The 144,179-nt window shown below is 38.0% G+C and overlaps 6 protein-coding genes across 11 annotated transcripts in view; 5 read left to right on the forward strand and 1 right to left on the reverse strand.

Moving 5' to 3' along the window:
- Nucleotides 1–2,113: 2,113 nt before the first annotated feature.
- Nucleotides 2,114–18,913, forward strand: LOC117373888 (solute carrier family 26 member 6). Its single transcript, XM_033970010.2, has 20 exons — nucleotides 2,114–2,304; nucleotides 3,535–3,669; nucleotides 4,575–4,714; nucleotides 4,891–5,001; nucleotides 6,198–6,367; nucleotides 8,697–8,861; nucleotides 9,505–9,657; nucleotides 9,735–9,817; nucleotides 10,509–10,656; nucleotides 10,744–10,857; nucleotides 12,157–12,234; nucleotides 12,324–12,419; nucleotides 12,512–12,618; nucleotides 12,689–12,758; nucleotides 13,373–13,465; nucleotides 15,199–15,333; nucleotides 16,135–16,278; nucleotides 16,382–16,436; nucleotides 17,639–17,775; nucleotides 18,646–18,913. Exons 2-20 carry the CDS (start codon nucleotides 3,542–3,544, stop codon nucleotides 18,676–18,678), a joined length of 2,160 nt encoding a protein of 719 aa, XP_033825901.1. The 5' UTR covers nucleotides 2,114–2,304; nucleotides 3,535–3,541; the 3' UTR covers nucleotides 18,679–18,913.
- A 3,477-nt stretch (nucleotides 18,914–22,390) lies between these two features.
- mgll (monoglyceride lipase) lies at nucleotides 22,391–73,174 on the forward strand. 2 transcript variants are annotated; one of them, XM_033969163.2, is made up of 8 exons: nucleotides 22,391–22,586; nucleotides 30,774–30,894; nucleotides 56,060–56,166; nucleotides 57,855–57,991; nucleotides 64,305–64,415; nucleotides 65,110–65,199; nucleotides 67,299–67,514; nucleotides 69,095–73,168. In XM_033969163.2, the coding sequence occupies exons 2-8, from the start codon at nucleotides 30,782–30,784 to the stop codon at nucleotides 69,200–69,202; spliced, it is 882 nt and encodes a 293-aa protein (XP_033825054.1). In that variant the 5' UTR covers nucleotides 22,391–22,586; nucleotides 30,774–30,781; the 3' UTR covers nucleotides 69,203–73,168. The 2 variants fall into 2 exon arrangements, with proteins under 2 accessions (XP_033825054.1, XP_033825052.1); XM_033969161.2 differs by lacking the exon at nucleotides 22,391–22,586 and having other exon boundaries at nucleotides 30,624–30,894; nucleotides 69,095–73,174.
- Nucleotides 73,175–75,144: 1,970 nt separating this feature from the next.
- Nucleotides 75,145–120,415, forward strand: prkar2aa (protein kinase, cAMP-dependent, regulatory, type II, alpha A). Of its 3 annotated transcripts, none has more exons than XM_033969160.2 (11): nucleotides 75,145–75,807; nucleotides 83,158–83,430; nucleotides 107,018–107,053; nucleotides 110,915–111,051; nucleotides 111,947–112,053; nucleotides 113,053–113,194; nucleotides 114,218–114,319; nucleotides 114,402–114,476; nucleotides 114,721–114,786; nucleotides 114,942–115,080; nucleotides 117,395–120,415. In XM_033969160.2, exons 2-11 carry the CDS (start codon nucleotides 83,193–83,195, stop codon nucleotides 117,517–117,519), a joined length of 1,167 nt encoding a protein of 388 aa, XP_033825051.1. In that variant the 5' UTR covers nucleotides 75,145–75,807; nucleotides 83,158–83,192; the 3' UTR covers nucleotides 117,520–120,415. The 3 variants fall into 3 exon arrangements, with proteins under 3 accessions (XP_033825051.1, XP_033825050.1, XP_055079027.1); XM_033969159.2 differs by having other exon boundaries at nucleotides 75,163–75,807; nucleotides 83,162–83,430; XM_055223052.1 differs by lacking the exon at nucleotides 107,018–107,053 and having other exon boundaries at nucleotides 75,180–75,807.
- Nucleotides 120,416–121,247: 832 nt separating this feature from the next.
- LOC117372985 (N-alpha-acetyltransferase 80) lies at nucleotides 121,248–123,878 on the forward strand. Its single transcript, XM_033968842.2, has 2 exons — nucleotides 121,248–121,412; nucleotides 121,721–123,878. Coding segments are annotated over exons 1-2 (843 nt in total). The 5' UTR covers nucleotides 121,248–121,410; the 3' UTR covers nucleotides 122,562–123,878.
- Nucleotides 123,879–123,982: 104 nt separating this feature from the next.
- Nucleotides 123,983–144,179, reverse strand: part of si:dkey-20d21.12 (uncharacterized protein LOC556245 homolog) — a 146,901-nt gene continuing 126,704 nt past the window's right edge. Inside the window, exons 1-5 of one of the 3 annotated variants that reach the window (XM_055223027.1) lie at nucleotides 129,543–129,594; nucleotides 128,293–128,341; nucleotides 126,707–126,852; nucleotides 125,556–125,768; nucleotides 124,401–124,570 (exon numbers count right to left, since the gene is read on the reverse strand). In XM_055223027.1, the coding sequence (XP_055079002.1) occupies nucleotides 124,434–124,570; nucleotides 125,556–125,768; nucleotides 126,707–126,842 (486 nt within the window). In that variant the 5' untranslated portion in view covers nucleotides 126,843–126,852; nucleotides 128,293–128,341; nucleotides 129,543–129,594 and the 3' untranslated portion in view covers nucleotides 124,401–124,433. Of the gene's footprint in view, nucleotides 124,571–125,555; nucleotides 125,769–126,706; nucleotides 126,853–128,292; nucleotides 128,342–129,542; nucleotides 129,615–144,179 lie in introns of those variants that run through there. The other 2 variants (XM_033970035.2, XM_055223028.1) reach the window with 2 other exon arrangements.
- Nucleotides 130,196–139,073, forward strand: amt (aminomethyltransferase). Its single transcript, XM_033970093.2, has 9 exons — nucleotides 130,196–130,415; nucleotides 132,871–133,038; nucleotides 133,427–133,507; nucleotides 134,276–134,407; nucleotides 134,679–134,757; nucleotides 135,049–135,191; nucleotides 136,293–136,473; nucleotides 136,965–137,120; nucleotides 138,197–139,073. Exons 1-9 carry the CDS (start codon nucleotides 130,317–130,319, stop codon nucleotides 138,370–138,372), a joined length of 1,215 nt encoding a protein of 404 aa, XP_033825984.1. The 5' UTR covers nucleotides 130,196–130,316; the 3' UTR covers nucleotides 138,373–139,073.

Genomic DNA, 144,179 nt, shown 5'->3' on the forward strand with positions numbered 1-144,179 from the left:
AGTGCCCACCGAACAATGGAGAAGTGGAGCAGAGTATAGATAAAGATCTTGCTGACTCCTCCACTTGTTTGCGGCTCGGAGCACAGCCTCTGTGCCCAGTGAGGCCCAGGGAACGCCAAGCTCTGCATGCTTTTTGCAAGGAGGAGTCCAGCCACTCAATGGGAAAAAAAATGTAGCCTGTTACATTCAACAGTTTGTGATTAATGAGTACGAGCGAAGGGGTGGCAGCTGAAGTGTGGTGGTGATCTGTCTAATAAGTTACAAACACATGGCACGTAAACATGGCATGTAAAATGTCAGCATTTCAAAGTTTGTCCTCCTTTATGAACATTTATGTAAACTTTTAACTCATCCAAGCACCAGTCTTTTGCAGTCTGTGTTTGCTTTGGTTTGCACCGACCCCTAAATCATTAAATGTAACTTTTTTTTTGGCTTAGACTTTAATCTCGAAATATTACAACTTTATTCTCATAAAATTATTACTTTTTCTGGCATCGACTTTATTCTTAGTAAATTTCGACTTGAATGTTGAAATGTTATGACTTTATTGTCATTGCACCTGCAAAATGTGACCCTTATACTCCATCATACAGAATGCACTAGTTCCCATTATGAACAAAAAAGAGTTCAGGGGAAGTAGTTCAGGCTTCAGAGTCCCTTAATGTTAATGGTTACGCCAGGATGCAAAAAATAAAGATTACTAAAAGCCGTAGGGTATGACACAGTGCATTTTTCACTTTTTCCTTTTAACATAAATTTGTAAAAACACAATTAGTTTATTTTAATCAAGAGGTCCAAAGTTATTCCTCACCTACCTTGTGCATTCCAAGCACCCAAATTATTCACCATGATGAGATTATAAGTGCTTTACACAGTTTTAAGAGAACTTTTGCGTGTCACAGTAATGCTAAGGGCAACTAGCAGGCTAACAGTGTACTTCCTGATTCTTACAGGATAAAACATTTAAACTATTTACCTATAGACAGCACACAGTGATCTCAATTCTACTTAAGAGCTGCTTATACAATATATCTGTACTGGGGTAAAGCAAATTTTTCTCAGTGACACAGAAAAAAGAAAATCACATACAGCGACTTTAAATCTGAAAAATCACTGCATCATGGTACAAACTCCTGACTAATGGTTTGTCAACACAGCTCTAATAAATTAATTCAAGCCAATTCATTATGATAAGAGCAAAATGGCTGACAATGAGTAATACAAACATTAGTCCCTTTTTATTGGGCTCATAATCATATTATTCATGGGAGTGTCTGGGGATAAGTGCATAGTGCAACCTCCTCTTTATCTGGCCCAAGTCTCTGCATACAAATAACTAACTTAAATGTCCTTTTGCACAACATCCATTCATCTCCTTGTTTGGGTCTTCCATTCATATATTCACTTTATTTTCTCTGCTCTATTTCTGGGGCTCTGGGATTTAAAAAAAATTGAACTAGTCTTCACTTTACACTAAACTGCACAAAATGTTAATCAGAGTTTTAGCCTTTTTGATAACTTTTTATTTAACTTATATTTGTTTTAGTCGACAAAAATATGGCATTGACGATAACTGATGAACAGCCGACAAAATGAACACTAAACTTTCGCTCACCATGTTGGCTTTCCAGATTGTTTCTTTTTCATCTCCCAGCTGAATCGTTTTATATATTTTTTTTTTTTACAGATGTCTGTTCAATGCTTTCCAAGAAACTTTTGAATCATTGTCTGAACATTGAAACATCGTCTTTGAGTAACCATTGACAGATTCTCACTCATTCACTTAACCCTTTACAACCTCTAGTAGCTTTAGAATAATTGCACAGCAGATAAACGTGCAGAAAATAGACATATATTACTAGTGTCAATAGTCACCCTTTAAATAAGACATTGTTTTTCATTGGACACATTAACCATGCACAAAATTCTCAATAAGTATTATATATTTTTCTCATTGCATTGTTTGATCTTTTGTTATTGTTGGGAGCTGTTGCAAATAAGCTCAAACTTTGACCCCGCTAGACTTTAAAGCAATGTCCAACCTATATCAAGACACGAGACAAGACTGACTGGAGGAGAGGAGCTATAGCTTCACTAATGCACTTTGATAATATAGCAGGGCTCGTAAAAATAGGTGATAACATTTAGTTTTTAGTTTATTTTATTCTGCAATATTGTGACGGATTAAGGAAGAGGACACAGAAGACAGGTTGTTACTGTAATCAAGGAATAACTTGGATTTGAAGACCAAATAAAGAATAATTACAACATATTTTATTCTGAATAGATTGTCTACTCAAAAAGGTAAGTTGTATTTATGATTCTTTAAAATTTGTTGTTTTTTTTTTTTTTTAAACAGTATCTCCATATGTTCATTGTCACTGGGCACAATTACACAGCCGGCAGAAATCAGACAACTAGAATAATGGTAAATGGTCTTATTTTTATAAAGTGCTTTTCCAACTTCTAGATACTCAAAGCGCTTCACATCAAGGAATCACTCACCCATTCACACAGACACATTCATGCACCAGTGTACGCAGACACCAGGGGTGAGCCCAAGGACATGTGGGAATGAATCAGTGGACAAACACTCTGAGCTACTGCCGCCCCTAATCAGATAATCCAATACTTATATATGTTTTTGGTGTGTGTAAATCTGATCATCAAAAACACCAGGTGACATGTATCAGTGGCTATGGTTGTTATTATTATTATTATTATTATTATTATTATTATTATTATTATTATTATTATTAGAGTGATTTTTTTGAGTTTTATCACTAATAAAATGACATGTAAATAGCAAAAAATAGCACCAGATCTCTTTTTATCATGGTCCCTCTGAATACTTACATCAGACGTGTGCATATGACATATGAACACACCTGTTAACCAATGGATTTTTAGAGTAACTGCTGTATTTGGAAGACAAACTGCAATGCATCTTAAAATAATTCTTTAGACATTATAACATTTCGTCTTTCATTTCTGTCTTTACCAGCACCGGTGTGAATCGGAACGAAATCCAATTATGGAACCAAACTACTCCACAAATCAGACTTTTGGTGTGCCTGTAAACATAGTCACTGTTTTTACATCTCACCAACCAATGCAGAAAGTCTAACAATCTAGAACATAGTACAGTGTTTTAAATAGATAAAAAGAATATAGTGATTTTTTTGTAGTACTTTTTGTTGCTTATGATCAGAGTTAAATCACTACTGGACCTGATATTGTCTAATGCTTTGAAAGTTTTGCAAGAATGTTTTTTTTTTCATAGTTTGTGGGTTCTTCAACATCTCAACAGGTCAAATAGGGGTCACCTGGCTAGAAACACGTCGTACCATTGTTCAACTGCTTCAAAATAGGGTGTTTTATGACCCATTATAAACCCTTTCATCAGGGTTAATTCTATAGTCCTTCAAACAGCCTATACTTCTGTTATATACCTAGAGGGCACTATGTTGTTGAAGAGGTTTTGGATTCTGGTTTTGTCCCATAGCTAAGCCTCTCTGGTCTGTCCCGTGTCAGTTGAAAGATGGCAGAGCGGAGGAGAGTGGACTATAATATTCACAGAGACGTGCTCGACGAGGAGATAGTGGACGATGTCTACAACCCGATCTACAACACCACCACTGTGAGAGAAAAGCTCAAGAAATCTGTCAGGTAAGCCATGTTTGCTTTTAGTCAGTAGCACAGTGTTAGGACTTTACAGCATAATAAAGGTATCATACTAAATCAACATTTGGCGCTTTCTATCATGTTATAACTTTGTCTCCTTATCAAAATTATGCCAGATGAGGTTTTATAGGTCATCCATGCACGCTTGAGTAATCTAGTGATCTCTCCCGGGCGCTATTCAAAACCTCCTTACAGTGAGCAGTACCATCCTGTCCACAGCTCATGAGCCTAAAAGCCTTTGTAAGCCATGCACCTGCACAGCCATTTTGAAAATAAATATATAAAAGCATGATACAAAATAATACACTTCAACTTGACAAACCTGGTGCAATGTGCAGTTTCATTAGCAGGATGCGTGTTGTAATGTGATAGAGCTCTGAAGGGGGAGTGCAGGGAGCAGGGGGAACTGGGACCCAGAGTGTCAAAAACAAAACTGAAACTAAAAAGAAGTAATAATAATATGTTGTTTTCAGTGAATATAGCATTTTCAAAGCAATAAAAGGTACAGGTATGATCTAAATATGTTATACTTTAACAAATAAATTCTCCATAGAAGTGTAATTCCCCCTCTTTAAGCCTGAGTGGAGGTTGCATGCTACATCTGTTTCAAACCAAACCATTCAAAAACAGGCTTTTCATGTCCTGGATTAGTTTTTATTTATTTCCATCAGCCGTAATCAAAGCCCCGGTAAAATAAAGTCAAGTTGAAAAAGGGCCGTCTCCTGCTTGTTTCTCTGGAATTCTTGTTCCTTGGTTATAATCCTCCACAGTATTGAAGTATGGTTTTAACTTTTAACTTTCTATTTCCATGGAATCATGCAGGTTATATGCCAACACCAGAAAGTTACGTAGTGTCGCTTTAACTGTCTTGACGTGCTCTTCTTCTGCAGCTGCTCTGGTCCGAGGTTGAAGAAGAGCATTCTGAGTACTGTGCCGGTGGTGTCATGGCTGCCCCGGTATCCCGTCAGAGAGAACGCTCTGGGAGACCTCATCAGTGGCATTAGTGTGGGAATCATGCAGCTCCCACAAGGTGAGGTAATCAGTTAGTTATCAGACACAGTTTGAGTTTGAATGACATTATAAATCTGTCCATTCAAATTCAGTGGGCTGCATCCAGACCCACTAGTGTCTTGCCCAGTGACACAACATCAGTGTGTGAGTGGAGATAGAACCATAACCTTATATGTGTATCTCCTCTGGTTGTAGGAATGGCCTATGCACTCCTGGCCTCTGTCCCTGCGGTCTATGGTCTGTACTCATCCTTCTATCCAGTTCTGATTTACTTCTTCTTCGGCACTTCCAAACACATATCTGTCGGTAAGTATCACAGGCAGAGAATTTAAACATTTGAAACATTGGTGGCATCTTATGCTGGTTTAGTTTAGATAGAAATGGCAAAGCTTGTATGATCGCCACTCTACTGCCCCCTCAGTGCACATCCAGGGAAGGCACATTGAGAGAGTGGACTTACAAGTACCTGGGTGTTGCACTGAACAACAAACTGGACTGGACTCACAACACAGACGCACTGTACAGGAAGGGCCAGAGCAGGCTCTATCTCCTGAGGAGACTCAGGTCTTTTGGAGTGAGAGGGCCACTCCTGAAGACCTTCTATGACTCTGTGGTGGCATCAGCCATCCTGTACGGTGTGGTCTGCTGGAGCAGCAGCATCACAGAGAGGGAGAGGAAGAAGCTGGACAAGGTCATCAAGAAGCTCTGTCCTGGGCTGTCCTCTGGACTCAGTGCAGGAGGTGGGGGACAGGAGGGTCCTGGCTAAGGTCTTTTCTATGCTGGGCCATGAGTCTCACCCCCTGCAGGACGCTCTGTCTGCCCTGGAGAGCAGCTTCAGTGACAGACTGATTCACCCTCGCTGTGTGAAGGAGAGGTTTTGCAGGTCTTTCCTTCCTGCTGCTGTCAGACTGTACAAAAAACACTGTTAACACTGAACATGTGTCATTCAACTATACTCATGTGCACTACTGAATACCATGTAAATCTACTGAAGTCACTTTACTGAGATTTATTCTGTTTATATGCTGCACTGTTACTCTTATTGTACATAATAAGAAACTGTGTTTCATTAGAGTCTATTTTTAGTTTATTTTTAAGTTTATTTTTAAATTATTTTAAGCTATTATCTATTACCTTCTTTTATTGCATGTTACCATTTTCCTGCTGTTCTTGAACTGTGCGGTGCAATACTGGAATTTCCCCACTGTGGGACTAATAAAGGCATATCTTATCTTATCTAGGATTAAAGATCACATACTAGGCATACGTAAACTTACCTCTCCATACCTGGAGATGTGCTTCGTTTCATTTACAAATGCAGTAATTCTGCATATTTAGTGTCCTTCGCAAATTCTTGCTTCCACCTTGTGATGTCATCAGGTGGTAAACCTGAAGCCAGCCATAACTTTGATGCAGGCAGCTATTTCTTTTAGCCTCACTTAAACTGCACCTTAGTACAGTGTAATAGCAGATTGTCCAAAGTGTATTTTGTTGTTGTGCAGGCACGTATGCAGTGATGAGTGTGATGATCGGAGGAGTGACAGAACGATTGGCTCCAGATTCAAACTTTTTGGAAAATGTAACAGGAGAGGCCATCATAAACACTACGCTCCGAGACGCAGAGAGGATCAAAGTGGCAGCAGCAGTCACATTTATGTCCGGGATATTTCAGGTAATAAATCCAGACATATATTTTGATTTATTTACAAATGGACATTAGTAGATAATGCTGTGGTTTTACTAGCATTGTGCTAATGCTTTCCTAGTCTTTTTTTTTTTTTTGGCAGCTTCAGCACAAACTAGATACTGTAGCTTTCTGTTCAAAAACGCGTAAATCTAAGTTTGTGTTGCCTCCAATGGCCTCTGCAATTTCCTGCACGGTGTGTTGAAATGCAACACATTGTGAGGATATGTGCTGGTGACAGCAGAGAAAAAGCTTTTTCAACAACACACAGACAGTGACAGAAAAGGCTCACCTGCACAGACAGGAGGAGAAGTGGCATTGGTGTTAAGTTGATCCAATTTGCCTTGTGTCAAACAGCAGCTCTGCAGCACCCATATATATATATATATATATATATATATATATATATATATATATATATATATATATATATATATATATATATATATATATATATATATATATATATATATATATATATATATATATATATATATATATATATATATATATATATATATATATATATACACCGTAAATTTCGGACTACAGAGCGCACCTGATTAAAAGCCGCACCAGCTAAATTTGAAGAGAAAATCAATTTTGTACATATATAAGCCGCACCTGAATAAAAGCCGCAGGTTTTCATATTGTAACATGAGATATTTACACAGAAAGACGGTGCACTGACACGCTTTTTTTTTAACTTTGCCTGAAAATTGGAACCAACACGACATCAACACGGGATGAACACATCTGCAGGTTTAGAAAATAAAACTGCACCAAAACGGAAAATCTGCTTTTATTTCCTCTGAAAACTTTTGTCGTCTTTTACATTGACCAAGTTGGATTCATTGATGTCGAGCTTACGTGCAGTGGCTCTATTTCAGGAGTCGGCAACCCGCGGCTCCGGAGCCGTATGCGCCTCTTTCAGCCTTATACTGCGGCTCTGCGTGGCTGAAGTGTATTTTATTTGTGTTAGCTCTTTTTTGTTGTAGTTTAAATTGGAAGATTATTATGATCTTACAATAAAATTATATTTTCTTATTTTTCGTTGCTCAAAATAAGCGTCACACTCGCGGAACAATGTTCAAAACAAACACCGCTCACGTCTCACAGACACAGACACAGCTCACAGTCCTGCGTAAAGAGCCCTGATTTTCAGACGTTGTGCGCACAGGGGTCAGGAGCAACTTTCGCCCGTCCCTAATGACACACTAATAAGCTCGTCCGTAGATGTATCATGAAAATCCTGCTGGAAATCGCCACAGAAATCTATTTGATGTAGTAGCAAGTTTATTATCTGCTCTTGTCTCCGCGGTGACGTATCACGTTTAACACATCAGACACGACGCACAAAAGTAGAGCCACAAGCGAGTGAAAATGAGCCAAAACAAAAGTCTTTGGAGAGCTTTTAACAAAGGGGAAAAGGACAACTGAGGAGCCAGAAGAGGAGACTACACCTCCAAGAAAAAGAAAGATAAATTTAACAGACAATGCCCACTTAAAATCTGGGTTTGTCGCTGCAGGTGACTCACGCGCACAGTCCGCTCTACGTAACATACGGGAAAAGCAAATAAGGCAATGAAACCTTCAAAACTGCTTTGGCACATGGAGAATAAGCACCTGGGATTAAACAATACGCCTTTAGAGTTTTTGAAAGAAACTGCGGAGCAGAGTAGACATAATCACATAATCAGCGCAGGGCTCCCTCTGATGCAGCGGTTTGGTGAGTTGTATTTTTTTAATGCACTTAAGTTGTTTTTGCCATATTTATCTGCCACGTGTAGAAGGCTTGTCCGTGAAAATAAAACCCAGGGGCCGTTATCCAGTAAAAAATCCATAAATAAGCCGCACTGCTGTACAAGCCGCAGGGTTCAAAGCGTGGAAAAAAAGTAGCGGCTTATAATCCGAAATTTACGGTATATATATATATATATATATATATATATATATATATATATATATATATATATATATATATATATATATATATATATATATATATATATATATATATATATACACAGCACCCTTATATATACATAATCCAAGCGCTTTTTTTTCTTTTCCAAGCCCTTTTACTTTTACCACAGACTGCGTAGGTCAACCCAAGGTCAGCTGCGTTCACACCACATTGCCCCACTTCAGAGGGCGAGTGGAAACCACATGTTTCAAGTCCTCTCAGAGCGGCCGTTTCCGTGAATGAAAATATAACTTTTGAGCTCACATCAGCCCAAGCTCTCAGAGCAAATGCTCCTGTAAGTCGACCTAACTAGTGGCCTAAATGCGTTGTATCTCCCCTTGCCCCTCACAGGTGCTCCTAGGCCTGGTGCAGTTTGGTTTCGTGGTCACATACCTCTCTGAGCCTCTGGTCCGTGGGTACACCACCGGAGCAGCCATCCACGTCATCGTCTCCCAGCTCAAGTACACCTTTGGGATCAACCCCACCAGGTTCAGTGGACCTCTGGCTCTCATTTATGTAAGAACTCATAAGAAATTCACCAATTGTGTAGTGTTTCAACAAACAAACTGGTGTTGTCCTGTGCACTTCTGTGTTTCTATAGGTGTTTGTGTCTTAATGCTAATGCTAATTTTGAAGGATAAGGATATAGGATAATATTGAAAAAAAGAAAAGAAAAAAAGCCACAAACTGAAGTAATCTACACATAAAAACAATCAGGTACCATTTATTTTACATTATAATTTGCAAAAGAAAATTCAATTCTGGACCAAAGTTTTAGAATGAAGACGTTTCGCCGCTCATATAAGCAACTTCTTCAGTTCTGGTCAGATTACTGGTGGACACTGCCTTATATCTGTCTGAAGAGAGGAGCTAAATACACTGAAACTAACACACCTATTTGTTTACAGTTTCTGTTAGTTTAGTTTATTGGTTTATTTCAACAAGGACCATGTGCAAACACATTCATCTTAATAAACAAGAGATACATTACACCACATTTAGCTAAAGCTAGTCTCCATCTGGAGTAGGTTAACAGACAACTAAAATACATCCAAATATGCACCCCTTTACCATCAAACCATACATTCTCATATTCCTTCTTTTAAAGTTTACCTTATCAGTACATTTCTACCATTTCTCCTTTTGTCTCCTTCCACAGACGGTGTTAGAAATTGGTTCTCTTTTGCCTGAAACTAACCTGGGGACTCTGGTGGTCAGTGCTGTCTCCATCGTCTGCCTGATTCTAGCCAAAGAACTCAACACGTATCTAGCAAAATGGCTTCCTGTACCTATACCAGTGGAGCTAATAGCTGTAAGAATACACATGCATGGTATATACATGTTATTTTCCATCTAAAATGTGATTGATTTTGTATTGTGTGTCCGTAGATCATTGTAGCCACACTGATCTCCTGGCAGGTTAACTTGAATGCCAAATATGGTATCGATGTGGTGGGCGACATTCCATCTGGGTGAGAAAAAAGGGATTTTTATTTTATTTTTTTAAATGAAGACCAAATTGAATGTTCAAATAAAAAAAAAAATATATGCATGTTTGGATCAAAGTATAGCAGTTCTTATATTGTATAGAGAGACAGGTTGAGACTGGCCAAATTTTTTTGTTTTAAGGCTTGATACCTGATTTGTTAAAAACTTGAAAAACAGAACTACTTCAACAACTATTCACTTATCTTATGCATTCAGACCATTGTAATTATTCATCACAACTTCAGGAGGCCAGACCGCGGTTATGCTAACAACAAGTAGCATGATAACCACACACTTCCTGATTCTTGAACAAAAAAATGCTTTATAATTAAACACAGGCAGTGCATAGTGGACTTATTTTAACATCAAGAGATGCTTATGCAATATATCTGTACGGGGGCAAGACAAATACATACAAAAAATCTTGTACGGGCCCTTAAAGTCGTTCCTAGCTAACTGCAGGTGAGTTGAAGCCACGCTATGACTTTATGTTGCCAAATAAACAGACTAATTTTTGAGCATTTATGCTATAAGCTTGTTTTGCTAAATATTTTCTGAATTTAGAAGTTTTGTTCATTTGAGCAAAATTCAATCACAACAAATTAAGTTAGTTAAAATATGTAGTCACATGACATGTTCAGCGCTATTTAAGCCGTACTTCTTGTCTCTCCACAGCCTGCAGCCGCCAGCGCTCCCCGACATCTCTCTCTTCTCTCAGGTGATCGGAGATGCGTTCGCCATTTCTGTAGTCGGATATGGACTGGCCATTTCTCTGGGACGAATCTTCGCTCTCAAGTATGGGTACAAGGTGGACAGCAACCAGGTAAGTAAATGGCAACCTATTTATATATGCAGTGTCTTACTACCTAGTCATATATATTCCCTATGATGATGTACTGTATATTGACAGGAGTTGATTGCCCTGGGTCTGAGTAACACCTTTGGAGGGATATTCCAGTGTTTTGCTATCAGCTGCTCAATGTCCAGGTCTATGGTCCAGGTCAGCACTGGAGGAAAAACCCAGGTCTGTTGACATTTTATTATTCAAGGACACGAATTAAGCAAAATTGATATTTTTGAGCAGGTGATGGTGCTATTTTTATCTCATCAAACATGTTGCAGGTCCGAATTAGTGCTTCTCCTGCACAGTTTTAGTGGGAGTTTTACTAAATAGATTTTGTTGAGCTTTGTGCCATGTTGGTCCCTCATAAAAAACATGCCTGAAGAGGTTTTATATGTCACCCTTGCTTGTTTGAGTAATTTTGTAATCTCTCCTGGCCTCTATTTGAACTGTTTTTTTGTTTTTTTTTTACTGTTGTTAGCTGTAAGATTCTGTCCAGTCCTGAGCCCACAAGCCTACGTCATCCATGCTTCTACATGACAATTTGCCATAAATATCCAAAAACATGATACAAAACTGTACACAGCAACTTGACAAAGCTAATGCGACGTGCAGCAGTTTCGTTAGTGGGATGTGCGTTGGTACGATAGCGCTCTGAATGGAAGAGCAAAGGGAGAGGAGAAAACAAAAATGAAACGTATAAAACATGTTAAATATCCCCTCTTGAAGTCAATGAACTAGACTCATTTCTTTCTGTTTCAGAGGGTGTGCCAAGGCCTAAATACCTGAATGAAAAAAGAAATTTAGTTTTTAAAGTGTGCTTTCTAAATGTAAACATGATCTTAGATTAGATCAGACCTGTCCAAACAACGGCCCAGGGCCAAATGCGGTCCTCAGACCAATTTTTGTTGGCCCTCATGCCTCCTCCTAACCTGGTCCATTTGATCAGGAAGTATTTTTTATTCCAAACTGCAGAGATTCTACCTCTATAACCTGAATAACATCACAGTGCATTGTGACACAGACCTAAAAATAATCTTCTAAGTCTTATTAAAGGTACAATGTCTCTGTCAAACCTGTGGTAAATGCAACATTTGACTCTCTGTATCGACACTGGCCTGTGGCCCTCTGCTTCAAATATGTTTCAGTATGTGGCCCTCGGTGAAAAAAGTTTGAACATTCATGGATTAAATCATATCAGTACAGAGTTTTATGTATTTTTTCTTTGATTTTGAAGCCACTGAAATAACTGATCTGTGTTAAGTGTTGCGTTACATAAATAATAATCCATAATCGTGTTCCAAAAAGAAAAAAAAAAGCCCTGACCTTTCTCCCTTGAAAACAAGTACGTGCACATTTATATCAAAGCCGGTGTAAATAAATGGTCTTTTGAGTATTATTCTAATTACTGGGTGTAGTAATTGAAACAGAAATGTGATTAGTTGTACATTTCTAATTTCTCCCCACTGTCGTTTTAATCAGGTGGCTGGAGCTCTGTCCGCTCTGGTCATTCTCATTATCACTCTTTGGATCGGACAGCTCTTTGAGGATCTGCCCAAGGTATGTCCTACAATCATGAACATCATTTAACATGTATTATAACGTCCCAAACACGTCGGTACTATTTTGTGATTTTATTCTTTGTCCAGTCAGTGTTAGCCGCCATCATCTATGTGAACCTGCAGGGGATCATGAAGCAGTTTACGGACATCCCAGCTCTGTGGAGGAGTAACTGGATCGACATGGTACGAATAAACCAAAGCCTATATAATAACCACAATTATACAAGAAGTGTTTGATTAGAATGATTTATTTGATTTGAACTTTGGTTGTGTAGGTGATCTGGATAGTCACATTTATACTGACCGTCCTGTTGAACCCAGACCTGGGGCTGGCTGCTTCTATCGCCTTTGCTCTGCTCACTATCATCTTCAGGACTCAACTGTAAGAACTAGACTTTTCACTTTTTTATTGTAATTATATTGTCCTTTAATAATTAGTATTCTTGTTTTAGTCCAACCTACTCTCTGTTGGGACAGATCTCAGACACAGACATCTACAAACCTCTGAACAGCTACGAAGAGGTAAAGACTAGCAAGATTTATTTACTGATTGCAAAGTAGTTAAATGTGTATTATTTTATATTATTATTGCTGTTTATTTACAGTTTAATTAACAGGGCGGTATAACTAAATCCCTCCTCTCACAGTAGTTTTTCTTGAACATCTTCGTCTTTTATGGTCTACCTATAAGTAGTAGGTCTCAAATATACTACCAGACATTGAAAACTGTGGATGTATAGTTAAACTTTTCCTTTTCAAAATCCAAGTAGTTGAACATTGGCAGTTGTATTTGTACTGACCTCGTAAGACTCCTTTTTATGATCCAAGAGTTAAACAGCTCCACGCAACCTCAAGTCACTGACGCCAGGATGGGTTTACACTGTTTACACTTCATATGGTAGCTGTAAAACTGTAACACAATACAGTATGCATTAGCGATCTTGCAAAGAAATACAGCAAAACATGTTGTGCTAATGCTAACCTAAAGCACTCTAGTATCTCATAAGTAAGCACGTACATCATACATGTACATGCTTACCATTTAGCTATGTACATGCATGTACATAGCTTGTAAATAGTTATATAAATTTGACTGACACATTTAGTTGATATTGTCATTCTGTGGTTATTTTCAGGTGAAGCCGGTGCCAGATGTGGTGGTTTTCCGCTCCTCTGCTACTCTGTACTTTGCCAACGCAGAGATGTACCAGGAAGCTCTGGGGCGCAAGGTAAAATCTACATTAAAGGTGCCGTGTATAACTTTCATGGTGGAGTGTCCGCTACCTGCTTGTTTCCAAGGAGATGTTAGTGTTTTGAATGAAATGTTCCACAGTACAGCATTTAAGTTTTATATTTTGCATTTCTTCAGTTACACATGTTTATATGGCTTTAAAACACCTTGAAAAAACATGCATTCTTACTGTGAGTGGGGGTCAACCTCTCCTAGATCTGACCTGTAACATGGCCTGATGGCATCAACTACTTGTTTCCATGGAGGTAATTGCTTTACCTGTAATATTCCACATATGCTTAAACTTTTACTTTTTGTATTTATTCAGTTACACAAAATATTGCTCTATTCTTGAAAGCCATATATCCTCACATCAGATCATTCCATAGATGTAACCTGTAACGTGGTCAGATGATGGTGTCTCCATGGAGATTGCTCAAACTTTAATTACTTCAAATTTTGCAACATTACATGCAAAGAAACAACGCCTCCACGCAGACACGTTAGAAAAGATTTGGAGCTGAAAACCAGGGTTCTGAGCTGAAAACCATTCTACTACAACCATTAAAACACTTCATTTTTGTTCTTTTTTGCTTCCTGTAGCTCACTTTTTCTGCAGTTTCATTCAAATCAATTGTACTCCCAACTTCCTGTCAGTTTGTGTATAATTATCTTTCTCATTCACACACTGACACACATTGTTCTTCTGTCAGTTCTCCGTGCTGAACTCCTCCCATCTTTTTGTTTCTAAGGAAGACACCACAAAAAGGTGAGATTTGACCAATCAGAGCCGAGACATAGGCGATAATTATACGTGTGGTGTAGTGAAATGAAAGCTTTTTTTTTTTTTTTTACTCCTGGAAGCAAAAAGGGTTTCAGTATTTTGTTTTTGACTGACGGTTCAATTTGCACATTCGACACGGTACAATTTTTGAATCAACACAAAACCCCATTAGTGAAGTACTTTGAACTGTCAGTGTGGTTTCTGTTGCTGTTACTACTACAATGACACAGTGTAGTTTCTAAAATCAAACTTCGTGCCATGGAGACGAGCTGGTGGTAGGAGCTGTTACTGGAATGTTCCACAATATCACATTAAACAAATCTAGGAGGCAAGCAGGTAACCTCCACCAGGCACATTTACAGGTTAGATCTGTGGAAAGGTGTTTCTCAGAATTATAAAAAAAAAAAAAAAAAAAAAAAAATACAAACAGTTAAATAAATGTAAAATAGAATATTAAATGTGATAGTACAGAACATTTCAGGCAAATCATAACATTCCCAGGGAGACAAGCGAGTGACTAACCATTTATCAGAAAAGTTACAGGCACCTTTACTACTACTACTACTACTACTACTACTACTACTACTACTACTACTACTACTACTACTACTACTACTACTACTACTACTACTACTACTACTACTACTACTACTACTACTACTACTACTACTACTACTACTACTACTACTACTACTACATCATTTTTTTATAAGCGCCTTTTATAAAACATAAAAGCAGGTGAAAAAAACACAATACAATACAAAACTGGATGATTGTGCGGTTGGTTATGTGCTGTAGGATTGTCTAATTTAAGTTTTAAGTCATGAGAGGAAGTTGAAGAGAGGAAGGGAGTTCCAGAGCGGAGGAGCAGAGTGGATGAAGAAATTTTTTATTATTTAAAAATAACCATTTAATTTATTCTTTACAAAATGTATGTTTTCTTTCAGACTGGGATTGACATCACTAAGATCTTGGCGGTCAAACAGAAACTGGAGGCCAAACGAAAGAGGGTGGAGAAAAAACAGCTGAAGAAAGCCCAGAAAGAGGCTAAGAAGCAGGCCAAGGAGAACAGAGATCTGCAGGTCAGAGGGCGTTTAAGAAAAAGCATTTAATGGATGAGAACCATATGGAGGCAATTGCCTGTGACCGTCAGAATGAGAAGGGACTAAGTCGGCAGAGTATTCATTCAAACTGAGCTATGTTTCTCATCATAGTTTAAAAACGAGTACAGAACTTTGAACTACTTTTGAACACCATAGAATTGGCTATTATTTTACCACTAAAGGACATAAATGATGCATTATTTTATTGTTATTGGCCTTTAAACATGCTTTGAGGACCTTTGCTTTGGTATCTAATGTCTTAGAACGTAAAATAACCACTGTGTATAGAAAACACATCAGTTGTGACATCCATCCTGAGATTAGGTGTGTGAATGAACCATGAAAAAAACTAAAGCTACATATTTAAGCAACTTGAACAACATGCTAACAGAAGCACGCAGCTGTAATGAATACGATTTGACAGCAGAAATGCGAGTCTGGAAAACGAGTCTGGCGATGATTTATGAACTAAAAATATGCAGGATTTCTACCTGTGACGGCACAATTCAGGGAAATTTGAAACTAAGTAATTTTTGATACCCAGAGCAAGACAAACTTGTAAACAGGATGAATGAAAAAGTGAAAAAGCTAAAAAAAAAAAATATTTAAGTCCAGCTATGGTTAGATGAAGGAATATTATAACATTGCCAAAAGCTTAAAAAAGTCAATTTAACATCATACGTGTCTTTACTGTCCTACCTTTGAATGATGTGTTGTAGATGGATTGAAAACAAAGACGTACATTGATTCCTCTTATCTGTGTTTTTTTACTCTCTCCAGGTGGATGTTGAGCACACGGAAATGGCGGGGGTGGCAGTGATTGACATAGAACCAGACAGAGACCCGTCTTTACCCAGAGCCATCATTCTGGATCTAAGTCCTGTCAACTTCCTGGACACGGTCGCAGTCAAGACCCTCAAAAATGTACGTTATTTACTTCCTATTATCCCCGCAGCAACTGGTCTGTATTTGAAATGTTCCATGCCATTGATCTTTAGGTGAATATTGACCCGTGTGTGTGTTTCAGATCAAAAAGGACTATGGAGAAATCGGAATTGACGTGGTACTGACCGGCTGCCAGTGTAAGCTATTATGAGAATACCGACTGACTAATTTACATTTATTATGATCAAGGTCATGGTCAACAATATTTATAGACAACCTCTGGCAACCAACGTACAGAATAATGTATAAAAAAAAAAATCTAATATCATATAAAAGACACAAAATAACAATACTAAAAGTCAAATAATGATAATACAAATAGAAATATAATAAAATTGCATTAAAAACCAGTTCATAAAGGTAAGTTTCTAGTGTGGATTTAAAACAATTTATAGTTTGGACTGATCTAATGCTGAAAAAGAGATTACTACTGAGATGCACGCAAAAAAAATAAAAATAAAGAAGCAGTGAAAGCCGTGTCTGTTATGCGATATAACAGATAATAATGCAAGTCCAGTGATCCTGTAGTATAACACAATATAACAAGCCATAAATTAGTCACAAGTAGTGTAGCCTTTGTGTCAGTGCTAAGCCCCGGTACACGAAAATAAAATAAATAATAAAAGGAGCAGGTTATGCCTTCAAACCAGGTAATAGGTCAATCTTGATGAGAGGTAACCCTGCTTTTCAAGGGATATCTGAGTCATTCATACTTGTATAAATGCAAGATAGACAAAAAGAAAATACCACACAATATTATCTCCATGGCAACAAGAAGGTGGCGTATCCTCCACCAGAAATTAACATAAGTAAGTAAACCAGTCCACTTGATGATTGGGCTGGTTTTGATTAAAGAAATCCAAAAACACCTCAAAGCAATGTTTAAAACCATCTGTTACGACAACATATGGAGTCGAATCTGGAGAAAAATGGGAAATAGAAAGATGTGGACATTTGTAGTTAAAATATACAGCAGTGAAGACCTTTCATGATGTAATATTGGTATGTATAAAACCACATTAGCACGCTGGTTTTACTTACGAGGCACACCCTGTTGAAATGTGCACTTTCTCTACTAAACATGTACGGAGGATAGGGAATATATGGGTGGAAGGAAGCTGAGGCTAGAGCTGCCAGAAGACAAGAGACCTAGAGGAAGACCAAAGAGATGGTTTATGGATGTAGTGAATGAAGACATGGAGTTAGCTTGTTTTAGAAAGAGGAAACAGAGGAGAGACGGAGATGGAGCAGAGGATTAATAGTTCTGTTCTTTCCTTTGGAGATGAAAGGAAAGGCCAAAAATATGTGGTAATAACACATTATTCTGTTATGTTTTCAGCTGGAGTGGTGCATAACTTGGAGACGGGCGGATTCTTCAATGAGAAAGTGACAAAGTGCTGTGTGTTTTCTTCTATTCATGATGCTGTTCTGCACTGCCAGTGTTCATGTGAGACAGAGCGCCACCAGCAGGACAAGGTTAGTATATGTTTTGTAAATGCTTATGCAGCATTACAGCAAGATTGATTCTTGTGACATTTGTGAGTTCACAAGCTCATGACAATCTATCGTCCCGAGGCAAAGTGCCCAAGCGAACAGAAAACAAGCATGGCAGTGCTGACAGACGTACTTCAGCCCATTTTAGTGAAACTACACACTATTTTGTTACTGACTAAACTTGACTATTTTGTTTAAAACGTGGAGAAGGTAAGCGCTTCGTGCATTTGTGGACGGGGAAGATGTCTGCGCTTTTCTCTCAACTGGATGTAACAAAAGTTTGATTTCTCAGCTTGTTCCGTTGTTGTGACACTTTGAATCAGATTTAAATATTCATCATGGTGTTCCACCTTCACCTTCATTTTTTTCAATATTTTATTATATTTTAAAGTCATAGTGTGTAACTTTTTAGCCAAAAAATAGACTAAAATAAAAGCATGATTGCATCTCCACAAACCTGACTTATTTGTCCTGGAGAAGGGCCTCCTTCTGCTTGTTTCAATGTTAATATTTTTTCTTTGGCTGTAATCTTCAACAGTATGACACAAAACTCATCTAACTCCATTGACAATGTTCTGAAGTATGGTTTTGACTTTCTTTTCCACAAGAATCATGCATTCAGAAACTTACATACTGTTGCTTTAATTAAATCTATTTGATGATGTCCTCTTCTTTTCAACTGACATAAAATCTCAATTTCTTTCTGTAGTATTTGGTTTGAATTGTGCATCTGAAAGAACATGTTAAAGTCTGTAAAGTTCACTGGACCTGCATGTATCAATATGTAGCATCACGTTGACAATGGCAATGCTGCTAATTCTTCATTTCTTTCAATACTTCTATGTTTTTCAGGAGGTGAGAGACATGCCAGCCACGCACTTCTGAATCTGGAACACATACAAATATTTGTCCAGTGGTATAGAGTACAAGTATTTGGAAGCCTCTAACAAAACTAAATATATTGTTGGTCTTAGTTTATTTGAATTATTCCATATTTTTGTCTACATTTTATATTCCTGTTTACCCACCCCACAATATACTGCCTCCTATTGCAAAGGCTCTTGTTATAACAGCAAGAAACTGCCACATGTAATTTGAAGAAAATTCAAAATATTTGTTATTGTCAGGGTTTGAAAATGTATCTTGTTATGCTGATATTTTTCATTTTCTGTATAATAAATATTTTTCTCAATTTTAAATAGCTTGTTTTGTTGCCAAAAAATATAATCAAAATCTATATGCAATTCCTGACATTGCTAAACATAGACTAACTCCAGCCACAAGGGGTCACAATTATGCATATGAAGTCATTATATGCCAGACTTAAGCTCTTTTAACACTGTAACATTTTAATGCTTTTGTGCAATGTCAATGAATTGTGTACTGTTCAAACTGCTCCCTAAAAATATGTGTGTAAATATTATTTCCACTTAAAGCAGGTTTTGTTCTCTTGTTTAAAGAATATATCTGGAGTACATTACACTTGTTTGTACTGTTCAAAACTGCCAGATCTGTAATGTTTGGGTTTTTTTGGCAGCAGTGAGCAACTGAAAAAAACAATGTTATTTCATTCACTGCTAAACAGCCTCCAGCTGAGAAGACTGAAGGAATTACCCAACAATGGACAACAACGCTGGGTTTTGTAAATCTCACCAACAAGATCTGATTTACAATTGAACCCACAACACAACAGATCAAATTAAAGATGCATTATATGTAAACTTTCCCTTCTTTGAACCACCACGTGGTTAATGTGGTTTTTGGTAAAGGTTAAAATTTTACTTTCTGGTTGGACATGGGCAGTGGTGGTAGGTAAGAACAAGTAGTAAAGTATTGTACTTTTTAGGTATCTGTACTTAAGTAAATTTTATAGTGGATACTTTTACTTACTTACTACATTTGAGTTAATTTTACTAAAATTATGAATATTAGTATTTAAAAAAAATACTAGGGTAAAAACTAAAAAAGAGAAAGGGATTACATCAACTATAACGCGATGTCAGAGAGTTCCAGTTGATCCTGTTTATGAAAGGCAAAACAAACTTCCTGCACCGGACCTGGCCACACAGTCTTTTGTGGCCAGTATTTTGCTAAAAAACACTTCAGCAACATGGGCCAGACTAATGGGACTCACACTGACAAAGGTAAGAGGTCACTCAATTCTGGCCATAATAGTTTATTATAATTAAATAATTTAATGTGTAAACCTAGTAACCAATTTGTATCCTAACTGTATGTAACCGAATTCAAAGCAGTAGTAGAAGTTAATAGTGGTATTGGCCAAATTGCCTATTAAAAGTATAGTGTCAGTATTGTGCAATGAAATTTTACATTTTTACTTCTACACATCACCAGGTACCTTTGTAGCTGCTGTACAGTATTCATATTAATTCATTATCAGTAGAGTTACTTTTTGCTTTACTTCTATATCTGAATTTTTCTTAGATCCCATTAAGACTGTCATTAAGTAGAATAGCAGCATTTAAAAAGTAAAAGAGCAGATATTGCAATTTACTGGCAACAATATCATCAAAGGTAATAGCAGTAGTAGTTGCAGTTATAGTAGCAGCAAGAAAATATAGTTCAGTCAACTGGACAAAATGTTTTTGGTGAAGATGTTTCGCTGCTCATTCAAGCCGCTTCTTCAGTTCTGGTCAGATTCCAGGTGGACACTGTCTTCTACCTTTGTGAAGAGAGGAACTAACACCTGTTGTTTACAGTTTTTGTTTGTTGGCTTGGTCTATTAAACTACACTAAGTGTGAACTGTGCCTGAGTCATAATCATTCATGCCCTATTGGGAGCTCTCATACACAATAGCATACTAGCTCTCATTATTGTTTGTTTAGATTTAGGTCTGAGGATTACGTTATAATGAGATAAATGATGTCTAAGCCCCCTCCTGTTCAAAGATGGATTGTCTTTCCTAAAAAAAAAAGCCTCTTTAACTCCCCTCTCACACCAATAGTTTTGCTCTGCCTCATTATCTTCAAAGGAGTGGTTAGTGATTTTGAAATGGAGATGTACGGCAGACTGGGCTCCCGAGCAGCTCTCACTACAGTGCGGCTGGTACATTCTTTTATCGATTGGCTGTTTTGTTTCTCCAATGTAATGCTCACTGCAGTCTTCGCTGAAGGAGTACACTGAAGTAATAGCAGCAGGAGTGGTAGTAATAGTAGTTGTAGCAGTAGTTATTAGTGGCAAGTAGCAGCAAAAAAGCAGATCTTGCAATTCACATATATCATCAATAATAGAAATATTTGTAGCAATAGCAGCAGTAGTAGTAGTAGTAGCAGCTTTTAAAAAGTAAAAAAAGTAGGTATTGCAATTTAGATAGGCCTACTAGAAGCACTATTATCTGTAGTAGTAGTTATTGTACAAATAGTAGTAATGTAGTAGATGTAGTAGTAGCAATGGTGATAGTAGCTGTTATAGTTGCAGCTTTTAAAAAGGAAAAAGCAGATACTGTATTTTAAATGCTGTAGTAGTAGTAGTAGTAGTAGTAGTAGTAGTAGTAGTAGTAGTAGTAGTAGTAGAAAAAAAGACTAAGCCAAAATCTTTAAAGTCCAGTCAAATATGTTAATCCAGTCATTGAAGAGTGTGAAAAATGTTACACAAAAAATAACATATTGGACTTTTTAGATTAATTGAAAACCACAGGCACAGTCAAAAGCGTCTGCCTCCCTCACCACACCTGTGCAATAATTGGTGCTACCTTTAAACTTTAGGAACACTCCCAGAGCGCCCTCTGGTGTAATGGCTTTACCAGAAGTAACAGAGGTTGAAATAGTAATAGGGAGTCTTAGATGTTGTAGTAGCAGTTATAGTACTGGTAGGAGCAGCAGAGCCAATGATGTTAAGTCACAAAAGAGTGTCTGGTAAAACAAAAACGTGTTATGGGTGAACCCTGTTGCCCTGAGGTCGAGGGGTCACCACTCGTCTCAGGGTCAAAAGTGAGAGGTCATGGAGCTCAAAAGAATCTGCAGCTGATGTTCACACAGACACTGCTTTCATTAGAAACCCAAACCAATATGAATTCCTCCCATCATGCACCTCCAGGAACTCATGTTTGAAGATTAATAGCCTATTTCTTAACACTATGGAGCTGTCAAAATCTCAAAATCTTGAAACTTAATATCCAATGATGATGAATAAATATGTTGAAATGTATATTAAAAACAACAAACCAAGAAATTACCAAGAAATTCTGTGTCTTTAAGTCCTCTGAGAATAAGCCATGTCACACAAGTTCATGCAGGCAATTTGGGTGAAGTGTCTTGCCCAGTGATACAATGGAAGGCAATGCAAGTAATAGGGACCATTTGTGAATTTAGACAAGACAAAACAAGACAAAAGATTAATCAACCCCCCTTTTTTAGATTTAACGCGTGGACAGTGATGATTGCAGCTGAATAAAATAAAAGAACGCGTGATATTATTAACCAAACTACTGCCCAATGGAAACTTGATATCTCTCCAAAAAAAAACAAAAAAAAAAACACAAGTGCAACAATGGCTGGAGCGCAACGGACCAAAAGCAACCGTGCGTATCCGCCTCCTAACCTCTCTCCTCCTGTCACAACAGGAGAGAGAGAAAGAGAGAAAGAGAGAGAGGGAGAGCGCGCAGAGCAGAGGGTTGCGTGGGGGATCGTAGTTTCCCTTCCAAACGGGGCCGGTCGCATTCTCGTGTTTGGCGAAGGAAGAAGCGAGTGAGCATCTCCACAGCGACATCACGGAGGGGCTGAAAGAAGCGAAGTGTGGACTTAAAGTTTGACTCGAGACGTGTTTATTACAGGTTAGTCTGGTGTCGTACTTCAGTGTAGTGATGTATATCTATAGGCTGATTTTTATGCACGGAATTGCTTTGCTTTGCGCGCTTGGAACCATTGCACGCCATAACACCTAGCGTCAACTTTATCAGCCGTAAGATTTTATACGTGAAATCCACTCAAAGCATGCATGTATGTTTTGTCCAGTCTAAAAAAAAATACAGTTGTGTGGCTTGACATGTCTTGTTTGTAAAGGATCTTCAAAATAAACGTGGAACAACCGCATTTCTTCGTCTATCCATCTCCTCCAAATCTGGGTCTATGATCTCGGGGGAAATTGCCAATTATGATGCGCTAATTTGGAGTAATGTTGCTGTATTTCCTGAGAATATTGGTGCAGATCCTCTCATCTGCGCACCATATTCCTATACAGCCGCTGCAAAAAATGACAACAAACGCGAGCTTGGGTTTTTCACGCATTTTTACGCACGGTCACTCCGACGCGATTGGATTATTTTGACATGTGTAGCGCACATGTTTGGCTTCTGTTATGTTTGTTTAAGGTTTAATGTTCCGTTTAAAGCTACATTCTGGCATTTTCCCGCTGCAAAATTGCCCATAAAATCAACAGTAAAGCACTTACGCACAGTAGCGCTATAAGAATGTTGGATTTCAGGGTCGCTTGTTCTCTCGCCTTATTTGATTGAAAACTACAGTTGACACAAATGAAAGACGACACTGACCACGGTCCGAGTGGGGAAATAGCTCCACGCGTGGCTATTTTTACGGTCCACGCGCGTGTCTCTGTATTCACGGCTTTAGGGGTGCTGCTTTGTGCGTGGACCGCACCGAAGCGTCAGGTTGGGCGCAGGAGGAGGATGTGAAGGACTCATTAGGAGCGAATAGGAAAGAAAGCAGATTATGAAACGAGACACGGAGCAGAGACGCTGACAGTCTATAACCACCATGTAGTGCGTAACGTGGATTGGCCAGCAGTTTTTATTTTAAGGTTAAAAAAAACGAATTCAGTTTGATATACAGAATTATTAACTGTGTTTACGCTTAAGTCCTATATCAATTGTAAAAGTTGGTCTAGTTTTAAACTCAATAGGCCTTTGCCATTTTCGTTTTTGTCTATTTGATTGTGACTTTTGAGCTATACTTCAGATCTTTATAGTACTGAATTTAACAATTACAGGCCTAGCTTTGTTGTCATCATTGTTCTATAAAGCAAAATGTATATTACTATTAAAAGGTGTAGTACTCAGCTTTTTTATGGAGGGTCCACTACTTGTCTTCACAAATGTGTTATTATTTTGTCAGGAGTATTCCACAGTATTATTGATGTATATATATTTTGTCTTAAATAAAAACACCAGTACTTGAACAAATGAAAACATAGATATAGGGTTAATGCCATGCTATGGTACATTACAGGCAGAATAGTGACATATCCATGGAGACAAGCACAGGCGACCCAATGCTCTCTCTCTGTCTCTCTCTCTCTCTCTCTCTCTCTCTCTCTCTCTCTCTCTCTCTCTGTCTCTCTCTCTCACACACACACACACCCCCCCCCACACACACACACACACGCACACACACGCACACACACCTTTAACCCCTCTGCTCGGCTCATATCACCTTAAAGGGACCCAATTTGTATCATATATCTGAGCAAACGTCGTCTTGCTCCAGTACAGTGGGCTGCCTGCATCTAATTTTAAAACATTTTATTCAGGAAGTGCTAGGGAGCATGCTAGTTGCTGTTAACTTTACCATCACAGAACTCCACTCTGGTCTCTGAGAGTTGTGAAAAGTGCTTATAAACTTATTGTGCTGACTAATTAAGATGCTCAGAATGCATAAGGTAAGGGATTCATAATTTGGAACTTTTGTTTTAAAACAGGTACAAGTACAGCACCTTTGAATGTTTTGTTTGCAAACTAGAAAAAATGTGGATAAACTGGTTGAACAATGAAGTTGCTTGAGTGAAGTTTTGGAAACGTCCCATTGAGCTGCATAGATCGTCTTACAGAAGGATTCCCCATAGCACTCCTTTGAAGTGCTTGTTCTTTTAGTTGAGTTTGAGGGTGTATTTTCTAACCTAATCTAGTATATCAATAATAGAACTATATTGAAGCAAAAGCCAAAAGTAAAATCTGTCAACTGGACAAACAGTTGTAAGAGTAAAGACATTTTGCTGCTCATCCAAGCCTCTTCTTCAGTTCTGGTCAGATTAGTGGTGGATCCTGCCTTATATCTGTCTGAAGGGAGGAGCTAATTACACTGTTTATAGGCTAGGTCCATTGAGTTACACTGTGCGTTAGCCAGCTTAGCATATTCATTAAACTCTTAATGGGTACTTTCACACCTGTTGGCATCCTGACTTGCTCTATAGTTCCCTTTGTTTCCTTTATTTGCTTTGAGCCTGAGGATGGCGTTATAGATGGGGGAACGATGATGTCTAAGGCCCCCATTCCTGTACAGGGAAGGATCATCTTTTCTAACAAAACTGCTTCTTTAACTCCCCTCTCAAACCATTTCTTTTCTCTGGTTAATATCTGAACCTCACTATCTTCAAAGGAGTGGCTTTGAGATGGAGATGTACAGTCGCCGAACATCAAAGACACTCCTATACTTTCTTAATCGGTGATTCATAAAGGATTCATCTATCTATCAAAGATACCGACTCTTTGTTGTGATGACATTTTCAGCTCCCGTTGGGTACTGCAGTTTTCTCGGAAGTCAGTGGACTTGTTTCTTTTATTAAGTTGTTTTAGATAAATATTGTGATTTAAAATGTGGAAATTATAACATAATGATCCACAGGTGTCATAGATTATAGCCATATAGCAGACTCAAACACAGTAGGACTTCTTTAACGTAAGCATATGCATGTTCATATTTTAATTTATTTTGAAAGCCAATCACATTTTCCTTTACATTTTTTTTTTTATTATTGTATTTTTTTATTGGTCCAGTTGGGATAAACTATTTTATTACAAATCTATAGCTGGACTCTTGATATACATGTCTAAATGTATGCCAACTTCTCAAAATGTATTAAGCTTTTTCGGAGATGCTGATTGCGGTGATTGTGCTAACTGTATATCAGCAGCAGCCTTTGATCGCACCACTGTACTGATGCAACACTGTCAAGTCTCCATGCCTCATCAGCTCAGAAACATTACTTACACAATATACAATCACTTTGCTTTCTAGACTGGTGAGAAATCATTTAGTTTCTCCAATTTATGGTTGCAGAAAAAAGAAAGAAAAATTACTTAATGGAAGACAGTCCAACATTGTGTAAATATAACCTTGCAATCTTTATGAAAAAGTATTGAGTAGTATCAGTGATTAAGACTTAACACTGCCAATGAATAAGATTTTTTTTTTTATAAATTACAATTTGAAACGTCTTCCATGTTTCTTTACATAAATAAAAGAAAACAAGTATTTCATCGTGTAATGTTGTAAATAAGGCATTTGATGTAGTCAATACTGTGCTTAAAGCTGGTTTTAATGTGTTGATCTGACCCTATGCTGACCCTTAACCTTTATATGCTGACCTTTAGCCTTTGTTCATTGATAAAGGTTACATGAACCCGGGATAGTTCTGCATATTAGTTTCACTAGCTATATTAAGTAATTTAGTTTGTGTATGAGATTTTTTTTTTTTTTTTATTAAAAAATCTTAAAATCTATCATTTTATTTAGAATTGTATTAATTTATGGTTTCAGTAGTCCTAAATCCAGCCAGTTAGATCATTCAGTGTTTTATTTATTTTATTTTAACAGGTTTAGATCATGTTTTTGTCATACTTTAATGAGTTTTTTTCCTGCTTTCCTAGGCATTATAGTCATATGGTTTTAAGCCAAAAGAGGGTATTATGCAAAATTAACTTTTTGGAGCTTTCTACCATGTTATAACTTAGTTTCCTGATCAAAAACATGGTGGTTTTATATGTGGTTTTATATGTCATCCATGCATGTTTGAGTAATTGTATTCTCTCCCTCACCTTATTTGAACTTTACGGACAGTTAGCTGTAAGATTCTGGCCAATGCTCAGCCCACAAGCGTACATCACCCATGCACCACACTGCAATTTTCCATAAATATACAAAAGCAGGTTAAAAAAAATACATTACAACTTCACAAACCTGATATGATGTGCAATAGCTTCATTAGCGGAATGCACGCCAATTGTAATGTGATAGACTGAAACGGAGTGATTTCGGCGTAAAAAAAAAAAAGCACTAAAAAAACCAAAACTGAAACTTATTAGGATTTTCTAAATGATAAAAGGTAATATGATGATCTATATATGTTATGTGTTAGCAGTTAATACCCCATAGAAGATATTTTATCTGTAGTCTGCATTTGAGGCATACCTCATCGTAAAGCTTTAGGTTAGTGAACAAGAGTACCTGTAGCTTTTGTGAATCATTTTGATTGTAAGATGAAACTGCAGAACCTGAGAAAAATGTGAAACCCACCAACCCAGTGACACAAAGAACATTCAGGACCCCACCCATCCTCAGAGTCACATTGTGTTGGTGTGCGGCCAAGTATGCGTCAAAATGTCAATGGGTTTTGCAAGAAATTACTAAAGAAAGAAAGAGGAACAGATCATTAGGGAGATTTCTGAGAAGTTCCATTTTAAATGCAAATGAAATGAGACACTTCCTGTTGTGTTGTCTCTGAAATTGTCTAAAGTCAAAACCAAAACACAAGACTTTCGGTCATGATCTATGAATGTTTGAGCAATTATGGCAATGTTTTCACCAAATTTTGACATTTTGTGCAAACTCAGATTTGGATTGTCAAAAGTATAAAAACAAGACAAATCAGACAATAATCAATACTAAAACTAGTATTAAAACTCGATACTCATTAGAGAAAGTATTAATACTAAAAAAGTCACATTCACAGGAGAAGAAATGAGCCCTTACTGAATAGCTATAGAATGATCTTGGCCTACCACAAAGATATTTCATTAAAACATAACTACTACTACTACTACTACTACTACTACTACAATTACTGCCAATATTATTTTTTTCTAATTTACTGCAAATATGACTTCTTAACAATAGACCTCATTTTCTCCTTACAGAGTATTTTGTAGCATAGGATAAGAGAGTCAAATGCAAATATTCAACTTTCAACCCAGATTTTAAAACAAAAAGTGTCTCTTACCAAACGTCTTTTAATCAAAAGAGAAGGAATTTCCCTTGAGAGAACAACTCTCGGGGAAACTTCTGTCAAACTTCAGTAAAAACATTTACACAAGTTTAAAATATTTGCTGTTGTGTACACCAGTGTCCTCTTCCTCTGACATGTTTAGCAATCCGCCCTATTCTTTAACTCCATTTGTGAACACAGATAGTCAGAGTGGGCCAGTCACCCCCAGAAAACTCTCACTCAATATTTAAAAATGATGCTATAAGAACACGTATATTATTTAATGCAACATAAAGCATAGGTTTAAAAACAGTTCTTCATTTTTGTTAATATTGTCATACACGAATACAAAAATGCAAGTATTTATTCAAAATATCTATAAAAAAACTGGAAACAGTGTTGAATGGAAGCATGTATATCAGCTTAATTTTCTTTGGATCAACTTCTAAACAGAAATATGTTACTTAATATATGTGTATATAAGGTATGGTATGGTATGCTTTTATTTGGACAGGGACAGTGCACAACAATACATTGACCTTAAAAAACAACAGCTATCAGCCTTCAATTTTGGTTTGTCTGTTGTCTAAAAATACACACAAAACCTTCTTTGAACACATTTAAGACAAAGAGATAGCAGCACAAAACTTGACTGCACAACTCTCTTAAAGGTTTGTGGTAAAAAAGCTGTTGTTGAGTGTTTAGTATATTTAAATTACATCATTTGGGTAAAATAATCAAAATGGGCCATACATATTGGCACAAAAATATCATCAGAGCTTATCAGCCATCGGATGCTCTGGATTCTAAACAATCAGTCAGTCTTTACTTTATTGTTCTGCATTTTAGGCTTGAGTGCTCACAAAATCTCTGTTTACACCTACCCCCTATCCCGGACCGCTACTCTATTTACTTGCGATTATTTAAAAAAAATCCAGAATCCGGATTTTATGGGGAAAGCTGGCCAATGTGAAAAAAATAACAAAGATATATTCAAATTCCATGATAAACTGAAACTAAGGACCTCTCCCACACGGATCAGGCTACACTTACGTTCCCGAATCATTCCACAGGTGCCGATTAGGTTTTAATTTTAGCAGTATCTCAGCCTAACTGCTAATTTATGAAGGCCTAACTTCCTTTAATAAAAGTGTTTAAAATAAAACTATAAACGCTGAAATACTGAAACCAAAATACACAAAAACACTGAAACAAAAAGGATCTTAAACCAGTTCTCACCTCCACGTGGTCCAGCCCACAACCTCACCCCCCCCAAGGTTTTAAAAAGGGCCGACATTAGGCACACCCCCTCTTTCTCTGGACCATGTGGAGACTCAGATACGTACTGAATGTGGATATGTTTAACTCAACTTGTATAACTGAAATGAATAGGTTTAACCAAATTAAATATCTTTAAAGTAACGTGTGTATGTTTGGTATTTAACTTAAATGTGGACTATAACTAAACAAAGACTAATCAAAACAAACCCAGGTTAGGTCTGTCTTGCAGTTTAGTTGGTTGTGGAAAAATATAGGAAATGAACAAGTGTGTGAAATTAAATGACATTATAATAAATAAGAGGCCCACTTTGTCACAGGATCATTCATATAGGGTTAAAAATGTTCCGCTTGGCCTCATGCTTCCTCTGCATCCTTCTACCAATATATTCAAAATCTCTTCTCTGCCCAAACCACCTCAGTCTTAATTTCCAAACCATCTAACATCATTATCAAAGAATCTTTACACATGTAAACCTATTAGAAAGCCCAGTGCATGCTGCAAAGGCATAACGCGTAACTTTCCACCTGTATTACAATATGGTTTTGTTGTGTCCCTTTGACCCTCCCGGTGTTCCTGTTAAATCCTCAGATGAATGAAAACCGTTGTACACTCATTTTCTCAAATCCCAGCTTTAGACGGGCTTTAACCCCATACATTCTGTTCAATGGGGGCGAGGCGGGACTGCTATGGGCTGTGGGCGGAGCTATCTAGGGCCCAACTGAAAAAATAATGCGCTCATCTCCATAATGAGAGACTTAAAATAATGTGCATGATAGATTACATCAGCCTAACTGGATCATAACACAGGAAATACTGCCAAAGCATATTATATTATAACTGAGGAAATGTATTTTTAAAATCTATCAGAAGTTTCACATTTGCGATCTACTGGTAAAAAAAATAATAATTCAAATAAACATATGTTTGCTTTAAAGGTGCACTTTAATGTGTTTATAGGTTCTGCCATCTGCGTGTCTCTATGGGAATGTTGTGTTTAGCCTGGAGCCTAATATCTTATATTAGTTCAGTTAGATGTGTGTTAACTCATTGTTTCAGTGAGTAGGGTCGCCTCTGCACAGATCTTACCTGTAACTTGATGCCTGGCGACATCATTTGCTTGTTTTACTGAGTGGAACACACCAAGCAAAACATTAACATCTACATGGAGACGAACAGGCCACCTGAAAAGTTACATAGAGTACCTTTAATAATATACAATTGTCAGTAACATGTTGATCAGTAAAGAGAGAGAGAGAGAGAGAGAGAGAGAGAGAGAGAGGGAGAAAAGAGAGACAGAGAGACACAGAGGGAGAGAGACAGAGAAAAGAGAGACACACACAGAGAGAGAGAGAGAGATAAACAGAGAGACACAGAGACAGAGAGAAACAGAGAGACAGAAAGAGAGGGAGAGACAGAGAGAGAGAGCGAGAGAGAGAGAGAGAGAGAGAGAGAGAGAGAAAGAGAGAGGAGCATATGGCCGTGACGTCACCATTAGTGTCGCTCGTGCTCGTGTGCTGTGGCCGCGCACAGCTCGGCTCTGCGCCTCTCCTTCTTCTTCAAACGGAAACAAACCTGTTCTTTTCTGAGATGCATTGTGCAGTTTGTGTGTAGCTCTGCTCCTCATCATGCGCGCTGTCACCGCGCTGTGCTGCGTGGCTGTGGCCGGGCTCAGCTGCCTCCTGTGCGGCGTGCCCGCGTTGCTGTCTCCGCACTCTTGGATCTCATGGCTGTTCTTGTCCCCAGAGCCGTCCATGCCGGAGGCAAAGAGCCCGCAGGGTGTGCCGTACAGCGACCTGCCGCACATCGTCAACGCGGACGGACTGCACCTGTTCTGCCGCTACTGGGAGCCCAGCGGCCCGCCCAGGTGAGTGCACGAGCCGGTGTCACCAGGGACAGGGAGGCGATGGAGAGTTTACACATGTGTAATGAATGCGTATTTGACAAGTAGCAACAACCTGTAATAGGCCCAAAATAAACTGTGTTATCGATCACTTCTGACGGTTTGTGGTTTGTGCGTATGGTTCAGGCTGCTCTGGAACAATGGAGATAGACAAGCAAAAACTTTCCTTAGACATGTGCAGACCTGTTGCATCCCCCAGCCTCCTTTAAGGTGGACCTCTGACTCACTGTATTTGAGTTGTGTTAGAAAAGGAAATCCATTTAGTCTACTATATTTGCCTCTTCTGTAGGGCTATTATTATTTCAGCCTACAACAACTTCTGTTAGCATCACTACACCAAATAACAATAAATACTAGACTTACACTACTTGTAATGCTAATATTAATACTGTTAATATAACACTAGGCTTTGAGCATTCATTTCTCAATAAGCAGACATCCACACTATAGATCGACCTATATGTTTTTGTTTTCATGCAGATGTACTTGTGTTTTCGTCCTTGTAGCATATATGAAGTATGTGCAACTTAAACCAGCTTGTTAGAGATGTGCATTCACAAATACAAAGCATATGGTTTATTTCAAATTTGAACTGAACATTCATTGCACATTTTGAATTATTAATGTGATATTTATTTATTTTTTACTATAATACTGTCAGATCATTTTGAGTTTTTCCTGAGTGTTTGCGTTTTACTTGTGTTATAGAGTTAGTTTAAGGTGACTTGTGTAATTCTCTCCACATGGACCAGTCACATGACCCTTCTTGCTTCCTGTTTAATGTTTACACCAAAGTTGCTGTAGTAATAAGTTAACAATGACACCGTTATAAAGCGACACAGGCTGTATGTTTGTCTGTGGAGATAAGCAAAATGCCAAGTTACAGGTCAGATTTGTGGAAAGGCAACCTCACTTACAGTAAGAATGCATGTTTTTCAAGGTATTTTTGTGCAATAAACATTTACTTCATTGAATAAATGCAAGATATTTAATGCTATATAGTGGAACTTTCTCAGCAACGCAATAACAAGCAGCAGACCCTCCACCAAAAAGTTACGTAGTGAACCTAAGATTATGTCTGCATCATTAGGATCAAGTTTTGGCTTCAAGTGAATCTATTTTTGTTGTATTGTTGTCTTGATACTATATTATTTTATTTCAAAAATACTGGAAATAATAGTACTTTCTTTGTTACCATGACATCATACTAGTTCTGATAAAGCTCTAAGTGACACTAAAACTGTTCAAGAAAGCCCAAATTTTGTCCAGTTAATGTGATTTTTTGCAGTATCAACACTTGCTCAAATGACCATCTAGTTTCATTAGTTTTAGTATGAATTGGTGTCTGATTTTCAATACGTTTGATAACTCTAGTTTGTGTAAATAAATAACCATAGTAGGAAACAATAAACATGGACGCTCTTGTTGTGTGGCCGTGGTTTGCTGGTGAACAGGTGACAGATGATGCAGGAGGAAAGATTGAGAAGTCTGTAAGTAAACACAGAGCATGACAGTTGGTTGAGTTTTGAGGGTACATATAACACAGGTGCACGTGAAGTAGAGATTATAGTGTTTCTTACTGTGGGAGTTTGGTGAGTGTTTAGTGAAGCGTTCTCGCCTCTATCTGAGCTGTGTTTAGTTGCCAGGAGACCAGGGTTATTTCTGGCTAAATTTAGTGACATAACAATGGTGCTACAAGAAGTTCTAAGCAATATTGTTATCATGCTATTTTATTTTGAATTTGTATTTTTTTGTGTGCGTGTGTTAAGTTTCTGAGCCCCCATTACCACTTACATAGTGTTGAGGTTTTGCCATGAATTGCAAAGATAATAGCAAAAAGTCCTATATATCCCCTATATCTGGCAGCTTAATGTTTTACTGTATATATGTCCTATAGCATTTGAACATTTGTCTCGCCTCAGTACAGATATATTGTATAAGCAGCTCTTTAGGTCAGAATTATCAAGCATTTTATTGTCCGATAATCAGGAAGTGCGCGTTAGCATGCTAGTTGCTATTAGCTTACTGTCCGTGATGATAAAAGTCTGCACTGGTCTATGGGAGTTGTAAAAAACGGTTATAAACTCAAAATGGTGAATAATTAGGATGCTTGGAATGCATAAGCTAAGTGAGGAAGAACTCTGAATGCAAACGGTTTAAAATGAACCGATTCTGATTTTAAGACTGTAAAAATCAGGTAGCTGACGTTATGTGTGAAAAAAATATCAAGGAGAAAAGTAGCAGTAATGAGACAGGAGTAACCAGTGAAACAGGCTTGAATAACTGAGGAATTAAATCACTTATGTAACAGGAAAAGTAACCACTCCTACTGGAGATGCCTGCATATTTTATTTTTCTTTCATTTAATTGGGAATATTATGAAATGGCTTCCGTGTAGTAACATTACATTGAGTTATTTAATTCAGCTCATGTTTACAGCTCCTCCAGGACGAGTTGAGAGCATGTGGTTTCTATGGGAGAGAGAGAGAAAGGGAGAATGAAAGTAAATATTGATTTCTAACCAGGTCCATTACATTTAATACTGTTCTGTAAAGACAGCGGTTTCTATTGACATTAAGCCTAAACTCTTCAGCCATAACATTACGATCACTGACTGGTTACAACATGGGCTTTTATTTAAGCCATCGTAATATGTCATTCTTAAGTTTCCTCAACAATAAGGGCTGAATGGATACTTTTACTCGGATGTACAATTCATTCTTTACACTACACACAAATTAATACAAAGATATGAAATACATTTGGGCTTAAAAACGAATTTGTTAGGATCTTTACAGTTCACTATAGGTAGTTCATGCAGAGTGAGCGTACTTATTTTTTTACCTCTCGCATCAGCAGCAGCCTCATTTGTGTAACTAAACACAGTGGGAAAACTCTGCAGGTTTGATGGTTCTCTTTAAATGTAAATACTGTGTCTCATTCACAAATAGATGAAAAAAACAAACTTATGAGAACTGTGGTGCCTATTAAGCTCTGTGCGTGTGAACTAAGCACATTGGCATCAGCTGCTTGGACTGGTCAGAGGTGAGGGGAGTGAATTAATGCTTTCTTCTCTTCGTTCATCAAAACAATAATTTAATTCTGTTCTGTATAATTTAGTCTGTGTTTATAATGAGGAGAGGAGTTCAGTTCGTGGGTCACTTATAATGTGGGACGATAATGATGCTTTTGTGCATTAGCTGAAGGCCAAACCCAGATCTAAGAGTGTGCTGTCCTCAGTGCAGTCCTGTCTCATTATCACTCTGTAATTATAAAAATGAGCTGTTGTCGCAGTGACCAGAGACACTCGTCAGGGGTCATGACCTCATTATGTTCAGACCAGCTCCATGTAGCAACAGATCTGAAAAGACAAGTCAAGACTTCTCACTGAATATTTAAAAACAAAAAAACTTTTGGAAGTGAGGTTATTTGGGTTTGATTTGTATTAAAATTTAAATGTTTTTGTTATATTTATCGACAGTTGTATAGGAGTCTTATACTAGTCTGTGTTCTTATACTTGTTCTGATACAGCTCAATATCATTATAAAGCTGTTCAGGAAAGATTAATTTCGGTCCTGGGAATGTGACTTTTTTTTGAATAGTTACTAAAATGCAATAGTTTTGATACTAGTTTTTGTATTGATTAGAATCTGATTTTTGACTGTTGGTGTCTCAACTGCTTCATATTTTCACTTGTAAAAACTTTATGTCATGATGTCAGTTTCCCTGTCCTCCCGTGCTCTCTCCCCCTCCCCTACCTGTGTGTCTGGAGCTGGGTGGAGTGCCTGACTCCTCCCGTGCACACCTGGGGTGCATCAGCCTAATCACCACCACCTGCTGCTGAGTACAAGAAGGCTTGGCAGTCTACACTCGGTGCCAGACCGTCCGCGTGTAAAACGTGAATGTTTCTTGCTAAGCTTTGTTATATGGTACTTTCCGGCAAATGCTCATTTGGATTTATGCACCCTCCAGATTCCTGCCTCTACTCGCCCAGCTCCTGCCGCCACGTTCCAGTCCCGGTATCGCTTCCAGCTCGTCTTGTCTCCTGCTCGTCTCGTCTCCTGCTCGTCTCGTCTCCTGCTCGTCTCGTCTCCTGCTCGTCTCGTCTCCTGTCCGGTCCTGGTCTCTGGTTTGTCACCCGCTCCCCGCTCTGGTCTTCGTCTGATCCGCCTGCCCTGGTACCGCACCTGCTTCTATCCCCGTCCTGGTCCTGTCCTGCCCGCCTCTACCTGCACCGCACCCGCCTGACCCGTCTCCCGCTCCCCGGTTCCTGTACCTGCTCTTGTGACCTGTTTAAAGACTGCATTTTCACCGCTGTAAATAAACACTGTTAAAACTGCTCTGGTCTGCATCCTTTGGTCCTATCCGCACCGTTACGACAGAACGGTCTGGCCACTATGGACCAAGCAGGCTCAGATCCGGACCAGACGCGCCGCCTCACGCACTCTCACCCCGAGGCGGTGCTGGGTCAGCATGAACAATCCATTCGGACTCTATTGGAGCTAAATCAGACATTGTCCCAGCAGGTGGCACAGCTTAACCACCAGGTGGCCGCGCTCCTCGTCACCCCGCCTGCTGCAGCCGGAGCGCCGCCACGCCTCCCGGAGCCGAGAGGCACGGATCCGGAGCCGTATGCTGGACAACCTCACCTCTGTCGCGGATTCCTGTTCCAGTGCGAGTTCATGTTCCAGCAATGCCCTTCTCGTTTCAGCTCGGGGGCCACCAAGATCCGATATATATGTGGATTACTCCGGGGCAGAGCTCTCCAGTGGGCAGAGGCGCGCCTAATGAAGACGTCTGTGGATAGCCTGGATTTTAATGAATTTGTGTCCACGTTTAAGCTGGTGTTTGACCACCCGCACTACCAGGACAATGCTGCCTCCCGGTTATTGACTCTCAGCCAGGGCTCCAGGACGGTAGCGGATTATTCCATTGAATTCTGGACACATGCGGCGGAGCTGGACTGGACGGACAGCGCGCTGCGGGCTGTGTTTGTGCGGGGCCTGAACGAGACTTTGAAAGATGAATTGGTTTCCCGGGACGAACCCCCCGACCTGCGGACCCTCATCTCCCTCACTCACCGTATAGACAACCGCCTACGGGCTCGTCGCCGAGAGAGACGCCGGTCACCGGTCCCGCCGGAGCCACGCGCTGCCCCGCCCCCGCCGGATGAGCCCATGCAACTTGACAGGACCCTTGTGTCGGCCGAGGAGCGTCAACGGAGGCGTCGTCTGGCCGGGGCTTGCCTCTACTGCGGTGAGCGCGGACATTATGTGGTCACTTGCCCAGTTCGGCCAAAAGGGGGGGCCCACCAGTAGCACTGGGAGTACTGGTGGGCGAGCAACACATCCTGGACTCTTCTAATAGACTGCGGCTCAGCGCCACCCTGTGCGTTCGCACAGAGACCTTATGCGTTTCCGCCCTTATCGACTCCGGGGCTGAGAGGGACTTTATTGATGCCCAAGTCGCGGAGCAGCTCGGGGTCTACCTGGAGCCCCTCGAACGCCCCTTAAATGCCCAGGGGCTCAATGGACGTTTTCTGGGGCACATCACTCACATCACAGAACCTGTCACCGTGATTCTGTCCGGCAACCACCAAGAGAACCGTCAGTTTCATGTCCTGTCCTCCTCCGCTTCTCCTCTGGTCCTTGGTTACCCCTGGCTACGCGCCCATAACCCTGTGTTCGATTGGGCCAGGGGCGGAGTTTCGGGCTGGAGTCCCGATTGCCACGCCAAGTGCCTTCGGTCCGCCCTCCCTCCGGCCGGGAGGTCCGTTCCTGTCGCTGATCCGTCCCCAGACACCCCCAATCTGTCCTCGGTGCCTGCTGAATATCACGACCTGGGGGAGGTTTTTAGCAAGAGCAAGGCCCTCTCTTTACCGCCCCACCGTCCATATGACTGCGCCATTGACCTCCTGCCGGGTGCCCCACTACCATCTAGCAGGCTATATAACCTGTCTAAACCTGAACGCGAGTCAATGGAGGACTATATCCGTGGGTCCCTGGCTGCCGGAATCATCCGCCCGTCCACTTCACCCGTGGGAGCGGGGTTCTTCTTTGTGGCTAAGAAGGACAAATCCCTGCGGCCTTGCATTGATTACCGGGGTCTGAACAATATAACTGTAAAGAATAAATACCCGCTTCCCTTACTGGACTCGGCATTTACGCCCCTCCACGGTGCGACCATCTTCTCAAAGTTGGATTTGCGGAATGCGTACCACCTGGTGCGCATCAGGGAGGGAGACGAATGGAAGACGGCCTTCAAGACACCCCTGGGACATTTCGAATACTTGGTTATGCCCTTCGGTCTCACCAACGCCCCTGCCGTATTCCAAGCCCTCATCAACGATGTGCTCCGTGATTTCCTTAACCGATTCGTCTTTGTTTACTTGGATGACATCTTGATTTTCTCGCGGTCCCCCCAGGAGCATCATCAGCACGTTCGCCAGGTTCTCCAGCGCCTCCTCGAGAATAAACTGTTCGTGAAAGCTGAGAAATGCGAGTTTCACGCAGAGGAGGTCAGCTTTTTGGGCTTCATTGTGGGGCGGGGCCAAGTAAGAGCTGACCCTGAAAAGATCCAGGCTGTCACTGAGTGGCCCGTTCCTACCAGCCGGAGACAGCTCCAGAGATTTATCGGCTTTGCCAATTTTTATAGACGTTTCATCCGGGATTTTAGTAGGGTTATCTCGCCCTTAACTAAACTCACCTCTCCTGCTTTGCCGTTTGCCTGGTCTCCTGAGGCGCAGACAGCCTTCGAGAAGCTTAAGAGACTATTTACCTCCGCTCCCATCCTGCACCAGCCCGACCCTTCACGGCAATTCATCGTGGAGGTCGACGCCTCCGACTCGGGAGTGGGGGCCGTGCTTTCGCAGAGGTTCGACCCCCACAACCGCCTCTGTCCCTGCGCCTTCTTTTCCCGGCGATTGTCCTCGGCCGAGGTCAATTATGACGTGGGGGATCGGGAGCTCCTTGCCGTAAAGCTGGCCTTGGAGGAGTGGCGCCACTGGCTCGAAGGGGCGGAGCAACCATTCATCGTCTGGACCGACCATAAAAACTTGGAGTACATCCAGTCCGCCAGGCGCCTCAATCCCCGTCAAGCTCGTTGGTCCCTCTTCTTCAGCCGCTTCAACTTTCTCCTCACCTACCGCCCCGGATCTCGGAACGTCAAACCCGATGCCCTCTCCCGCCAGTTCGCCCTGGAGGATAGCCCGGTCACCGCAGAAACAATTATTCCCTCCTCGTGTGTGGTGGCCGCGGTCCATTGGGATATCGAGGACACCGTCCGAGAGGCCCAGACCAACGACCCCGACCCAGGTAACGGCCCTCCAGGTAAACTGTTTGTTCCCGATTCTGTCCGGTCTCAGGTGCTCCAGTGGGTCCATGCCTCCCGTTTCGCCTGCCATCCTGGTGCCGGTCGCTCTCTCTCCCTCCTCAGGAGACGCTTCTGGTGGCCCACGATGGACACAGACACCCGGGCTTATGTCGCCGCCTGCCAGGTATGTGCTCGGGCCAAGGCCTCCCACTCACCCCCTTCTGGTCTCTTGCATCCTCTCCCAGTTCCTCGTCGCCCTTGGTCCCACATCGCCTTGGACTTCGTGACGGGCCTTCCCCCTTCCCAGGGGAACACGGTGGTTCTCACCATTGTGGACCGCTTCTCCAAGGCCGCCCATTTCGTTGCCCTGCCTAAGCTCCCCACAGCCAAAGAAACTGCCGACCAGCTGACCAGTCATGTCTTCCGACTCCACGGCATCCCGGTGGACATCGTGTCCGACAGAGGGACCCAATTCACCTCTCAGGTATGGCGGTCTTTCTGCGACGGTTTGGGGGCCACGGTTAGCCTCACGTCCGGGTTCCATCCACAATCTAATGGGCAGACGGAGCGGGCCAACCAAGACCTGGAGTCGGCCCTACGGTGCACAGCCTCCGCCAACCCCGCGACCTGGAGTACTCACCTGCCCTGGATAGAGTATGCTCACAACTCCCTCGTGAGTTCCGCCACTGGTATGTCCCCCTTCGAGGCATCGCTGGGATATCAACCCCCTCTCTTTCCCACGGAGGAGAGGGACCTCGCCGTCCCGTCTGTTCAGCGCCATCTCCAGCGCTGTCGCCGGATCTGGAAGAAGGCCAGGGCGGCCCTTCTTCGGGCTGGAGCGCGCACTAAGGCGACGGCCGATCGCCACCGTGTCCCGGCGCCCGTATACCAACCTGGCCAGATGGTTTGGCTCTCCGCCAAGACGGTCCCGCTGAAGACGGACTCCCGTAAGCTGTCCCCCCGATTCCTGGGACCGTTTAAGATCATGAGGATCATAAATCCATCGGCGGTGCGCCTCCAGTTACCCCCGTCTCTCCGGATTCATCCGACCTTTCACGTCTCCCAGGTTAAACCAGTCCGGACCAGCGACCTGTGCCCTCCGGCCGATCCCCCACCGCCCGCCCGAGTCATTGACGGCCACCCGGCGTTCACCGTCCGCCGCCTGATTGACGTTCGTCGCCGTGGTAGGGGCCTCCAGTACCTCGTCGATTGGGAGGGTTACGGTCCGGAGGAGCGATCCTGGGTGCCCAGGGCACGCATTCTGGACCCCGACATGGTGAGAGACTTCCACCGCGCTCATCCTGACAAGCCTGGGGGTCCACCAGGAGGTGGACCTTAGGGGGGGGGTACTGTCATGATGTCAGTTTCCCTGTCCTCCCGTGCTCTCTCCCCCTCCCCTACCTGTGTGTCTGGAGCTGGGTGGAGTGCCTGACTCCTCCCGTGCACACCTGGGGTGCATCAGCCTAATCACCACCACCTGCTGCTGAGTACAAGAAGGCTTGGCAGTCTACACTCGGTGCCAGACCGTCCGCGTGTAAAACGTGAATGTTTCTTGCTAAGCTTTGTTATATGGTACTTTCCGGCAAATGCTCATTTGGATTTATGCACCCTCCAGATTCCTGCCTCTACTCGCCCAGCTCCTGCCGCCACGTTCCAGTCCCGGTATCGCTTCCAGCTCGTCTTGTCTCCTGCTCGTCTCGTCTCCTGCTCGTCTCGTCTCCTGCTCGTCTCGTCTCCTGCTCGTCTCGTCTCCTGTCCGGTCCTGGTCTCTGGTTTGTCACCCGCTCCCCGCTCTGGTCTTCGTCTGATCCGCCTGCCCTGGTACCGCACCTGCTTCTATCCCCGTCCTGGTCCTGTCCTGCCCGCCTCTACCTGCACCGCACCCGCCTGACCCGTCTCCCGCTCCCCGGTTCCTGTACCTGCTCTTGTGACCTGTTTAAAGACTGCATTTTCACCGCTGTAAATAAACACTGTTAAAACTGCTCTGGTCTGCATCCTTTGGTCCTATCCGCACCGTTACGACACTTTAAGATTACTTTTACATGTGAGAAGCCCCTGTCTCCTCTCCTGTGCCGTGAAGCTGGTACAAAGTGGTTTAGCTGAAATATCTTTCCTCCAAATGTAAAGGAAGCCCATATATACAAACACTTGTCTGCTGTCTGCCTCTGACCTGGGATCAGAGGTTGGAGTCAGGGCTCAGAGTGAGCTCTCTGAGGGAGAAAACCTCAGAGGAAAAGCAGCTGAATCTGTGTGTTTTGGGATTCTAATTATTGGAGTAAATTATAGCAAAAGATGAAGTTAAATCTGTCAACTGGACAAATAGTTATTTTCTCCAGTTTACCAATAGCTGTTGACAGTTTCAGTGTGGTTAGCCCCTCGCGTCAGATAGATATAAGTGTCCACCAGCAATCTGACCAGAACTGAAGAAGCAGCTTGGATGAGCAGCAAAATGTCTTCACTCCTACAACGAATTGTCCAGTTGACAGATTTTAACTTCTTCTTTTGCTATGGATCTGGATGACTGAGAGTTTACACAGACATTGGAGTAAATTATTGAGTAAATTATCTGTGATTTTGTTTTTATTATTGGAATTATGGGTGTGACGTCATAATTGTCATTATCAACCGATAATGAACAGTAACGATATAATTGTGCATCCCTATTTTTCTAGTGTCTGCTGAAGGCTTGTTTGTGTCTGGTACTGCACAGTCTGCGTGTCAGTCCAGATGATGGAGATTCATGAGTCACTTATGAATATGTAAATACTTAGATGCACAAAATGGACAGCTCAAGTCTTTTGGGCTAGTAATGAAAGCAACAAAATCTAAAAGGACAACAAAATAATGCATTCAACACATTTCAGATCTAAATGTCTTGGAAAAGCTGAACTACTGTGTTTATTTTGGACAGCTCGTGGGGGCAAATGTAAGAAACTGTTCTTTAAAGGTTGCTCAAATAAAAAAATAAGCCTTTATATTTAACAGAAAAAAAAACAAAACAACTTTTATAGGCCCTGTACCAGATTTTTTTTCCCATGAATATTTGCAAATTTCTTTTGCCCCAGTACAGATATTGTATAAGCAGCTCAAAATAAGTCAGCTGCATGCTGTCTGCATCTAAAAAGCATTTTATTGTTAATCATCAGGCATTGGCATACCAGTGGTTGTTAGCGTAACCGTGATGGCAAAACTCTGTTCTGGTCTCTGAAAGTTGTGAAAAGCGCTTATAGACTTGCTGTGAATAACTCGGATGCTTGAAATGCATTTGGTAAGTGAGGAATTTTAGACCATTTAAAATGAGCTATTTCTGTTTTTCACATTTTTAAATCCAGCATGGCACCTTTCAAGAGCATTTACTTTATTTTAAGTTGAGTTTAAGCCTACTGACACAATTTTTTTTGTCCAATCAGGGGCATTTTTCCCCAAGAATCAAGGGAAAACATTGTCTGACATGATCCCAGCTAGTTCCTTGTCATAATGCATTATAAAAAGTGAGAAAAATGTGGGCAGAGACTGATGAGAACCATGTGCAAACAACTGCATGAAACTATCCCAGACAGTGGTGCAATATCAGTGACAAAAGGACAGGGTTGACAGTTCAAACTAAAACTAGAGAAGATTCTCAGGCTCCCATCAGGGCGTAACTACAACTGGTTTAAAATGGTAAAACATTAAGCTGCCAGACAATTTGTAACAACATGTTTGAAAAGACATAGCACTTGCAATAACAACTTTTATCAGTGTTTATTCTCAATCCCCAGAATATGTCTAGTCTGACGAAAGTGCAGGAGACAGGAGTGTGCATGTGAAATAGTGCACGTGAGTATCGGAGGAGTCCTCAGAAGTGGTCAGGGCAAAGATTGCATAAGACTCTAAATCTGCAGCACACAGTCTATTTAAAGACCGACCTCCAGGGGAACTAGGAACCAGGACCGGGTCTGCACTGGACTAAACTCACTAACGATATAATGGCGTGTTATGTCCGTTATGGCGTGTTATGTCCAACAGCATCAGTAGGGCAAGAATTTGTATTTTTTATTTATTTCCTGTGATTCCCAAACATCGGTCTATACATATTAGGGCTGTGCTAAAATATGGAAAAATGTATGTCGTAATACTTAATTTGATGATACAGTATTGAGATTCTGATGATGAAAAAAGCATACATTTGGGACAGAATGTATTTGTTCGTTGCAATATATTGATCATTAGGTGTATCGCACAATTGGGATCGTGTATCATAAGCCATGCATTGTACTGAATCATGAGGGACCCTGTGGTTCCTACCCCTAATCCATCCATCTATCCTAATTTTACTATTTTATTTCTTGATTATGACTTTCCAAGCCATGGGTACATTTGTTTTGTATTTTAAAAATGCTTTATTTGATATTCATATGCAATTTGATGAAGTCAGATGGAGATGGTTTGGACATGTACAGAGTAGGACTGGGCGATTTTGCCTTAAAAAAAATAAATTCTGTTTTATTTTATTTCATTTTATTTATTTATTTATTTATTTATTTTACTAAAAACATAGCCCTGTGCTAAACCTTGGCCCCTGTGACTGCAGTGACCAGCCTTTCTTGTATGTATCCTTGGGGATGAACCCTTATTTTTCAGTTGTTTTTTTTTTTGAGTTCCCATATTGATTTCAATACTATGAATTTAAGTATCTGCCAATACCCGATATCGACCGATACCAGTGCAGAGACTGTGAACGGCATTTATTTCCTATAAGACAAAACAGATCCAAATGTGTCATACAGCTACTATTTATCCTTCAAGTAGCCACAGGACAGCTTTGTATCATATGTACGATACCAGTATTGGATCAGAGCATCACTACAATTTCCACTGCAAGAAAGGGGGCAAAATCCTTTTTTTTCTCCCATACAAATCAATTTGAACTTCAAATTCAAAAATCTAATTCTAATGGATACTAACCCTAGTATCGAAACTAGATACTCATTTGAGCATTGATACTAAAAAGGCCACGTTCACAGGACAGAATGAACCTTTGCTTCATAACTTTGTCCAGATAACGGTGACGATTATCAAAATATGGCTATGACTATTTATCATATTTTTATCATATTTATTGCAGCCGTTCTTCCTACTTTAACTTGGCCACATTTTAGCATGTTAAATCGGTGTTTACAGACCTCCAAAGTGGAGAGCAGAGTGGGCAGCAGAGACAGCAGTGCCAGGAGAGCATAGAGGAGCCAGAACTAAAGCTGTGAAAATGGGTCACTTTGGTAAATATTGATCTGATCTCTGCTGTTCCAAGAATCTGTTTTTGAAGAACACCATGGCTCCACCTCCTCCTTTTTTCAGGACAGGTTTCCCACACAGAGGAGATTTTGTATTTTGAGATTCAAATAATTTCTTTTTCTATTTTGATATGTAATTTGAAGTAACGAACTGAATAGAATTACCGTAAATTTCAGACTATAAGCCGCTACTTTTTTCCCTCCCTTTGAACCCTCCCTTTGAGCCTATACAACGGTGTGGCTAATTTATAAATTTTTACTGGCTAACGGCCACCAGGGGGCGGGGCTCTCTCTAGCTCTAAATGCAAAAGTGAGACATGGGGAAAGATTATGCGCTGAAGAATACACTAGTTTTGATTTTGAACTATCATTTTGCTCATCATGCACACATTCTGATCATGGAAAACACATGAGCAAATGTAAATGATGCAGCTTTTAAGTTAAAGGCAATGGATCTGGCCTCAAAGAAGGAAATAGAGCCACTGCACGTAAACTTGGCTTAAATTAACCAATGGTGTGATGTTGGAGGCGGCAGCGGGAAGAACTTAGTCAATGTAAAAAGACGACAAAAGCTTTCAGGAAAAATAAAAGCAGATGGCCCGTGTTGCCCGATGCCGTTTTATTTTTTAAACATGCAGTTATGTTCATCCCATGTTACTGTCGTTTTGATGCCATACTGCCGATTTTCAGGAACAGTTTAAAAAAAAAAAAAAAAGGCTCTTAAATTAAAACAAAACAAAAAAAATCTCCATGTACCATCTTTCTGCGTAAATATCTCATATTACAACATAAAAACCTGCGGCTTATATTCAAGTGCAGCTTATATATGTACAAAATTGATTTTCTTTTAAAATTTGCTGGTGGTCTCTCATTTATCATGGGGGTTACTTTCCAAAAATAACCCGCAATAGACAAAATCCATGAAGTAGAAAGCTGTATTTTTTACAATTATTGTATATATTATAAGGCTGTAAAAACCCTCACCACACACTTCATATACGTTTCTCAGACAGGCATTTCTCTCTTGTACAAACACTCTCAAAGTTCAAACCCTTGTAAATTTTAAAAAATAAGCACAGTATTATAGCACGAAACCAAATACTATACTGTACTGTAAATAAAAATGACAGCTTTTAGAAATACTGTAACAAATTTAATTATATGATCAACCTACGAGGTTGGACACATAAGAAATGATTAATAGTGATTCACATGTATTTCACAGTTCCTCTGACCGCGCCTCTTGGTCCTGGCACCGCTCCACTGTAGTAATGTTGTTTTTCCTGCAGTCACTGATCCACAAAGCTAAAGCAGACGCCATACTTACGATGGTCTTGTTGCAGTTACAACCCTTTTTTTTTTATCCTTGTTAAAACCTATTGGTGCTGTCGTCCTTATGTTATTTTCCTCCTTCTTCATGTGATGAACCGAATATTAAATTATTCCATAATGACGCCCTACAGCCACGTAACCTCTTCCTTCCCTCAGCATTTCCAGAAGTCCAACTTTTTCTGCGATGGTTAGCATCTTACTTGGCCTTTTGGGCACGGGCTCAGGTGCATTTGTCGGTGCAGAACGTTCCATCGACATAGTGGGTTTTGTCAGGGAGAAAACTTGCAAACATACAGCACTTCAGAGTCACACTGCATCAAACATTTATGTATATTTGTTAAGCTGAATGCTTCTGTATTGTACAGGATACACGGCATATCCCTTAGCCAGTCAGGACGCAGAACACAATGTGCCTTCATACACTGAAAAAAAGCATGCTCGAGGTCATTCTAAAGCTCTTCAGAAAAGGTTAATTTCTGTCTTGTGAATCTGACTTTTTTAGTATTGATACTAGTTCACAAGAGTATCTAGTTTCAGTACTAGTTTTTGTATTGATTAGTATATGATTTTTGCTGCTTGCTACTTTACCATATTCTAAACTACAGGTTTAGCAGTTTTGTTTTACATAATAACATAGGATAATATGCTGTTTGCAAAGGAAATTTTGATACATCTTGCAGCCCTAGGTGAGAGGTGGCTCTGTCTAGTAGTAGGTCTATGGCTCGGTGTCAGTATACTGGAGGAATGAGGCCAAAGGTGAGTGGGTGAGTGGTCAACACGTTGTGGGAAAAAAAAAAAAAGGTAAATGTTAGTTTTGCTCTGAGTTGATCCCGGTCATCCTGGATGTGTATACAGGCTGTATCCAAACTGGGGCTCTCACTTTAGTACATAGTTCAGAGTGTACTGTAAATGTAGTGCTTTAACATGCCCTTGTTCCCTCCTTTTCTGTTTTGTCAGTTATATATTTTTTCTGTCTTTTTAGTGCTGGATATTATTTGTATATGTGGCTGGGACAGTCCAAGTATGTAGGCCTGTCATGATAGAATGATTTGAATTATTGCATGAACTTTTTCTTTGCACTAGTGTAGGGTATTTTCCTTATTTTTTGTAGTATTAGTCCTATATGATGACTTTCGAGCTGTAGTTGGTCGAATCACATCTGCACATTATAGACATTAGAACTAACTTCTTAAGTGTTTAGTTGTGCTATTTATTTATTATTTGCTTAAGTTTTACAATATGGTTCACTTAGATCAGACATGTCAGACTCAGGCCCTCAGGCCAAATTTGGCCCTCGATATAATTATATTTGGCCTGCGAGATCATATCAAATATGTATTAGAGTTGGCTCATCGGCTGCCACACCGTATATGCCCATGCACTGCTAATAATACGAATCCCAGAAAGCTTTGCAAATACATTGGCGCTGGCCCCCACCACTTTTGTTGGCACACATTAGCATGTGCTACCTGTTGCCTTACTCAAATTTAATCCACCCCTTCTGAAAAACATGCAGATGTTGTTAAAATGTTTCAATAAATATTTAGTTTGGCCCACGACTTAGTCCCAGTTTTTAATTTTGGCCCTCTGCAAATTTGAGTTTGACATCCCTGACTTAGATGAAGGTTCATTGGTATTATCCTATTGTAGGGTTACTGCCTCAGTGGCATAAAATACTTATATCATTGTGTATCATGCTCTGTAGCAATATATTGTAGTTCAAAATATGTTATCGTGACATGTCCACAAATTGGTGGTTTCAGATGACATCATAACATTCTATTGGCCTATAACGTCCTGCTCACTGGACTCTCCAAATGAGCCTTAAGACAGCTGCAGTACATCCAGAACACTGCTGCTTGGGTCCTGACTAGAACTAGGAAGTACAAGCACATAAGTCCTGTGCTCAGGTCTCTGCACTGGCTCCTGTGGCTCAGAGAGTAAACTTTAAAGCAGCTCTGCTTGTGAATAAGTCTCTCCATGGACCAGCACCAAAGTAGATCTCCAACATGTTAGTGCCATATGAAACATCTCACACTCAGGACTTTAGGGACCGGCCTCCTGCTGGTGCCCAGAGTCAGGACTAAACACGAGGAATCAGAATTTCAGTTTTATGCACTTAAACCTTGAACAGTCTTCCTGAAGATGTGAGACAAGCCTCTACTTTGACAATGTTTAAATCCAGGCTCAAACAGTTCTGTTTAGCTGTGCATACGACTGAAAGGTTTTTATTCTGCACTCTTCTCTTGTAATGTTAATTTTATGATGATTATTTGTGATTATTTCTGTTTTGATTAGTTGTATTGTTATTTTAATCTGATTTGATTAATTTAATTTGAATTACCTTGTGTATGAATTGTGCTATACAAATAAACTTCCCTTGCTTTGACAATTTTTTATTTTTTTTTCATTTTTGAAGGTCCACAAGTATGAACACACAGGCTATACATGCGATGACCCCATTTTAATCTGCACTTGCTCTCAGACATACACTCTCATTCATATACTAGTGTATTGATACTAGAGGCAAAGTGGGTGAAAAGTCTTGATCAAGTACACAACTACACAGTACGCTCTAGAGCATAGTGGTGGGAATGTAATTTCGGATGGCAGATTTTTTCAAGGAAGGCAAATTTTATATGCGTTAATAGCTAACTTAATGAATAGCTTTTCAGCCTTTGTCACCTACACAAAAATAAATGACAAATACAAAGTCAAAGCACAAAATATAATTTGGCCCACGTGTGCGCTCAGCCTCATTTTATGCACATACAACAAGCAATCAGGCATTGAAGTAAAATAAACACTGTAACTTCATCGTCTTACTCACCGCGATGCTCTCCTGCTCAGATGAAGCCAAATCCACCACTGTGAGACAAGGGACATGTGGTTTTGTCCCATGATGGTCTTTTCACAGTGTAAACAAGAACAACAAGTCCTGATGCATTCGTTTTAAACAAACACGACCTGCACAACAAATTCAGACTGTAACAGGGATCCACGTTGTTGTTTCTTCCTCTTAATCCAGTCCGGGGTTGTCCTTTTCTCTGTTCTTTTGTGATATGCTGCTGTCACTCTGTCACTGGTCAGCACTCACAGTTTTCGCCGCAATACATTCTGCATTTAAATATATTTAAATACAACATGTGTACTTTTAGAATGAGTTTATTTTTATCTTATCTTTGCTAGAAATAGATCTAGTTTTGCTCAGCGCAGATCCAGCAACCAATGGGCCTTCCTACACCTGCAGCACCCGTAGTTCCTGCGGTGATGCCTCAGAGCCAGTACCACCCCATTCAAACCTGGTATTCCCATCTATGTCTAACCAAGCTCTAACCGAGACCAACCCTGCTTAGATTTTGAGATCAGACAAGCCCAGCAATATCAGCAGAGTTTACTGATCATCCATTTCTCTGGATTCTAAACAATTGCTTTCAGCCATGAAAAAAATAAAACATTTTAGTCAATTTTAATTAATACTACATTGTGCAAGTCTGCTGGACAAGTCAGTTCTACAGGACTGGTCTAAATATCCATCTGAGAGGAGCAAAGGTGGTTTAGTTAGTATTGAGTATTGTGAGTGAGTATTAGTCCAGTCCATGCCCTGTTTTGAAATGTAAGTCCTCACATACTGGGATAGGAACTGGAAAAATTCCATTCTCCTAACAGCTCAGTATGTTATCTTCCTCGCTCAAACAGATGCTACGTAAACCTTTAAATCATCATAACTCTAAAAATATACATGCTTTCAGTTTTTCTCCAGATGTATTCAGAAGTTCGCACTAAACCATGTCTCACTTTTACGATCCCTTCGCGTGTCAAAAGCACATGGACTCAAATCTTTCTCCGTTCGTCTTAAAGGTATTTTTTTTGCATGTAGAGACGGCTCTGATCTGGTGCCAGTTTTTTCCTGAGATTGAGCAGAACATGTGGCAGTGTCAGCATGAAATCAGACACACATGTGGATCTAAGGAAAACATTAAGGACTTAAGAACTTTGGGCGGGGTTTCACTCAAGATCACAGAGAGGAATTTGAGGGATAATTGTACAATCTGGCAACACATCAGCTTTAACATCTGTGTAAATATTTGATGTTGGCATATAGATTCATCTGAGTAAAATACTGATGTTAGCTTTTTCACCACACATAAAGGTGCACTATAACCACATGCTTGTCTCCATGGAGATGTTATTACTTTACCTGGACTGTATCTGCATATAAAAGCAAATCAGGAAATGCCACCAGACCAAGTTACAGGTAAGATTTGTGGAGAGGTGACTGCACTCAAAGAATGCATGTTTCTCAAGGTGTCTTTGTGTATGAAAAAGTGAAAATGAAAGCAAGATAGCTGAATTTATGCCATGCTGTTGAAGAGTTCAGAAAAACACATCTCTATGGAGACAAGCACGTTGCAGAAAATTTGCAAAGTGCCACCTATAAGCAAAAGAAACTGTCATAATGATTTATTTAATCAAAGGTACTACTACAGTCTGGCTCTGTTTCTTCTTTTGGATTTGGATAAAATTTTAGATGTTTTTGAGGGGAAATTGGCAAGATATAGCACATGTGTTTACAATTCTCCCTAAGACTGATAGAATGATTTTTGTGCTTTATGATTTTCCTCTCTATTAGAAACACTCTCTGAAACTACTTTATACTATTACTGAAGTCACTATTTTGTTGCATACTTTGAGTTTTAGTTAAGTTACTGTATGCAGCAAAAACATTTTCAGCAATATGCCAAAAGAAGAAAAAGAACATTTTATTTTACTCAAATTATAAATGGATTAATTAACACAGAAACACATTTTTAAAAAGAGTTTAAATAAAGAACAAATCAGTTGTTTTAAAGATCCGTTATGTATTATATTTTCAGAATACCAGAACCCTGCTTCCAGTGTTAGCGGTGTTGATTAAAGCCTGGTAACCTCCACAGGAATTACATTTACAGGCACTTTAATGAGACAGAAGCTGCTGAGCTCAGTCTTTACAGTGTGTTTACTCTCTCACATAAACACATGGGCTCTCTCCAAACTGGAGTAGTGGGTACCATGAGGTTACTGTGTGTTAATACATTTACAAAGTTTTAAAAGTACATAAGCTAAATATGCAGAGGGCTGTCGAATGGGGTTTTAATAGGGATGCACTTTATATCGCATTTGAACGGGAAACAAATTGAGTTGGTGCACTTATCCGCAATTATTTTGGAGTTGCTTACAATATGAACAGAATCCTACGTTTAAAAAATGTATATCAGAAATCCCAATCACAGTTTCATATTTTTTTTCCAAAATCTACCCTGGCTACGTAATTAATTGATTGAAAAAAATTAAACGTTATCCCTCTATACATCTATAAATCCAGTCTAATGTATTTACACAGCTATTTTCCAATCCACTCCCCTCCCTCATGTCTTTCTCTTGTCTGCATGTTGAGGTAATAATCTTGCGTGAATGCCGAGCAGCAGCTGACATTGATGAATGGTGAATGCTCACGTCTTTATAAACTCCGCTCTGTCTCTGTCGGTGCGAGATACGGAGGATGCCTCTGTTTCCATGGTGACCGCATCCTGCTCCTCAGCATCACTTTGTTCAGTCACAACACAGACCACAGCACAGTACTGGGTTAGAATGCCTCAGGAAGGATATAATATGAGAGTTCATTAAGTTTTATGAGTGATAGGAGCTCAGGAGGATAAGTTAAGGCTAAACCAGGACTAAACTATAAATATATATAAAATACCCAGATAATTAAACTGATACAAAAACTATTACCAAAACTACATTTGAGCAAGTATCTATATTGAACACAAAGAAGACACAATTGGAGCTTTTCTGAATAGATTTGAGAAAGATTAGTCTATATCAGAACTTATATAAGACCACATAAAAACATATTATAATATAGCTAAAAATACATACTAAAAATGTGTTTTTACCATATTTTATGTATCAAAATTGGTATCAAGTATTGAGTCTTTTCCTTAGTATCAAAAACTGAGTTTGAAATTGATTATGTCAGCAATTCCAGGGGCAAAAACATGACCTGTAGCTCTCAACTAGGATCTAAACTCAGACTAGACCAGGACTAAACTTGGCCTATTTAAACTGATTCTTTTTTATTATGAGAATGACAAGTTTTGGCTTATGTTTTTCAGGTTGGCTAACACCTTTTCTATTCAATTCCGCAGGACAATGGACAACCAAAAGCCTCAGTCCCTTAAAGTAATAGGAGTTATCTTGTTTTAGTTCAAAACCTCTGGCATGATGAGTGATACTTAAAACCAAATGAATAATAATGCTTATGTTGTGATTATGTGCAATACTAAAATGTCAAACTTCAGATACTAAGGGAAATATATCGAATGTCATTTTCAACCCAAATTAACAGTAGTTTATTTCATTTTTCTCTGTGATCTTGTACTAGTTGTGGTATAGACCAAGAGCTTTCTGAATTGTGTCCTATTTAGATAATTTATTTCAGTATTGATACAGTATTTATAGTTCTAGTGTCTTGTATCCTGTTTTGATACTAGTTTTAGTATCGATTAGAATCTGGGTATATATCAAGCCTACTTCCTCCCTACTCTGTTTTTGGTTCCATTGATTTCCGCTTTTATCACATAAATTGTAGTACAAATATTTCCTGGGAGAGCAGTGACCTCAGCAGTGAGTGGACTTGAGCGATCCTCAAACATCCAACATGGCACAGGAGATTTGACCTCTCACACTGTTTTCTAATAACACAGGGGAGAGACATAGGAAGTGGGTGAAAGTTAAAGAGTGGAGTAGGAGGAATGATTGACAGGGTAAGTGTTTCAAGGACACACAAAGTCGGACTAGGTAAAGAATGTACAGGGGAACTATAAGGCTGAGGGCAGAGACAGAGAGCAGTTATGAAAAAGTGATGTAAAATTGTATAGTTGCTGGGATTGGACTGTAAAAGTTTGTTTATTTATTAAATTTAACTTTCTCTTGAAAGCTGTCTTGAATTGTCCAGTTTTAGTTTTAAATGCTTGGTAACTAAAGTTGTTCGTTAACGATCAATGAACAGCTCTGAGTTGTTGTTGTTGTGCCACTTGCCACTTAATGCAGACTTATTATGCAAAATGGACTTTTTAGAGCTTTTAAACATGTTATAATTGTTTCTCCACACGATTTACTCAGCCAAAGTTGTATTTGGAGTGGTTTGTGCATGTTTGAGCAATCTTTAATCACCACCAACATACTGTTCTTTACTTAGGTCGTACTCCTATTTTATTTTTTGATATACGCAGGATTCAGAAGCATTGCATACTCATTTTGGTGCAAATTAAACTGCTGCTTGCTAGCGTGATCTGCATCTACCCATTGGAGACGCTGACTCTTTGTTGTGGTGACATTTACAACATCAACCCCCATTGGGCACTGCAGTTTTGTAACGCAGAATACAGGTTTGAATGCTGCATATTTATATTAACTACATTTGCGTCTGCAGTCATGAAAATATAAAAAAGTTTTCTTACTACTGCTCTGTTGTAACAATCGGGGTTCTTTTAGGTTTAAGTTACCTGAATTAGCCAATTTCCTTGAACTGTTTTTAAAATATAACACACCAGTACAAATTTTACTTATGTTTTCTAAGTGCCTTTAAGTAAGGTACTTAAAGTATGTTGTCGTATATATAATGACACGTATGTTCATAGTGAAGATATATAAAAGAGTGACCTGGTTCTGTCTGCTTCATGTTGAACTCATTTGAGCCCCTTAACTTCCCTCTACACTTTGCACTCTGCACTTAGCGTCTGCCACGGTGGTTGTGTCTGTACTTCCTGTGTGTCCTCCAAAGTACAGGCTTTAGACATGCAATTTGACTTTTTAAGTTCAACTACTCTACAAGTTTTGTGAGTGAATAGGTTTAAGAGAGGCTTCACAATTTTTGGGGAAAAAGTTTTTTTTTTACTTTTCAAATCAAGATTTTATACTTAGTATACATTTTCAAACACGCATAGATCTTTGAAGAGGCGTGTCTTCAATAAGAGTACATAAAAATACATGGTTATCAATCAATTTTTTTATTTATTTAACCCCATACTGTGGAGCATTTCAGATAAAGCACTAACATTTCCTTAGAGACAAGCAGGTAGCGGACACCTTACCAGAAAATATGGTTGGGTGATTTGGCCAAAAATGTAAATGTAGATTTTTTTTGCACACACTGGACAATTACAATTTTAATCAATTTTAATCAAAGTCAAAGCAGGTGCTGCTTGTCTTCCAAACAGGGTAAGCTCTTTACATTTTCACTCTTATCTTATTATTTAAGAAATTGTAAACTACCATCAATCACATTTGTGTATAAATACAATCTAATATTAATATTTTAAATTACAATGAGATTTTTTCATAATGCCAATTGTTTAATTGCACAATAACCCCACTTTGCAAGTAAGAAAATCAGGAGTTAACCTAATTCATAAGAATCCTGGATTTCATTAGTTTGCAATTTTTCAAAAATCTTTATAATTTAAAACACAAATTAATCAAATGAGTTTGATTAATTGCCCAGCCCTACCAGAAAAGCACATTATTATTTTTTAATTGCAATTGTGCTAAACAGGTTTTAAGTTCATGGTCTGAGAGGTGTAGGTAATTCTAAATTCTCTCTTCTAAATGAATCCACTTGCATAACTTGCACTTAGCTTAGAACCAGCCACTCCATTAGCCCTCCTGTTGTCTTTGGTTTGACCCTCTTCAACCCTTGGACTGAGAGTGCAGATTAAATGAGGGTTCTGTGGGAAATGAGGAGGACTGAGGTTCTCATGAGCTGGGACAGGACATAAAAGGACAAAATAAAAGGCTACTGCATGGATCAGTATTATTGACAGAAGTATTGCTAGTACACCTTAAAATTATTTAGCCTGATCTGAAAGGGACACATTCAGTAGATATTTAAGAGCGGCTGATGCAGGGCTTAACAATTTGGGAAAAATGTCTAATAACAATTTTTCTAACAAGCATGGCAATTGTGATCAGAGTTGCGATTTATATATTTTTAATAAAATTAACTTCAAGGTTCATATGAATTGACATATGAACTATAAAAGTAATATGAACTGACTAGATTTCAATACCCATCTTTTTGGTGTCGCAAGGATGGGGTTAATTGAGAGAAACCCAACTGGTGCTGATGAATGAGAGGAATGTTGCCTTCACTGCAGTCTGTAAAAGCCAGCGTCTCACATTAGGACAAAGAGTGGACAGAGAGTGAACTGATTTAGCCTCTGCAGCCTCCACTTCTGTACAGTAACACACAAAGAGTTCTATTGAGTTGCTCTATACAAAGGACAAGACATTCTGCATCATCAGGGCCATAAAAACTTGATGTTAACTTTAAAAATATCAAGCTACAAATATTCAAGGCTTGTAAGACATTTCCCTACTACTTCAAAGTTTCCTAGTAAAAGAAAAATCAATTCTGTCAACTGGACAAAATTTTTTAGAGCAAAGACTTTTAGAGATGTGCTGCTCACCCAAGCATCTTGTTCAGTTCTGGTCAGATCACTGCTGGACATTTCCTTATATTTGAAGGGAGGCACTGATTACACTGAAACTAACGCACCTGTTTACAGTCTCTGTTGCCTCTGTCTGTTGAACTACATTAAGTGTGAACTGTGCCTGAGTCATATTGTGCATAATCATTCATGCCCAAACGGACGCTCTCACACCTCTTTGCATACTGGCTAGCCCTATTGTTCTCCTTGTTTAGGTTTAGGTCTGAGGATGGAGTTATAAATAAGAGATAAATGATGTTTAAGGCCACACTCCTGTTCAAAGATGGATTGTCTTTTCTAGCAAAATGTGGCTCTTTAACTCCCCTCTCAAACCATTTCTTTTCTTTGGCTAAGATCTGAACCTCACTATCTTCAAAGGAGTGGTTTGTGGCTTTGAGATGGAGATGTACAGCGGACTGGGGAGCTCTCGTGACGGTGTTGGTACATTCTCTTATGGAGTGACTGTTTCTCCAATATAACGCTCACTGCACTCTTCACTACACTGAATGGAGTAGCCCACATTGCTTTGTTTGTAGCTCGGGGATTTGTCCCTTGGGTGGACTAGTTTCTGTCTTAAAGTGTTTGTAGGTTTGAAATAGGGTCATGGGTCAGTGGATAGATATTATAGAACAATCACCTAACCATTAACCATTGTGAGATTGTGACAATGCCTTGGTGGAGGTCGGTCTAAGTGTTACCTGGTCCCTCTGGCATTGTATTTATTACCTGTTTGACCTGGTTTAGAATAGGTTTAGCCCTGCTTTAGTCCTAAATTAGTTCTGGTACAGTTCCTCCCTAGTTTAGACCACGTTGCTGCTACCTCTAGTTTAATCCTGTTTAATCTAGTCTTAGATTATTCCTAGATTAGTTGTGGCATTTCCTTTGGTCTATAACAAAAAAATCTCTTTGTAGGAAAAAATTAAAGGGTCTTTGAGAGTAGAGTTTGAAATCCTCTAATTTCCTCCAGCCCTGAGAGCACCTCTTTGTTCCCAGTCACTTCTCTGGGTTATAATAGTTTGTAATGGGGCTGTTGAAGGCTGCAGTCTCTTCATTCTTCCTCTGATTCATCTGTCTAACTTTGGAAACACTGAAGAGGACTCATTTACTGCTGCTGCAATCTATACAGATTCAATACTTTATTAACTTTGAGCTCAGACATTTTCGGTGTTGTAAATGGGAATATTGCAGCATCACACTGCCACTTGGTTTTAGCGTGAGTGCAGTGTTTTGCTGTGATTATGAAGTAAACAACAAGTAGCATACTAACACATTCTTCCTGATTATTGAACGATAAAATGACCAATTCAATGCTGTCCATAGGATTCAACAAATTAGGACCGTTGCATAGTGGTTAACTATTTAAAATGGCATATATCTTTTGAATGGGAAAAAAGTACTCACAGTGTTGTATAACAGGAAGCTATATTTTGTCAGATGTATTATTGCTGTTTTATAATATACAAAAATATTAGAAAATATTACTGATTCATATAATTATTTTATTATATTTTATCACCTAAACCTTTTTCTAGTAAATCCATATCTTAGTTATATTTACCAGTTTTCATTCCCCAAAGTGCAGAGCAAGACTGACCACTTACAACTAATCTTAACTTTAAAATGTCACTCTAGACCTCTCACATTAATCTGACCTTTTTGTCCTTCCTGTGTCTCCGTAGGGCCCTGGTGTTTATCACACATGGAGCTGGAGAACACATAGGGCCTTATGACGAAGTGGCCCAGAGACTCAAGGAGCTGCAACTGCTGGTGTTTGGTCACGACCACGGTTTGTCTATGCAATACTGTATACATTAAAAATACTGGAAACTTTATTTTTATTCATCCACAAATAGTAAAATGTCTTGTCTTATTGTGCATAAAAATTGCTAAGCCTGTAGTGTTGGCCACTTTTAAAATGAGACAATGAGAAAGCAATCCTATTAAAACATATTGCAAATCTAATCACAGTTCGATATTTTTCCCAAATTGATTAACCCTTACATAATCACAGTTGAATTTCTAATTATATATTATTCAGACACTGGGTCAGAATGTTATACTATGGATGTGATTTTTGGTGTAATCAATGTGAATAATCGTAAGATCGTGATGTTTTTTCTCACAATAATCATTTGTAACACTAAAACTGTGACATCTCTAGATATAGCTGTTTTAAAAGTCGATTCAAGAACAAAAGAATAAATATGACTTAAAATACAAAAAATATAAAAGACGAGGGAAGTTGACTAAGCCTGATAGGAGCAGACCAGAGCTGATAGAAGTGTGAGATGGGGTGGTGGTGAATGTGACAGTGTTAATGGAAAAACCTGAACTGGATCAAGTCCCTGAAGGCCACAGTCTGAAGGAAAGTAGCTTTAATTTTTTGTCTAGTACAGGATCTGTTGTACAACTTACAGTAATATATGCAGAAAATGCCTTAGCTAGCCCTATTAATAGTTGTATACAAAACACCTGTAGAGTGCACAAGACCTGCATCTGACACAGTGAAAAAGAAAGCAGTTTGTAATGTTAGTGATTTGAGCTTATAAAGAAACTAAATAAATTAACCACAACTCTGTTTTTGATGAAGATACAACAGTATAAATCTGCTGTACAGCGCACCAAGCATTAATTAGATGCATCCAGCACTCATCAGTCTCATTTTTACCCTTAGTGCTGCATTTACAATATAGATGTACTGGGCCAAGTCTTTTAACTTTATTAAATGAAAATTAATTTAATTACTTAATTAGATCACATTGTAATCATTTAGACTCAGCAGTCTCATAAGCGCTGCGTACATTTTCACATTTTCATAAAAAATCCTTACAAGTACATGGTTTTACAGTTCTCTGCCATGTGACGGGGAGAGGGGCTATGATTGGTTCAGAGGTCGCCATGGAAACTGTCTCACCTCCATCTCGGCAGCATCACCTGTGTTTGTACACACAGTGAGAAATTATACTGGGAAACACGGTAGCTTTAGTGTATATATTTTTTCTTTTTTTCATGTGGGTATTTTAATCATACCCACATGAAAAAACAGGCTTAATCTAGAAAAAAAAAAGATTACTCGATTACTAACTAAATGAAATCTACTGGCTTAATTAGGTGCTTACTGGAGTATGAAACAACTACTGCTGCTAACACTATTATTATTACTGCTATAACTGCTACTTTTACTACTGTTGCTTTTCACTACTACCATTACTATGTAACTTTTATGCTTTTCTCTGTCCACCACCAGCTTGTCTCCATTTTGCTATTGCTTTCCAGGAATATTCCACAGTATTGGCATTTAACTTTTCAACAGTACATTGTATTTTTTTCAATTTGGGTGTTTTTATTGATGAGGCAAAATATATATATTACCACAGATCTGACCTGCAATGTGGCCCCAGCAGGAAAGTTATATATTACACCTTTAAAGAAGCAAACAGATGATCTAACAGTGTTGTCTTGTTGTTTTTCCAGTGGGTCATGGGCAGAGTGAAGGAGAGCGCATGAACATCAGAGACTTCCAGATTTACATTCGAGATGTTCTTCAGCACGTGGACCTGATGAAGAGCAGACACCCAGGCATCCCCATCTTCATAGTGGGACACTCTATGGTGAGTAATAACCAGGGTGATGCAATTAATAGAATTTTGTTTAAGATTCAATAATTTCGAATCATCCGCTTTTGTGTTTTTAATCAAGAGGTCTATCCATGAGTTTCAGAATGATGAAAAGTTCAAACTGTTGTAGCAATTAACATTTCAAAACTAAATTTTATATATTTTGAATGGTTAAAATGGCACCATATAACAAGAAGCTGAAACACATGAATACCCAATGCTTAGTGCAGTCTTCAATTCAATTTATTTTTGTAAAGCCCAAAATCACATCAGCAGTTGTCTTTTAGAGCTGAAGATGAAAATTGATTTAGCCAACAGAAAGTTAGAAAATCATCAATGAAAGAGAAACAGACAAGCAAATTAATCAGCAGAAAACAAGCAAATGGATAAATGTCTCAGAGCATCCCCCTCCTTCTCTGCAAGGAAAAACTCAAAAAAACACAGTGAGAAAAAGAGAAACCTCAAGGACAATCACAGTGAAGAACAGATCCACTCCCATGAAGGGACAGGCTGCAGATGTGTCCAGGACTAATGCGCATCCATTTACAGATTGAATAGACTGTAGGGCCAGAGCTCACTCAACTAAGGGACAGAGGGAGGCCCACCCACAGCAGGGAGCCACCTCAGCCAGGCACCAGGCCATGCAGCCAGGCGAGGGAATTGAGGGTCCAGGTCCACAGAACAGGATCAGGGCACAGGAGGGGATCTAGGGCGTCTTTGGAGGGCAAAATTTGATTGAAAGTCTGTATTTTGTCGGATTGAACAGCCCTAGCACTGAGTAGGGATGGATGGGCAGTATTGACAAAAATTAACTACTACTGCCACCCTGAGTTAAAGGTGTAATGGAAACTAGACATGGGTACACTGGCTATGTTTACATACACACCAGAAATCTGATCATAATCTGATTTCTGGAGTTATCAGATTATTGAATTGTCAGTTACATGTGATGGGAGTAATCTGATTTATTTCAGATTATTCACATCTGTGCAAGATTTGACAAGAAAAAATCTTCCAAAAAAAAGTGTCAGACAAAAATAAAAGATAAAATGTTAGATTGAAATAGTTTTTATCCATTGACATGTTGTTCCTTTGGCTATAATCTTCCACAATATAGCATAAAATTCATCTCCATGGAGAATGTTCCATAGTATTTCCATGGAATCATGCAGGTGACACACAACCTCGAGAGAGTTGCATACTGTACCTTTAAGTAGTGTTTTTTATTTCCATTATTATGTAATATGTTATATTGCTCAGTAGAATCCTAAACTCTTTATAAGGACACCCCTCTCTCCTCAGTTCTTCAGATCTCTCTAAACATAAGACCCACAGAGCCCTCTCTCTCACTCCTCTCTCCCTTCTCCCCCCATTAATTGGCCTCTGTGTTGCTCTGAATATTCATGAGACAGAGGCCTGCACTTAACAAGGCGCTCTAAACTGTTCCCACAAGACCAGAAAGATTAGACTGGAGAAAACCCAAAACCTAAATAACACTAGATTGCTTTTTAAAAATATGTTTTATTGAAATATTTAAACTAAACAAGGAGAACTAAGAATAAAGAAAACATGTTACGTAAAATCAACCTTTATTAGCTTTTCAAGAGGGGGTATTATGCAAAATCGACTTTCTACCATGTTATAGCATTGTTCCCTTATCAAAAACACTCCTAAACTGGTTTTATGTCGGTCATGCATGTTTGAGTAACTGAGCTAAGATTCTGTCTAATGCTCAACTGACAAACTTGCATCATCTGTGCTTGCGCGTGACAATTTTCCATAAATATACAAAAGCATGATATAAAACAACACTAGAATGTCACAAACCTGATGCAGTTGCAGGAGTTTCATTAGTGGATTGCATGCCGATTGTAATGTGATAGGGGGGTGATTAGGCATGAACAGCAAAGGGAGGAGAGAAACAAAAAGAAACAAAAGTGAAATTTATGAAACATGTTAATACATATAGCAATATAGCATTTGTTCTGTGTTAGCAGTTAATACCCCATACAAGTCTAATACCACTTCCCATATTATAACAGTCTGTTGTACTTTGATAACTGCATGTTTGAGTAATCTTGTATTTATTTTTTATTTTTTGCATTGTAGCACTTTGAGATTTGATGTCAAATGTAAAGTGCGTTATAAATAAAATATATTATTATTATTATTATTATTATTGTCCTGCATTTGTGGCTTGAGTGCTCAGAAAATTTACCCTATTTCTACCCCCAGCTTTGAACTAAATACCTGGAAACAGAGCATGTCTTAAAAAATCCTATTTCAAGCATCAATTGAGTAACTTCAATGGGACAAAACAAGACATGGGACGATATTAAAAGTTTGCGTGATGATTATCTTGCCCAAAATAACTGCAGTTAACGATTATATCACGATAATGATTAAAGTTGTTATGGATATGAATAATTATAACTTTAACTGAGAATATTATGGATGAGCAGGGCCATCGACTGAAATTTGGGGGCCCGGGGCAATAAGCCTTACATGGCCCCCCTGTAATACAAATTCCTAGAGGGTCCAATTCTGGGCCACTAAGACCCTGGGGCTCCGGACAACAGACCCCTTTGTCTCCCCCTGTTGACTCCCTTGTGGATAAGTCATTTTTGCTGCACATTCAGGTGATATAATGGTGATTATCTTTGTTGGCGATTATCACAATTATATAAAATGTCCCACAAACGATTATTGTCGACCCTTTTTATTACGATAAACGATATTATTGTTTATTGTCCCATCCCTAGATAAAACACACCATTGCACATATGAGTGGAATTACACACAGACAAGCAGGTTACTATGTCCATTGAGTTGCTAGCGAAACAGCTGAGGCTTAATTTAGCTGAAATGAGTGATCATACAGGAGTCAGCTGACTAAAGGACAAATCCTCTGTTATATCACATGACCTCTTGTGTCACCTGATGTCTGGCTTAAGAAAGAACTGTGGCTAATGTGATAAGTTTCTCACACTCACTCAGAGAACATAAGCGGATACTGTGGGCTCATCATTACAGAGCTACTGCAGACAAACACAAAGCATGGTTTTCATTGAGAATTTTATTTAGTTATTTTTGCCTAGTGTCAGAAGAATTTGAGATTTGTAATATATGTTTTAATATCCTATGCTAAACTATCTGTCTATGGAGAAAACTGCACTAAATGAGGCAACTAATTTAGTAAAAATAAATATAATAATAATAATAATAATAATAATAATAATAATAATAATAATAATAATAATAATAATAATAATAATAATAATATTCCTTGACTAATTTTGCTCAAAAAAAAAAAAGTTCAACAAGTTAGAAATCTAAAAATCCCTCTAAACTAGTCAAAATGCTTTCAGTGTAATTATCCTGTCTCCTTCCTCTCAGTGTTAAGGTTGTGGGTAAGACTGCTGATCTTTCTTCAAACTCATGCATGTACAGCCAGGTGGATAGGCAAATCTAAACAGCCCATGGTAAATGAATGAGGGACCGAAGAGCAGGCTTGTCAGATTTTGAGAACGCAATAAGCGACCAAGTCTTTGAAAAAACAAAAACAAAAAAAACAAGAGACCTTAGCCCTTCAAAAAGAATCCAACTAGTTGTGTCAAGCTGGACAAGAGTTAATGAGATGCACATATTAGCATGTTTATTATCAATAATGGCTTTAAAACATTAACAGCTTGTCGTTATTACCATAGACTGTATATGGCTATTACTAGTCTAAGCCTATTAAAGTGGAACTGATCACTAAATCTAATTTTTTCTCTTCTAAACTGTAAATATGATTTTTGAAAAGCATTATCTACTGTCCCTAGTAATTTGTGGCAGTTTGAGGCTTTCCGGTCAAAAACGTCTAAATTGAAGTTTATTCTGCCTTGAGTGGCCTCTGCAATTTCCAGTAATTGGTGACATCACTGTACAGACACTGGCAGACTGTAATCAGAGACACCTGGCTGTAAACAGGGTAAACAACTGGAAGTTTGAAGTGTAGGTACCAGTAAGACCAATGACTGTTCCTCATACCACCATCTCATACCTCACTCGCTTTAGTCCCTCAGGCACTACCCAGTTTAGCAGCTCTATTTGTAATGTGATTTTGGGTTGTAGATGTTTAGCGTCTGTAATGTGAAACAGAACTGAATCTTTTGGGATGTAAAAGTGCCTCTCGGGAGCAAGCCCAAAAAAACACACCGCAGGACTCTTAAAATTTTCAAGCGACTTTCCCAAAAAAAGCCCAAAGCCACTATAAACAAGGGGACTTGGCAACTATGCAGAATAGGGGCCTCTCTGGACCGGCTTACAGGAAGAGTCAACCTCATGGGTTTGGCTCCACCTCTGGGCTGTTTCCTGTAACCTGCTGTCTGTGTTTAATGCAGTTTAATAAACACAAAGTATTTTGAGTGCTGTGTTTGGAGTAGTGTTCCTTTGTATAAATCTGTATCTACCAACAGCTGAACTAACACAACAGGAATGCTGTGTCCTCTTCCTTCACCCCTGTAAACTCCTTGTCGTCTTTGACTGCATCTACAACACTCTTTATAATCGTTCTCTAGGTTTCTTGTTTTCTGATAGTTCTTAGCATTCTTCATCCCATATGTGTTTACTGATAATGTGACAGGGCTATATTTATAATCTCATGGTACGATACTACCACAGTATTAATTTTACACGATACGATATTTATTGTGATATTGTGGAAATCCTACCAGAATTGAAGAATTATTGCTTTTTTCATCTTTAAAAGCCTTGACAAGACTTTGGTGCTATATTACTGTCATATTCCAAAGTATTAAGATTGAAAAGTTCTTTAGAGCAGTGATTTTTTTCATACTGTCTGCATTGAAATGGAACAAAGGATCACGGTCTATGTAGTTCCCTGTTGTAGCTGTTGCTAAAACATCAGAGAACTACATGCATTTAAGCAGAGGAGTATATATTTGGATATATTGTGACAGCCCACGATATTATTGCGAGACCTTTGACAATATATCTCAATATTTCGGTTATTGTTACATCCCTAGTATAATTAGAGTAAACCATTTTTATTTTTAAAAGGTATGAGCTGCAAAAGGTAAATGGCAGAATGAAGCAATAATTAGCCATAAAAGTTACTTATTCAATCCTCTGCTGCTCAAATCTTAGTGTGTTGGAAGAAAATGTAGATATTAAATTAAATATTGATCCCCAAAATGTATTGTTCAAGCTATCATTTATTGAACAAGGTTAACTTTAGACATTAACATAATACATCATTGATTGAAGCCCTAATATAAATTACAATATGTATAAGATCAAAATAATCTTGATTATTCTTCATAATTTTAGTTTCTTCACTGTCTTTTCTGTCTATATCTGTGGTCAGTCCAGTTCATGTTTCCTCAAAATCCCTGGTGACGAGGGTCCTGCTGTTTCTAACAAAGAGGCTTGTTCTACACAGAGTGGGGCCTTTAACTCTCCGCTCACTTCTCTGCTCAGACATAATATGAGCATAAAACCACAATCACCTCACATACGTTTTCCATCACTGTATTTCAATTTTCTCTAGTTTCATATTTCTTTTCTTCTATACATGTTATTCTGTTATTCTCGGTTTAAAGGCAGATTACTACAGATACTACAGTGCTAATAAGGTTACCTCAGTCTGGAATAACAGATGTTTAAATTGTTCAGACAAAGGAGAGACTTTTCAGATTTTTAGCCAAATACAGCAGCCAATTGACCCAGTTATTGTTATTATTTTTGGCTAAATAAATGTGTAGCGTCATACATATCATTTTCTGTTCTTGCCACCGTGTTGGTAATATTTATATTCCTTTTTGGGAAAATATCAGCTTTCTGCTCCACATCAAAAGTCGCGGGGACTTGAATGGATTAACCAGGAGCTGTACAAGATGGATTCTCATGAGTTTGAAAGCCTTGCGACAATCCAGGCTGCAGCACACTTTTTCCCACCATCTGCCATGATGAGTGAATTTCCCCCACTCTGAGATCAGTAAAGTTCAATAAAGGTCGATAAAGTTCAATCTTATCTCAAAAAAGTTGTAAAGTTGAATCAAATGTAGAGTGACAGTTAGTGCAGCGCTCTATTCTGAAACCAGAATGGACCGAGGTTTATTTTCCACACCATATAGGGGCATTTTCAGTTTCTCCTACATGCACAATATACACAGTTCTCCCCTGCTTGTACGTTTTGGGACTATTAATGTCTCGTGTTGAAAAATGTCTCTGTTAATACCAGTAAACTCAAACAATAGTGTTATTATATAAACAAATTTCTTGTCTTTTCTCATTATTACAGGGTGGTGCGATCTCCATCCTGACAGCCTGTGAACGTCCCTCGGAGTTTAAAGGAGTGGTCCTGATCGCTCCCATGGTCCAGATGAACCCAGACTCTGCCACACCCTTCAAAGTATGTATATAACTGCATAAGTACTGTACTACTATTATTCCTATAAAGTCATAGGAGGAATATACGACTATAAAAATAACTACAGTAATTGTATTTTGGTCATTGTACCAGTCATCTAGACATGTTATCACCATTATTTTAACACAAAGACGGTAACATTATTAGTTCAAAATGGCCAGTATATCAGCCTGATTGTTGCGTTTCTTAGTGGCTATCAACCTTAAATTTTCAGCACAGCCCGATATTTTGCTTCGGCCGTACTGCTGCCCATAGAATATGCATAAAGCCTTATTTGAACACAACATGACTACACAGCTCTGTTATAGATTTATGGTAAATGCTGTGAGTGAGTTTTTAGTCAGTTTAAATTACATATTTTGGGGTAAATTATCAAAATTGGCCCTACATTTCGTTCTAATAATATCTACACACCTCGTTGGCTATTGGTTTCTCTTTATTTTAAACAATCTGCTTCGGCATTGGCAAAGAAAAATAAAAATAAATAAATAAATAAACATTGATTGAATAAACAATTTTTTATTTTTTTTTTTACCAATAATACTTTACGTAGAAATTGTTTTGACATTGTTTGACAAGTCAACTAATTGAAAAAAATTATTAACTGACTACTAAAACAATCGTTAGTTGCAACCCTAATTGACCTTTTGTATTGTATATTGTGTATTTTGTGCAGGTTTTTGTGGCGAAGGTGCTCAACCACATGATGCCAAGTCTGACTCTGGGAACCATAGAGTCCAAGTGGGTTTCACGTGACAAGAAACAGGTCAGAAAAAAAACAAACATTGAAGTAGAAAAAAATACATAATGTACCCTCCACTAAAATTGGCATCTTGGATCAGGCCAAAAGTCTTTTATTTGGATAAGCATCACTGCAGAGGTTTGTTTGGACTTGGGCTGGTCAGAAAGGACTTTTTTTTAGTTTTCAAATAAATATGCAAAAATTTAATATCGAGTACATAGCATAAGAGAAAAGCTGCAAAAATAGCATAAAAATAAAATAAAGATAGTATGATGTGTTGTACAAATTCATATCTGTTTTGTGCAATGCACAAACCTCAACCAATTACAGGCATATTTTAGCACATTTTTGATGAATTGCAAAAATATCATCTGATTATAATCATAACCCCTTAACATTAAAGGTGCGGAATGTAACTTTTATGTTGGAGGCCATCTGCCATCTGCTTGTCGCCATGGAGATGTTATTGCTTTGCCTGGAATGTTCCACAGTATGAGATTAAACATATCTATCTGGTATTTGTTTTACATCTCCAAAATACCTTGAAAAACTTGGTGGTGTCACATCCTTAACTTGATGGAGATAGATATAATTAATTCCATACTGAAGAACATTCCAGAAAAAAATTACATCTGCATGATGACAAACAGGGAGTGGTCCCTCCATCCGAAGAGTTACTTAGTGCACCTTGACATAATCATTTTGTCTATATCACCCTGTATCAGAAAGGTTCCAGTGTGACACTGTAATTACCATCATCACCGCTCTTTGGATGAGTGGTGCCAATGTAAATATAGGTGCACCAATGTGGGAATGAACTGTTGCATCTGCTTTTGTCATCTTTTTACCTCACCTTACCCGACCTCCTGACCGTGTTTTTTCAGCTTACAGGACATAGCAAAAACAGGAAGTGGTTGTGTGGAACCACACTAACACAACAAAGCGCTCTGAGACCAGTAACATCTATGTCACGTCTCCATTATTAAAACAGGAGATTACCTTTGGACCAAAGTCTATAGTAACTAGACTATTGTTATGTTTTTGGGAGTGGAGCAGAAATACCACTGCTCCCCAAAGGTTTAGACACCGAAATGTGGTTAATGGAAACAATACGTCAGCCAATCAGAGAGCAGGAAGGATACGCCACGCGGATAGTTTTCAAGGACATTTTTATAGCTTTGGTTGGACAAGAGATGGGACTTTGGGATTTATGTAGGAAGAATCAAGGATGGGGTGGTTCAGATTTCTGGCACAAATTACAAAAAATCATATTCTCAAGGATATTTATTATTAGACCAAGATATGAAGCATATTTGTTACAAACCCGTGTAACCAGTGTAATGGGAAGGGCATCAGGAGTAAAAAACAAAACAAAATTATGACTGTAAGCTGACATGAAAAAAAAAAAGAACAAAATGCATTACAATCACATTAACCCATTCATGCATGTTTGTGCCAACATCATCTGTTGCAGTTAATTAAACAACCAACCTCTGGGTTAATGAGTAAATGTGATACTGTGTAAAAGCTTCATTAAACATTTTAATCAAAACATAAACTTAAAGCTCAAACAATGTTAAGTGCCAAGAAATGTCACAAGGAATTTACAAATTGTTTAAGATTTTGTTACAGGTCTGACTGTCAAGACGGCAATGTTTAGTTCACACCTGTAGGGCTGTGAACAGTGTCACATTACTATAGTACTACATTTTAGATACCTTATGTTCATTCTTTACATGCTGCTCAGTGTCACTTTGCCTTTGAGAGCTTAGAGCATAGACACCACAGCAGAGGAGTATATGTGAAGATACTCACTCATACGCATACTCACTCTGACCTCTATGCTCTGGTTTCAGTCAGTCTCCTGTTACAGTCGCACCATATCCACGCTGTTTTCTTTCCCGGAACTACACAATGTCACTCTAATCTACTTAAACTGATAGTGACAAACAGTTTTAAGCGTGCCTGCTAGCCCAAGTTGCCTTCAATATTGCACAGTATAATATTTAAACTTGTCTATCCTTGGAAAACATGAATTCCTCCTGTCAGCAGACTCGCATCTCCTGCTGGAATGTGTGTAGATAATGCAAACATTTATTCAGTGCAATCCCTGTGTTGTCCAGGTGGAGGCGTACGACTCAGATGAGCTGGTGCACCATGGCGGGCTGCGGGTGTCATTTGCGATACAGCTGATGGGGGCGGTGTCCAGGATTGAGAGGGAGTTGCCTAACATCCACTGGCCCTTTTACCTTCTCCATGGAGATGCAGACAGACTGTGTGACATCCGGGGTTCCCATATGATGTACGACAACGCCCCCAGCACCGACAAGAAACTCAAGGTAGACTCAATATGCTCCCCTGACATCACAACGTTATAAACTGACAATAGTTTAAAATTGTGGTGGAGGGCTGGTCAGAATTTGTGTGTAAAATTTAAGATAAGAGAACCTTTATTTGTTCTACGGGGGTAAATTTCTGTGTTGCAAAGTAAAAGAACAATAACAAAAAAATAGGCTTAAAGCTGCCATCTTTCAGTTAATTTGATTATTTTACCAGTAGGTGGCAGATGTGAAGTAACATAGATAGCATCTTGTGGTACAGATAGTAGCTTTAACTCTAACCATTTAACTAGAATATTAAAATATACTTTGCATTCTGACAGTTAAATTGTGCATCTTAATTATATTCAGATGTTTTGTCCTCGTTTATGGTTAGTTCTCTGTAATTACTCAACGTATCCACATTAAACATAGCAGAGTGATTGTTATCCATTAAAAACACTTAATGCTGCAAGTATAATATGATACATTTAGATTAGATTTTAGATTTGTGGTCTTTGTTTTTGGATATTTCTTTCAAAGACTGCAAACCACCCACAGAGTAATAGAGGCCCCTGCACCACATATATAGAATATGACATAATTTGCCCACAAGCAGGAAGACTGACAGTTTAGAAGAATGTGCGTGTTTGATTGGAGGGGCTCTAGGCAACAAATGACTGTCATTCTTAGCTTACCAGAACCGGGTGTGACTGAGGAGTGAAGTACAAGTTCACAGTATGAATCTCATCTACACACTGTTCTGAGTGTGTGTTTCTGCTCTGAAACTTCAGTTCCTCTAATATCAGTGGTTACCAAGGCTGTAAGATTAATCACAATCAAATCGAAATCACAATTAGCTACTACTGCAACTAAATATCCTGTCTTATTCTACATAAAAAAGTGCCTACCTTGTTTACATCTGTACAAACATGTTCTGAAATGTGATTCTTGTACTAGTTTGTCAGTTCATTTCAGTCTTTTTGTCTTTTCTGGACATATTTAATATAATTTTGAACAGAGAAAAGTTTTCAAATGACGGTTTAATGGATGATTTGTAATATTTTGAAATGAGAAACTCTGAAATTGACTGAAATGAAGCTTCAAATATTGATAAGTGTTGTCACGATACAAAAATTTCAAACAATTTCCATACTAAGGAATAGACTCGATACTTGATACAGATTCCAATACCATGATAATAAAAAACACTCCTTATTTAGACAATAGAATGTGATTTTCAACATTAAATCACAGTACTTTCTTTTATATTCCCATGTGGTCTTATATCTGTGGAATCCCTAAGTGTCCAGTAGGTTCCATAGTGGTCCTAGGGTGTATACTAGTCTATGTGTCTTATAGTTGTTCCAATACAGCTCAAGATCATTCTAAACTATTCAGGAAAGATTCACTTCTGTCCTGTGAATATGACTTTTTTAGTATTGATACTTTCTCAAATGAGTATCTAGTCCCGATACTAGTTTTAGTATCTATTAGTAGGCCTATCTGATTTTTGACACTTTAGCTACTACCACTACAACCTTAATTGATAATATCTTCAAATGAATAAACCTGACTTGTTTGTGTTTTTAATATTGCAGGTTTATGAAGCAGCATATCATGCTCTGCACCACGACCTTCCAGAAGTGGCAGAAAACGTGCTAAAGGAAGTGAGCACATGGATCTCGGAACGACTTCCTGTGTCGTAGGTCACCCCAATTAAAAGCTAACATTAACACTTGATTTTATATGGAGAAGAAGAAACAACACTGTCTGCTATACAAATATCAACTTAAATCTCTTTTTTTATTCTTTTATTTGCACACTAGTTTTTAAAATTCTTCTCTCTTGTGGATGATGGGGTCATAATAGCTTTGTTTTTTTGGTCAGGGTTAAAATGTGCAATAATGGCGTTTGAAGACTCCCCTTTGGGAATGTCGCTGGACAAAGGGGTGGTCTCCATGGTTATAACAGGTGAATTTGCATATCAAAAAGAGGGGACACGGTATCCATGGCAATACTTCCTGTTGCTCGGCGAGATGCAAATTAATTGGATTCCTCGTAGGGACAATTAAGTCTACCTAAGAGACAATGTCACTCAAAGATGAATTTATTCTGATTTAACACTGGCACAAATCAATGAGTTTTAGATTGACTTTTATTGTTTTAAGTATCAGAAATTCTCAAAAAGGCATCCACAAAAAGTAATGCCACCAAAACCAATTAATATAATGTACAATGTTATTATCAGGGTGCACTACTCTTTATTGACCACTAGAGGCTGGCTCAAAAATAGAACATGTAATCCTTAAAAGAATTTAATAGCCGTCCGGATCACATCCCTTGTACACCATTATAAAAGTGTTTAACATCTCCCCACCATTCCCCCGCTCTGTACGGTCGCCATGGCAGCAGCAGTCTTCCCTCTCCTCACTTTCTCTCTTCTTTTCACTCCTCTCTCTTGTTAGTATTTTCTCTCGCTGCTATCGCTCCGTCTGTCAGTCTCCCTGTATATATGTGTGCCCATGTGTGTGTATGTGTGTATGTGTGTGTGTGTTGCTCTTTTGTGTGAGATAATGAGCCAGAGTTGTGAACTGCAGCAGACTCATCCTGAATACTAATCCTAACTGCACTATTCAAAGCCTTCATGACTCCAGCATCCACAGGTTTACATGGGAAGAATAGGATTTTTAACTGCGATTATTACAAAACCAACTATGTTTCAGGTTAGATTCAACTACTATTGCAACTACTATTGTTTATGTTATGTGCACCTTGCTCATAGCATATACTAAAACATCTGTGAAAGTTGCCATCAAGAGTCACTGCATTAAATGTGCACTGTGTAACTTTTCTTAACTTTTTCTTTTAGCAGAGGGTCCATCACTTGCTTGTTTCTATGGAGATGTCATTGCTTTGGCTGGATGTTGCACAATAAGGCATTGAACATATCTGTTTAGCATTTATTCATTTACAGATGTTTTTATTTCTGTAGAAGTAATTATAACATAACATAATTACTGTGAGCCCCTCCACAGATCTAAACTGTAACTTAACCTGGAACATCACCAGCTTGTGTACATGGAGATAGATTTAAGGCTTAAAGCCATACTGTGCAACATTCCAGATACACCAATAGCATCTCCATGCAGACAATCCACCAGAAAAGTGGTGCATAGTGAAATGATAGTTTAGCAAATATATTTACTAAATATTTGCTTTTTTAAAATTAGAAAACTATTAAATTGCATTATAAATGCATTATTTTACCATTTCAATTGTTTTTATTTCTTTTTTACAGAATTTTTATTTTTTCATTTAACGTGGTCCTTTAAATCCTCCACATGTTATTGGTTATATGTTATTAATACCATTTTATAATAAGTACTTTAATTAGCCTTAATTCCTAATGAATACTTTATTAAGAGTGATTCAGGCTTAGTGAGTGCTTCATTCTCTAAAACTAACTCCTAATCCTTACCTCTTAGTTAAGTAGTTTCAAAGCCACACTCATTCTTAATAAACTATTTGTTCATTAAGTCTTTGTTCATACTTAAGGCTAATTAATGTATAGTTATTATTTTAAAGTGGTACTAAGTTATTTGTATAATTCAGTTTGATTCTAGTTCAAAATGTTATAGATTTAATTATAAAATAGTAGAGTTGCAGTAGATCCATTGTTCAGAATCATGGTTGGTTTTCTTGGTTTCTCTTTGACCCACTTTAGATTTGAGGTTGGAGTGTGAATCTTTGACTGTTACTGAAGGAGGCAGGGACTTTCCTCTCTCAATGAGGTTCTTATCGACTTTATGACTGTTTTTGGGGACAGGCCAGTCTTTTGTAAAACTGACTTTGCCACATTTTAGACACAACTGTACTTATATATCTGATACTGGGGTCAAGAGGAATGATCAGTGAGGTTTGAGAGATGTCGACCAAAATGCTACTTTGCAGTTATGACAACATGGATATGGCTTGGTTGTTGTTTTTATTCCATGTACCAAAAAATATTAAATACATTTGAAGATAAAATTATCCCTTGTATTAGCTATATTTAGTTTGGATTGCATTGCTAACATTAAAGTATAAGAATGAAATGAAGTAATAAAGGAATGAATGAAATTATGACCAGAGCTTCACTAACATTTCTAGTTTGACAATTCAGTTTGCATTTTGACATTTTAAAATCCTCTCAAATGTCACCCTTTCCTGCTTGACTCTTGTAGTTCCACACTGTACAAAGCTAGTGATGCTAACTCTTCAGTCTCATGGATTGTATGTATTTTACAGATCTTTAATGAACTAATATTTAGGGAATATAGGAGTATAGTTTGGTTAATGATCATTTAATGCACTTTTATATTATCATTAACTCTACATTTCCATATGGACCTTCACTGAATTGAAATGTCTATGAAGAAGTTGCTGAAGAGATTTGACAAGACATAACTACTGTTTTTAACTTTTATTTTGTGCAAAGAAGGATATGGTAGTTTGGGATGTATTTACTATTTTAATATTGCAATAGGAATTTCACTTATATTATTAATTCAGGGAATCTTGTAAGTTTTTGGTAACATAAAATAATTGGTTGATTTGAAAAAAATTAAATAAAAATCTAACAAAGCAGTTCAAGTTGCAAATGTCAATAACATGGACCTGAAAAAGCTTAGACTACAACATTTTTGGAGGAAAACTGAATAATTCCATACATCTATGTTTGTCTGTGCCTTATTCTCATGATGACTTGATGTTTCTATAATATTGTAAACATTTTGTGAATTGTGTCTAATAACACAAGGTGTCTGATTTTTAAAAATTACCATTCAGTTTAAAGTCACAGTATGTAACATTTTAGCAAAAAAATAGACTACGATAAATCTTTTTTCTAAGCTTTACAGTGCAATATAAACACAACCAAAATGAAAAATGTGCGTCCGTACTCTGAGTGGGCTTGCATCTCCACAAACCTAACACTTATTTCTATGAAAATGTTGTTCCTTTGGCTATAATCTTCCACAGTATGGCATAAAACATCTCCATCTCCATGGAGAATGTGCTGAAGTATAACTATTTCCATGAAATCATGCAGAAGACATACCTCCAGGAAGTCACATACTGTACCTTTTAGATCTTGTTTGTTTTATAAGATGTATTTAAGTGTCAAACCAAGGTAAACTTAACCAGGGAAACAGGATCAAAAACATCAACAATGGACCAAGAGTGTTTCAAAATGTCTTATGTCAGTGTATTTGTTAACCCAGTCTCAAGTTGATGATAATGAACAGCATATTGGCAACCGCTCTCAATGCTTTTATTAAAAATCTATATATTTTGTGAGACTGGGTTGGTTTGTGTCTGTCTAATTGTCATGTTTTTATATTTTCTGTTACTTGTATGCAACAGGACTCAGTTTGTGATGTTAAAGCAGATTGGAAAGGAATAGGTTCACACTGCATACCACCTAATAGAAAAACAGGCCATATCTGATCTAATTACATAGAAACTCATTGTAATAGCTCGCTGACATCACATGATTGAGTCTTCCATGTAAAGTAATACAGCTTCATTCAAAATAATATATGAATGTGTAAATAATGTAAATATTGTGGAATAACTGAATGCTTGAATGTATTAATATCTATATCTGACCAAATAAAACATGACTGTTCACAACTTGCTGACTTTGTTTTTGTGAAGTGTTAAAAGAAACAAATGATAATTACTTGAATTACTGTGTCCAATATTTTATAGATCTAGCCTCGCAAATGACGTCTTCTACTTAATTTGACTGAAAGAGAAAAGGAGATTATAGACAGAGCTGGGGATTGAACCCTCAACCTTCTTGCAATAAGTGTATTACGTAACTAAGCCGCTGTATATTTGGCATTTTACCGAGTGTCCAGCAGATGGCGGTGCAGGATTAGAAACGGCCCTCACTAAATCTTGTACTGAATGAATGTACTTGAATCTGTTATGAATGGATTTAGGCACATATAAATATGAAGAAAAATTGTTATTTGTGGATATAGATTTAAGCTCTATATCCAAACAAGTTATAGTTAAAGACGCACAATGTAACTTTTTCCTGGTGGAAGGTCCAGCAATTGCTTGTCCCCATGGAGATGTCAGTGTTTTGCTTGATTGTTTCACAGTATGGCAGTAATTATCTCTAGGACAATCAAGTGAATCCATGATAGACCTATTTACAAGCCAATTCTGTGGAGAGGCGACATCACTCACAGTAGAAATTGATTTTTTTGTTCGATTGTTTGTTTGTTTTAGCGAAAAATAAATAAATAAATAAATAACATACATTTTTGACATGTTACTGTAACAGCATTAGGCAATGTCTCCCACCAACTCACCTTTTAGTTTCATATATAAAGAATGACTGGTTTAGTTCCTCTTCAGCACGGCATGAATCACAGTCTGCTAATGTCAGAAGTACCTCTTTCTAACTGCATGTGAAGGCTGTCTATCCATGAGTTACAGAAACATTAAGTCCGTTTCCATGGCGATTAACATTTTTAAATAAAATATCATATCTTTTAAATGGAAACAGTAAGCCTAATAATTAATTCAGTCTGTTTTTAGTACAATTCCCCTCTTGTCCTGCAGAGGGCGCTCCGCTGTGTGCTTCCCCTCTCTCAGCTTTCAGCCAATCAGAGCAGAGTTTGAGGACTTAAACGTGGGCTCGTTGTGACCATGGCGACGGCTTTCCTCTGTCTCCGTGAGGAAAGAACCAAACTAGGAATGTGCTTATTATGGAAGGAACTGGAAGACACGGGAGCTCTGTGAAACATGTTCTGTGATACCGCCTCAAGACGTGTCCAGGAATAAATAAACAACAGAGAGATTGGCTATTCAGGGAAGATAGATAGAATTCTAGAGCAAAATACAGGGAAAGCAACAGGTATTGAGATCAGCGTACTGTTTTATTAAGGTTTACATTAGCGTTAGGGAAAGAGATAAGTAAGGTAGACAAATTAATTTATGTCTTTACAATCTTACCATGGCTTGAGCCTAAGCACAAAATGAATTCAAGAGTAACTATATATAGCAGGTATTTCAGCTGCAGAGTAAATAGATGATGGAGTAAAGAAAAACAACATTGCTTTAAAGATGCACTATGCAACTTTTCTGGCCACCATGGAATGTTTAAAGCAAAGAATGACATTAATTGTATCTATCTTGCATGAATTCAACCATGGGTGTTTCCATTGCTTATTATATACCTTGATAAATGTACATTCTTATACTCCTCATAATAATAATAATCTTAATTTAAGCATTAAAAAAGCGGATGTGCTAGAGGAAGCTATAATGAAAGACTACCCTGTTGTTATTAAGCCTATAAATGTATGGTGGCAAAGGTCAACATATTATCAAATGTCATCTATTCCTAATCTCATGCCTGCATAAAGATTGCATAATTTCTAATCTGATGATATAGCCTATCCCAATTAATAAATCCCATAGCCTGTGGGTGTGGTAATTTAACTAAACTAATATGGCTTTGCATGTAATCCCCCCTCAGCTCTTGTTCTAAAGACTCCTATTGGCTGAGAAGTCCCTGTCCTCACGTTCTGATTGGCTCCTATCGCTGTCACTCTCTTTAATCCCGCCCCCTTCAGCCTGTGGTTCATTCGTGCACGTTCCACCAACTGCGGAGTGTGTACAGAAGCGCCTGTCCAAGAGAGAGGATAGGACGAGACCCGTTTTCATTCATTTTTACGGGATTTTGACACGGTCTTCTGCTGCAAACCTGTTGGAATATCTCTTAGCACGTGCTTTTGTTGAAATCCGGAGGTGTATTTGTTTGACTTTTGCCGGATTTGCTGTTAACGTCCGGGGCGGCATCTTGCAGGGGAGCAGCGCGAACAAGTGACAAGAAATCAGCTAACAAATGCTTAGCGAGTTAGCCTGTTAGCCTCGGTGCTAGCCCGGTTAGCCGCGCCTCTCCTGCTGCCTGCCTCAGCAAGTCCCACCCTCCGTCACAGCAGCGTGGACGTCGGTCGGTCGTAAGAGGCTGCGGCGGTCAAGTGCTTCCCCCCCTTCTCGTCTTCGCTTCACTTATCAGCCAGCATTGCCGACCGACCGGATCGCTAGCGTAGGCAGTGGAAAAGGGGTGAAGACGAGAGCCACGCTAGCCTAGCCCGGTTCCTCGACGCTCGTGTTGCTGGATTATTAACCCTGACAGGTGGAGGGAGGGATCGCTGAGGGGAAAACGAGGAGGCGGATAAGAGAAAAGGAGGAAGAAGAAGCGGAGAAGGAGGGAACTGGCTGGTTTGGCCGGGGCAGATAAACGCACGTAAGTCAGCGGCTTCTCTTCCAGGCCTGGGTCGCTCTTGCAAACGATCAGCTAGATCTTTTTATATCAAGGTGTGCAGTGCCAACACAGAACTGAAGCATATACTTTGACCTGATTCTGCAGCTTACTTCTGCTTAGTTTAGATGTAGTTTGACAGGTTGAGGCGTTTCCAGACGTTAGTACCATTTCATTAGTGTCACTATTTGGGAGCAGATGGCCGTTCAGAGCAGTGGCAGAGTGGTTTTCTGGTTAGAAGTCAGGCTTTTATAATAAACAATTAGCACAATAATCATCAGAGTAGGATCTTGTGTGCAGTACTGGAGTGTTAAATGTGCCACACGTTTGGACAGCGGCCAGCAGTGGAGCAGCCGAGCAGTCCATTCAGCCGAGGAGTGATTTACGATGATGTGCACCCACAGAATCGCTAGAGGAAGCGGGTTTAGTGCCAGGTTCGGCCCATTCTCTCCACACCTGTCCAGTCATTCACTTAATACATACTCTACTTTACTGGGTTTCAAAAATACGACTTTCAGTGCTCAAATATGCTCTTGTAGTTATTCAAATAGATCCAAAATCCACATTTATTCCCATTAATTGCCACATGAAACACTTTACCGGTGCTGTTGCTAAGCGCGCATAGCAACCGCGAACCACCGGTCACTTTTGAGCTTTAGCTTGTTGCTAATCAAAGCTAACGCCAGACCGCTTCCTCTAAAGCGGCTAACAAGAGAGCTAACATGTTACAGAAGACTGGAATGAGCTTAGACAGCGACAACATCCCCATGCCACGCTAGATTTTTCCCCCATATTGAATATATCCCACTGGTTGATGGATTGAACTAGATATGTAGAGTCTTTCAGGGGCATGTAAGCTACTCTTCGGAAATTCAAGTGGAACTGGACAAAATGGACAGGCTTGTCACGGTTCAGCCCACTCCTTTGCCAGGTCGACCGTCAGCTGTTGCACCACGATTACACCAAACCAGGCCAGTGCCAGAGCTGATTAGCCGCTCGGATGCCTGGCGAAGTGGCTATCACACGTTACAGGGAAAGTGATCCTAGGCAGTAATGACAAGCCGGTCACGGTTCACTCTGTTCCGGCTACGAGTCAGACCCCTCCCCCTGCCCTGATCAATAAGTAAGTACAGTATGCATGGTGCCCTATAACAAAACTAAATGGCCCCACAGTTGGTTGTGTGTGTGTATGTGAGATGAAAGGTTATCTAGTTGGTCTAGCTTCATAGCTGGTCTAGCTAGTAAGTGAATGACTCATTTCTGCTGATCAATATAGCATTTAACCGCTGGTAATAAACCAGGGCTAGGTTGTCTCATAATGACCGCAGGAGTGTGAAGAAATTTTATAGGGAGTAATTTAATATTTTTAATAATCAGTTATTGGCAGCAGTGGAAAGTAACTAATTACAAATACTCAAGCTACTATAAGCAAGTACATTTTTGGGGGTAATTGTACTTTTTTAGATATTTAAACCTGTACTTGTACTTGAGTATAATTCTAGTCATATAAATGCAATTGGTTGCGTTTTAAATCATAGAAGTTACTGAGTACTGTACAAGTCGCAGTCCATAATATTGTATTTATGTACAATTTTGGCAGCAGTACTTGTAATTGAGTGCTGAAAATTTGTACTCAAGTAAAGCTACATGACTAATAATGTTCTCTATATATCACTAGTTATAGGTAGATTTTAGGGCTCTCTTTGACCAGTAGTTTGAAGTAACAGTTGGTCCACTATTGCTGGAGTGCATGTAATTCCACCCTGCATGATAGATTCATGTGCATCACCTGTTCCCCATCTCTCAATTTGCTAAGCCGTATTTGCGTAATATAGGTTTTATTTGTGTAATTAGGGCTTGCTACTGTGTAGTTTTCACCAGGGCCCATTATAATTAGATTATGTCACCGGAGTTCACTAAACCAGAGTTGTGCCAGTGCAGATTATCTGCTGTTGTGGTGAGGGAGAGGGACCAGTGTGCATCGTGGAAGAGCAAAGGGAAGCCTCTGCCAAAGATCATCTTAAACTTACTCCTTTTATATTAATGACTATTGACTGAGTTTTCTCAATATTTTCTAGCAATCGCAATTAGATATTTTTCCCAAACATTGATATTACAGTTAGATTTGTGATTTATGTGTTAATATGATTCTGTTCAAAGTTCACACTTTAAATGTGTTCAGGAGAATTAAAAAAGCTGAAATATAAACTGATAAACTAATACAAGAATTACATTTTGGAACATGTTTGTATAAAATAAGACAGGATATTAGTTTGAGGAGGAAATTTTGGCACTTGAAAAATTACACCCTTTGCCATCGCATCCATTCTAGTTGCGATTTCGTTTAATCTTGCAGCCTTAATGTTTTCCTTTATATTTTGTTAGTATAAGCTTTTACAATGTTGTCTACAAATTATTATTATTATTACTCATGTCTGTTTATTGCTCCACCCAATGTTGGTGACATTTTAAATTATACATGGTTTAATTAGAGCTTCCAACGCCAACATTCCAGGAAAACTCATGTTTTGAATGTTAAATTAAACTTTCAATGCTAAATCAATACTGAAGGATAATGTTTTTAGGATTGTCTTAATTTTAGGTTGTCTTCATATTTGCTGCTAAAAAGCATTGATGCATTCGTCTTGGTTTGCACTTGTCACTTGTTGCTGTAAGGTTATTTAGAGTAAGACTCAAAATTTGCCACAGCCACAGTCAGTACCACTTGGCTTAGAATAGCAAAATAGTCACTAAGCTTTTGCCACACTCTTTTTAGTTGACTAATTGACCGGCAGGTCAATGTTAACTACAGTTCTAATGACCTGACAGAGCTCCAGGTCAGTTATGTCAATGAAGAAATTGAGGAGCATAGTTGCAGTGGTATCGTTTACTATCCCACAATAATAAAGTAGGCTTGTCCCAGTGCTTAATAGCTTGCTAGACCCTGCTTTTAAATCTACTGCCCGCTCTACTGTAATGTGCATCCCTGCTAGCACTAGTTAGTCTGTTAGCTCCTGGGTGGTGTGTCGTGGCCTTGTGCCCTCGTGAGCCTGCTGTTATCTACCTCTGCACAGTTCTGCGTTCATATCACTGCGCTGTCAGACCCAAGAGCAGTGGCGAGGGGACAGAGTGTTCTGCCTCCCTATAGTTTGCCCTCCCAGGACAATGTCACTCTTTGCATTAGCGCAATCTCAATAACCACCAGCGCTGAGGGCTGCAGAGGTGTCAGAAGCTTCAGGACTGTCCGAAATGACCCAACCCGCCCTGTGTGTGTCTCCAGGTTTATTAGTATGCTGAGACCACGGGCTACTGGTAAGGTACCGGCATACAGGCAGACATAACAACTCAATACAGTTTGTATTGATGCTTACAAAGAGATAGATGAATATCTCAACAGCAGAATACATTCAAATTGGAGAAATGGGGTGTCTGAAACAGAAGTTAAAAAGTAGAGATGCAATTTTATTTATTTTGTATCTCATAACATAGGGCACGATAGCCATATGATACCTATACATTTTCTTTCTGTATCTGCAGAAGTATGACACAATTTAAACCTTTTTTTGCTGCATTGTTACTGTATTCAATTGTGAGGGTTGTATTGAACAATTCAATATTATATCAAGTATTGCTGTCTCCCTAGTAGAAAGTATACCTGTAGGTGTAAGTCTGGTAGAATATAACATTGATATTACAGGAGAAAGGTTTGCTGAAGCAACATTTGTAAAAGTATTTTTGGTTTTGCTGGTGGGTTGCGAAAGTTCTTTAAAAAAAAGGTATGTTATTGTCACTTCTCGGATGACTGAACTATCCACAGTACTATGCTCATTGCTTTTGTATCATCTTTTAAACAGGTATTACAGTAAGTATAGAGTGAATATAAACAGTGCTGACATTTAGTTTAAAGAAAACACAAACCTAGAGGGCCATGTTGTTAAGATGGCGGTAGTCCTTTCAACATTGCCTGTTGCCTCACATGATTTGTTTTACTCACTTAAGACCTGAGGGTGAGTGTGTTTTTTCCTTTGACCTTTATGTAAATCATGAGAACAGACTTATGACCTTTCGGAACCTTCCTTCATTGAGACCACAGTTCTACAGTTCTAACCACGTCATTACAGCCACTCCCACAAGTGGTCTTCACATAATTGATTAGCTATACATTTTCAAATTATTCTGTGCATGTTAATGTTTATTTGGACAATGAATTTTGGGATTGCATGTGGGAATGTGTGTGTGCTGTAGCAGAAAATGTCATGATTTTCTTATGGCATAGAGGTCATTGTTTTGACTTGATCTCAATTAATTTCACTTACCCTGTCTTTTCAAACATCATACTGTATTATTTAAAAAAAAAAACAAAAAAAACAAAACACTATTATCTTCTTTTAAAGAGTTCAAATTTAACTGATATGCTAGCTCTGCCCTCCCCTCACTGTCACAGAACAGTGACTGACCGATAAGAGTGTTTGGTCTTTGGTACAGGTTCATGCTATCTTCAGTGTTAAACTTGGCTGCAGGAAGCAGCAGAAACATGTAAAGCAGGTAAACAAATGCCCCTGTCTGACAAAAAGCATCTAATTGTGTTTGGTCATTTGGTCATATCCTTCATCATTCAATACTACCCTTAATAATGCTCTTTTGTATTGTGCTCTACAAGCTGGAAAAGCCTCTCTGAGCACTACTCTGGACATAAGCTCCTGGGATAGACTGACTAACTGCCAATCTGAGGCATTGGGCCCTCCGACCACCACCAATCACTCATGTACACACCACATTCATACTAGGAAGGTGTGGGCAGTGTGTCTTGCCCAAGGACTCAAAGACAGCATGCATTGTTTTGAGTCAGATTTAAAACCTATACCACTTGATTGTCACTTGACAATCTTTGTTCTTTTCTTTTTCTCCTCAAGGTTTTTATTTGTCCCCCCCCTGGACTTCTCTCTGATTCCACATAGTTAGCTATGATAGATGACTGTTTGTTTAGACCCGCAGGCTGTGTGTTTTACTCTGGTCCCAGGGGCTACTGTAGTGTCTGGTTCTGCCCTATTTAGAATGAATGCTGGTGTTGATGAATGTGTAGACTCAAGCATTTGTGCTGGATAAGCTATAAGAAGCTATTCATAGTATATGTGTTACTATTCTGAAAGCATTGTGAGAAATGCTGTGTGCAGTTATAATATTCATGACCTATGCCTTTTTTTTTTTTTTAAAGAAATGGGTTGGAAATAGATCTAGGAAATGTTAGTTTTTAATTAGGGATGCACGATAATATCGGTCACTGATGATTATCTGCCCAAAATACATTAATTCAGCCACTTTTCCTCTGAGGTTTTCTCCATCATCGTGCTCACTCTAAGCCTGGCCCCGCCCCCTGTTCCAGCCCTGGATCAGAGGCAGAGAGCAGACGACAAGTGTTTACATATATGGGCTTCTTTTACGTTTGGAGGAAAGATATTTCATTGAAACCGATTTGTAACAGCCTCACGGCACAGGAGAGAGGATACAGGCTTCTAACATTTAAGGCTTCTAACATTTAGTTGAACAAGTCATTTAAAAGTTTTCACCGCGATAATAAGTGAAAATCCCATTATATAGCCAAGAGTCTGGCAGGACGCATGGTGCAGCCAGAGAAATTTGCCAGTTTGAGTTGCTGCTGTGACCATGTGACCATGTGCTTTGTGTGCAGATGAGAAAACATGTGTGTCCTGCAGACATGTTTTACTAACAGCCCAATGCAGACGGACTGTGTACAGGACTGGATATGTCTGCCTCTCTCTTCTAACTTAATATTCATGCCACGGTCTATTCACAATACAAAGTGGCTGCTTTGAGTTTGTGTCACTCAGAATCCATTTCGTGTTAAAGGAGCTGCCACAATGCTGCAGGACTGCCCCTTTACCTTTGTTGGACAAAACCTGAAACCCACAGATAGAATGACTTATCTGAAGCATTTTGTTAATAATAAGGAAAATAACAATAAATACAATGTGACAAGAAGAATTAATGCAGGCCCGTATGAAACAATAGCAGGACATAATTAAATGACAGTATATTGAGCTTATGAGCAAGCTACATTCCAATACTTTTGGCTGGGCGACATGCACGAGGCTTATTTGTACAGGCATTTCTACAATGGACACGATGTAAGGTCAATTTCATCATATTTATAGCAGCAACATGCACACAGACAGTAAATCTAATTTTTCAGTTTGCACTCGTAATTTGGCCACAAGTTTCTAGAGAGGAGAGTATGATTCTATAAAGTCCATGGTTTAGACCAAAAAAAATTGTTAAACATATTTGTATTTGTGAAGCTGGGAGTCTTGAACATAATAATCCTGTTACGATCCGAAAAAGAAAATAAAAATACAGTAGGCACAGGTTTGGGGTGAAGATATCTTGTTATTGTCACTACTGGTGATGGCTTAGGTGTCCGCTGTGAACAGGAAGTGAGGGTACTCTGTGCACTTGCTCATCAAACACTGAACAATAGAAAATTACAAAAACAGCACCAGGTCTGAACCTGTATCTCAAACAACATGATAAATATGATAAAGGATTCATTTGTGATAAATTATATTAACAGATTTCCTTTGTAAACACATGCCTTGACTCCATGAGGATTTTCTCCTGAGGATATTTGCACATTATACTTTTCTTATCAATGAAATCGCAACAGATAAAAGAAGAGTCAGTGAGCATGAATACATTTTACCATCTACCATCTTAAAGGTGCACTTTAAAAGTCTGCCACCTGCTTGACTCCATGAGCATTTTCTCCTGAGCATGTTCCACCATTAAACAAATCTATCTTGCATTTATTGAATTATAGGTGTTTGAATGTCTTGAGGTACTGTTGAGCAATTAATTCTTACTGTGAGTAACCACCTTTACCATAGATCTAACTTGAAATCTTGTGGCGTCACCATGAAGATGGTATATTTAGATAGAAGTAAAATGTCATTCTGGGCAAAGCAATAATATTCCAGAAGTTGCCATAGACGCTATCATCTTCATTCAGGTTGTATTATTTTGCTGCCGATCTTGAGAGCAAAAGTAAAACAGCTTTATAGTCCGTATATAAGTCTCCAGAGAATCGGTACATTAGACTTGTTAGTGCAAATAAACATTAGACGTTTTATCACAGATCTGAAAGTGCCACCACAAAGAAGGCACGGTAGTAGTGGTTGGGGGTAAAAGTGGGCAGGGCGGTATAAGGTCCATGGAGATGAGTTGGTGATAAAGACTCCATCAGAAAACTTACATAGTGCACTTTATATTAAACATTACATTTTACTCACCTTAAACTCTAATCTCTTTCTCTCTCACTAGACAGTGAGTGGGCCGTGGACGCGTGAGCCAGAGCTATGAGTATCGAGATCCCGGTGGGGTTGACGGAGCTGCTACAGGGCTACACGGTGGAGGTGCTTCGGCAGAGACCCACAGACTTGGTGGAGTTCGCCGTGCAGTACTTCACCCGCCTCCGAGACACCCGCAGCCAGGACGGAGGTGGCACAGGGGCTAAGAAGGGTGTGGTGTTCGATGGAGAGCCCATGCAAACAGAGTCCAATGGGGAGGATGAAGACGACGACTCAGACTTTGAACGTGAGTACATAAAAATGCTTTAATACTACTGCTGCTGTTGAAGTTTGAAAATGTACTAAATAATAATTTTCGATGGTCCAGTGTCAAAATGTTTTTTTGTTTTTTTTTTTTTTTTGTTTTTACACAAACACGGTTGGTTCAACAAAGGTATTGAGAAAAGGACTATATTTTATTTTTTTTACCAAAGTGAAAAGTTAAGTTGTGTATCAGCAAATATTGGTTATCTGCAATAGCTTCAGGACAAATATTGTATATTGACATCAACTCAGAAAATCCATATCAGCCCATTCCTACCTATACAATAAAAAAGGGGAAAATGTCTTTGTTGAGGTCCAAGGTTTGCACAAAATGGAAATTGATTCTAAAATTGTAATGTTTAGGTTTTGAAATATCTCTTAATCTTTATTTGAAAGACTACACTACAAGTTAAAAAACTCTGAAAGAAAAAAACAAACAGTATACCTGATCTGTGCCTTCTAAACATCAATATATTATATTGTGATATAATACATTTCTGATACATCTCCCGCCTCTTACTGCGCATTAAACTTCTTGAGCCCTCTCTCATTTAGCTATGTTTTCATGTTTTTTATTCTTTCATTTGTTGTTGCCAATACCAGGACCTGTGATTGTTGAAAAGAGAGCATGTGACAAGTAGGTTTTCACACCATTTAAAATCCTGATAAATGATAGTACTTAGCTATATCACTCCAGTGGCGTATCTCTTGTTCCACTCAGCTGTCGGTAGTGCACATGACCACAGCTTCCCAGGGCTGCTTCACAATCACACAGAGCTCCTCTCAGTCAAAGTCATATGTTTGGGCCCTCAGCGCTACACTCTCTGAACCCAGTTACTTTTCAAGATAACCACCAGAATCGAAGCCTTATATGCTACGAATTGAAGATAGAACCATTTTATATCTTCAGGCTGAAATAAGTTGTAAAATTTGTAATTTTTTGTTATCTCACAAGTAGAATGAATGCAGCCCTTTGTATTGGTTCTTCTTTTCTTTTTCTTTTTTTTGACACGTATTGTAAGGCTACTATTAGCAAATAGTTGAGCGATTATTTATATTGTACATTGAGACTTTTTGAATACATTATCTCGCAAATAATGGTTGAAATGTGACTGAAGGCTTTTAGAATATTTACGAGTAATATATTGTTATTATTAATTATTGATGAAAGTCCAAAAGAGTTTATTTTTGATTTAATAATGGCAACATCTTTGGTTTAAAAATGTGTTTTACAGTGTGTACAATAGGCATGGGGAAAATATTGAAATTTGGCATCACGATTATCATGGCCAAAATAATTGATTAACAATTATATCACGATAATGATTAAAGTTACTGACAGTTTATAATTATTCATATCATGTCTTAAGTTTAATATTACGAACAGGTTCCATATTTAAACAACAGTGATCTAGAAGAGCTCATCAGGGAGACGTATGTTTGTTCTGCATATTGTGGTGATATAATGACAATTATCTTTGTGTCATTATAAACAAAATTATTGTTTATTGTCCTTACTGCATCACAATTGTTGTCAATTATGAAAAATTGTCGGATTTTGATTATAGCCCAGACAAGTCATGATTCGCTGAATAGTTGATTAGCTAGTTTATTGTAGCAGCTCTAACATATTGGTTAACACTAACAACTTGTGGATTGTAAAAGTTCTCAATGTTTGATTGTTTTTTTTAATTATTATTATTATAGCACACGTTAACGGAGTGCTGTTTTAAATTGAATTCTTGTAAATACAGTGGATGGGACCAGGGAGGGCATCTGATGTAAAAATTGTGCCAGAAGACTGTGAAAGTAACAGTGTAACGTTATGACATTGCCTTGCTTAGTCTATTTCTCTTTTATGCTCTGAAATCACATCTGTTTTTTGTGCACCATACAAGACCACTGTGGCAGAAGTGGTTTACTCCATTGATTACATAACATCCAATACAGTCAAATTCCAATCGTTTGAGAAAGTTTTGGAGCTGACAGGGAAAACTCAAACCTTTTTAATGCATCATAGCAAAGGCATGTTACCTAAAATAGACTTAAGATTTCTGGAACTGAACCAGGTCTGAACCAGGTCTGAACCGCATCCGAACGATGCCTGAGGTTCACTGATGATGCAAGAGTAAAATTTATCTCAAAATTAGGGATGCACGATAATATCAGTCACCAATGGTTATTGGCCGATAATGGCAATTATTATGTCACACCGATAATAATAAAAAAAAAAAAAAAAAAAAACTTTTTAGAAACCGATTAGAAGCCCAAAATGCACACATTCGGCCGCTTTTCCTCTGAGGTTTTCCGCCTCACTCTGAGGCCCAGCACCACCCCCAGCTCCAGCCTTGTGTCACTGGCAAAAGACAAGTGTTTACATATAGAGGCTTCTTTTATGTCTAGAGGAAAGAGAAACCACTTTGTACCAGCCTCATGACACAGAAGAGGGGATACAGGCTTCTCATATTAGATTTAACAAGTCATCAAAGTTTTAAGCATGTCAGTGAGTGAAAACACGAGGCAGCCGAGACAGCAACAATCTGTGCATTAGCGCTGTAGCTTGACCTGGATGCTATCAAGCTGACGGGCCTAGACTATGTGAGGATCTAGTTGTATTTTAGTTCTTAATCAAACTAGAGAAAACGTGGTGCAGTGAGGAGTTTGCCTGTTTGAGCCACTGCTTTGACCATATCCTCCGTGTGCAGACCAGAAAACACGTGTGACATGCTGACACATTTCACTCACAGTCCTGTACAGAGTCCGTCTGCATTGGGCTGTATGTGTCTGCCTCTCTCTGCTAACTTTATATTCATGTCACAGTCCATATTCACAATACACAGTGGCTGCTTTGAGCTTGTGCCATTCCGAATCCATCTGAATGAAAGCATGAAAAAAAGGATGATTGAACATGACTTATCTGAAGCATATTGTTAATAATAAGGAAAATGACAATAAAACATTTACAATGTGGCAAGAAGAATTAATGTAGGGCTGTATGAAACATTAGCAGGACCTAGGAAGTCTAGAATTAAATTATATTGATCTTATGAGCAGGTATATATATATGTATTATATGATTTGCTTTAGTCACATTTGGGCCCATAAACTAAAACAAACTAATAAATTAACCCAATTTTGAAATGTAAAACTTTATTGTTTTTACTTTATCGGTTATCAATGATAAACATCTTCAAATTATTGGTTATTTTTATTGGATGAAAATGATCGTGCATTATCAAAAACTTGCCTGGAAGGTTTTGTTTCATTCACACATGTTTGAGACAGCCCAATAATTCAGGATTCTCAATCTCCAAAGCTCAAAATGCTCTGTTCCACTTTGTGATGTTATGAAGCAGTAGTTTTCAAGTTTTGAGCTACCTTTTTACTTTTTGTTCATTAGAGATTGGCAATTCCAGGGCTGAAGCGGTCAAAATGATTTTAGTGAGGTTGAATGGAGTTTAAAAACACAGTGGAGCACTTCCTGTATTGCCACATGGCATCACAAGGTGGAACAGAGGGTTTTCTGTTTGAGTGAAGAACATGGCCTAAATATGCCCATGTGTGAAATGAAAACACAATTCCGGATATATTTTTGATGTGGAAACATAACATAATACACATAATAAGATGGCATAATATGGGTCCTTTTAAGATTCCCACTGTTTACTTTGAGTTATATTTGCCTAGGTTGGCCCAAAAAGCTGGTCCCAAACTGACTGAGCTAACAGCTGGTTTCTCTGGCCTGGTTCTGTTTAAAGTACTGCCGTACTCTGAGTAAGCAGCTTATCAAAGAGCAAAGAGAGTGTTTTCTGTACAAACTGTTGTACCTCTATGGCAGTTCTCATCATAAAGGCCAAATACCTCCAGGATTCAGATGATGACATGGAAAATCCGATAAATCCACAGAGTTTAGAGAAGTTGGTTGTGAGTCTGTGAAGATATAAAGATGAATTGGCTGTTTACAAGGGCCGGACGTGTGTGTAATGTCATTAAAATGATAGATTTGCGATATAACGGGACTTTAATAGTTGTCTTTTCCATAACAGAGTATGGTCAGTTACTTTTCAGGCCAAGATTCTCTCCTGTGCTCCAGACAGGCCATTGCTAATGAATGTGTAGCATTCTGAATTGAGTTCTATATGTTACCAATCTGTGATTCCTCTTGTAGAAAAAGGCATAGGAGGAAAAGCTGATTGCCATACTGTGGCGTTTTGGTCAAAGAGAAATAGGAAAAAAAGGAAAGAAAACAGATATCTTTCCCATCTTAAAAAAAATTAATAAATAACAACTTACTAAGTGCTTCCCTATGCTCTATTTTTCCAAAACAATATATTACATGGTTCTGCTAAAAAAAAATAAAAAAACAAAACAACAGTGTCATACATTTGCTGGCATCTCCATGTTTGTTGCGGTTTGTTTTGATTCTTCCCTTTTTTTGGCTTTTGCCTAAGCCACAAACATTGCCCTCAGTGCCCTGATATTACGCTGACAAATTAAATTCAGGCAGGGGAATTCAAGATTGATTCTCTTTGAGTTTGTGAACAATATATCGTGAGAATTTGAGAGAATCATTACTGTGCTGAGTAACTGGACTTGGTGTTTATATCCGCCCTGTGTGACTGTGGTCATGTCTTCTCTTGAAGGATGTTGAGAATTGGATTCCTGTTCTCACTGTGTATTTAGTTTAATGTAACATGTGTAACAGTCTGTAGTGTTTATTTAGCAAGTTGTTAGTTTACACATCCCTGTTTTCAAAAGGATGTGCGGGTCACAAATAGCACTTACATTTAATTGCAAGTCAAATGGTATTACTGTGGTGAATTTAGTACAGAAATGTTAAACAATAAATTGTTCTTGTTGAGTAAAAATACCTAAATTAAAAAAAAAAACATGTGAATACACCTTTTTTTTCTATGCATTCAGTCAGTTTCCTGCTTTATTCCAATTTACTAAGGTCAATCTGTTCTGTCCTTGCTTGAGCTTTCTCTCCTCTCTCTCAGCCCCTGGTCAGTATGGTCATCTTCACTTCCTGTTAAAGCCCTGTGTTCTCTGTAGGATTCTCATTGCTCTCTCTGTGCTTGTTGAATTGGTTGCAGGGAGAAAAGGAAATTATGTGTTTGTGTGTGTTTCCATCAGCTCCTTCCTCCTACTCTTATGTTTACTCTCATTATTGCCACCAGATCCATTTAAAGATTCACCGGTTTATCAATGTCCAGTGGAAAGCTGTGTGTATGTGCAGGGTTGTTTTTTTTCTGAAAATGTTCTTACTAAACACAAACAGCCAATTGCAAGACTGAACTACTGTAATGACTGCCACAATTTGATAAGTAAAAATAAAATGCTGTTTAAGTTGTTTATAGTTGTCCTTTTATATATATATATATTTTTTTTTAAACTATGGCAAAATCAGAATGACTAAATTCTCAAAAAATAGTCTTTGTAACGTATTCACAAGTATTTCCATTAGGGCTGCAAGATTAGTTGCAATCTAACCAAAATCTCACTTTGAATGGATGCAATTGGCAAATTGCAAAGGCTGCAATTTTGCCATTATTTCCTCCACAAACAGCAAAATATCCTGTCTTATTCTGCCTGGTGGGTGCTAACCTGTAGTTTAGATCTGTAAAAACATGTTCTGAAATGTAATTTTTGTTTCATATTTCAGCCTTTTTATTAGTTCTTCTGGACACGTTTAAAATGTGAACTTTGAACGGAATCCTCTTATTGGACCATAAATCGCAAATCTAACCACAACTGCAATGCTTGTCAGTAGAATTGCAATTAATTTTATTTTTCTCTCCCCAAATAGCTCAGACATAGTTTCCATGTATTCCATGTAAAACCAGCCAAATAACAGAGATTCATGTTTACACAATGGAAATGTAAAAATAGTTTTGTCTGTCATCCAAAAAGCTCATCCAAGTCTTACACAAGAAGCCACGAGGTTAAATGCCTTGTTGAATTTGGTTCAGATTTCACAAAGCTCCTGATATCGTTGTATTGGCCCCTCTTGTTTCACAGCTGCTTTGAATTATCATAAAGAACTGAGCGTCGGTCGCTTCAGCAGAGTTCCCCAGTCTATTCAAATACCAGATAAGAACCAGCACATTCCTACGTTTCTCAGCTGCCAAACACTGAACAAGTTACGCCTCTTACTCTTGCCATCTCTGAGGATTTTGTATGAGATTGAAATATGCCATTCTTTACAAATGACAGATCTTTTTAGTTTTAAGAAATGTGATGGAAGATTTAGATTTTTGTTTACTAGATTGAGCCTAGAGTTTTAAAGTGGAATTGACGTTAACAAGGGCTAATGGTGTAATTGCAAATCAAAGGCAGACAATTCCTTTAAACAGCTAAAACTAAAGGCTTTAATCATACTCCATAGACAAAGATAAAACCAAGGACTACTAGACATTCCTGGGGACAGAACCTATAGACACCTAACCTTGGTTTTTACCTTGTTAGTCCTGCTTTAACCAAGGCCAAGACTATCCTTAACTCTGGCTTTGGCCTTTCAGCCCTCAGCAAAACACTTAATGTTTGATTCATATATATCAATGTTGCACACATTTTAGGGAACATTTTTTCACAACTGAAGACATTGCACGAAGAAAATACAATATATAGTGTAAATGCAAATTCAGATGAAATCATGCACATTATTTAATTAAATAAAAAAATCAAAGGCTGTTCCTGATTTTTATCTCTTCTAGTTCAGGAAAATGCCACACTCTATTATGTTGTAGAAGCAGCTATTTGCGAGACTGAGACCATTTTGTTGGGTGAAAACCATATGGAAGCAATTGCTAAGGACACACAATTTTATCCACTCAAAGATGTTGGAAGAGAAACATGTGCAAACTGTGGTCAGGGTCCAACATCGCTGTGAGAAGAGGGACTAAGTGGATGGGGCCAACGGTATCTTTTTGACGCCCTTTTCACCCACACTTCTATGATGTTCTGACAGTCAGTCAGAACGTCTGGTCCTCCTCTCCGGGTCTTTCTGAGCTGCCATGTCTTAGTCTTAATATCCCCCTCCAATCTCATTAGGCGGTTTATCTGTGGCCTGGTCAGTCCTCCTGTTTCCTCCAAGATCCTCCATCAAGAGCCTCCCAGACCAGCGTGCCGTCAATGAACCAAACCAGCTTACCACTGCCAAATCCAGTTCAGATCCAACTAGTCTCCTGGCAGCTCCCAGTGAAAACTTGGCAAACCCTTTCCACACTGTCTGGTCCGGTGACTGAGCGGTTAGCAGCGCACAGGCTCAGGGACTTATGTAATCCGCCTTACCTGGACTACATGCTCATTACATTTACACAGCACCGCGGAATAGACTTGAAGACCGTGCTGGAGCTTTGGAGTCAGTGAAACAAATGTAATTACTCCAATTTAAGTGAGAGGACATTTTTACATGGTCTGGACATGGTCTGGACATGCACAGCAGGAGTAGTACACTGGGAAAAGGATGTTGTGTCGAGACCAATGAGGAGCCTCAAGGATGTTGTGAAGGATATGAAGTTAATTCAAAAGGTGGGGCAAGTGCATTCACTGTGGCAACTCTAGAAAAGGGAGTTGCCAAAAAAAATGGAATGCCCTGTAATTATAGTAATACAGAAATATATTATGTTTTGTATGTCGCATTTAATCATGCATCGATATTGTGGATGTTCAAGCAAATGTTATAATAAAACATTTAAAGGTGCATGGTGTAACTTCTGCTTGGGGGTCTGCCACCTACTTATCTGCATCTCCCCTGTATGGCATATGTAACATATCAATTAATTACAGTTTTTATTTGTCAAAAATACTTTAAAAAGCATGTGTTCTTACTTTGCACAAGCTCACCTCTTCACAGACCTGACCTGTAACATGGGTGAGTGGTGTCACTTGCTAAATTTTAATGTGGTGTATGGCATACAGTTGCGTATTTCTATAGCTCCCAGTGCAAATTATGCATCTCCTCTTGAGAAATGCCATTTCATGTTGGTTTCAAAAATGGACAACAATTTAACTTCTGACTCATGGTTACTGAACACAGGTCTGTTTCGGTTTACATTATTTATCTGGAATATATGGCCATTGATGGTACCATTGATTTTGACTTTGTTATAATAATGTCATGACAAGATTATGTTACTAAATTAATTACTTGAATTAATTTTTGATATTAGGTTAATAAAATGCATCTTTCAATTAGAAAATGCCCATGTTAAGACATAAAAGTATGAATAATTTTGTGTGACTTGATCTTGTATACGATCTAACACTTGACCAAGGAAGTTGTCTTCACTTCAGTGCACCACATCGGTGCCTGAAATTAGGTTAATTTGGACACTATTATTGTGCCATGTGTTTTCAAACTGTTATTGAGCCCAACATCCTGATGGTAACAGCAATGGCAGTCTGTCCATTGTCCAGTAATGATGTAGCTCCTCTGTGTGTGATTGGTCAGACCAGACCACTGTGTTGTTATTGAGAAACCAGAGCCTGAGTTGGTCGGAGGGTCGTATTCCTAAGAGACCCATTAACCATAATTACCCACGGTGTATGACTCATCATCAGGGCAGCCTAACTAATATTAATATTGGTCTGAAAGGAAAGGAAATGAACTGAGAATTGTGTAGACCTACCAATCCAGTGTTCACGAGATCTAAGAAAATATTCTCAACAATAATAAGCAACTCTGAAATGTGCTTTTTTTTTTTTTTTTTTTTTAATTGGGCTATGGATTTGCATGTTAACTTAAGGTATTATATTGACCCTATAGATTTGCATATTAAAGTGAGCTGTTGAAGTAAACTGTGTGGACAGTGCTGAGGTGTGAAAAGTCTGGTTCTGTTGGTCTCACTCTGCTCTTTGTAACTTCAGCTGTCGGTGCTAACAGCCAATTTGGCTCAGAACCAAGCGGCCCAGCTCTTAAAGCTCTCTCAACAGGCTGCAGCTGAGAGGTCCACCACAACAATAGGTTATGTCAACAACAGCCATTGTTGCACCAAATGAACAGGAGACCGGTAATGGGCACACTGTTGCACAATGCTATAATTGGTATGAGTTTAGTTAAAGACCTATTGTGCCTGCATCTGCTGTATGGTTATAATCCATGACACACGTGGGTCATTGTTCTAATTTGCACATTTTAAATCGCAGTATTCATCTAAAATGACTTAATAAAAGAAACAAGTCTGCTGACTTCCGGATTAGAAAACTACAGTGCCCAGTGGGAACTGACATCGGCGTAAACGTCATCACAACAAAGAGCCATGGAGCTGTTGGCCCCTACTATGGATAGCTACAGATGACACTAGCGAGTAGCAATTTTTTTTTCATTTGTACTAAAATTACTATGCGATGCTCCTGAACTTTACACGTATCATCGATTAAGAAAATAAAATTGCAGAACGAAATGGAGAGCACTGGACATATGCTGGTGGCGATGAAAACTGGGATTAATCAGCAATATGGCATCTTGAAAATTGAAGATTAAAAGATTGCTCAAACATGCGAATCATGAACACGAATCACTCCAAAAACAACTTTGAGAAGTTAATGAGAAGGGGAAACACCTATAACATGCTTAAACGTTCTGAAAAGTCTACTTGGCATAATAGGTCTGCTTTAATAACAATTAGAAAAAAAGGAGTACAAAGATGTAGAAGCTACACACGTTATGTTCATGTAAACTAGAGTTTAAGATGTTATTAAAGGGGATTCATGTACATTTTAGCCTGCTAGCCAACCCAGATTTTTGTTATGGACATGTATTGGAGACAGAGATTTGACCATTACAGTCTTCTTCTATCTCCAGACAACAGGTACTAAAGATTCGATGAGATTTCATGTTTGTATATTCTGTACGAAATCAAGCAGAGAAAACGTTAACGGTGTCTGTGTTGGTCCTGTCTCTTGCAGCTTCAGACAATCTCTAGGGATGCACTGATTCATCTTTTTCTGTTCCGATACCCATTCTGGTACTATAGCTTTAAGTATCTGCCAATACTCAATGTGTCAGCCGATGCCAGTGCAGAGACTGAAAACGGCTATGTGCTATGCAGCCATTATTTATCTCTAGGTAACTACAGAACAACTTTGTGTAAAAAAAAATAAAATAAAATACACATTCGAACATTGAGACTACCAGGAAATAATCTTATTACATCAATTTATACCTCCAGCCAGGATATAGGCTACATTGATATTTGAAAGCCAATATCCAATCTAGTAACATTTTCATTATCAGCACCGATATCCGATACCAGTGTTGGTGTGTATCATATGAATAATGAAACACTGTAATGTTTATACTATTTACTGTTTATACTATTGTTACTGATAACATCTGCCCAAGCTACTCCAACAAAAAAAACATTTACTGTCTGTGTGTCTATTGATTGGCATTACCAGTATATTATGTCGTCTTTGTTTGCCTTTTTCCGTTTAATATTGGCTTGTTGTGTACAGAAGTGGCCCCAGACCTTGTCCTTGAATGGGGCTCGGGGCCAATGGCATCGCAGCTCATAGTGAAAGTGTGGTGTGAAAAGCGAGAGATAAGAGTTGGGTTAGAGAGAGTTCACGGCCTTGTTTCTCTGTAGGAAATTTGCACAGCCTTGGTATCACTGTATGCTCTATCAGTCTGTCCATGTGTTACAGTAGGGTTACACTTCTGACTGGGGGCAGAAAAAAGTGTAACGTATTGTATCTCTTTAGATTGTTTAAGACTACACTGGAAACCCACCTCTTCTCCTTGGCATTTAATACTAGCTGTTTTATTCTGTTCTTTTGCTCTGTATCTATATATGTTGTTTTGTTAACTTTATGTGAAGCACTTTGGGCAGCTGAAGTTGTTTTTAAATGTGCTATATAAATATTGAATTTGGCTTGGCCTGACATGCAATTCTGGATAGACAAAATGATACACAAATGCAATTAGCAAAACAGTTCTTGACTTTAAAAAAAACACAACTTATTTCAGTCATTTGCTTTTTTGTCATGAAGCAGTTATCACTAATAAATCAAGTGCCTTTTATTATGTAATAATCAGGAAGTGTGTGGAAGCCTGCTAGTTGTTGTTAGCTTTACCATGACTGCAAAACTCTGCTCTGGTCTCTGAAACTTGAAAATAAAAAGCACTTATAAACCCATTGCGGTGAAAAATTACGATGCTCGGAATTCACAAGGTAAGTGAGGAATAACTTTGGATCACTGCAAAAACTAGCTGTTTTTCATATTAAGAAAAATCAGGTACAGGACCTTCAACATTTTTTTTTTTTGCCTTATTGATATAATTATGCGATATAATATATTCCCATAAAGACCCTGCAAGGAAAAATATTTTGTTGGGGAGTTGTGCCTCTAAATGTTGTTGTAGCGTTCCATGTCAGTGCTCCCTAATAAATAAATGTGCTGTTCTACCCTGAGGCCTATGAAAGCACCACCAGCTGCATCTTAATGCCTCACTCACTGTGTGTGGACCCTCTTTCAGCCTGGTAACTACACCCATGCTAATGTGTTTGTTAGGACACAATTGTAAAATGTACTTTCAAAAACCTGACGTTTGTTTGTTTTTTTTCTGTCTATTTTACATATTCGTTTTTATTGCTGAAAAATAAAATCATTCTTACCCTAAATACCATTACGGTCAAACGTTCCAGAAAAGTTACATAGTGAGTGCACGTTTTTAATGTAAGTTAATGTAATAGTTGCTTATTATTATTAATATTATTATTATTATGTTATAATTGTTTTCTCTTTATCCACTCAAAGTTGTATTTAGAGTGGCTCATTCAGGTTTGAGTAATCTTTATTCACCTGTAATCAGCCTGTTGCGCTGCAGTTTTCAGTCGGACGTCAACATAAATTGCCATATAAACTGTTCAAAATTAATAAAATAAAATTTATGGCACCTATGGATTAACTAACTTGCAACAAAAACATGTTATATGAATGAGCTAGTTACTCCTTGAATGGCTACAGCAAGAACACTCTGCTTCGCATGACATCATCAACTTCTCAGTGCTAACTGAGGTCACAGGTCAAAGTTCAGGGGGATTTCCCGAACATCACGCACTCACCGCTGCTGACTTTACAAGGAACACTGTTATTCCTAATGCTTCCAAACAAAAATGAACTATATTTAGACGGAAAGGTTACTGGCAACATTTAACATTTTACTGGCTATAAAATCTAAAATGCCTGCTCCCATTACTGGCATTGCTTCTATAATGATAAAATGGTAACTGAAGTATTATATGATTTTTATCCTTTAGCAGCTGAAATTGCAGTGTAAATCTCTTGACAATTTACACCAGAAATGAACCCCTTTTGAGGATTTTGAATTCTTTATTGACTCCATTCATTTTATTTACTTCATACTTACATGAAATTACAATACATTTCAGTCAGCTCAGTGCAACTTATTAACAAAGTAATTAGCTAAATTGCATACACTATACCTATTATAATCGTATAGATGCAAGTTTGAATAATCCTGCATTTGAGACTTGTGTCTGTTGGCACCAATCTCATGTTCATGCCAGCAGTCTACTGGCCCAGCAGCAGGTAATCAGTTCTATGATTTTCAAAAAATATTGCTGTTAAATTTAAAAGACTAATCTATTTATATCATAGTTTATGAATAAATGTCAAAAGAGAGAAGGAAAGTCACTCAACTTGATTTAATCTATATCCTGACTTATATTTTTTTTCCACAGAGCTTTCATGTACTCAGCCTGTAGTCCATACATTATTGCACTTGTGTTTGAATAGTTCTAAGCTGGTGATGACGTCCTGCTGTGTATGTACACTTAATCCTAATGCAGGTTAAGTAGCGGGGTCATTTCAGGTCTGTGGTGGTACACCAGGATTACCAGGGTTTAACAACCAAACCCGCATAAGAGCACCTGAAAAATACCCCAAATCCATGGAACGTATGGTTTTCTGTATTTGAGTAGCACAACACATTTTACACAGAAAATAGCTCAGACCAAAGCTACGGACAATATTTTTCACCTGCTATAGTTGTTAAAAAGCCACCCAATTCTGCAGGAAAACCCTGGACCTGGCAACACTGGTGCACATTGCTGTAAAGTGGACTTGATAGTGGAGAGTCTGAAGGGTTAATATTGGCTGCTTCCTTTTATGGAGCTAATTCTTGTGTCTGAGCAGCAGCAGGAAAAGACACTCAGGAGAAAAGTTAACTGTAGCCGATGGGAAAGAGGCCGCGAGTGGAACAAAGGAGACTAAAGTTAGAAATCCAACCGGAAAACACTACCAGGGCATATGAAGAGTCACTTACACTGGGGCACCTGGTTTTGTGCAATACAATGTTAGATTTTGTCTTTTGATTTTTGATCTTGATTCCTCTAATCTTGACTAAGATTAAGGTTATTAATGTCCTTTTACAGAAATTTGTCCTGCATTTGACCCAACTTCAACTTTTCTTAAACTTGGACCTTCTTTTGTATATCTTAAATAATTTTTGAATTTGATGGATTTATACTATGTGACCAGAACTTCTACAAAAGACACATGTGCATAGGACTGGTTGATAACCATACAAATTTAATTGTGACCTAATTTCTGTGACAATCTGAGGAGGATGCAGATGGTTGTATTTACCTCTTAAAGCTACTTTGTATTTGTCAATTATGAACATCTAAATCATGATCTAGTCTGAGATTTTTTATTTTTTTAAGGTAAACAGATGAATCCGATTTTTAATTTCTGTATGTCAACATTACATTAGATTGTGTTCTTGCTCTGTACCATCAAATGTACCGTTGTCTAGAGAAAATGTTACTTTGTTCTGCTGGTGACTCCTCTGAACTGTAATTGAACACTGCTGATGGTAATAATCAGACTGTTATGTTATGTACTGAGGACTCTGCACTCACTACACCTGTTTATTATCCAGCCCTGTCTGATGGTGGGAGTCTTTCAGGTCACTGTAGAAGGTTGGACATTTTTGCTGACACGCTTAGTGTATTTAAATTTTTGCTTATTGGCTGCCATAGCAAAATTAAACAAAGCCATTGCTAGCTTATAGTTAGCATGGTTGTTTTCACGCTGCGACTAGTTAAGTCGACGTACAGGAGCATTCGCTCCGAGAGCGGTTCGCTTGAGCTGATGTGAACTCAATAGTCGTATTTTGATTTGCAGTAAACGGCCGCTCTGAGGAGAGGCTCCACTTGCACTCTGGAGCGGGGCAAATGTGGTGTGAACGCTGCAGACCTCTGGCTGACCTATGTAGGCTACGGTGCAAATAACAATGCTTGGAATTGGGCAAAAAAGCACTCAGATCACATATTTATATGAATTAACTGCTATTTGACACTTTCGTCTGGCAATTTAGATCAGCTTCAACAAGACATGTTCTCTCCTGCCTCAACCTGAGCCTTTTTCTATTGTCACCAACACGTATTGCCTTCATAATGTATTTAGCCTCAGGTGAAAGAAAAGACCACCGTGTATATCATCAGTGAGCACGTGCTTGCATATTCACTGGGCGCTCTCTGTCTGCTTGAAGCACATTGTCATAGAAATATGTTTGGCGTTTGCCTCTCACATGGCTCATGGTGTGTGTTTGGGGTGAATGTTGCGCAGTGTATGTGAACAAGGCCAACCCAATAGTAAAGTAAATGGAACAAAATCTAGTGTGTGTACGATCAAAGAGATACTTTTTTCCCGCAAGACTCAAAACATGATGCATACTCCAGTTGTTTTTTTGAGAGCTCTACATTGAGATAGCTCTTGCACGGTTGCTAGCTATTTTATATAACATTTTTTGTGTATCTGACCAAACTGCTTAGTTGTCAGGACTAATAAAAGCCCTTTTGTCTTGTCTTCACATTGACTTTTTTAGAGTCTGTGGCAGGCTGTAGAGTGATATGTTAACATCTGTCCTGAGTTTTGTGTCCTCTGAATGCTATAGTTACACTATAGCGTTTATGTTCTCATACAGGCTTATGTGAAAAGAGTGTTAGTTTTCATGTCACTTCATGTTGGCATTTGCTATGAAGGCTGAAGTAACTAACCGTTTTCTACTTAGTTTCGTGAAGTTGAATACATTATTGAAATGCAAAATTAAATCTTGAAAGTTCGTACTGTCTTCAAAGACATAAAAATATTTTTTTCCAGAAGCTGTAGATTTTTTTTTTTATTTGTTGGTAGTGTGTCAGCTCTTACTGTTCAGTCTTCCACTCCACATTCCCAGAGTCTATTCAGTCAGAAACTCCTGCTGATTCATGAGACCAGGGATTTATTACAGAAATCACTTTGCTCTGTCCAGGACTAAGGATGGAGACACTCTGATTATAGTTAAACTTTAGACTTTTGCACTCACTGATGATCAAACAACACCGAAATGCCATTCAATACAAAAATGATTGGATTTCACCAACAGCGTGTAAATTGTCTAGGCAACATTTTAAACTACTTTGTAATTCTTTTGTTTCCCCCTGACCAATCATGGACATGGACACACATTTTTATTCAAAATATTTACTTTGCTTCCCATATAGTTAAAACCGTCAGAACCAATAGACCTGGTCAGTAGTACCCGGTTGAAGTCTCTTCTCCATCTTGTTTTGTGCACTTAATGATATGTTTGACATTTTTGTTTAAAGCAGGATCACTCAATTCATAATGGCTACTCACAAACATTCTATGTATGACCTGCACTGATCATTTATTTTTTCAGAGCTTTGCAGTGTGTCTAATATACATCGATGTTCAATGGCAAACCCGGGACATGTGATTTATCTGGTGTGAGCTCTGCTGTTATGGCCTGTTATGTCCCTCTAGTACAATGAACATCAGTGACATTGTGCCATCACCTTTAGCTCTCTGTCAAAAGATAAACCAATGTGAATATAAACATGAACAGGTCTCTGGAGTTTTCAAATCTGTTCACATTGTGTGGAGTTATTTTTGAGTTAGTCCAAATTCCCCTCAGATCAGAATCGTACAAATGGAGGCTTGAATTACTGCCAACAACGCCGCTGTGATATGGAAAGTAAATGTAGTGTAGGTCCGGGTGAAAAATGGCCAAATTGTGGAATCAGGGTCAGTTAAATAGGCAAGTTTCTTCTGTTGGCTTCACCTCAGCTTCTGCCACCGCCACCTTTGTATTTCCACTTCATAGCGTGCTCATTCTCAGTGCGTGCTGTCATCATGGCTGCGAACTCAAAATGAGGATTTGGTGCCAAAAAGGAGAGTAACGTTACATCAATTGTTTGGAGGTGGTTTGCTTTTTAAAATACAGATGTGGAGAAAACTAAAGATTTGTGTAAGATATGGCAAACTATCATAAAAACGAAAAGCAGCAGCACTACAAACCTTTTTCAACACCTAAGATAAAAGCACAAGGCCGAGTGGGAGGAATTTAGAGAGTGTGACATGGTTAGCAAGAGCACACGTGGACAAACGGTGCGCTGTTGAGGCCTCGTTTACAAGCTCTGTACGAAAGAACAGGAGCGCGATGGAGGCAAATAACAGAATCGTGGCATTTTATATTTGAAAACATGGGCTTCTCTAGGGTGTAAATGGGCACCAAGTGGGTGCACATGCAGCGAGTGTGGGACCCCAGATATTAGTTTCAGTCTGCAGATATTTCGCCGACATTGCCTTGTTTCATTGTAGAGTTTAGGTAAGGCAAACTTTCTAAATGGTGGGAGACAGCTTTGTACTTCTCAACCACCACAGACCGTTGGTCAAGTAGATCTTTACAATCATACGTGAGCGTAACGGTGCATTTTATAGATGATAATTGGAACCTGAACAGCTGCCATAAGTCCTCAAAGAGCACACGGTTAATTCATTAAATTCAAGGTAAAAGCCTTTGCAAAACTTGGGTTTTTGTTTACATGACATTACTGTTTTGCTGTTATAAAACTCTGAGAATGTTTACAATGTGATGTTATTGACTAGTTGAGTCATTCTATCTAATTTTGCAAGTGTTTGATTTTGTTGATTTTTGAGTGTCAGACAGATGTACAAAAGGTCTGTGATGTGTTAGACTTTAGCGAGTTATCAGTTACCAATTTTGCATTAGCAATTTGTCCTTTGTAAATGCTTAATTCTTAATATTCATGAGATGGTGTATTCTGATTTTTTTTTTGTATGCATAAAACTATGGAACTTTTGAAAAGTTTTGTGAGTGCGATGTTTAAATTGACCTCTTCTAGGGTGAATACAAATTAAACCTATGTGGAGAAAATTAACATGAAAAAGGACAAAATTTGCTCTTAAAACAAGCAAACATATGTTGATCATGACAGAAAAAAGCTGTGTCAGATATGAGAATAATACCAAGGAGTCATAAGGAGTCACTCAGGTTAACCGCTGTCACAGGTTGTTTACTTTTGTGCTTAACGATAAAGAAGCAATGTTGCAGGATGCTACACTTTTTGTACAAACATAACCGCACCTCGGACTGGTTTTAGTTTTTCTCTCAATTTTCTCTCCTCCCTTTGTGCAAACCCAGTAGACAGAACAGATCAGTGCTTCTATAATGTCTATGTGTTGTATTTGCTCTCTTCGGTTTTATTGACGACCTACAGGATATTGTAGAAGGCAGTGAGTTTTGACCCCACGGCTCTCTGATCTGACGCATCGGCTGAGGCTCGCACTGAAAATCAATAAAACACCCGCAGCAAACGGCAACCTCTCTCTTCACACCACTTTGTTCTGTCAGTTTATCAGCTTTGTGAACATTTCAAAGAGCAGGCTCCAATTTGCATACAATACCAAGCAATGTGTGATATGGGACTTCATTAGTATGTACTGTAATAATTATATAACTTTTGATATTTGAATCCCTTGCCTTATTTGGGTTCTATTGTAAATATGTACACAGACATACAGATAAAACTACTCTAAATGTCCATAGAAGCACATGTTCCTGGCAACTGACTTGAGCATGCCTACCTCATGCCTAAAGTAGCTATCAATAACATTTCTATATTCTGTATCTATAGTGAGAGAAGATGGGTCTCAAACTAGCCTAAATTGAGACTGAACCAAACACACATAAAGTATGAACTTGTATAGAATTTCTGGAAATCTAAGAAAAAATAGGTCTCAACAAAATGTAAGTTTAGCAGACCCCATCCTACAAATTGCTAAATTAAAAGAATCCTTATTACCACACTGCAAAATATATATTATTCCCTGATTTCATGCCCCTGTCCCTCTCTTCTGTATCCCTGCTGACTTCCAGCGCTTTCTGGTGCTCTCCATCTGTGAGTGCAGCTCTGCGCTGAGTGGGCGTCACCGCGGAGACAGGGAAAAGGCATGACATTATCCACTGTGGAGGCGAATCATGGGTTTAATGGGGTGTATCGGATTATAGATCATGTAAACATACGTAGTTATAGTATATGTTTGCAGTATTTGTAGTAAGAGTGGCGGTAGTTCTAATATTAATGTAACTACAATCCCAGTCTTGGGTGATCTCCATTTCGCTACCTTGAAACATAATTTGATTTCTGAACAAAATATGGAAGAAGCTGCTGCTACACTTTTGTATTGTGTACAGTAAATTGTACATGAAGGCGTTTCAGTGGGTTGGGCAAATGCCATCCAAATGAATAAGATTGTTATTGATCGGTGGTTGTGAGAAGAAATGAGTTCCCATCACTGAAAGTTCCACTGAAAAACAGAGGGGGCGATAAAGAGCACTCATGGGAGGAACTGAAATAGTAGTACTGTCATTACTGCAAAAGAGATATTGCTAATGAAATGTGTTGCCTGCAGAGTAGAAAATATGTTTGCTATGTAACATTTTAGTGGTGGATCTGCCTGTCTCCATGGATATGTATGCTTCACCTGGAATTTTACACTGTAGGGCATTAAAACATACATTGTTACAGTGAGCAGTTACAGATCTGACCTGTAACCTGCCATAAGTTTAGAGGTACTTTTGTAGGAATAAAACCTCTGGATGCGTTGACACCACTTTTTCCAAAACAACTACTTCATTTTGAAAAACCTGTTACTAACACTAGCAGGAGCGAGCGGGAAAGGGGTTGCCTGATTTGTCTGTTATAAATGTTCATATATTGATTTACAGACAAAATGGTGAGTTAAAACCAGGATCATGTAGAGCAGGTTAAAACAAAGATTATAAGACCAAAATGACGAGCCTGACAGCTCTATTCACAATAGAAAGTGAATTTGAGCCAGCGTGCTCATGCTCACTTCCTGTTTGGAAAGCGGCAGTTAGCAGATTGTCTGTGTTAATTTATATGTGCAGTCTATGTTGTGAACCCACTCTGTTCAGTCCCAAGATTTGTTTGTCAGTTACAATAAGTCACAATGCATGCACAAGAATTGCCAGCACCTTTTAGTCACGTTAGCCTGCTGCTATGTAAACACAAGCACTGCAGTGGTATCCTTTTGTGAACTATAAAAACCTTTTTTAAGAGTCCTAAATATTTTCAAAGTTCATGTGGGAGTCACATTTTATTAAAGCTGAGGTTAATGTGCATAAAAATTTGATAAATGGAATATAAGTTAATGCTATTCAGTGGAAGATTCCAGGCTAAAAAAATGTCCATGGAGACAAGCACTTGCATGTTGTACCTTTTTAAATTCAGAAAGGAACTTTTTTCAACATTGAGAAGACCCCATCTTTACCTAAATCTCAATATTAGTCATATCAGGAGATTGTACGATAGATAGATGGATAGATGGATAGATGGCTCTCAAAGTTTTCACACCAACTACCACCAAGATTTGGCTTAATGAGAACCACCAGATCAAAATCAATTATGTAACACCACTATTCAGGTCTTATCTTGGGCTAAACCAGATCTAGAAGTGAACTGCTTAAATTCCACTGTAGTTCTAAACAAGAAATTATCCAAAGGAGGACAAAAAATGTATAAAGTTTACTGTATGTTGGACAAATCCACTGTCTTGAGTACCAACTGAAGGAGCTTTTGTACCACCATTTGAGAAACACTGCCCTAGTTCTTGCCACTCTTTTACTTCCGTGCTGTATTGTTACTGACAGTTTAATAGCGTTTAAGTTTAGCTCCTTTCTGACTGGTTTATGGCCTCAGCCCCTCTGTGTACATTTATATAATTTACAGTCTATGTCCGAGCTCTTAGTCCAGACTGGATTCACTTTTACAGAGGCCTAATATGGAGCTGGAGGAGGTGAAAGGAAACTACAGCCACTTGAATGTAAAGCAGTTCTGTCACAGTTCACACTAAAGAGACAACTGCGCTCAAGTACGTCAAGGGCTTTGTCTTGGTTCAGTGTAGTTACTCCTGGTTTAGTCCTTTAGAAGTGCTGGTTTAGACTTAGACAGAACCATGACTTAAACCAAAACTTAACTATTAAAACAATGTGTAATCTTGGGTCACGTATGATGGAGCTTTGTGTTTAGTCCAGACTAAGTAACCAAGAACTATCTTCACCATCTTGATTTTCCTTTTGCCGTATGAATTAAAATTAAGCCTGCAACTCACCTTTATTTTATTAGCAAGCCGGCAATTATTTCTATTGAATATTGAGATTTTAAAAATATTTTCTCTTGTAGGTGCTCCAATTTATTTTAGTTTTCCATCAAAATGTTACAAATTCAAACACTACCTAACTGTCACATCTCGGGCATCTCTCGCTCGACCTCTCTCACCTCTTTTACCTGGTCCCCATAGCAACAGTGTCACCTGGTCTCTGCAGCAACAGTGTGAGTGTGACCCATGCCACAGTGAACAGGTGACCGGCTGGAGTGTTTGGATTTTTGCACATAGACTTAAATGGATTCTGACACGGGGGCTCAAACTCACAAGACCCTCTGAACCAAAGAGATGACGTTGAGATGCAAAAACACTCAATGGAATGTTATGGAATTATAATTTTGTGATGGTTCAGGCACAGTCAGAGATCAGATATTAAGAGAGGAGGTGGTAGTTCAGGAGCATAGTATAATGGAAATTAATGGTGAGTAGTTCAATTATTTTTACATTTTGGCTTCTACATTTTTGGAAATTTATAGAATTATCATGATCTTGGTTTCTGTTTTAAGCCACACTTTGGTCAGGTTGTATCCTTGACTGGACACATTTCTTGGTTGAATTTTGATGATCTGTTTGGGTTCTAGTTTAGTCCTTACTTAGCCTTAACATTGTTGTACTTCCGGCTAAACAAGCATGTCTGAAGTCAATTCTCATCTATAAAGGTACTGTATTGCTTTTTATATTGTGCACTGTGCAACTTTTCTGGTGTTGGGTCTGCAGATCTGTGGAGTGGTGACCTTGCTCACAGTAAGATTGTCTTTTTCATGGTATTTTTAAACAAGAAAAACACTCAATTATGTGTTAAATATGTATTCCATTTAACATAATGGTTGAATGTAATAATGTCATACTGCAGAATATTCCAGGGGAGGTGACGGACCCTCACTGGAAAAGTTATGCCGTGCATCTTTTTGGTACCTCCTGAAATTAATGCCAATTTCTGTGCGTCTTACTAACTTTTCTAACTTTGGACCGCCAGCTTCAGTTTTCCATATGTTTGAATAAATTCTTTTACTTATGCCTTGACGGTTACTTAAACCATTTAAGTGTCGAACCAGTGTTCTACAGAAATTCTGAATAATTGACCAAAGCGGACACAAGATCTCTGCTGCCTGTAACTGAAGCTTTTCACCTTAAAGTGAGCAGTGTGGCCATGTGGTGTGCTCGTGTTTAATATTTATTCTCACTTGTTGACGTCAAAGCAGGCCCTATAGGAATCCCAGTCTGAGTCACCTGGAGAGATCATGTTGCTCTTGGACTAAGGCGCATTTCTTTTGGCTGGAGTCTCTTAGAGCGGAGCTGTGGGTCACTGGGTCAACCACATGGGGCTGAGCTTTTAGACAGGATTTTAAAGCACAATGTAGAGGTGCAAAATGTATGGACAAACTTGTCAAATGTATTGCCTATAAAAAACAACCTGCAAACAGAACCGATTTAATAATAATTTCTGAACAATGGTATTGATTACATTGTCTGAAAACTCAAGAAAAAATGCAAAATGCTTTTCAACAACACATTTTCAGGAGCCTGACAGCAATAATAAGTATTCATGGTCCCATTTAGGTGTTTGAGTTCCAACAAAAAGGTGAGAGTGACTGTTGGCTAATGGTACCTTGTGACTGTTATGTTATTTGAGAGGAACTTGTTTAACAGTGGAAAATCAGCTCTTCAAGATTAAGTTAAAGCTAGACTCAGGTTAAAGTCTAACTTGAGTAACAGAGCTTCAGACAGAGCAGTGCCTCTGGTTGGCCAAGTTTATAGCTCAGGATTGTGTTGTCGCACCTAGGATTTTTAGTTAGCCTGAGACCGAGGGACATTTTAAGATGCTAAATGCTCAAGCTGCTGGGTCACTGGTGGTAAGCTGATTTCCACACTTCAGGTTTTTGTCCACAGTGTTTACTTTTTAACATTGTTTTGGCTAATACGTCTCAAATGCACAGAAAACGTTTTGATTTTGCCTATAACATCCACTTTTCGGTACTCCAAATTTTTATAATTTTTCATAAATAGATTGTGCATTTTGAGTGATTTTGTTTTGCTACTTTTTGGAATTGCAGGTTCTCAAGAGGAGTTACTCCTCAAAATTAACCTTTTATCCAAGACAAATGTAAAAATAATGGGGTAAAATCTCAATCTTTTTCTCATGAGATCCTGTGCTACAAAATCTTGACTCATCCGTACTATTTACGTTATGTGCCATACTCGACCTCAACCAAGGCATAACGGCCGCATCAGGATAATACCAAGATATTCATTTTTGTCACCCACCCCAATGTTACGGACTTAAAATCAAAAACATCTGATTTTTAAGGACTTGTAATGGGTAATATTTGTTTAAAACAAACACAAAAATCCGAAATTTTCTTCAATTCTCTGATATTTGCTTCAATGGAAAATCAAATGCATGTTATAATAACTTGTTTTTGTCCTAATAGGTCAGGACTTCATATTCTCAGCTGTTTTGGCCCTTTAACAGTCCAGCACTTGACTAACATTACTGGAATGAAATGAAATGACTCTTGTGTATTGAGGAGAAAGTCTTGCCCTATTAGTCATCTCTAACTGCTATTGTCCCAGTTGTAGCCTAAATCAGTGGTCCCCAACCACCGGGCCGTGGACTGGTACTGGTCCATGGATCAATTGGTACCGGGCCACCGGCCGTCCAAGAAATAATTATTTCCGTTGTATTTATTATCTGAGTCTGAACAATCACTTATTTTGAAAAATCTTTTATTTTGAAAAATGACCAGATTCTCTCAGTTACATTTCCGTAACTTGAGCACCGACAACTTAACCCACAAATTAGCAAAATGAGAAAAAAACAGACGTCCTTGGAAAGTTTCTTTTCGAAGGGGAAAAGGCCCAGTGAAGAGACAGAAAAAGAGCCAACTTCCAAGAAAAAGAAAGCTTTTAACAGACAATACTAGGAGTTCTATTTGGTCCACGGTAAAATTTTCAAGCGCTGGCCGGTCCGCGGTGATAAAAAGGTTGGGGACCACTGGCCTAAATGATATTCATGTTTCTCTCTCTCTCTCTCTCCACAGCTCCTCCACCAAGCAGATTCATGAGACGAGTGTCAGGTGAGTGTTGAATTCACCTGAGTCACTTTGACGTCACTAAAGTCCCACTTCACTGAGCCAACAAAAATATCTGCTTTTAGATCTGGTTTAGGTCTGGTTCTGGTTTTTCCCTGGTTTGCACGTAGTCATTTTTAATTTTTTTTTAAATCCCGGTTCATAACTTGTTTTGACCTGGTTTAGTTCTGGTTCTGCAATAATTTAGAGCTGGTTTAGAGTTGGTTCAGAAGTGGTATAGTTTCCATTTACACCCAAGAACATGAGCTGGACCTGAGCTACACCTGGGCTATAAGTTTTATGATTTATATTTAGCCAAAGTGTGTGATTTATACCTGGTTTAGCTCTACTTTCGAACTGACTTAGAATTGCTGGCTAAACTAATTCTTAACTTGATTTCACTTAGTTTAATTTTATCAGATGTGGTGTGGAATCTGCTGCTCTGGCAATATCCTAAGGCAGTAAAATCATCATAACGCAGCAGTGACGTATACACATGCACATTTTATAACCTGTAACTATTAACAAACGGTGCCAAAGGTAATCCTGAGCTGAGATTTGCAAAACTGCCCCCAATGGTTTTAGGAACATGTATTTTTAAAAGAAAGATGAGGTTGCAGTTTTGTTTTAGACTCTGTAAGGTAGAAAAAAGTTAAAGTGTCAGTGCTTGGTTGACACTGGTAGAGTTGAGATACAATTTGTGAAGGTTCCTTTGATATGGATATGGCAGTATGGGTTTTGTGTGGTATGGTACAGCCCTTTAACATGGTACCCCTCTTCATCTCCTCTTTCTCTCCCCTGTGCCACCCCCTCTCCTCCCTCTCTCCTCCCTCTGCTCCCCTCTTTCTCGTGTGCCCACCCTGTCCCTGTTTCTCTCCAGTCTGTTTCTCACGCTCTCGCTGGCTCTAGTGTAAACACAGTTGATAGTCCCCCTCATTCGTCACATTGCTGTAATAAACTCTGTTAGACTGTGGGTGCGCCTCTGTCTGATGCTAATCTGTGGCACTGAAGCCTGTTATCAGCTCTACAGACTACGCACATGTACAATTCATCACCGTGCTACAGTCTGGGGTAGTGAGCAGCAGTGGGTAGATGTGGTGTAGTGTAGTCATGATAAAATTTCAAACTTTATTTTGATACTGTGGAATAGACTTAATTCTAAAGGTTAATTTCTTTCTTTTTTTTTACTCACTTGAGCATCTATTAAGTGATATAGTTTTAGTAACTTAAGATGTATTTAAAATTCATGAGTTATTGCAATTGGACAGACAAAACACAGAACAAAATATTATTCAAGTAGGAGCAAAAGTATGGTGTCTAAAAGCTACTCTGAAAAGTATCATTTCTTCTAGGAGTTGCTGAAGTAAATTTAACAGAATAAATATGTAATTCCACCCCTACTAGTTCAAATAAAAAGGCGTTCTTTATGAATTTAAGCTTTTTGTAATTTGCCACTGACGGCTTTTTCTCCATCTGATACGTGTATGTCTGTATGTAAGTGTAATCTTGTTGTATATTATGACAAATCACTTTTCAGGTCATATAACAAAAGAACATAAACATAAAAAAGTATTTATTTATGATTTGATTTTGAAGCAATAATGTTGTATAATATGAACATGCCAATGTTCATATTATGCCTATATTAATAAAAAATTCTTGTTAATCGTCAAATCCTTTTTCTTGTGTAGAGACATTTTTGGATGTTTTACAAAACTTGTCATGACCTCTTGTGACCTGGTTGAGGATTCAAAGAAATCAGTTCCTTTACCAAACAAACCAGTTTATTGGCAGCATTACTACACCAGTATTACGTCAATCCATCACATCAACATTTGAATTACTTCTTAATTTATATTTTGGTGATAACATTAGATCAACTGAAGACAAAACAAAATCATGGGTTGGTTTCCTGCTGCCGTCACAACCAAGGCTTTAGCGGCATTAGAATGGGTTGTAAGAGGCAAACTGGATAGACCTGTGCTCATCATTGAAGTATTCATACCAACCAGGTACACTCTGCCAAAAGATGTCAGCAACTTGTTTTTTTTTTTTGTTTCGTTTTTTGTTTTTTTAAGAAGAGAAACATTCTAATTTACACTAATAGTGGCATAGGGGCAAGAGTAACTGTAAGAGTAACTTTTTTTTTTTTTACAATTTAATGTAATTGGAAGGACAATGCATTTAAGACATTCCCTCATAAAAAAAAATACCTGGAGTTCTATTTTATTTAATTGAAGCTTGTTTTATTTATCCATTCATCCAAAGTTGCTGTTTGCATTATGACCAGGTTGTTGCGTCAAAGGTGACAATGCTGCACAATCCTTTGTAAGCCCATAAGCCATCTTTGTAATTATTCTAAAGTCAAATTGTGTTCACAACGAATGCTTGGCTCTATTAGCATGGCAGTCACATTGCCAAAGGGCTTAATTTGTTTACTTTCTCGTTGTTCATTCCTGTGGCTGACAGCAGGCGGAGCTCGAACACCTAAATCCCTCAATGGAAATGGAGCTGTAGTTTATGAAGTGCTTTCTAAATGTAGACATTATTTTAAGTTTGAAAATGTGAAATACTAATTCCAAGGTGAACAAAAGCATGTTTTAAAAGAGACTTAAAGTACTAACCAAAACATACATTACATAGTAAATTACTAAATAGGAGTAAAAGTATGGTGTCCTAAAACTACTCCAGTACAATTTATAATTTATTAAATTTACTCTGAATTACTTCAGTAAATTAATCTGAGTACTACCCCTTTGGTTACTCCTGACTCGGCTCCTGGCTGAAATCTAGCAATTGGTTTCTGTGAATTCATACTCTACAACTGCAAAATTAACCATATTCTTCAGTCTCTATATTAAAACGTTATACAGTATAAAGTTGTATTAAGGATGTTGCTACTACCCCTGCCAGTGTTGGTTACACTGCTACTTTAAGTGACTGTTTTCAGCAACTATGTATAGTGTACTGAAACAGTATCAGATACTATCTGGGCTGAAAGCTTGTGAAGGGGACTTCCTTCTCTTGACTTAAATGCAAAGCTCTGTGCTGAGATCATTCCGAACAATAAATGATGCATGACACAAACCACAGAACTGCAACATCATGTGCAAGTCACACAGAGCAGAGATAGGCCAGAACTACGTCACAAGATTCAACCTCAAAAATACACCATTCAAATGCATAAACCTAGAGATCATGTATTTGATCAGAAATAAACTATATTTGATTTTACATACTGATTTATGGCTGGTCCATGTACGGCGAAAAAAGTGTTGTCAAAAGTATTATCTAAGTAAAGCTGTTCCCCTTGGATTTCAGATGACATCACAAGATTCTAGGTTCAGGTTAATCTTTGTAAATTTTACCTTTTTTTCTCATGAAAATACAATGTAGTCAATAGGGAACACAGGCTCTTGCCCCTCATCTGGGGGCATGCGGGGGTCTGTGGGGTATGCTGGGGTACGTACATGTTGGTATGGTTTTCACATTCTATAATCTAAAAGCATATGGCAAGTTATTCTCTGCATTTGACCCATTCGTCAAAAAAGGAGTCCTTAGTTAGACCCTTCTCCAGGCCTGAGCCAGGATCCTGGTTAGGAGTACCTAGCTGGTGGTTGGTTAGCCTTCTGTGGATGCTTCAGGTTTAAAGGTGAATTGTAAGAAAGCCATTTTAACAAACAGAGAACATGCAATCCAACTTAATGTGTACTGTCCTATATTTAATAAATAAATATAATACAAACTATAATAGCCTATTCTTCATGGGAACCAAACAGTGAAGCTAGCCACTATGTCACCATACTGCCATTTCTTTCACTGTTGATGGTATCTTGATTTTGTTTGTTTCTCCCTCCCTTTGTGCAGTGTGTGCAGAGGCGTTTAACCCAGATGACGACGATGAGGACACTGAGCCCCGAGTGGTCCACCCCAAAACAGACGAGCAGCGCTGCAGACTCCAGGAGGCCTGCCGAGATATCCTTCTCTTCAAAACATTAGACCAGGTAAAAAATAAACAAAAGAGCTGGGGTCATTCCGTGAAATGAGTACTTTTTGAGTATGTTTTTTTCCTTTGCATATTTGAAATGGCATGTTAAAATATCCAAAAAATGTTAAGGCCCCCCTCAAACTTGCTGCTTTATTTTTTTTAATGAAATTGCAGGATGCAGGATTTAAGAGCGCTCTTCTCCCTGTCTCAGGTCGTAGGAAAGGCTCTGAATGTAACTGTTTCTTCTTGATAAAGTCACTGTGATGTATCATTTTTTACAGGGGATTTTGAGTGATGGTAACAAGAATGTCCAAAACCTTAAGGACACGTGTAAAGTGATTTTAAATATTTATTCATTTTTATGACTGAAACATTGTGAAACAGTAAGATTAAATTGAGAGCAATAAGAATGAGCGGTTTTCTTGTATTTTGTCAAAAATGTACACATTTCATCTTGGTAAAGATGACCAGTCTCATTTAGGAACAGGCTCAAATACACATTTGTGATTTTGTATCTTAAAATCTCCTGGTTTAACATTAGGCTAAGTGGAAATTCTGACGTGTGATCACACAATCCCGACCTCTCTGTATATTAGATAAGGCCACAGAATGTTGAAGTTGATGAATAGTAATTTTATGGGATTTCTCCCACAAGAGAATTCTTAAAAGGTTGAACCGGCTCCTTAAATCTCGTAATATCATCTCTGTTACACATTTATATCTCCCTGAGGGTTGTGCCTGGAAATGCCCTCAGGCTAAATGATTTTATATTCCCTGAAGCGCAATCTGCCTCCTTTGGGTGTTTATTTACTCTATACTTTTTCTACTATTGTACTTGTCCAAAAAGAACTTGAGAAAATCACGTTTTGAAACCACGGATGATTTAAAATGTTATTAATTTTGTTTTTCAGGAGCAGTTTTCTCAAGTGCTGGATGCCATGTTTGAGTTGATTGTTCAGCCTCAGGAACATGTGATTGATCAGGGAGATGACGGTGACAACTTCTACGTCATAGAGAGGTGAGATGATGATGACTACTATAAGGTTAAACTTATTAACTAATTTTTTATATTTTATTTTATAGCCTACAGTAGTGTGATTCTGTCCATGTACCTGATCACCTAGTTATCAGACCTAGAATACACAAAAACATGAAATTGGTAGCCAACTTCTTTTAGTGGTCTTCACCACCAATTTCTTGTCTCTACATAGTTATCTGAAAGGTCTCATAGTATTGCATTAAACTTATCAATCTTACACATTCCGTTACAGGTCTCAAAAAATTCCTTGGAAAGAAATACTTAGGGTGAGCAAAAGATATTCTCTGGAGAAACACAGGTTTAATGCCATATTGTAGAACACTGCAGGAAAAGTACTGAGACAATTGGATATCAGACATATTATAGCTTTTTAACTAATGATTAGAGTTTAACACCACGTTTTGGTGATGTTTTACTTTTTGTAAGCTGATCTAATTCTCTATATTATCTCTAGTCTTATCTTTATGGCTTGTTTGAACTAGACTGAATGTGCAGCCTATATATGATGAATATATAGTGTGTTGTGTACAGAGGCACAGAGGGCTGTCAGCTGAACATGTCCCGACAATATATTTCAATGGACATTTACGGCTTGTACACATGTTGTATTAAAGGTGGAGAACATGTTTTAAAGAACATACAATTTTTATGTAGAGATGATAAAGGAGCTCGGAGTTGTTGTCATAAGTGTAAACAATATAATTTACTCAGCAGCTCAGAATGCTACTAATAATTTCTTACATTTTGGAAAATGCATTTTCACATTTTGGTTATTCTGTGGATCTTGTTGGCTTCCCCCCCCCCCATTTTTAATTGAATTTAGTTTTTATTGTTTTTAAATGATTCTATTACTACACATGTTTTTTTTTCCTAGTTTGACAATTGAATAATACATGTTTGCACAACACAATGTAATATCTTAGTGTGACATCTTCTCTTTAATGAATGTCATCTGTAACTGATTTCTGTTTTGTTCAGGGGCGTGTACGACATTGAAGTTTCAGGGAAGGTCGTGGGACATTACGATAACAAGGGCAGCTTTGGAGAGTTGGCGCTAATGTACAACACACCGAGGGCGGCAACCATCATCGCCACCCAGGAGGGGGCGCTCTGGGGACTGGTGAGATTTTTTTTTTTTTCTTACTTTTGAGGCAATCAATTTTCATCTTGGGTTTTTTTTTTTTTTTTTATAGTGGGGAACTTTTGTCATTTTTGTGTACTACTGTAAGATTTCTGCTGTAGACAGTTGAATAATGTAGTATTTAGTTTGTATCTATAATGACTTAAGTGTTTCATTTTGATATTTATTTGTAGCAGCTCATGTCTTTGTGCATTTACAGTCGTTTTTTTTGGATAATCCTGCTGTAGAGTTATTGTGTCAGTGTCATAAATTAGTTTTACTTTTGTGGTATATCGTTTATATCTTCCTTAGCAATATATCACACTTTAAAATGGTTTTCGTGATGACCCTAGACATGTGCTCAGTGATTATCCTTTTGTAACAGAACCATCTGCTGAGGTTACTTTTATTGATTTACTTAGGCAAGACTCTGCTAATTCCCCCTAGAGAATGAATGGAACAGTAACTCATTTGAGGCAAAAGGAAATGGCAAAGTGGTATGATGTAAAGGGCAGGATGGGTTGGAGGACAGCTGACGTTTTTGTGCTCATAAAGGAAATGTTTTGGGGTTTTTTTGTTTGGTTGTTTTTTTAGCATTTTTTTGTTGCGTTGTTTAATTATCCCACGTACTAAAATCCAGTACATCAGGAACTGGCCTTTTGTTTTTATGGTTTTCTTTTTTTCTAATTTGGTTCCAACAGTGTAGCCTGTACATATTTGTGCCAGTGTCCATAACATTTCATATTCATCTGAATCAGTGAGAGTCTAAACCTTAGTTAAGAATGAAGTGTTTTCTCTCAATGAACCACTGCTTTGAGTCCAGTCTCTGTGCTCCCCCTGATGGATTTCACTAGGAACTGCACTTAGAAAACAAACATCATTTGGTTTCATCGTTACATTTCTGCGTTCAAATTGAGTATGATAATTGCAATTGTGTTTAATTCGGTTCCACTCATGTAAATAGGTATATCATAATTCAAACTGGTACAATGTAATTAAAACAATGCTGTGCTCTTTTTCAAGGATCGAGCCACATTTCGTCGACTCATTGTCAAAAACAACGCTAAGAAGAGGAGGATGTACGAGACTTTTATAGAATCTGTTCCACTGCTCAAATCACTTGAGGTTAAACTCTGTTAAAGGAGAATTATGGTTCTATAACCTAAGCTTTAAATGTATATTAAGTTATCCTGCGTGTTTTCTTCAGGCAAATGAGAGAATGAAGATTGTGGATGTATTAGGAGCCAAGCAGTTTTCTGACGGAGAGAAAATCATCACACAAGTAAGACGTGATATTCTTGGCCATCATGTTTAATTTTGATGCCATTTTGGCCTTGCTTATTCCTTATTTGAGCCCTAGTTTTGTCCTGGTTTTGACCTGGGTAATCTGAATTTTTTGTTTTAGATCTGTTTTGTCTTGTATTAGTTTTCTAAAAGATCTGGTTAAGTCCTACTTAAGATCTAGCCTTACTGTAATATAAAGCATTTTATGATATAATGTTGATCTAATTAATTTGTCTTTTTAGGGGGACAAAGCCGACTGCTTCTATATCGTAGAATCTGGAGATGTCAGGATCATGATGAAGAGTAAAGTAAGGAAAAATAAATCAATCATAATTCTGTTGAAGATATTTTTATAGATTGTTATTGAATGCATCAGATGTGTCTTTTTAAAGAGATTTGTGAGTCATCTAGTATCTGTAAATAAATACTACAAAATGTAAGCCCTATCTTCTCTCTTCCTCAGACAAAGGCTGACCACGCAGACAACACAGAGGTGGAGATCGCCCGGTGCAGTAGGGGGCAGTATTTTGGAGAGCTGGCTCTGGTCACCAACAAACCCAGAGCGGCCTCAGCCTACGCAGAGGGAGACGTCAAGTGTCTAGGTAAGACTCTGAGAAGTGACAAGTTTCGGTTACTAATATGCTCTGTGCCAGCAGTGCCTGGCTCACTCCGGTCACTTGAGCAGAAATCATAGTAATTTCCACCCCAATTATAATCTATGGAGTTTTTGCCAAGTCGCACTAAAATCAATAAATACTGACAGATGGCGAGTGGACATGCAGGTGGATATCAGTGACAACATGTTACACACTTTACCAATGGGGTTAATACTTTGGAGGACACTTTGTGTTTAGAAAGATGGGTGTTTGTGTCTCGATGCTAATGCAAATTGTTATTGACATGTCAAATCGAACAAATTTATTGTAAAGACCACCCGATTATTTTCATGGCCAGATTTTGTTCAGTTTTTAGAGTGAATTTAATATTTATTAGGCTCTAAAATTGGCATTAGCATTAACATTGAGACTGCGTCCGGTACACGTGTTCAAATCAACTACAGCTTTTACTGATAATGATTCTAATGCTGATTTATTCTTAATTACAAAAACATGATGTCTCATGTTATTTGATTTTATGTATGTGTGTTTTATTTATTATTCTCAAGATGATTATCCAATCAAAAAGCAGAATGAGCCTCACACGAGTCTCATTTGGGTTGCCAGATTTTCTAAAATTCAGTTGGTTTAAACCTAAAAGAACTCTCTCTGATATGAATCATCACTACTTAATCCCAGCCCCTGCAGCCAATCACTGATCAGTGCTAGTGCAGCCTATGCAGCTCAATGAGTGAGTTCTGGATGGTCTGAGCTTTCCATGTGGCATGGCCTGTCCATATACTGAGAATGAGAGAAATTTGTATATGTCCTCTATCTGCACGTTAAGGCACTGGCAACCCAGGTCCAGTTGTAATTGTAATACCTTAAGGAAAAAGGGCATTGGACAAATTTTTGACCGCAATTTCTACTTTTTTTCAGTTTCCTATTCAGTTACATGTACATATCTCACACACTTACAAAGAAATAACATACACTTTACTATTCTATAAATCTTTTTTTCCTGCACTTTTTCAGTACAAAGCTGTAAACCAGGTCACTATGATTATAGTGTTTCTGTGAAGGCCGTTTGTATTATTCCTGTAAGTGTCCTCTGTATTCACGCTCCACTCTTCAATTACACTCATTCTGAATGTGAACAGCTCTCCACTAAATGTTAGGCACTCCAACACACTTTATTCAAATAATTTTTATTACACACACACACACACACACACACACACACAGACAAAAGCACTTTCTACAATTCCCAGAAAGACTGACAGATTATGAATATAAAGGCATCAAATGGGACAAAATTATGTTTTGTTTACTCAAAAGTGTGTGTGCATCTGTCCTGCATGTATTTACATATGTGTTCAGTTTATCAACAACAAAACATAGAACAGTAACATAGTAGCTAAAATAAGTCGTTTGACATGAAATCTAGTTTTAAATGTAATAGTTATTTTGAAGTTGGGGAAGTGTTCATAATATATCTTGTATCTAAGTTTTGATGTGATTATTTGCAGTTTAGGTTGGCATTAGAGTTAGGCCACAGCACACCTGCTGGGCAAACACAAGGGATGGACAGTTATGACAAAAATGAATATCTATATCCAGGCAATTTTATAGCAAAAGGGTGAATGAACTGTAAAATATACCCACAAATGTGAGCATTCTGAATTTCCATACCTCCATAACAACCTTTTCAATACTATAAATGTTTTGTGGATCTCCCACCTCAAATTTGCACCATTATGTAGATGCATTCTTGGCCCTATGTACCACTTCCCAGTATTTAAAAAAAATAAAAAAAAAAAATAATTGGTTTATTTGAATAGGGACAGATTCAAAAACATTGACTAACTGTGGCAGAGCAGCCCGATGTGTGCATCATAGTGCTTATAGACAGAGCCAGTTTGCAGCACTTTTCCCTAGAAGAACATCTTCTCTTGTCTGTTCTCGGAAGCCAAGAGGGTTGGGTTGGTTAGTACTTGGATGGGAGACCGCTGGGAATGCTCTGGGAAATGCTTTGCACACTTCATCCACATTGCCTAGCATGAATGTGGTCTATGAATGTTGATGGTGGCACAAATTGGCAGCCTCACTTCCATCAGTCTGCCCCAGGGCAACTTTGGCTATAATGGTAGCAATAACAGCAGTAGTAGCAGTTTCCAGCTCTGGGAATTTGTTGAGTGTCTTTCCCAGTTCTTCACCCATTTTTCACTCCCAGCTGTTCTGCTGGCAGAATAATGGTAACAAGGATACAAATACTAGTACACATTTCTTGATCTCTCATTTTTCCTGTCTATGTTTGCAGTAATCGACGTGCAAGCTTTTGAGCGTCTGCTGGGCTCGTGTAAAGAGATCATGAAGAGGAACATCGCGCACTATGAAGAACAGCTGGTGGCGCTGTTCGGTTCCAGTATGGACCTGAGGGACTGAGGTGTCCGCTGCCCATGTGCCTTCGAACCACACACACATCCAAAATACTAGAGACACTGAGACGAACACGCGCGTGCACACACACAATCAAACCCCCACACACATGTACGGACACGCAACGGCCCGACAACAGCAGAACCAGACATTTTAGACCAGCGCTTCTCAAACTTTGAATACAAGAACCACTGAGACAAATGACAACAATATGTATAAATCAGGCCTTAACCAGTTGAAGCTATTACCAGGAAAAGGAAAAACTAGGTCTCAGTCAAACTGAATTGTGAATTATCAAGGCTGGACCATAACTGGACTAAATCAGGTCTAAACTACGTTAAATTATGTACTTGACCTACTACCAAGCCATTTGAGGACTTACATAAAAGGACTGCAACAATAATGTAAACTTTAAAGGCGCACCATGCAACTTTTCTCTATAGAGATGTCATGGCTATTACTGGAATGTTCCAAAGTATGGCATTAAACTTGTCTATCTTGCATTTATTCAATTACATGTGTTTTTAATTCCTTGAAAAACATGCATTCATATTATGTGCAGAGTCACTTCCACAGACCTGACCTGTAACATCAGAAAAGTTACATAGTGAACCTTTTAACCATGATGGAAGTATACAATTCTCCAATGTACCTCCAATGGGATCCGTACCACAGTTTGAGAACCACTGCTTTAGAAAATATGGGCTCCACTGACACTCCAGAACATATCCTGTATTTAAAGATGGACCGTTTGAGAGACTGGTAAAATATGTGGAATTATGTTGCAGTGCCACTAAATGTCCACTAGGGTGCGACTGTTGGCACATTTTTCCAAATATGCTCAATTCCATATTTTAAATGAAGTTTTCAGGCTGTTCGAATAAAAATATATTAATACAATTTACAGATGTGGATGTTTGACTCAAAAACTAGGTTTCATTTGAACTTTATGAGATATATTCTAGACAAATTAACTTTTTGACAATTAGAATATATAAATTGTTGATAAATTTTCAAAAACAAAGCGCAGTGTTTGTTTAATTACATTTTTATTTCATTTTACATTTTATGCACAATAAACAGGGCTATTTCTTGTATGGGAGAGATGGAATCAACATTGACACAGGAGAACAGTTTTTTGTGTTTTTCTTTTTTTTTTCTTTTTTTTTTTTTAAATACAGCATATGACCAAGACAAAGACTACATGTTTACAGATATTTTTGAGCAGGCATATAAATTGACAATTAGCATTTTAACAAATTTGATATGCTAAACAAAATCCACAGGTTTATTGTTGACCTTTTGTGGTAATGCTCGTTTGTCACTCAGTTTCAGAGGTATTTGCAACAACAGTGAAATAATATCTGTATACATGGTTAGTTTGAATATCTTTATGGTAAGTTACAACACTCCAAAATAGCACTTAGAACAGCTCAGCCAAGGACACACACACATGCACACGCGCATATGCATATATTACATACATTACAAATACATGTACACTGGCCACCTGCAAAAACTGACCCAGCTTAGTCCTGTTGTAGTCCAGACCCGATTTGGAGGCAAGATTTAAACTAAATCATCACATGAGTATTGTTACATTTGAAATGTGTTTTGCAGATTTTAAATTGCTTTGATATATCTAGATAGATACATCTATCTGAATTTATAGTGCATATGACAGGTTAAACTTTTCATTTCTTTAAAACGTAGATAACATAATCCAATTCAATTCTTATTTTTTTCAAATCTTTATTTTTGTAAACCCCAAAATCACAAAAGCTGTTTCCTCTTAGGGCTGAACATGAGAATTGATTTAACCAACAGAAAGTTAGAAAATCAATGAAACAAAGAAAATTCTATTTTAAAATTTGGCCTAGTCTTTTCAATTTTTACTTTTTTTTACAGCAGTTATGACATGCATAGAGGGTATGTAGCAACCATTAGGTTAACAAAAGCCACACATTAGTTCTGATTTTACAAATAAAAGTTAATTAATTAATTACAACACCTTAAATCAATGTTTAAACTGCCAGAGAAATGCCTGACAGTTCATGACAGAGGGAGAACTATTCAGTACTCACTACTCCATCCTATACTATCCTATTCCTCTATATTTCTTCACAAACTGCCACTTAACTAATGTAGGTATATTATTCTGTCACATGCACTTTAAACAAAAAAAAAATTAAAAATCCTGCTTGTACATCCCCAAAAATGTCTGATATTTGACTCCCAGTAAGAATTGTTTGAATTTTGCTAGTCCCCCCTGTGTTACTGTGGCAGTATTTGTCCTATGCCTGTATTAGCCAAAAAATAGAAAATAAAAAAACATCAATGCTGGGATGTACTCAAAAATAATTATTAATAAAAGTGTGAAATTACAATTTAAATATAAAAATAATTATCTTAGTTTGAATCTTGTCTCGTAAAAATGTAATCTAGTCTCCACTACAACATTACTCAAAATGGAGCAAACAAAGAGGTAAAAAAACAAAAAAAAATCTTAAAGACAGATGTTTTAGAAACGTTTTATGAAGATTTAAAAAGTACAACAAAATCTAAAAAAAAGCTTTGATAAAATATTATTTAAATAAAAGTGTTTCCTGGAGGCTCTGTTTCTTCCTCTTCTGTCGTTGATTGAGTTAGTGCTGGTGAATCTCGTACCACACTTCACTGTATTCAAATTATTATTAATGTATTGTTCAGATATTATATTCATTTGTTTATTTTTTGTTTATTTTATGTTTTGTTTTGTTTTGTTTTTTTGTTGAGAGGTGCCACCATCATCTCTGACAAAGTGTAAAATCTAATGAACTTAGTGCTACTTTCTCTTGATTCTCCTCAAATGGTTTTGTCCTGGATTTAAAATGGAAAAATAAAGCTGACATTTTCTTATAAAGTTGTGTGATTTTTATCTATTTATTTCAACTATTTGGTAGTATTCCTCCAGCCTATTAAAATATTAAATTCAGTATAATATAAAATTGCCGCCTGTGTAAAAGGTAATGTTTCTTAATCCCATAATAAGTAAATGTACTGCATCATTTACATGGTTTACTTACATTTTTAAAGAAATCATATTTTTGACCATCCTTTTCTAACAGCATACTTTTACTCAGGTAAGAGTACTGTCACTTCAACAAAATATTAAGTGGGAGTAAAAGTTTTGGTTACTCTTCCCACTGTGACTCTTCCTACAAATGACAAAAGCTTTATGTTGACTATATTAAATAATTTCAGATGATTTCTTATTTTTGTGCCTATCCTTTGAAGATTTTCTGATTTATTTAATGTTTTATCCTTCCAATTAGATCAACTTCAAATTATAAATCAGATACTACATTCTTACAGTAATATATTTTCTTACTCTTTGACTACTACTTTGTACTTCTACTTGAGTAATTGTATTTTGAAATAACATTGCTCTTACAGTATTTGGCTATTTCACCCACCTCTGATCATTTAATACGCTCCAATATTTTTACCAATAAAAATCTGTATTGAAATCACTTTATTGGATGAAATGTTGCACAGTATAGCTTTTAGACATATTTTTGTGAAGTTGCTAAGGCAGATAAACTTGCAAACATCAGTAACAATCAAAGTGAAACCCTTTGTCATGACAGAAATGCATTTTGGATTCCAGCTACAACATGAATGACTTTGGCCTCTGTGCAGCTGTAGTTTCACTCCGGTCCAGCAGGTGTCGCTGCGCGCTGCCGGCTCCTCTCACTTCCGGCTGCCTTTCACACATGCTGCTGTCACTCCTGTGTTGTGCTCATGGAGAGAGCACGTTTTTGGACTTTTTCTGCTATTTTTAGAGGATCAGCGGGCGAAATATAGCACCGACTAAGACTGTGAAACAAGAATGAACCACCGGATCCATGTTTTATAATGTGAGTAACAGGAAAACACAAGAGAACTGTGTTTGGTTTTGAGTGGGCTACTTTGGTCTGCTCTACCTAACTGTACTTTACAACTATCTTCAAAAGTGAATGGCTGTAGATTTTCACACAGAGGACCTTACCCGCAGACCTGGTGTTGTTTGCAGTTTTATCTTAGATGGTTTAAATATATACTGCTGTTGTGTCCTTGGGCAAGGCACTTCACTTTGCCACTTTCAATATGTGAGATTAATGCCAAAGCAATTATCTAGAAGAAAAACGCTAACACTTATTATTTATTATATTATTTTTCCCTGCAGGACAGAATCCACAACTGTCATGAACTCCACTCATTCTCCACCCACAGCATCTATTCAACCTCAACCCAAGCTCCGCGCAGTCCCCATCCACCAGCGTCCAGATCTACTTGTGCCATGTGCCGAATTGGTGAACTCCGAGTGGAAGCGAAGTACAGCTGCCCGTGTCCACAGTCTGCAAAAATCCTGTTCCGAGTTTCCGGTTTGTCTCGTTCTCCTTCAGGGCCAAAAACAATCTGAAAAACTTCTCGGACATGCTCGACTGTCCCACGTGGTCGGTAAAAGTAACAGTCTTTTTGTGGAATCTGTGGTTGTGTCCAAAACAGAGAGAGGTAAAGGCTATGGAAGAGCTTTAATGGAAGAAACTGAAAGATATGCGAAGACTAGAGGGTTTAAACGGCTTTACTTAACTACTCATGATAAGCAGCATTTTTACAAACATATGGGATTTGTCCTGTCCACCCCGGTTCAAAATGCAGGTGCTATGACTGCTTTTGTTCCAATGGAAACCCTACTGAAGTTTTCTCGATCGCCAAGCCAACCAGTAAACACACCTGTAAATTTACCAATGAATGTGAAATCTGAAGATGCTCGCTCTATATGTCAAAACCTACCTCCTCCACCTCCATTACCAAGTCCGCCATCTTGTCCTGTGCCCCCTCCGCCACCACCTCCTGTTGTCCCACCCCTACCTCCACTTCCTGCTTCTCTGCAAAAGCCGCTATCTTGCCCCATTCCTCCACCTCCTGTATTGCCACCTGCGCCTGTGGTGCAAACTCTAACCGAAACACCTTACAGAGATGCCAAAGGGATGCCCATCTATTGGATGCACAAAGACATTTAATAATTAGTATTTATTAATTAGTCCTATGAAATTGTTCTGTAATACTGTTTACATTTGTGCCTATTTATCTCACCATTTTGCCTGAAGGAATGCATTTCACCTTTTCACTTTATTCCACTGCCTGTCTACAGGTAGTGTTTGCACATACAAGCACCAGCTTTGTTCAAACTCTTAAGTCTTAACTTTTTTATCTTAAAGGTACACTATATAACTTCTCTGGTCCATCTCCTTCTTGTCTCCTTGGAGATGTTTTGCTTTGCTCATCTATCTCTCATTGAAAAGCCTGAAAAAAACATGCATCCTTATTATGAGAAGGCTCAACTGTGCCCCATGCTTGTCTGCATGGAGATAGAGGTTAAAGAAGGGGGGATTTTACTTCTATTAGGTATTAACTGCTAACACATAACATATTTAGATCACCACGTTACCCTTTATTGTTTGGAAAATGATATTCTCATCAAAAACATGTTTTATAAGTTTCACTCATTTTTGATGCGCTGAGTCTCACCTCCCTTTTTTCACTTTTGCACCTACAATCATATTGGCTATATTAAAACAGGGATAACAATAGGGATAGTGAGTATGCTAACAGGTGTGGAAGCACCCATTAGGGGCCTGAATTATTATGCTAAATATGACTCGGGGGCAGTTCACACTTCGTTCAATAGACCTAGCCAACAAACAGAAACTCTAGTTTGTTTCAGTGTAGTCAGCTCAAGTAGTGTCCCACCAACAATCTGACCAGAACTTAAGACGCCACTTGAGCAGCAAAACATTTTCCTTCTAAAACTTTTTCCTTTTGACAAAATTGAATTTTCTTTTCCTATGAGGGAACAACATTATAACATGGTAGAAAACTAAGAAAAATCTATTTTGCAAAACACCCTCTCTTTAAAGAATGTTGCATTGTTGAAGATTCCAGGTTATGCAATTACATCACCATGGAGACAAACAAGTAACACACCCTTCACAAGAAAGGTTGCTCAGTGTGACTTCAATTGTATGTCTTCACTGAATACTGTATAGACTGTTAAGGTCTATGGATTCAGCTTTTACAGAAATTCCAGTGTGCATTTTAGCTTTTTTATTATCATTTTTTCACCATGTTTTGGAAGTTTAAAATACTTTGGCTTTAATATTCTGACTACAATTTGAAATGTGAGTCCTTTTTAAAAGAAGCAGAATCAAAACGGTTTGTGTTTCTAGTTTTTGGAGTAATGTTCTCAATTCTAAAGTTGACTTTGTTGAAATCTCAACTGCTCTCCCGAATGTGCCTTATTTAAAACTTTACTCACCCTGAACTCTCTGAAAAGATGCAATAAAGAAAAAATAAATAAATAAAACTGTCTACATGTTAACTTACTATGTCGACCTTTTAATTTTACTGTTCTGTTTGGTCCAAGTCTAAGAAAAACAAGCTCAAAGAGATGAACTTTATTTACAAAAACACACAGCATACATTTGGTGTTCCATAGTTAATATCAGTTTGAAATGAGATATAACTTAAAGGTGAACTACGCAGCTTTTCAACTGGAGGGTCTGTCACCTGTTTTCTCTGCTATTGTTTTGTCAGAAATATTCCACAGTATGGCATGAAACATATCTCTCTTGCATTTACTCAATTACAGATATTTTAGTGCTCAAAACATGCATTCTTCTGTAAACGGGTTCACCTCTTCACAGATCTGACCTGTAACTTGGCTTGATGGCACCACTTGCTTTTCTCTACAGAGAAGTTAAATGCCATACTGTGAAACATTCCAGGCAAAGCAATAATACCTCTGTGGAGACAAACAGCCTTTACATTTTATCTAAACCAGAGACAACAGAATTCCTTTCCACTCCACACCCACTGAAAATGTCCAGTGTTTGTCACGATGTCCCAGTGAGGGCTGTGAGGTTGTGTCTCAGATTGTGCAGTTCCTGGATCAGTAAAGTTAATTCTGCCGATGCCATTTTCTTCTCTTTCACTGCCTCTGTTAGCATACGGATAGCGCCGCCCTGTTGGACTGTGGAGACAAGAGTCAACAGTCATTATACACATTTGCAATCAATCAAACACAGGCCCTATATATCTTAAGGGCTTAGGGGCCCCTGAAAGCTACGTCGGGCCCCGTCTGAACCTTAAAGGGCCTGAAGCAGTCCTCACTTTCCTAATGTATTCTTAGCGTCCTAATTATTCATCATTAGTTTATAAGTGCTTTTCAGATTTTCAGAGGCCATAACTGAGGTTTGTCTTCACTCTAACAGCACACTTTCTGGTTCTCAGACAATAAAATCCTTTATAACTAGATGCAGACAACATGCAGTAAAGCTGAACTGTTTGGAGAAAATATTAAATTGCAATAATAGATAATACAATTTTGTTCACATTTTAAATGTGTCCAGAAAAATTGACAATACGAGAATGCAGAACAAGGAGGAGGAAACGATGGTGTTTCAAAAACTGCCTTTGAGATTTACTAATTACATCCATTCAAATTGTGATTTTGATTCATTTGCGTTTAATCTTGCAATCTTGCTGCAGAACCATCAGCCACTTCAGCCTCTCCATCTCCTTAAAGACCCTGTATCCACTTTTTCCATGCTTTTCAGTAAGATGTGTCTTGTCCCAGAACAGATATAATGTATAAGCAACTCTTGAGGTAAAACTTATTCTGTGTGCTGTCTGTCTTTAATTAGAAAGTATTTGTGTGTTTGCATGCTAGTTGTTAGCTTTACCATCATGACAAAACTCCACACTGGTTTCTGAGAGCTGTGAAAATCACTTGTAAACTCTTTGAATGATAAGGATTTTTGGGATGCATAAGATTATTGAGGAATACTTTAGACCTTTGTTTCTTACGTTCTGTTTTTCACGGTTTTAGGTCAAATCAGGTACTGCAGCTTTTTCAATGCTGGTTTATTGCTGGGAGCTGTTTTTTGGAGTCATTGAACTATTACCAAAGGTTTATAGGCAAGTGCAATACAAAACAACACAACACAACAAATGACCTAAAAAGTAGAAGATGAGCAGCACAGTGAGCAGCAGCAGAGTGACAATGGCACAGCCCAGAGCATAAGCCCGTGACGAAGTGGGCGTGAACATGTCCTGGAGCCGCCTCTGCCACGAGCTGATTGGTCGAGATGGTTGAATGACAGCCAGAGCGTCAAAGGAGTGCAGGTTTCCATTTAGAGACGGGGTGTAGGCAGGACGAGGAGGCCGTACTGTGAAAGAAGAAACATAAATCAAGAACAATGGAGTGACAAAACAAGTATTCTTTCTTTTCTTGTTATGTGGTCACTATTTATTATGGCTTATTCCATAGGTTCATTTTTGGAAAGGTTTAACAGTTGTTTTTTTTCAATAAAAGCTACTTAGGGATTTCAAGTACACTTTTCACTATATGAGTCAATTATATTCTCTATTTGGTTTGCAATATTTTTCATCCTATGTCCTGTAACCTAACCATATTTTTTTTATAATTTATAGACATATTATGCAAAACCAACTTAATGGAGCTTTTAAGGAACTGTATGTATTGTATTTTTAAGAAACTGTATGTGCATGTGGTCTTATAAAAGGTTCTGCTGTCACAACTGAGCTGGCAGTGCCTCAAGAGGAAATATAAAAGTTTTTCTCATTCTCAGTGTATGGACAGGCCATGTTTACCTGTTTCCCTCATATCTGGGGACACAGATAGGTCATGTTTATGAAATTTTAAATGAAAATCTCGCATATGGTTCCTTTAAAGATTTACCCAGTGTCCTTGAGAGCTGTTATCAATTGCAACATTGTCAATAGATCATTCACTATGGCTCAACTATCTCTACGTGGGATGTAATGTCTTGATTTTTGCACATTTATCCCATATAAACCAAACAAATCTCCTAATTTATTAGGATTTTTTTTTATTGTTGTGTATGATGCACAAATCACATACATTAATTCACGAATACCATTTAATACCATTCATTCATGCAGCCATTTACTCAAAAGTAAAATCATCCCTCCACCCACCCAAGCTCCAGTATTTTTCTTATTGTTCTGTCTGTCTTTTTACCAAGAGAAAGTATTTTCATTGGTTCAAAATAATTAAAAAAAGTCATGTGTAATTATATTTTTAATTCAAATGAACTATTCATTTACTTGCATGTCATTTTACCTTTGTGGTTGTGGTCTGGATGAGTGCGGTGTAGGTCATTGATGGAGTCCACAGAATGCAGTTCGATCTCCGTCAGATCTCTGTCACTCACTCTGTAGAACTGAGGAGTTGTCTGGGAAGAGGGAGGCCGAGACATCTCCACTGAACTAAACACACAGAACAAGATCATTCTCAAGCCTCTCCTCTGCTCCATCTGACCCTCTCCTCTGCTCCATCTAACCCTCTCTTCTGCTCCATCTGACCCTCTCCTCTGACTCTCTCTGACCCTCTCCTCTGAGTAATGATACATGTGTGGACAAAGTGCATGTCCATTTAGCAGAACTTGATCACATCAGTATAGGCTGCATCTCATTTGTTTATAAAGCATTTTATTATTTCGCAGTCAATAGCCTTTAATGGCACTGTATTATAATCTCTCTGTTAAAGCAAACATGTGTTTGAGTGTGCAACCAGGCAGTGCATAGTATTTATTGGACAGTTACCTGCAGAGTGATGCTGAGGGTATGAGTTCAAGCCTCACCTGAAGCAAAAGTGTTACTTCTACTGAAACATACTTAATGACAGTTCAAGATGGGAAGTGGTCAGTTCTGTGTATCTTTCTTACTGTCATAACAGATCCTGCCTATGTTTGGATACCATACTGCACAGGGCATGGACCTGGTCTATACTGGGGCACAGCTGATTAATACTGGGGCATGTGCCCCAATAAAACGTGTCTCGTGACGTCCCTGGTGCAGTTTATTCAATATTCACTTTAAGCATCCTTTGCCTCATTTGATACTTTCTTCATGATAACATTGGACTTAAAACAAGCTCCAGTGGTGCAATGTGTCAGTGACAGTCACTTGTGGATTGGTGCTGAGGTTCAGAGTTTGAGCCTCACCTGGATGAAGACTTTAAAGGTGCTGTCCTGATTTTTACTGTCTTAAAAAAGACAATACTTCACTTGAAACAGCTTTTCACACATTGTATGCATCCTAATTATTTGCCATGATGAGTTTATAAGTGCTCTGCACAACTCTCAGAAACCACAGCAGAGTTTTGCCATGAACTGTAATTATGCTAATGTGCTCTTCCTAATTATCAGACAAAAACTGCTTTCTAACTTGATGCACACTGTGGACATATTTTAACCCCAAGAGCTGCTTATATAATTTATCTGGGGCAAAACAAATTATACTCAAATATATGCTATATATTCAAGCCATATAGATGTCCATTCCTCTATGAAATAGTCCGATCATGTTTTTATGATTTCTTAAACCTTTTTTTCCATCCTCCAGTGGTGCAACTGGTCAGTGCGTTTTACTTATAAGACCTGCAGAGTGATGCCAGGGCGAGTTTAAGCCGCACCTGGAGCAAGACTTCTTTAAAAAAAATCCATAACTTGGCAAAAGATGCAAAAATGTAAACTACATCTTGAAATATTATTCACAGTATCAATTAGTCTCATGTTATTGAACATCGATTTATAAATCAGCAAAACCCTATGGACTTCAGCACTTGTTACAATTTTGCATTCATCTGATTGTTACAATGACACCTGTGTGCTCCAGTGGTGCAATCGGTCAGTGCGCGGTACTTACATGACAGTAACCTACAGAGTGATGCTGAGGGTGAGAGTTCAAGCCTCACCTGGAGCAAGCAGGAGATGATTTTGTTAACAGTGATAAAACAGGTTTGATGTCTGACAATAGACAGTGAATAAAATAAGATTTGGCTCTTTGATGACAATGGACTGAATGAGTGGTATAAACCTACCTCACAGGGATACTAATAATGGTAAATATTTTGAAGGAGTCACTATTAAAAACACATGCACTATATTTGGGCATTGAGTTCAAGCCAAGAGAACACAGAGTACCACATGACACATTAAGGACATGTGGACAGACACATGGGACTTCTCAGGATTCGGTTTTGTTTAGAGAGTCTCTTATAACATTAAATCAAAGAATAACATTATAGCCTATTATTTTAGCTACTTTGAGTTCATGACCAGCTGTAAGACAATTTATGAGTTTTGGGGAATTTATTTATATATTTTTTAATTTATTGGTCAAAAAATATTAGATTTATGATCTATTTATCATTTAAAATGTTCATGGTAGTTCAATTGATCTTTATTTATTGAGCCCTTTACAACACTCAAGGTGACCAAAGTGCTTTCCAATATAGTTTCAGAAAATCAAAGCTTCTCTTGCACAACAGCACAACAACAGTGAACGTGAGACGAAAAGTGGGTAAAGTATAACCTTAACTCATCTTTATTTAAAGCCACAACATGTAACCTTCTAGCCAAAAATAGACTAAAATAACAAGATATTTTTTGTTATGTTTTTTATGTTATGGTTAAGTTTATTGCACTAAAATGTTAGAAAAACATGCAACCTTTTTCTAAGTGGGCTTGCAGCTCCACAAACCTGACTCTTATTTGGCCTGGATGTGTGCCTCCTGCTAATTGTTTCCATGGAAATGTTGTTCCATTGGTTATAATCATCCACAGTATGGCAAACGTATCTATCTGAATGGAGAATGTTCTGAAGTATGGTTTTAACTTTCTTTTTCCATGCAGTTGAAGTGCCACCTCCAGAAAGTTACATACTGTACCTTTTAGATTTGAGTGACAAAAATATACTTTGACATTTCAAGGATTATAAGTGGCATTTACTGAAGACTAAATAAATAGTCAATCTTCTTATCAGCTCTATTGTTAGAATGTGTCACTGTCACACATCTGAAGACATGTGAATGGAGTTTACACTGTACACTGCTGCCATAGAAACACCTCTAATCACTAACCACGGAAATGAATGGCCATGTGCTCGACACTTACCGTAAACAGAAGTCAAAGTTTGGGCTTCCTCACTTCTCCAAAAACTACAAGAATTTTAATATAAATTTATGTCCAGTAATTCCACAAAATCTTCAAGAATTCAGAAAAAAGTGAGTGATTTAACTCTTCAAATGGATAGAGCCCTTGTAAAACAGTGAAGCATGTTGTTTTGGGGTGGTCCGAGAGCAACTGGTGTCTCTGGACCCTCTACAGGAGATGGGACAGAAATAGAGGGGGACATGGGGGGATATTATTAGAGACAGGGACAGTCCAGAGCATGAGTCAGTAGAGAGAGGAGGAGAGAGTTATCATGATACACACTGAAGTCTGGCCTTTAAAATATGAATAAATAGAAAGCATTAAAAAATATAGGCCTAGAATAATATAATATTTGGTTATAAATGTTAACAATTGTATTTGTGTATTTAGAGAGAGATAAACTTTATTTATTTATGTTGTTTTTTATTTATTTATTATCAGTTTGTATTTATTTATTATTAACCTAAGCTTATTTTAAACGCAAAATCTCATAGTTATTGGCTATTCCATTGCATATATTATTCTGTAAATGTGTCCCTGTGTCTTTAAATAAGTCTCGGTCTTTAAACGCCTCTCGCCCGTGGATCTTTTGGACTACATTTCCCAGAATCCTCGGTGTTTCATGTGTTTTGAGTACAGCGGCAGCAGAAACAGCAGTAGCTCCAGAGTGCACACTGCAAAAACAACAGTGTTTTACGTCCAGCTCCGTCAATCGCACGTTCAGCAGCACGCGACATGTGGGCCCGGAGCGCACGCGGGACCCGGGGCCTGGAGCTCGTGCTGCGGGGGTCGGTCCAGAGACATCCCCGGAGAGAGGCGTCATCCGCGGCCGAGGTGAGCGCACTCTCACCCGCAGAACCGCCATGGGGCTCCGTGTGAAACTGTGTTAGAGTTAACCTAGAGAGGATCTGATCCAAAAAAACAAAAAACCCAGAAGTACATTATTTCAAATGCTAATTCCTTTAAGGTTTACTTTATTTTGCTTTACTCCCACTGAGTGACTTTTTCTGCAAAATTATGTCAAAAGTTGATCAGTTCCAAATTACTGTCACAAGTTAAAGCCTAATTGAGTTGTGGGCTGTTGTTGCTGTTTTGAACCTGGATGTGCATTTGAGTACTGATTTATTTAGTGATTTATGTTGCTTGACATTATTTCTTACATGTAGCCTAGTGCATATATAAGGATTATTTATAGCTTCACTTTGGCAGGTGTTGAATCTGCATTTAAAATAAAAAAAAATATGGGTGGAAAACTGGTACCAACCTGTCTGTACATGCCTGTTATATATACTGCTCATTTGAAGCTACAAACTGTTCCCTTCCACTACCTGAAAGTGTCCTTGTTAAGACACACTGTGGCTGTGGGATTCTGCCATTGGCACAATTTGACAACCACACATCTGCCACAGGGCAACTGTGGAACTGCAGTATTATTACCACCAACTTCAGGAACAAATGAAATTGCATTTTAGAAAAAAGATGGTTAATATTGGTCAGACTAGTTTGTAGCTTGAGCTGGGGGGTTTTGCAAGGTTTACACAATGATACCCTATACACCAATAATAGAAAATTATTGGTGTATAGGGTCCAATATTAGATTTTTTTTTATTGATTCCAGTATTAGATTTTTTACTTTAGATTAAAAAATGTCCTGTTTAACTGTGAATAACCAAAAAACAGAAGAGCCGCAGGTCAGAGAGTAACATCTGGCGTTCTTCTACTTCACTGATTTGTTTAAATGGGTCGGGTTGTGCATTCATTCATTTTGTGCTCAATGTTGAATGAAATATTTGATCACAACTTCAATTTCTTCCTGGACTGTGGTCTCTTAAATGCTGACTTTGGACTTGTAACGTATCCCATGATGCATTGCAACTGAGCCCTTTAATCCTATGATAAGCCCCCTCTCTGGTTCAAAAGTCAAAGTTCAACTAGAAGAACAGTACAGGAGTCAGATAGTATGAGATACACTGATTTACTACTGTGCTGATATGGTTGTGGTAGCATTGTTGTCTCACCAATTTAAAAAAAGACCAGTATAATAAAGATTAAGAGCTATTAATAGTTAATACACAATTTGTCTTAACCAGTTCACCAATGAGTGAAAATATGAATGTACATCCCAGATAATGACATTTTCTTAAGACTTTTTTTCAAAAGCGATTCATTTATAAACTTGATTATAACTTAACCTCAGACTGATATGTGTGGCATTTTTCACAAACAAAATGGTCTGTATTGATGCTAAAATAGGCTGAAGTATGTCTATTGGCGTCAGCATGTTTGTTTTGGTTCACTTGGGTGCTTTGCCTTTGGCTTCCGCACAAACCTCAATCAATGCTGCTCTGTGATTGGTCCACCCACTCGATTATTCTTACAGCGGGACCACTCCATGATGGATTCTTGTGAGTTTGTGAACTCACAAATAGTGCGAGACTCCATCTCAATGTGCAAGGTTTGGTTGCCTGTGCCTAAACAAAACCTATAGTTTTTTTAAATTCTCGGTATATGGACAGACCAAGCCTCATGTAAAAGTTCTTTATTATTTCCAACTGGATTTAGTTGTATGATGTAGCAACTAAAACTGAGTCGTTCATCCTGCTTGTCTTGAGAAAATACAAAATTAAACCATAAATGTTCAAAGTTTTTATGATTATGAATGCATTACAGTTGTTATCAGTAAATCTATATTTGAGTTTAACATGTTTACCTCCTATCAGGGGTCATCTTTATACAAATTTAAATAAAAAGTCTTATACTATCATCTTTTTTTTTTTTTATTTAGCCAACTGTAAGATCAAGCTAATCTTGTGGAATTTCTAATAGTAAAAATCTTAAAATATAAAATCAACAGAGAAGTCGTCTTGAATCAAAAAGTCTGGTTTATTGAATCAATTGTGCACAATTGTCAAAGAGTTGTTGTCCCTAGTAGTGTCGTCTCACCCTCAGCTGACAAATAAACATACATACAGTGTATTTATACCATCAAAACAAAAGTATCATTTTATTTTAGTCCAAGTGGCTGGACACAAAAAACGAGGTACACCCGCGCGTAAGAACAGATGGTATTACAAAGGGTGGATATGACGCCAGCTGATGTTTCCATGAATAACATTTAAAGTAAAGCGATCCGTAACACTGCAGGTAAAGATTTAGGGTAAAGACGGCCATAACACTATTTTTTTTTTAACATTTGTAATTGCCATATTGCCCAAGTTAGTTTGTCCATCCAGGTTCCTTTCTGCATCTTTTAAGTTAACCTCAGTGCACTTATGGTCCTCTCCTCCAGGTGGCGCTGAAGAGGACTCCACTATTTGAGTTCCACCGGGCAAGTGGTGGTAAGATGGTGGAGTTTGCAGGCTGGAGCATGCCGGTGCAGTACACGGACAGTCACATCAGCTCACACATGCACACCAGAACGCACTGCTCGCTATTCGACGTTAGCCACATGCTACAGGTAAACGGCAAGAAGTTTACATTTTTGTTACAATGATTTTGGGAACACAATTCTTTTAGGACTTTTAAGGTTTTATTAACCACAAAATCAATAAAATACAAAATTACTTTGACACTTTCATTAATATGTCCAGTTATATCTACAGTATGTTTGTAACTGTTTAAAATAAAGCCCCACTATGTAACATTTCAACCAGTAAATAAACAAATATGAAAGCAGCCATTTAATTACAGTAATTATGGTGTTTCTACTGTTGTTTTGTCATGATTTTTTTTGGTGCCATAGTCTCACACAGTCCCAGTTGGAGGATGATAAAAACATTCAATTGAAAACATGGTCCTCATTGCCATAGTTAAAAATAAACCTTCATAATTTGTTTTTTGTCCAGACCAAAGTCCACGGCAAAGACCAAGTGAAGTTCATGGAGTCTCTGGTGGTCGCAGACATCGCCGAGCTTAAAGATAATCAGGTCTGACACCACCACACAGCAATATGCCATCTTAAAGATAGTAGTTGGTGGTTAAGGTGCCTGGAACTGTAAATAAGAATAAAATAAAGATTACATAAAATGCACTGTATACATAAATCCACAGTATAACATTAAAGAAGACATATTGTGCTTGTTTCTGCTGTTTAGTTATAATCTATGACACACGTGAATCATTATGTTATAATTTGCACATTTTAAATCACAATTTCATCTAAAATAACTTAATAAAAGAAACAAGTTCACCGAACTAAGGTGCCCAATGAGAGCTGACATCGCCATGAACATCACAATAGAGTGCTGTGCAGCTGTCGATCCCTCTGCAGATTTTTTTTAATCATTTGTATCAAAATGACTATATGACACTGCAGAATCCTACACATATCACCAGTGGGTGTGTAATGGTGGATCAGCAATATTGTGTCTTGAAAATAAGCGATTTAAAGACTGCTCAAACGTGCACAGTACACTCTAAATTAATTTTGCGTAATGGGTCACTTCAAACATATCTATCATACAATTTAAAAATATTAAAAATAAATAAAAAGTTGAAACACTTGAAAACCGACATTCTTACATTGAGTGGGCTTGCCTTCATAGAGCTAACCTGTAACTTGGCCTGGAGGGTCCACTTGCTTGATATATAAGTTTAATGCCATACTGTGGAACATGCCAGGCAAAGCATTAACATCTCCATAGTAACAAGCAGGTGGGAGACCAGACAAGTTAATTAAACTTTGGTTGTTCCAGGGAACTCTGTCTCTCTTCACCAACGATAAAGGAGGGATCATGGACGACCTGATAGTGACTAAAACAGACCAGGGTTATCTGTACGTGGTGTCCAATGCAGGCTGCGCCGACAAGGACTCCGCTCACATGAAGGTAATACTACACAAGTTAAACATATTATGAGGTCTTTTATATATATGGATTTTACTACTACTGACACTACTACTACTGATACTACTGCCTATAGCTGATGAGCTTGAGGAGTGCTACATTCAGGTCTGTTGTTATTACTACTTCTAACCACTATTGCTATCTACAATATTAAACAAATATGGAGTGCTTTTATTATTATACCTAAAGTACTACTGCTCTCATACTACTACTACTTCCACTCCCCTTGACTTATAAATGATTTGTGTTTCAGGCCAAGCTGTCAGAATTCAAAGCTGCCGGTTTTGATGTTGATTTGGAGTTTTTAGATGATGCACTAATTGCTGTACAAGGTATGTACAGGAAAAGAATGCCTCTGATGTCATTTTAAATAACTTTACTTTTACTTTACTTTTTATTAAAAAAAAGTTTGATTTCATAGAATGTATATAGAATTTACAATTATTATTAATTCTTTATACATTCTAGAATGATTGTTAAATCGTGAAATTCCTCTCACAATAATTGTAACGCTAACATTTTATATCTTGAAATCCCAAGTATAGAAATGTTTTTGGTTTTTTTTGTCACCTGGCTACTTTAATAGTATGTCTTTGTATAATCCTACATTTGTTGTGTTTTAGGTCCATCAATGAGCAGGGTGCTGCAGGAGGGAGTGAAGGACAATTTAAAAAATCTGCCATTCATGTTCTCAGCTCTGACCTCTGCGTTCGGAGTCCCCTGTAGAGTCACACGCTGTGGGTACACTGGGGAGGATGGAGTGGAGGTAATTGTATTTTGATAATCATTATCGTTATTTCAGGGGCTGGGAGACATGGCATTATGAATCGTGATCTCATCCCTTTGATGATCTGCTATTTGATCATATCAGCCCTATGCTCAAATACTTTTCCAGACCCACTCCTTGATTATTATTGATCAGCGTCTGTCTGAGTGGACATAACCAATCACAGTGAAGTGTGAACTTTTAGAAGAAGAAATTGCTTTTATATACATATACACAAACATATACATATATACACATGATAAAATTAAAATCATGAGCTGGTTTCAAGAAACTTGTGACGTGCGTTTTTGTCAATTGTTATCTGGACTATAGAAACTCTAAAACACAGGCCAAAACACATGGCAGTATTAAAGCAGACCTATTAAATAAGTGTTTTTAGAACTTTTCACCATGTGATAGTTCCCCTCACCATTTACTCACCTGAAGTTGTATCTGGAGTGATTTGTACATGTGTGAACAATCTTTAATCGCTTATTTTCAAGACACCATATTTCCGATCAATCCCTGTTTTCGCTGCCACTGGCATACGCCCACTGATACACGTAGGATTCGGCAGCATCATATAGTCATTTTGGTACAAATTTTTTTTAAATCCACTACTTGCTAGCGTGATGTGCAGCTATTCATAAAAGGTGCTGACAACTTCATGGCTCTTTGTTGTGATGACATTTATGGCGATGTGTTAAAACCAATGTACCCATTGGGTACATTGGTTTTAACACGGAAGTTAGAATTTTGACATTTTAAATCGCAATATTCATCTAAAATAACAAGTTTGCTAACATAATGATCCACGGGTGTCATAGATCACAGCAGACACAAGCACAATATGTTTTCTTTCAATCTAAATGTCAAAAACGAATAAACTATTTCCGATTTTTATCAATGATACACATTATTTGTAAATATTTACTATCTAGAAGCCCTATCTTCATAACCTACAACTTCAAATTTCTACTTCTATTGCACCTATTATTATTATTATTATTATTATTATTATTATTATTACTACTACTCATACTACTTAAATGTGTGTTAAGTACTGCAGTAACTGTTGTACATATTTGTGTGGCTGTTCAGATCTCTGTGCCCAGTTCCCGGGTGGTGGAGCTCACAGAGAGACTGCTGTCAAACCCGGAGGTGAAGTTATCCGGGCTCGGAGCCAGAGACAGTCTGCGGCTGGAGGCAGGACTCTGTCTCTACGGCAACGATATTGACGAGACCACCACACCTGTAGAGGCTACGCTCGTCTGGACTATAGGTAACAACAACAATAACAATAATAATATGTCATGCTCTATTCTGGACTATTGATGATTTGGTTGTCAATCTATACTAAAACTAGTATATAAACTAGATTAGTCATTTGAGCAGGTATTGATACAAAAAAAAAAAAAATCACATTCATTGGACAGAAATCAGAAATTAACCTTTCCTGAATAGCTTTAGAATTCTCCTGAGCTGCGTCAGAACAACTATAAGACCCCTTAGACTACTATACGCACATGGACCACTATGGAATATACCTGGGCGACTGAGGGATTACATAGATATGACCACACAATAATGTAAAAGAAAGTACTTTATTGATTTAATGTTGAAAATTACATTCTATTGTCTAAACTAGTTGTCAAAAGAAGAGGCAACAGATTAAATTACCTTAAATCAAGTTCATTTGTTAAGAGCCACTTTTCAGTTTTGTTTATGGAGCCACATTTTGGGCGTACTGCTTTCTCTCGCTTTTCTTTGTAGGAAAGCGGCGCCGTCAGACCAGAGATTTCCCTGGAGCAGATATCATCGTTCCTCAGATCAAGAACAAAACTCAGAGGAAGAGAGTGGGTTTGGTCTCCACTGGTCCTCCTGTCCGGCAGCACACACCGATACTCAGCACTGACGGCAAAGTTATAGGTAAAACAACACTTCAGTATGTTGATGTCAGTATGTTGTATTAGTATTGATTTTGAAAACCTGAAATTAATAAAGTGTCGATGAGCAGTGGGTTAGATGGGGCAGGATTCACTGTGGCTGCAGGAGGGGGTCCATTAGACCTGCCATGATAACATTGTTTGATAAAATATCACTATAAACTGTAATCTCGAAGATGACTTTATTTTACTGATGTTATAACTCCACAGAATTCAAAGCAATGTACGTGATATTTATAATGACTTATCAATATAATGGCCTAATTAATTGACTCAGTACAAGCCAAATGTTAATGTACCACAAAAAATTAAGAAAAATGTCACTGCCAGGGGTAAAAGGTATGTATAATAAATATTTACCCATAAATATTGTTTATCCTGGCATTTATTGAACAATAAGTTGACATATGAATTATCATGACAGGCCTATTTTCTCTAGTAATTGATAAAGAACGTATATGCAAAATGTACTTTTTTGATCTTTTTACCATGTTATACTGTTGTCGCCTCTTCAAAAACAAAAACAGTTGCATTTTTGTTTCATTTATGCTTGTTTCATTAATCTGTTAATCCAAAGTCATTTTCTCTGAGCACTCAAAAAGCTCTGTTTGCATAGGGCCCATTTACTTGTGTCACAGATAAAACTCTGGGGTTCTCCTGCCTAGTTTTTAAACCCATAAACCATTATGGACTCATTATGTGCTTAAATTGGGTTCACAACTAACGCATGGGTCCATTAGCATAACATTCACGGGACATCAGAAAAATGTGAATACTTTTATTGCCATTGTCGGTGAACAAAATTCACAAACTGGGAAGTTGCTTGATAAGGACCTAATTTGCATAATTTGCCATTGTGCATTTCCATTCCTGACAGCAGAGGGAGTACCAACGGCTAAATGCCTCATTGGATGTGTAGTTTATAATATAGTATATTTTCCAAATGTAGACATTAAGTTAGAAAATGTGAAATACTTATCCCGAGGTGACAAAAAGCATGTTTAAGAGGGAATTAAAACGACAAGAATGCATAATATGTGTTCTTTAATAATCTCTTAGGTGAGGTGACGAGTGGCTGCCCATCTCCCTGCCTGAAGAAAAATGTTGCCATGGGTTATGTGGACTCTGCCTTCTCCAAGAACGGGACCCAGATTCAGGTGGAGGTCCGGAAGAAGGCGGTCCCAGCCACAATTAGCAAAATGCCCTTTGTGCCCACCAACTACTACACTGGCTAAAACAGAGGAGACGTACAAGAACATGGAGGGAAATCTATCCAGACTCATTCACTTGTATTTTAAGATGTTCATATTGATATGATGATTCATATTTAATTTATCCAACTGGTGGTAAAGTTTTCCAGGTGTGAAACAAGGAAGTTTTAAGGACCATAATAACATTTTAATTTATACATTTGAGTTCAGCACTTTTGCAGGATTTAACAGCAAAATCATGATGAGATTTTCTCTATGTAAAAGGTACTGTCGTCCAATTTTGCTTTCTAATATTTTTAACTCAACATTTTCTCTTTGGACAAAATATACACTACTCAGGTTATCAAAAGGAGACCAAAACACAGTCATTCCAAATTTTTCAAGACCACCAGCAAAAAACAGTATGATCTATTTTACAACAATTACATGTCTTAACTACTGTGAATTAATTCCAATATATGTTTCAAGTTTTTTGTTTTTTTTTATGCAATTTTTACATGTAACAAACACTGTAAGGGGTTTAATTACTTTTTAGTTAGTAAGACACTTTCCCAATTAATTTTCTGGTAGCTTTGATAAAATATTTGCAATGATACAAACTATTTTGTAATAGTTTTTTTTTGTTTTTTTAATCTAAACGTAAAAATGATTACATTAACATTGACAGAGATTGAGAACTTGTAGTTTTTAAACATTTTAATAAAAAAAAAGAATATTTGCAATCTATCTACCTTGACCTATTTTTTCTGTTTTTGGCAGCTAAATGCTAAATCGAAAATACTAAATGTTCAAAAGTAAACGACTGTAAATTCTAAATATTCAAAAGTAAACGACTGTAAATTCTAAATATTCAAAAGTAAACGACTGTAAATTCTAAATATTCAAAAGTAAACGACTGTGCATTCTAAATACTCAAACGTAAACGACTGCGCATTCTAAATACTCAAACGTAAACGACTGCGAATTCTAAATTTTCAAACGTAAACGACTGCGCATTCTAAATTTTCAAACGTAAACGACTGCGAATTCTAAATTTTCAAACGTAAACGACTGCGCATTCTAAATACTCAAACGTAAACGACTGAGAATTCTAAATTTTCAAAAGTAAACGACTGAGAATTCTAAATTTTCAAAAGTAAACGACTGTGAATTCTAAATATTCAAACGTAAACGACTGTGAATTCTAAATATTCAAACGTAAACGACTGCGAATTCTAAATATTCAAACGTAAACGACTGCGAATTCTAAATATTCAAACGTAAACGACTGCGCATTCTAAATATTAAAACGTAAACGACTGCGCATTCTAAATATTCAAAAGTAAACGACTGCGCATTCTAAATATTCAAACGTAAACGACTGCGAATTCTAAATATTCAAAAGTAAACGACTGCGAATTCTAAATTTTCAAACGTAAACGACTGCGAATTCTAAATTTTCAAACGTAAACGACTGAGAATTCTAAATTTTCAAACGTAAACGACTGAGAATTCTAAATTTTCAAAAGTAAACGACTGAGAATTCTAAATTTTCAAAAGTAAACGACTGAGAATTCTAAATATTCAAACGTAAACGACTGTGAATTCTAAATATTCAAACGTAAACGACTGTGAATTCTAAATATTCAAACGTAAACGACTGTGAATTCTAAATATTCAAACGTAAACGACTGTGAATTCTAAATATTCAAACGTAAACGACTGAGAATTCTAAATTTTCAAACGTAAACGACTGAGAATTCTAAATTTTCAAAAGTAAACGACTGAGAATTCTAAATTTTCAAAAGTAAACGACTGAGAATTCTAAATATTCAAAAGTAAACGACTGCGAATTCTAAATATTCAAAAGTAAACGACTGCGAATTCTAAATATTCAAAAGTAAACGACTGCGCATTCTAAATATTCAAAAGTAAACGACTGCGCATTCTAAATATTCAAACGTAAACGACTGCGAATTCTAAATATTCAAACGTAAACGACTGCGCATTCTAAATATTCAAACGTAAACGACTGCGCATTCTAAATATTAAAACGTAAACGACTGCGCATTCTAAATATTCAAACGTAAACGACTGCGAATTCTAAATATTCAAACGTAAACGACTGCGAATTCTAAATATTCAAAAGTAAACGACTGCGAATTCTAAATTTTCAAACGTAAACGACTGCGAATTCTAAATTTTCAAACGTAAACGACTGCGAATTCTAAATTTTCAAACGTAAACGACTGCGAATTCTAAATTTTCAAAAGTAAACGACTGAGAATTCTAAATTTTCAAAAGTAAACGACTGAGAATTCTAAATATTCAAACGTAAACGACTGTGAATTCTAAATATTCAAACGTAAACGACTGCGCATTCTAAATATTCAAACGTAAACGACTGTGAATTCTAAATATTCAAACGTAAACGACTGAGAATTCTAAATTTTCAAACGTAAACGACTGAGAATTCTAAATTTTCAAAAGTAAACGACTGCGCATTCTAAATATTCAAAAGTAAACGACTGCGCATTCTAAATATTCAAAAGTAAACGACTGCGCATTCTAAATATTCAAAAGTAAACGACTGCGCATTCTAAATATTCAAACGTAAACGACTGCGCATTCTAAATATTCAAACGTAAACGACTGCGCATTCTAAATATTCAAACGTAAACGACTGCGCATTCTAAATTTTCAAACGTAAACGACTGAGAATTCTAAATTTTCAAAAGTAAACGACTGAGAATTCTAAATTTTCAAAAGTAAACGACTGAGAATTCTAAATTTTCAAAAGTAAACGACTGCGCATTCTAAATATTCAAACGTAAACGACTGAGAATTCTAAATTTTCAAAAGTAAACGACTGAGAATTCTAAATTTTCAAACGTAAACGACTGAGAATTCTAAATTTTCAAAAGTAAACGACTGCGAATTCTAAATTTTCAAACGTAAACGACTGCGCATTCTAAATTTTCAAACGTAAACGACTGAGAATTCTAAATTTTCAAACGTAAACGACTGAGAATTCTAAATTTTCAAAAGTAAACGACTGAGAATTCTAAATTTTCAAAAGTAAACGACTGAGAATTCTAAATTTTCAAAAGTAAACGACTGAGAATTCTAAATTTTCAAAAGTAAACGACTGCGAATTCTAAATTTTCAAACGTAAACGACTGCGCATTCTAAATTTTCAAAAGTAAACGACTGAGAATTCTAAATTTTCAAAAGTAAACGACTGAGAATTCTAAATTTTCAAAAGTAAACGACTGCGCATTCTAAATATTCAAAAGTAAACGACTGCGCATTCTAAATATTCAAAAGTAAACGACTGCGCATTCTAAATATTCAAAAGTAAACGACTGCGCATTCTAAATATTCAAAAGTAAACGACTGCGCATTCTAAATATTCAAACGTAAACGACTGCGCATTCTAAATATTCAAACGTAAACGACTGCGCATTCTAAATATTCAAAAGTAAACGACTGAGAATTCTAAATTTTCAAAAGTAAACGACTGAGAATTCTAAATTTTCAAAAGTAAACGACTGCGCATTCTAAATATTCAAACGTAAACGACTGAGAATTCTAAATTTTCAAAAGTAAACGACTGAGAATTCTAAATTTTCAAACGTAAACGACTGAGAATTCTAAATTTTCAAACGTAAACGACTGAGAATTCTAAATTTTCAAAAGTAAACGACTGCGAATTCTAAATTTTCAAACGTAAACGACTGCGCATTCTAAATTTTCAAACGTAAACGACTGAGAATTCTAAATTTTCAAACGTAAACGACTGAGAATTCTAAATTTTCAAAAGTAAACGACTGAGAATTCTAAATTTTCAAAAGTAAACGACTGAGAATTCTAAATTTTCAAAAGTAAACGACTGAGAATTCTAAATTTTCAAAAGTAAACGACTGCGAATTCTAAATTTTCAAAAGTAAACGACTGCGCATTCTAAATTTTCAAACGTAAACGACTGAGAATTCTAAATTTTCAAAAGTAAACGACTGAGAATTCTAAATTTTCAAAAGTAAACGACTGCGCATTCTAAATATTCAAAAGTAAACGACTGCGCATTCTAAATATTCAAAAGTAAACGACTGCGCATTCTAAATATTCAAAAGTAAACGACTGCGCATTCTAAATATTCAAAAGTAAACGACTGCGCATTCTAAATATTCAAAAGTAAACGACTGCGCATTCTAAATATTCAAACGTAAACGACTGCGCATTCTAAATATTCAAACGTAAACGACTGCGCATTCTAAATATTCAAACGTAAACGACTGCGCATTCTAAATATTCAAACGTAAACGACTGCGCATTCTAAATATTCAAACGTAAACGACTGCGCATTCTAAATATTCAAACGTAAACGACTGCGCATTCTAAATATTCAAACGTAAACGACTGCGCATTCTAAATATTCAAAAGTAAACGACTGCGCATTCTAAATATTCAAAAGTAAACGACTGCGCATTCTAAATATTCAAAAGTAAACGACTGCGCATTCTAAATATTCAAACGTAAACGACTGCGCATTCTAAATATTCAAACGTAAACGACTGCGCATTCTAAATATTCAAACGTAAACGACTGCGCATTCTAAATATTCAAACGTAAACGACTGCGCATTCTAAATTTTCAAACGTAAACGACTGAGAATTCTAAATTTTCAAAAGTAAACGACTGAGAATTCTAAATTTTCAAAAGTAAACGACTGAGAATTCTAAATTTTCAAAAGTAAACGACTGAGAATTCTAAATTTTCAAAAGTAAACGACTGCGAATTCTAAATTTTCAAACGTAAACGACTGCGCATTCTAAATTTTCAAACGTAAACGACTGAGAATTCTAAATTTTCAAACGTAAACGACTGAGAATTCTAAATTTTCAAAAGTAAACGACTGAGAATTCTAAATTTTCAAAAGTAAACGACTGAGAATTCTAAATTTTCAAAAGTAAACGACTGAGAATTCTAAATTTTCAAAAGTAAACGACTGCGAATTCTAAATTTTCAAAAGTAAACGACTGCGCATTCTAAATTTTCAAAAGTAAACGACTGAGAATTCTAAATTTTCAAAAGTAAACGACTGAGAATTCTAAATTTTCAAAAGTAAACGACTGCGCATTCTAAATATTCAAAAGTAAACGACTGCGCATTCTAAATATTCAAAAGTAAACGACTGCGCATTCTAAATATTCAAAAGTAAACGACTGCGCATTCTAAATTTTCAAACGTAAACGACTGAGAATTCTAAATTTTCAAAAGTAAACGACTGAGAATTCTAAATTTTCAAAAGTAAACGACTGAGAATTCTAAATTTTCAAAAGTAAACGACTGCGCATTCTAAATTTTCAAAAGTAAACGACTGAGAATTCTAAATTTTCAAAAGTAAACGACTGAGAATTCTAAATTTTCAAAAGTAAACGACTGAGAATTCTAAATTTTCAAAAGTAAACGACTGAGAATTCTAAATTTTCAAAAGTAAACGACTGCGAATTCTAAATTTTCAAAAGTAAACGACTGCGCATTCTAAATTTTCAAAAGTAAACGACTGAGAATTCTAAATTTTCAAAAGTAAACGACTGAGAATTCTAAATTTTCAAAAGTAAACGACTGAGAATTCTAAATTTTCAAAAGTAAACGACTGAGAATTCTAAATTTTCAAAAGTAAACGACTGAGAATTCTAAATTTTCAAAAGTAAACGACTGCGAATTCTAAATTTTCAAACGTAAACGACTGCGCATTCTAAATTTTCAAACGTAAACGACTGAGAATTCTAAATTTTCAAAAGTAAACGACTGAGAATTCTAAATTTTCAAAAGTAAACGACTGCGCA

The sequence above is a fragment of the Periophthalmus magnuspinnatus genome, chromosome 7, assembly GCF_009829125.3.
Source record: "Periophthalmus magnuspinnatus isolate fPerMag1 chromosome 7, fPerMag1.2.pri, whole genome shotgun sequence".
Lineage (NCBI taxonomy): Eukaryota > Metazoa > Chordata > Actinopteri > Gobiiformes > Gobiidae > Periophthalmus > Periophthalmus magnuspinnatus.

Excerpts from the sequence above, each read along its gene's own strand:
- LOC117373888 (XM_033970010.2), top strand. The coding sequence starts at position 3,542 with ATGGCAGAGCGGAGGAGAGTGGACTATAATATTCACAGAGACGTGCTC. Across the intron at positions 5,002-6,197 it reads TTCCAAACACATATCTGTCG|GCACGTATGCAGTGATGAGT; the intron begins GTAAGTATCACA and ends GTTGTTGTGCAG. Across the intron at positions 15,334-16,134 it reads AGGAGAACAGAGATCTGCAG|GTGGATGTTGAGCACACGGA; the intron begins GTCAGAGGGCGT and ends TACTCTCTCCAG.
- mgll (XM_033969161.2), top strand. The coding sequence starts at position 30,656 with ATGCGCGCTGTCACCGCGCTGTGCTGCGTGGCTGTGGCCGGGCTCAGC. Across the intron at positions 65,200-67,298 it reads TTTCACGTGACAAGAAACAG|GTGGAGGCGTACGACTCAGA; the intron begins GTCAGAAAAAAA and ends TGTGTTGTCCAG. Across the intron at positions 67,515-69,094 it reads GCACCGACAAGAAACTCAAG|GTTTATGAAGCAGCATATCA; the intron begins GTAGACTCAATA and ends TTAATATTGCAG.
- prkar2aa (XM_033969160.2), top strand. The coding sequence starts at position 83,193 with ATGAGTATCGAGATCCCGGTGGGGTTGACGGAGCTGCTACAGGGCTAC. Across the intron at positions 107,054-110,914 it reads ATTCATGAGACGAGTGTCAG|TGTGTGCAGAGGCGTTTAAC; the intron begins GTGAGTGTTGAA and ends CCCTTTGTGCAG. Across the intron at positions 111,052-111,946 it reads TCTTCAAAACATTAGACCAG|GAGCAGTTTTCTCAAGTGCT; the intron begins GTAAAAAATAAA and ends TTTGTTTTTCAG.
- amt (XM_033970093.2), top strand. The coding sequence starts at position 130,317 with ATGTGGGCCCGGAGCGCACGCGGGACCCGGGGCCTGGAGCTCGTGCTG. Across the intron at positions 133,039-133,426 it reads ACGTTAGCCACATGCTACAG|ACCAAAGTCCACGGCAAAGA; the intron begins GTAAACGGCAAG and ends TTTTTTGTCCAG. Across the intron at positions 134,408-134,678 it reads AGGACTCCGCTCACATGAAG|GCCAAGCTGTCAGAATTCAA; the intron begins GTAATACTACAC and ends TTTGTGTTTCAG.